Consider the following 144,179-nt stretch of genomic DNA (forward strand, 5'->3'; position numbering starts at 1 on the left):
GAATAATAATTTGTTTTATCTGAGCTAATGGCCTACTTATACTTTCCGAGAGTGTCACTGAGTATATCTCTTTACTTTTGAGTTTTATGCAATAGCCATTTACGCTCCTGCCTGCGATAAACTCTTTGCAAATTTTCCAACTCCTCTGTGTACCAAGGCGCCGAGGGAGGCCGTTGAACTTTAAGGATTGCCATAGTCTGAGGGGCAAGCAGGTCAATAGTCCTTTTCAGACCGAGATCAAACATCTCTAAGTGTGTATGGTCATCTGCTTTCGCCTGATCCCAGCCAAGTTTGAGCGCCTGAGAGAAATTAATCTTGTTAATTTTATGCCACGGTCTTTTTGCAGCCGTTAACGTAAGTTGATTAGGAGTGGGGCCTAGGCTAATTAAATTAAAAGATAGCAAATAGTAACCGGTCGGCAACACGCCGAAAACCGGGTGAGAAAATAAAATCACTCAGTAAAAAACACCCACAGATTGAAACTTTAAAAATAGGGCTAGGAGTATAATAAGGCAAAAGTTCATTTGGCACGCACACATACGAAAAGTAAAAGCACAGCATACAACAAAATCAAGTAAAAGTAAAAAGAGGGAGCAAAAAAAATCCCTTACTCGTCAGAGAGTATTTGGAGAGCAGGTTCTAAAACAACAGGAAAAAAATATGCAGTGGAGTGAGTTACAATTTCCAAATTGTTTTCTAAAGGCACATATTTTTTTTTAAGTAATAAGACTTTAACTTCTTTCTTGAAGGTCCTGAGAGATGTAGTTGTTCTCGTTGAGGATGGTAGGGAGTTCCACATTTTTTGAGCCAATCCTGAGGAAGTGCAGCTGTGTGTTTTCCTTTTCGATCTGGTGGGTTCTATTGTGAGAGATTTGGTACTTTACGAGTCCCTTCCACCTACTGATGGATTAATTCTATTCACCAAGTTCCTAGGACTATAGTGATGGAAAGCTTTTTGTGTTAACCGAGCAACTTTCAGTTCAATCCTAGCTTCAACTGGGAACCAGTTCAGGGCTCTGGGTGATGGGGAATGTGATCATTTTGGGGTGTGCCTGTTAAACATCTTGCTGCTTCACTTATTGTCACGTTAATTGAGGCTAGACTGGCATAGACCTATGAGTGAGGCATTCCTATACCCATAGTACTGAGAGCACTAGAGATTGAATCGCCATTTTGAGCTCTCCTGGCAGTATGAAGGGTTTTAGTTTTCTTAGAAGGTACAGATGTAGGTTAGTGCTTCTTGCTGCAACTTGTATGTGAACTTGCATGATTATATTTGAGTCTATTGTAATGCCTAGGTATTTTATGGAGTGGCAGAAGGTTGTGGTGCAGTTTAGCGATTTGAAGTTAAAAGACTATGATTGAGGTTGTTGAGGTCTAAGGGGTGGGGTGAAGATAATTAATTCGGTTTTCAACATATTTAGCTTTAGATGGTCATGTGGTAACCAGTCCTGTTTTTTCCTTGGTATAACATCCAGTCTCTAAATATGATCTTGAGAGGAGGGTTTGAGAAAGAGTTGTGTGTCATCAGCATACATGTTGTCCAAGATTTTTAATTGTTTAACGATTTCAGTGAGTGGTTCCGTGTATCAATTGAAGAGTGGTGATGAAATTCTAGATCCTTGTGGGACTCCCCTGTCAATGTCTGCTACATCAGATAGAGAGTTGCTGATTTTGACTCTTTTTTGTCTGTTTTGCAAGAAGGAATTGAACCATTTAAGTACGGCTCCTGACTTCAAGAGTTTCTCTGAGTCGCTTGTGGCTGATGGTGTTGAACGCTGCTGATAAATCCAGAAGTATTAGGAGACAGGATATGTTTTAGTCTAGTGAAGTTTGTATACCAACTAGGATGCTTAGAATGGAGACCTCAGTATTGTGACAGGTCTGATTGGTGGTTGCCTAATAGGTCAAAATTCGTGATGTGTTCACCAAGCTGACCATCTGTGCATTTTTCTACTAATGTTGCTAGGAAAGGTAGGCTGGACTGGATACTGGTTGGAAGTTATTCATGTCTTTCTGGTCTGTGTCAGTGTTTTTAGTATGGGAGATTCTTGGCCCATAGGGTTCCATGTTGGAGAGATGTGGTGATAATTGTCATCCATAGAGGTGTGATGGCTTGTAGCATCTCTTTCAGTAAGTGGGAAGGAATGAGATAATTGAAGTGTGTGGTAGGTTTCTTAGTCTGAATGTTTTTCATGATTTCCACCTCTGATAGAGATCTTAAACTGTTCCAGAAGGCTCTGTTTTTGTTTGGGTCAGTTGGGGTGTGTTGGTCAGAATTATTTTTATGTGTTGTGAGAGTGTGGTTGGTGGGTTAATTAGGTTGGGCACTGGTTTGGGTAGGAACAGAGCTGCTTATGGTTATGAAATCTTTGAAGAAAGCTGAGAAGGAGTTGAAGTGTGCATTGAGTTGTTTGCAAATGTGGGTTCTGTACATTTTTCTGATTGCTGTTTTATTATTTCAAAGTGTTTTCTAGGCCTGTTCTTTGCTTCTTTTAGTTGAGATCTGATTGCTGTGGTTTGAGTTTTCAGGATAGCTTTTTTATGAGATTCTTTGCATTCTCAACTGTTTGAGATGAAAAGTGTTTGGTTCCTTCTTCCAAAGTTGTCATTTTTCATTATTAATGAATTAGTTGAACCACATTTTGTTTGCCTTTTTAGATGTAGTGTAGCTACCTTCTGAACTATGTCAGTCATATTGCTGTTGTAGAGGTGCGTCAGTTCTAGAACCTATGTTTGGTCAGCCCAAGGAGCTAAGGAGGTTTGGCACAGACCCACCAATTTGGTTATGTGTATACATCTGTAATCTGTCCTCCAGGTTTTTTCCATTCTCATTTCACCCTTTATTTTCCTTTCCTGTGTGGATATTTGGAAATTAATTTGATGTTAGTCTGTCCAGTCAGTTGGTGTGATGTCTATCATGTTTACTGATCCCGGTTTGACAAAGATGAGTTCAAGAGTGACACCTTTGTTATGTGTTGGTCCCTTCAAAGATGTCCTGGGGCAGGTTGCTGAGTGCAGCCACTGTGGGGTCTTTTTCATTCTTCCAATGCAGGTTAAAGTCTCCTAATAATTTTGTATTAGGGTCCAAAGTAGCATTGATTGTTATTGTTTCCTTCAGTTGCTCTAGGAAGGGACTGTTGTCACCCAGGGAATGGTATTAAAGGAGTTTCTCATCAAGCATGATTTCAGCTTGTATTAGAGTGGGTTTAAGGATAGGGAGTTTTTGTGAATTATAGCAAGTCCTATCCCTGCTTTGATTTGCGATCATGACGAAGAATGGCATAACCTGGCGGAATGAGGAGATCCAGTACTGGGGCTGCCGCTGGGTTTAGCCAGGTTTCAGTTAGGAAGAGAATATCCAGATCATGCGCTAAGGTCACATCTGAATATCATTTGAACATTTTGAAGCTGATCTGCAATTGTGCAGCATGCATCTCAAATGTATCACTATTTTGTGAATTGTTCTGGTGGACATTGTGTTTGGTGCTATCGGGAATCAGGTTGTTGTGATTGTTTTGTAGAAGGTTGAGTCTCCAGTTTTTGTAGTTGGATTTCTTGACGATCAGGATAGTGGATGTAGTTTAGAGGGAGGTTTTCTGTGATAGGTTAATGATTGTTCTTCTTGGCCAGCTTCTTGGCCAGTGAAACTTGTTGTCTTGGGGAGTAGTGAGTCTGCTACTCTGCTAGAAGGGAAGTCAGTAGTCTTGGCAGTGTGTTTGTGCATCTTTTCTAGTGAGAGTAGAAGTTTGATGACTTTCTTTTTGACCCAATCTATGTCTACCCTGATTAGTTGCAAGTTGTCCTTGGTTCTGGTGTACTTGAGGTTTGTATGCTGGGCATTGACATGCTATATTATCATACTGTGCAAGTATTTGCAATTGTTTGTGAACTATCTCTAGTTTTGATTCTATCTCCTCCTCTTTTTCAAGGGGATGTTTCTTGGTTACTAACCCATTTTCCGTTGTTGGGTTGCTGCTTCCCGGGTTGAGATGAATGACTGCAGAAAGGTCTGTCTGGAATTTTGGAGAAACTGTGTAGAATGCATGTCTATAACTGTTGTTGTGTGTAGTTCTTTGGGCAGTGTCCACAGGAGTCTGTGTATGAGGCGGGGTGCTAGTAGGTTGTTTGTGGCTGGTTGGAGTCTTTGTAAAGCTGTGAGGACTGCAGGGCTACTATTACTATTGGGTGTAGTTCTTTGAGCAGTGTTAGTAGGATTAAGGCAGAGGTTCGGAGTATGGGTATGAGGCGAGTGACTTGGAGGATTTGTTGGGGCAGCTTCTTGCCTTTTTAGATCACTGAAGAGTGAGTCAAAAGCTTGTAGGTCATTGTCCGCTACTTGGATAAGGATGGTGCCATGTTTATAAATTGAGATGTCAGCTTTCGCTTTGGCTAAGGGAAAGGGTGATATTATGACTCTTAGGCCACAGGAGATATTCTGTGTGGTGTTGACTGGCTTCATGGAGTAAAGTGTATTTTGCATTTTTCTGTGCATCTTGTGTGGAATATCAAATCGGTCTTAATGGCTCCTTTAGAGAAGCAAAAGTAAGAGTCAGATAGAGTTTATGGGTTGCTCTTTAAAATATTGTGTTTGAATGTTTTGCTCTATTTTTGGATGCAAGGTGGATAGTTGATTCTGAGTGAGTTAATACCTGTGGGAGAAAGCTTGTCATGAGTTTGCCTTCCATGTTGTGACACATTAATACACATGTATATAAGTTTGTTTTACTGATAAGTAATTAAATAGGACAAGTCAGAATTACCTGAAATCATCTCATTTAACTCCAATTTTAACCAGGCCACATTGATGGGTTACTCCTTCTCAGGAGACTGGACTTCCCTGCTAAACTTGCACAATTTCTAGGGGAACCATTAAAGAATCTAACTAAATCTTCTATCACCTGTGAATTAGCACAATTTTGAATTCCATGGGTAGTAAACATTACTCCCCCTCCCGGCCAGCTGCTTGAAATACACTGGAGCAAATTCCAATGGACAAGCAAGAGTTTTGAGGTATCAGGCTGGCTCCTCTATGGGAGGGGGCCCTGTCATATTCAACGTGGAAGAATTATGGGCAGTGTACAGTGGCGTTATCTTAGTGGGGACTAAAGGAGTCCTTTCCGTCCCTCCCCAGGCCGGGGTCACAGGGACTATGATTGATGTATTTACTCCAGTAGGAACTGTCAAAGAATGTTTCAAACTCCAGATAACTCAGGTTCATATAAAGGAGCTGCAGGACCAAAAATAACAGGAGCATTTATTATATCTGGGGCTTTAGGAAGAGGAATTCATAGGAGCATGAATCCCTGAAGTTTCTCCTGATGGGATCTGATTTAGATTCACAGGAGTGGTAGCTCTCTCAGAGTTTCCACCCGTGGCATCACTGCCACACTGTAAGATGGTGGACAGGCTGACAACAGCACATCCAAAAATTCATACCTAGAATCACTATCATCACCATCAACCAAACCTTCTACAGTCTCTGTGTGTATTCTACTTTTGTCTTTTTTCCTTTTCTGTGGAGCCTCACTGGTCAATGCAGGGTACATACTGTTTCCTTCAATTATTTCTACTGACCACTTTTGTTTTTCTTCATCCCACTTTCACACAACTACGTACTGCTCTATTTCGTTTACCATGGTATTTCTCCTTAACTTTAGCATGGGTCACATGCTCTCAAGCACTAATGCCCAGATTTAAGAGAAAATGACAGAGTACAATGCTGTGCTAAATGTTTTGCTTCCTGCCACCCTTTCTAATGGTTGCACCTGGGGGAGATTGTTTTTTTACAGGAAGGGACACCTTCCTGTATAAAAACAATCTTCAATGGCCTTTTGCTCTTTTTATGTGTGCTGCAAAAAACAAGGAGAAATTAAAGCATTTCTTCTTGAACCATGCACATGCCACCCCTGAGGTGATGTTAGATTTTGGCGCCGCCTCAAGTCGTAAATTTGGGACAGGGTCAAAATGCACTGGGTGTTGCTATGACACACCCAGAGCAACACCCATTGCACACCCCTCCCATGCAAAGTGCTGGGCATGAAGGGGCTATATTTACAAGGTGGCGTTAAGCCACAAAAAGTGGCTTAAAGCCAACTTGTAAATACGGCATAGTGCATAGCACCACAGGAGCGTCGCTAAAAGTGGTGCTCCAGTGGCGATAGGGCCTTGTAAATTTGGCCCTGAGTGTTTAATATTGTATCATCCAGTGTCAACCGCCACCTCCCAGGGCAGAATATGTTGAAAGAAATGCAGGGCAGAATATGTTTAAAGATAGTATGCCACCTCCCAGGGCAGATTGTTGAATGAAATGCAGGGGTGATCGGAGCCTCCCCACATCTCTGGGGGCCACCTGTCCACCGAAATATGGGAGGCAACCCAGCCCCCATGCAGCCCTGGGGACCACCATCTCCCCAGGGCTAAATTTAAATATTTAAATAAGATACAGAGTCCGTTTTCCACACCGGGCCCCGGGGACCATCACCTTTACTGGGCTGTTTAATTTGGAGGGGTGTTGCACAGCCCCACTCTAGGAGCCATAGATGGCTCTGGGGAACACTGAGGCCGGCTCCTGCTACGTCCTGGGGTGCTTTGACAGCTCCTGCCAATTTAGAGCAAACATTCTGATTCCAGCAAGTGAGAGCTGTCAATTAAACTGGAGTGGAAGGTGTGAAAGGGAGGGAATATTCAGGTTGGAGGAGGCCTGAAAGAAACATTAAATACTATCATGAATGAGGGAAATCCAGATAGTGTAGTGGAAAAGATAAATGGTTGGCTTCAGTAGTGAATAACTGAATTTTCAGGGTTTTTGTATTTTTTCCAATGTCAAGGTAGCTGTGAAATTCACTCTAGGGAAGCTCAGAGAACTATGGTTAGCAGAAGACTGCATCAAAGATTAATTTGTTCTATCCAGTTTATAACAGCTGTAGCAACAGAGGTGAATTGAGCTTCTACCTCACCGTCTTATAGGTAGAAATGTATGTCACGTGTATTGTGCAATTTTAGAATTTCTACTTTCTTCGAATTACCTACATCTGAAAGCGATTGATGTTGTCAACATGAGTAGTATTTCTACTGTAAAGGTCTGCATTCCAAAGATAGCTGATAGCAGACATTTGATTTTTTACTTGTTTCCATACTGCTCTGCACAAAACCCACTATTCAGGAGCTCAAACATTCAAATAAAAAAAGATGGTCAAAAATGGTTGTAAAACACTTCGGACTTCATTCTCTGCTGGGTGTAATCCTGGGTGGAAATTGCACAATTTTAGTTACCAATAATACGATGTGTTGTTTTTATTTGGTGTGGAATTATATATAGCACCATTGTTAGTTTTTAATTCAGAATTTTGATATCACATTAAATAAGTGTATATTCTCTTGTCCAAATGTTTCTTAAGACAACATGTGAAAATTAAGTGGGCAGTTCTCATGAGGTGTTCATTTAGTCCCAAGGATATCATTCTGATTCGGTTATAAAATTCAGATTTGCACCATAAGCACAATGACCCCTTATAATATGATGCCTTTATGCAGGGTCATCCTCAAACCTTTTGCATTCTTCCTCCTATTTTTTCTGACTTTGTTTTTGCTAGCCTTAGAACTCTCTGCACTTTATCACTGCTAGTCAGTGATAAGGTGCTTGTGCTCTCTCCCTAAAACATGACAATGTTGGCTTATATCCAATTGGCATATTTATTAACCTGTACACCCCTAGTAAAGTGAACTACATGTGCCCAGGGCATGCAAATTAAATGCTACTTGTGAGCCTGCAGCACAGAATGTGCCACCCACTTAAGTAGCCCTTTAACCGTGTCTCAGGCCTGCCACTGCAGGGCCTGTGCATGCAGTTTCACACTGTCATGTCAGCCTTGCCAAATAACCTTTGGCCAGACCCACACTTTCTCCTATTATACATTATTGCCCCCTAAAGTGGGCCTTGGACAACCCAGGGGGCATGGTACAATATATTTACTCTTAAGTTTTACATGTCCTGGTAGTGAAAAACTCCCATAGTCATTTTTCATTCACAGCAAGGCCTATGTCGCCTATTTGATGACATTGGAAGTACTTTATTATCTTTTATAAGTTTAATTCACAGTCTGGAAGTAATAAACGTTTTGGGTTCTGTGTCTCTGGATTCACATTTGAAAATCACAACTAATGGTAATCGGATTCTAAATTGCAATTCTGAAATTTACACTTTTAGAAACTTAGCATTTTCTTATTTTAGCCACTGAGTGTCATCTGCCTGTCTCTGGTCACTTGTATAAGGTGGGTGACAGCTGGGCTGTGTGTATGTCTCCTAGACGGCCACACACATTGGGAGTTTAGGTATGACTTGATGGGCCATCCTCGGAGGATAGGAGGGAGGAGTTGGGCACAGCATCACTTACACCTGAATAGGCTGTGTCCTGTCCCCACAGAAAGGGCTGCATGACCTACTGTAGTGAGTCTGGAGCCAAGACAGAAAGGGCAGGATATCTGTGCTCTTCAAAGGACTGTCTTTGAAGTTTCCCCTTCTTCAAAGTCCCACTCGGTATAAGTACTGGATCTCTGACACTACCAACAAAGTACACTTCTGGACCTGTAACTACTCTGCCAGAATGCAGGACTGATGTGCAGCTGAAGGACTTGCAATCTGCTAGATGGCTGATTTGCTGGTTGCCTGTCTTGCTGTTCAATCTGCTTCCTGCTGTTCCCTGCCTGGGTGAGAAGGACTGGACCTACTTCATTTGAACCCAGAGTGGCTCCAAGGACTAGCTGGCTGGTCTCCTGATCTGAATTCTCAGGGACAAAAAAGACTACGGACTAACCTGTTTCTGTACTTTGGGCTTTGCCATCTGTGAGTCTGCTGTGGTCAGTAGAACCAGCCCAGTCCTGGACATTTCGAAGTGATCCTAAGGTGTATGCTCCAGCAGAACTGATGCATTCTTTTCTGCAGGAGCAGTATTGATGCAATATCAGTGTTGCGTTCAACAGAACTAGCACATTGCCGTTGGAACCGCCACTGTGATGATTTTCCCAGCACAAGGTCCTCGCATTCGCAACTAGGATTAATGGCACTTTAGTTTGGCAGGTCTGGCTGGGTCCCTGTAGCTGGCCCGTGCTCCATCACAGTGGGCCAGAACTTTTGACTTTGTCCTTGTTATATGTGATCAGATATCCCTGGCTGGTGCTTCTTGGTTCTGGGAGCTATTTTACACTTTAATCTTTATGAATTAAAAACTCAAGTTCTACTAATTAGATATTTGAAGTTTTGGTCTTGTTTTATTTATTAAATTCATATCTATTTTTCTAACCTGGCATGGAATATTTTTGTATGGTGCTTTCACTGTTTTACTGTTTGAAGTGTCGCGCAAATACTTTACACATTGCCTCTAAGCTAAGCCTGACTGTCCTGTGCCAAGCTACCACAGGGTGAGCACAGGTTGATTAAGGGTTTGCATGACACTTACCCTGACTTGGATTGTGGTTGCTTCTTGACCAGGGCTCATACCTCAGTCAACCAACAACCCCATTTCTTCACAATTCTTCAATTCAAATATTCAATCTTTATCCTGATCCGAGCTCAAGATTTAATGAAAATAGAGAGGACCGAAAGAAGAGGAGCTTGACAACTCTCCAATTAATAGAGAACACCCATGTGCAATATTTAATTCTTAGCATCAGCCAACATTGTTGCACGCATTAGCTAATTTATGGCCAGATTATATAAGGTTCTGTTTGCAAAATGCAGTAACGTTTTGCAGTCTTTTTGTGATGCAAAACTTTTTTTGCAAACCAGCCTATGAACTGCTAGCTCAATTTACAAAATAGGTATTTGTATGGAGTAGCAATCTGATCTAGCTAATTAGTTAGGTCGCAAATTACAACAGGATCTGATTGGTCACAACCACAGGGATGGTGGCCTAAAAGGGTCAGCAGATCACTATGTCAGTGATTGTTTTTAATTAAAGTAACTTTTTTTTAAAGCAGCCATATTTCCTTGAAGGAAAGCTTTAACAAAAAAAAAAAATATATATATATATATATTGAAAGTTGCCAGTGGCCCCCTAGACACTGTCTACTCCCCCTAAAATTTGGGCCTAATTCACAGAGAGGAAATGGGTTACCACCCTAACTTGGGATCAGTAATGTGAAGAATTTTAAACAGAATTCTAGTTGCAAACCATTGATAGATATGTTACTGATCACAATTTTGAAAGGGATGCCCACAACACACCCCTTACATATTCTGACTTGGTAACCATTTGTAATCCCTTGGTAGTCCGTAAATATTGACCAACTCCTAAACTGGGATTCGCACATAGGAAAAAGCCGTTTTTGCGGTCACACACAAATCTTTGTTTGCTAATTGGAGTGTTTGTGACTGCAAAATAGGTTAGCACATCTAGCCATAGTTTCCTAATGGCAAGAAATGTTAGCAAGTCCAGGGAAACTAAAGTTTGGGAATGGAATAAGAAAAGTTAAAAGCAGGCACTTCTTCACTACATTACTTACTCTAAACATCATTATGTTAACGCTGTCTACAAACTCTTTGACATGAGAATCAGGCAGTACTATTCATTCATTTCTCGCAGTCAAGATTATAGTTTTTGCTACTTGATTTTATTACATGGTGTACTCTTGTTCAGCGTTTCCCAAGAGTGATAAAATCTTATTTCCTGCACTTATCTATATTCTGCCGATCACTTCTCTCATTCTCGCTTCTGCAAGCCTTTAATTTCCCGTGAGCTTTCCTCACCTGTTGTTTTTATTTTGCAAGCTGTTTCCTCTTCAAATACCTACTTCTCTCGCCTTTCTTGATTCTTCACCAGCTGATTCATTTTGATTTACACATTATTTTTAATTTGTCGGCTGTTTGTTTTTTTATTTTATCACTTGAAAAATGGTGGTAATAGAAGTAGAAAACGGGATAGGAGCTCATGCTTCCTGTGGTATAATTGTGATACCATTTGTTGAGTTACGTTCCGGACTGGGGACAGCGGTTTTTATGTTTCAGTCAATGCCTTTATATTAGAGAGCAGGTACCTCAATGCTTTATGCTCCGGTTGCATTCAGCCTTCCGTACTTCGGAGAACTGTAGATTCAGAGCACGGGATGATTTCAAAGCTTCAGTTGCTCAATAGTAAAATGACAATATGAAGGGCTGGATTCCGCGTTTAGAGGAAAATTCCGACCTCTACCCAAACGTGCTTGGATATGAAATCCGACCCTTGCGCAATCTTCTGTTCGCACAGGGATCGGAATTCTCACCCCTGCGAAGTTATTTCTCTGGGATAATGACCAGTGCTTAAATTCTAAATAAAAACGTGAAGGTGCCCAAAGCCCTCCTCTTAAATACGCAGCTGCTGCGATTAAATATGCGAGCACAGAACACTGAGACAGTGTCCTCCTGAAGCCATCTCCGGCCTCTTCAATCCATTTACAGCTTTCTCCCATTGTGACATTTTTTTTTGTTTTTCTCCTCATCCATCTTCCCCATATGTGTCTTTTGCTCACAGTAGAAGCTTGAGGCAGAAATTAAGTGCTGGCCCTCAAAAATAAGTGCCAGTGCCCCTCAACGGAAACAACAAGCACAAATTAAGCACTGACAATGACCCACTGTAACCCCTTCGCTGCCAGGCCTTTTCCCCCTCCTGTGCCAGGCCTTTTTTTGCCTATTTGGGGCAGTTCGCGCTTAGGCCCTCATAACTTTTTGTCCACATAAGCTAACCAAGCCAAATTTTCGTCCTTTTTTTCCAACATCCTAGGGATTCTAGAGGTACCCAGACTTTGTGGGTTCCCCTGAAGGAGGCCAAGAAATTGGCCAAAAAAATTGGAAAAAGTGGCTGCAGAAGAAGGCTCGTGGTTTTTCCCCTGAAAATGGCATCAACAAAGGGTTTGCGGTGCTAAACTCAGCAGCTTCCCAGCTTTCAGGAACAGGCAGACTTGAATCAGAAAACCAAATTTTTCAACACAATTTTGGCATTTTACCACATACCCCATTTTTGCAATTTTTTGTGCTTTCAGCCTCCTTCCAGTCAGTGACAGAAATGGGCATGAAACCAATGCTGGATCCTAGAAACCTAAACATTTCTAAAAAGTAGACAACATTCTGAATTCAGCAAGGGGTCATTTGTGTAGATCCTACAAGGGTTTCCTACAGAAAATAACAACTGAAAAAGAAAAATATTGAAATTAAGGTGAAAACAACATCAATTTTTCTCTACGTTTTACTCTGTAACTTTTCCCTGCAATGTCAGATTATCGAAAGCAATATACAGTTACGTCTGCTGGACTCTTCTGGTTGCGGGGATATATAGGGCTTGTAGGTTCATCAAGAACCCGAGGAACCCAGAGCCAATAAATGAGCTGCACCCTGCAGTGCGTTTTCATTCTATACCGTGTATACAGCAATTCATTTGCTGAAATATAAAGAGTAAAAAATTGCTATCAAGAAAACCTTTGTATTTCCAAAAAGGGAACAAGATAAGGTGTTGAGGAGCAGTGGTTATTTGCACATCTCTGAATTCCGGGGTGACCATACTAGCATGAGAATTACAGGGCATTTCTCAAATAGATGTCTTTTTTACACACTCTCCTATATTTGGAAGGAAAAGATTTAGAGAAAGACAAGGGGCAATAACACTTATTTTGCTAATCTATGTTCCCCAAAGTCTCCCGATAAAAATGATACCTCACTTGTGTGGGTAGGCCTAGCGCCCGCGACAGGAAACGCCCCAAAGCGCAAAGTGGACACATCCAAATTTTTGGAAGAAAACAGAGGTGTTTTTTGCGAAGTGCCTACCTGTAGATTTTGGCCTCTAGCTCAGCCGGGACCTAGGGAAACCTACCAAAACTGTGCATTTCTGAAAACTAGAGACCTAGGGGAATAAAAGGAGGGGTGACTTGCGGGGCTTGGACCAGGTTCTGTTACCCAGAATCCTTTGCAAACCTCAAAATGTGGCTAAAAAAACACATGTTCCTCACATTTCTGTGGCAGAAAGTTCGGGAATCTGAGAGGAGCCACAAATTTCCTTCCACCCAGCGTTCCCCCAAGTCACCCGATAAAAATGATACCTCACTTGTGTGGGTAGGCCTAGCGCCCGCGACAGAAAACGCCCCAAAGCGCAACGTGGACACATCCAAATTTTTTTGAAGAAAACAGAGGTGTTTTTTGCGAAGTGCCTACCTGTAGATTTTGGCCTCTAGCTCAGCCAGCACCTAGGGAAACCTACCAAACCTGTGCATTTCTGAAAACTAGAGACCTAGGGGAATCCAAGGAGGGGTGACTTGCGGGGCTCAGACCAGGTTCTGTTACCCAGAATCCTTTGCAAACCTCAATATTTGGCTAAAAAAACACATGTTCGTCACATTTCTGTGGCAGAAAGTTCTGGAATCTGAGAGGAGCCACAAATTTCCTTCCACCCAGCGTTCCCCCAAGTCTCCCGATAAAAATGATACCTCACTTGTGTGGGTAGGCCTAGCGCCCGCGACAGGAAACACCCCAAAGCGCAACGTGGACACATCCAAATTTTTGGGAAGAAAACAGAGGTGTTTTTTGCGAAGTGCCTACCTGTAGATTTTGGCCTCTAGCTCAGCCGGCACCTAGGGAAACCTACCAAACCTGTGCATTTCTGAAAACTAGAGACCTAGGGGAATCCAAGGAGGGGTGACTTGCGGGGCTCGGACCAGGTTCTGTTACCCAGAATCCTTTGCAAACCTCAAAATTTGGCTAAAAGAACACATGTTCCTCACATTTCTGTGGCAGAAAGTTCGGGAATCTGAGAGGAGCCACACATTTTCTTCCACCCAGTGTTCCCCCAAGTCTCCCGATAAAAATGATACCTCACTTGTGTGGGTAGGCCTAGCGCCCGCGACAGGAAACGCCCCAAAGCGCAACGTGGACACATCCAAATTTTTGGAAGAAAACAGAGGTGTTTTTTGCGAAGTGCCTACCTGTAGATTTTGGCCTCTAGGTCAGCCGGCACCTAGGGAAACCTACCAAACCTATGCATTTCTGAAAACTAGAGACCTGGGGGAATCCAAGGAGGGGTGACTTGCGGGGCTCGGACCAGGTTCTGTTACCCAGAATCCTTTGTAAACCTCAAAATGTGGCTAAAAAAACACATGTTCCTCACATTTCTGTGGCAGAAAGTTCGGGAATCTGAGAGGAGCCACAAATTTCCTTCCACCCAGCGTTCCCCCAAGTCTCCCGATAAAAATGATACCTCACTTGTGTGGGTAGGCCTAGCGCCCGTGACAGGAAACGCCCCAAAGCGCAACGTGGACACATCCAAATTTTTGGAAGAAAACAGAGGTGTTTTTTGCGAAGTGCCTACCTGTAGATTTTGGCCTCTAGCTCAGCCGGCACCTAGGGAAACCTACCAAACCTGTGCACTTCTGAAAACTAGAGACCTAGGGGAATCCAAGGAGGGGTGACTTGCGGGGCTCGGACCAGGTTCTGTTATCCAGAATCCTTTGCAAACCTCAAAATTTGGCTAACAAAACACATGTTCCTCAAATTTTTGTGGCAGAAAGTTCGGGAATCTGAGAGAAGCCACAAATTTCCTTCCACCCAGCGTTCCCCCAAGTCTCCCGTTAAAAATTATACCTCACTTGTGTGGGTAGGCCTAGAGCCCGCGACAGGAAACGCCCCAAAGCGCAACGTGGACACATGCAAATTTTTGAAAGAAAACAGTGCCTATCTGTGGATTTTGGCCTGTAGCTCAGCCGGCACCTAGGGAATCCTACCAAACCTGTGCATTTCTGAAAACTAGAGACCTAGGGGAATCCAAGGAGGGGTGACTTGCGGGGCTCGGACCAGGTTCTGTTACCCAGAATGCTTTGCAAACCTCAAAACTTGGCTGAAAAAAACACATGGTCCTCACATTTCAGTGGCAGAAAGTTATTGAATCTGAGAGGAGCCACAAATTTCCTTCCACCCAGCATTCCCCTAAGTCTCTCAATAAAAATGGTACCTCACTTCTGTGGGTAGGCCTAGCGCCCACAAAAGGAAATGGCCCAAAACACAACGTGGACAGAACATATTTTTTCACAGAAAACAGAGGTGTTTTTTGCAAAGTGCCTACCTGTGGAGTTTGGCCTCTAGCTCAGCCGGCCCCGGGAGGGGGGGTGCAGAAATGCCCTAAAATAAATTTGACCACCCCCAACTCCCCAAGCACCCTACCCCCCCCCCCCCCCCCCCGGAGCGACCCTTGCCTATGGGGTCGCTCCCCCTGCGTGACATTGGCGCCAAAAAACAAATCCCCGGTGCCTAGTGGTTTCTGCCCCCTTGGGGGCAGATTGACATAAAATCGGCCAATCTGCCCCAGGGGGTCAGAAATGGTCTAAATACAATTTGCCCCCCAGGGGAGCGACCCTTGCCTGATGGGTCGCTCCCCATCTCTAAAAAAACAAACAAAAAAAAAAAAAAACACAAAAAAAAAAATTGCCCTGGCGCCTAGAGGTTTCTGCCCCCCCCCCCGGGGGCAGATCGGCCTAATATTAGGCCGATCTGCCCCCGGGGGGGCAGAAAAGGCCTAAAATTAATTTGCCCCCCCAGCGCTCCCCCCCCCCGGGAGCGACCCTTGCCTACGGGGTCGCTCCCCCTGCGTGACATTGGCGCCAAAAAACAAATCCCAGGTGCCTAGTGGTTTCTGCCCCCTTGAGGGCAGATTGACCTAAAATCGGCCAATCTGCCCCCAGGGGGGCAGAAATGGCCTAAATACAATTTGCCCCCCAAGGGGAGCGACCCTTGCCTGATGGGTCGCTCCCCATCTCTAAAAAAACAAACAAACAAAAAAAAAAAAAATTGCCCTGGCGCCTAGAGGTTTCTGCCCCCCCCCCCGGGGGCAGACCAGCCTAATATTAGGCCGATCTGCCCCCGGGGGGGCAGAAATGGCCTAAAATAAATTGCCCTCCCCCCCAGGGAGCGACCCTTGCCTAAGGGGTCGCTCCCTTTGCGTGAAATTCACGCAAAGAAAAAACTCCCTGGTGTCTAGTGGTTTCTACCCCCCTTGGGGGCAGATTGGCCTCATCAAAATAGGCCAATCTACCCCCAAGGGGGGCAGAAATGGCCAAAATATAATTTTCCCCCAAGGGGAGCGACCCTTGCCTAAGGGGTCGCTCCCCACCAAAAAAAAAAAAAAAATGAAACAGAAAAGGCCTTCCCGAAAATATGCCCCCACTGGGAGCGACCCTTGCCCAAGGGGTTGCTCCCTTTTGTCAATAACAATAAAAATAAAAAAAATCCCTGGTGTCTAGTGGGGTTTCAAAAGCCGGATTGCAAGCAATCCGGCTTTTGAAACCCTCGGAGAGACTTCAAAGGGAAGGAAATACTTTTCTTTCCCTTTGAAGCCCCTCCGGGCCTCCCCAGTGATTGAAAGAGAAATGCTTTTGCATTTCTTTTGCAATCGCGCTGGAAGCAGAGCTTCCAGCGCGACTAGGGAGGCCCCTGTGACAAATCAGCGCGCGCTGACGTCACAGGGGGGGGTGGGGGGGGGGTCGGGGTTGGAAGGGGAAGGTCTTCCCCTTCCATCCCCGACTTGGGGGGGGGAGGGGGGTGCACGGGGGGCGCGCTAGCGCGCCCCCAAATTCCCCTGTGCCATGGACGAAATGATCTCGTCCAAGGCACAGGGGAACTGTAGCCTTGGACGAGATCATCTCGTCCAAGGCACAGAAGAGGGTAAATTTTATCAAGGTGATGAAACCTAGCAAATTGTATCAGAGGAAAAATAACCTGTATTTACAAAAAGAGTAAACAATAGTTGAAGTAGGCGTTATGTTCCATTTCTGAGTTAAAATTCGCAATAGGAGAATTTTTAGGGTCCAGTAACTATTTCATCCCACAGTGTGAGATTTGCCGGTTCTGGGGAATAGTTCATGCCCATCTGGGACACTTGTGTCTGGGCCTAAGAAATTAGTTTTAGTATGAATATGTTGGCTAGTAAATCACTGAAACAACTGCTTCATACGTTGATTTCAGCCGGTGTGCCAGAAAAACATTAGGTGTGAGCCATCTTTCGACAAGCTCCTGGTGATTGATTGCAGAGCCAGATTTTCAGTGTAAGGCAGTACTGTAAAACTGTGGGACTGTGGACATATGTTTTGCAAGCTAGTGTCTCAGTGAAAAGTCAGGTGAGCAAGGGTATAATCTTTTAATGACTTCATAGTGGTTTGGTCTTAGCCAGATAGAATTACCTTGAATAAAAGATGTGGTTTACGATTAGCAATTCCAAGATTTTGTATACCTGTACGATATATCGACTATTATATAGAAAATATATGATTTAGTTCTCAAGTTAGGCAGCAATCAACTCCTTTATATGGAGTACCCTATAGCACCAGCAATAGTCAGAATTTGCTTACGTCAAATGTCTGTTTTACTAGCAGAATTTTAAGCATAGGATTAGCAGAGAGATATCAATGGCAAGCTACAAAGGGTCATGGTCTTTTGCTATGTTTACAGCAAAGTCTTTAAGCATATGATTAGCAAACTCCATCCACACAAAGCTGAAAAAATGATAATAGTCCTTTGCCACTCTAGGAACAGTATTCCAGCTTTGAGCAGGGAAATCTGGGTAGTTCCCCAGTTTAGGCGGAAAGCAACTTCTTTACAACACCAGCAACACTCTGAAACTGCTCACCTCAAATGTTTGCTTTTCTAAGACACTTTTAAGCATGGTATTAGCACCTATGCTAAATGACTTTGCTGTAAAAATTACAAAAGGTTTTGTTCCTTTCTAGCTTGGTGTGGATGGCACTGTGCTAATGTAATTAGATAAATATTTGGTGATGTCCCTGTCCCTACCAGAGGCACCACCAGCAGGAAAATATGTATACCCATATTTATACTTTTTTAGCGCCACATTTGCACAGCTTTTTGATGCAAAAGCGGTGCAAACTTACACATTACAATTGTATTTTGTAAGGTTGCGCCGCTTTTGCTTAAAAAAATGATGCAAATGCAAAGCTGAAAAAGTATAAATATGGGCCATCATTTATAAATGCTCTATGGGTTTAACAGGTGGTCCCTGCTGGGACAATGAATTATATATGAACAGCTGCTACCACTCATTTAATATTCATCTTAAATTTTTTTCTCAAAGTAAATGAAAAGCGCTCTATTTCCCATAGATACACACTTGTGGTTAATGGAAAATGAAAACATACTATCAAAACCATATTTTTGCTGAGTAGCTCATATCTCATGGCACTGGAAATGCAAATATTTAGAATATTTTATTTTCAATGCCATGGGCTACTCAGCAATAATATAGTTTTGATAGTATGTTTCTATTTTCCATTAACCACAAATGTATATCTATGTGAAAAAGAGCACTTTTCCTATACTTTAAGAAAGACTTCTGTGAAGCCGAAACACATTGTTCTGAGCATGACTAAACCAGTAAAAGCAAAATTGGTGAGCTTCACGCAATCCCTGCAGCAGTAGAAACTTTCTCTATGTATGTACATTTAAGTTTGCACTACTTACAAAAATCCACAGAATGCTGCTACATCCCTCAGGGGTGCTGCGTGGGTCTGGGAGTGGATCCGACCATTCAAATAAATTCAGACTCTTAAAAATGAAAGTGTAAACACACAAACTCATGACTTCACATTATAGATCTGTTTAATAGGAACCAACTCATGCAGTTTCAGCCCTACAGCCTTGGTCATGCATACATATTTTAAAGAGGACTCCATAAAGCATTTAGGGCCAGATATACGAACCATTTTACTGGTCGCAAATGGCCCATGGAGCCATTAGTGACTGGTAAAATGCTTTTTGCAATGTACCAACTCTGTTTTGCGAGTTGGTAATCTATTACTGACTCGCAAAATAGTGTTTGTGAGTCATTATTAAGAAGAGGCGTGTTAAGGGTGTTCCTTCCTAACACCAAGTCACACTGGTATGTAGGAATGTTTTGCGACTGGAAATGCAGTCGCAAAACTTTTGCAGTTACCACCAACTTCATGTTGGTGGCAAGCCATTCGCAAATGGGAAGGCGTCCCCTAGGGACACCTTCCCCTTTGTGAATGGGGTGCCAAGATTTTTCCAAAGCAACCAGTGGTCCCACAGACCAATTGCCACTCTAAGATTTTTTTTTTTTTTTAAATGCATCCCGTTTTCCTTTAAAAAAACACTGCTTTATTTAAAAAGCAAACAAACACATATGATAGATGGAATGCGGAGCCAATCAAACATTCAGCCCCAGTCGCAGATTTGGGTTTAATCCATCTATTCTTTTGCTCACCACGCCACTCCAGTTTGGACCCAGCCATATGTAACTCAGTTGTGACCCTGTTCCCCACAGGAACAGTCCAGCCCGAACTGCCAGGCCAGGTCCTCCCTAGACCAGAAACAAGCATCCTGGGACAGGTTTCAGGGTTTCAGCAGTCAAGCTACGCTTGAACCCAGTGGCATACTGAGTCCAGGACCCACTTGTGGGCATACTTGGCACACTTAGGGCATCCATCATCTGTTGTTTTTGCATTTGTTGCCCTAAGTGGTAAGGGTATGCCTAGACGTGGGTACCGTGCTTGCTATGCCACCAGATTCAAGCTAGCATGGCTGATGAGGGGTGATACCCCAAAACTAGTCCTGGGATGCTTGTTTCTGGCCCAGGGAAGATCTGGCCTGGCAGTTCAGGCAGTACTGTTCACATGGGGAAAAGGGTCAAGACTGATGTGGATGTGGCTCGGTCCAAACTGGAATGGCATGGCAAGCAAAAGACCAATGGATTAAGCCCAGGGGGTGAATGTTTGATTTGTTCCACATTCTGTCCATTCTCTGTTTTTTTTGCATTATTTAAAAAAACACTCACAGACATGGCTACAATCCCTGTGAGTGCCGGCCATTCCCAATAGGTCACAAATTGCGACCTGCCTCATGAATATTACTGAGGCAGGTCCCTTATGACCTACTTGGGAATTGTAAGCAGTGTCTCAGACACTGGTGTACATTAGAGATTGTGACTCACAATTTGTGAATCGCAAAAATGTGCTAATTGTGAGTCACAATCTCTAATGGTAACATATCTGGCCCATTACAACATGGCCATCATCTTTGAACTGACAGGTGCATTTGTAGTCATGAAATGATATCATATGAGAAGAACACCTTTGCAGTAATGAGACTGCTTATACAGTATGACATAGTACAGCAGTAGTATAAAGAATGTAAAAATAGCCCCATCTGGTTATCAATGAAACTCTAAATGTGTCAGACAGTATCATATCATGTTAGTCATGATAATCTATCTTGCTGAAGTAGGCATACAGGAAATGAGTGAAAAAATAAACACAATCCTACCATCAATGTTCTAGTTTTGAGGAGTCTATGGCCCTCATTATGACACTGGCACTAAGTGCCGCTTACCACCATGCTGACTGCCGCCAAAATACCGTGACCGCGGCGGTATACCGCTACCCATATTATGGCCCACACATAGAAATCCGCCACTGTACAGCCACACACACAAGTCTGCCATCCTATATGTCAGTGATAAATTGGCAGTACCAAAACACACACCATTACACCAACAGAACTATGCTCACAGCATTATGACCCACGAATCACGACGGCGGACATTCAACCGCGGTAAACTATTGGTGGTACATACCGCTGCACTCAAAATACACGCACACTAACAAAGCAACACCACATTGGACAATTCAAACTATACACACCTGACACCCATACACACACCACACCCACACAGTACTATAAAACACACATACACATTACCCACAACCCTTTACCACTACAAAACATTAACAACAAAGAGAGAGAGCCACAAGAGGAGTACCCACAGAACCAGAGCCACAGAACACCATCACCTATACACCATCCACGCACCTCCTAGCACACACCCCAAAACATCACCCCACACACACTCACACACACCACACACACTACACCCATGGCACCACAAAGATACCCCAGGTTCTCAGAGGAGGAGCTAAGGGTCATGGTGGAGGAAATCATCCGGGAAAAGCCACAGCTAGATGGATCACAGGTGCAGCAGACATCCATTGCAAGGAGGATGGAGTTATGACAGAGAATCGTGGACAGGGTCAATGCAGTGGGACAGCATCCCTGAACAAGGGATGACATCAGGAAGAGGTGGAACGACCTATGGGGGAAGGTACGTTCAGTGGTTGCAAGACACCAGAGAGCTGTACAGAAGACTGGCGGTGGACCCCACCTCCTCCCCCACAGCTAACAACATGGGAGGAGAGAGTCTTGAAAATACTGCATCCTGAGGGCCTGGCAGGAGTAGCAGGACTGGTCTCTGGTAAGTCAACTCTTTACTACTTTCACCCCCCTATCCTGCATGCCATCACATACCCCCAAACTCAACCTCACTCCCATCACTCCACCACCTCCCATACACCCCACCATCACAACCTACCCATCCCAATACCAAGCCCTGCATGCAACACCAATGCATGGACACCCATCACAGGCCTGCATGGATAACCATCACCACTGTATGCACACTAGAGACAATCACTTAGCCAACAAAATAACAACTCACACAAGGCAAAGCTGTCATGGTAATAACAACCATAGAGGGCAACCTACCCATGCACAAGATGGCACACGCAGAAACAATAACACTGCATTTACATCCCCACAGGACCCCCACACAACGTCGTCGGAGAGAAGGTGCCAGCAACATCCAGCCCCCCTACAAAAGAGGCCCACAGTGATGACAGCAGCTCTGCACGCCTGCATCAGGATGACCTACCTGGCCCATCAGGGACCTCTGGACAGGAAACACCACCACAGCACCCATCCAGCTGGCCCATACCTCTGTCCCCAGGACACATCAATCAGCAGTGTGTCCACCACTACAGGGACCCCAGGCAACCCCACAAACACAGGATGATCAGGGACCTGGGGTCAGTGGGCACACGGTTCAGGGGACAGAGGCACAGGACAACAGGGAAGCTGGGAGGATTGCTGTGCGACAGGGGGAGGACAGGCCCAGGGAACCCACTCTCCAACATCATGGGAGCATACCACCATTCCCAGGAGACCATGGGCACAGTACTGGCCAAGTTCCAGGAGACCCAGCGGCTGCAGGAGGAACAGTACCTGGGGATCAGGGAAGACCTGAGGGACATCCACACCACCCTGGTAACCATTGCAGGGGTGCTGGCAGACATGGCCAACACCATGAGGGAGGTAGTAGCAAACCAACGGGTCCCTGACACTAGCCACACTGATGAACAGCCTTCCACCTCTGCTGACGCTAGTGGACAGGAGGCCAGGAGGCCCCACCACAGGAACAACAGGCCACAAGTACCCCTCCCCCTGCAGAAGGAGAACCACCACGCATACGGTCCCTGTGATCCAGGCAGAAGCCAGAGAACATTGCCAATACCCCTGCCAGGAGATAAGACTCTCTTGTGTCCCACTGTGTCACCCTGTCCACCTTGGACTGCCATTGCTCTACTTCCCATGCCCCATTGGACAATGCACCCGTGATACCAATAGACTGGACTCCATCTTGGACTTTCCTCCACCATGATCCCAGCCCATTGCTCATCCCCATTTACTTCTCAGCACTGAAATAAACACTCTTGAAAAAAAGTATTGAGTATGTCAGATGATTTAAGGATGTAGTTGTTTAACAATCTGTAGAAATTGCAAATAGACTGTACAGGTATGTACATATAGGTATGACCTGTAATGTGCTGCAGTCAATACATCAGGAGCCACAGGAGGGCACAAATATCTGCAAATAGACATGTTAAAGGGTACTATAAGTGGCCATTGTAGTGGCCATTGTAGTGGGAACAGAAGCCAGCCAGAGAAAAATCACTTCACAAAACAGCAATGGAAGGTGAGGTTACAGTGTCTTACCTGTGTGCCACTGGAAGTACCGTTGTATGATAGCTGTTCTGTTGTCCACATCCTCTTCCTCTGCCTCCTCTTCATCACTGTCCACAGGCTCCACTGCTGCCGCACAACCATCTCCAGCCTCATCCTCCTGCAGAAAAGGCACCTGGCGTCTCAAGGCTAAGTTGTGCAACATGCAACGATGATCTGGCAGACCTTCTTGGGTGAATAGCACAGGAATCCACTTGTCAGATGGAGGCACCTGAACCTGGCCTTCAGGAGGCCAAAGGTTAGCTCAATAATCCTCCTTGTTCACCCATGTGCCTCATTGTAACGTTCCTCTGCCCTTGTCCTGGCATTCCTCACTGGGGTCAGTAGCTATGAGAGGTTGGGGTAACCAGAGTCACCTGCAAATATTGAGGGATACCTGAAAGCCAGACACTCACCCTTAGGGCCAACCCCACACCCATATACCAACATACACTGGGTGGGGACCATGGGCTCACCTATTAGTCACACCCGGTGCCTCTGGATTTGAGCCATCACATATGGGATGCTGCTATTCCTCAGGATATAGGCATAATGCACAGACCCAGGATACTTTGCATTCATATGGGAGATGTACTGATACACCAGGCACACTATCTGTACATTCATATAGTGAAAGCTGTTTCGATTTCTGTACACCTGTTCATTTCTTCGGGGGGGGGACAAAGGCAACATGTGTACCATCAATAGCACCAATGATGTTGAGGTATGTCCCATTGCATAGAAGTCAGCCTTCACTGTGGCCAAATCCTCCACCTGGGGGAAAACGATGTAGCTGCGCATTTGTTTCATTAGGGCAGACAACACTCTGGTCAGCACATTAGAGAACATAGGCTGTGACATCCCTGCTGCCCTGGCCACTGTCATTTGGAAGGAGCCACTTGCCTAGAAATGGAGCACTGATGGGACTTGCACAAGAGGGGGATCCCAGTGGGGTGACGGATAGCTGAGATCAGGTCTGGCTCCAATTGGGCACACAACTCTGTGATTGTGGCCCTATCAAGCCTGTGGTTGAGGATAATGTGCCTGTCCTCCATTGTTGCCAGGTCCACCAGGGGCCTGTACACAGGGGTATGTCTCCATCTCCTATTCATCCTCAGCAGTTGAACCCAAGGGTGAAAAACGGTGAGCAGCTGGTCATATTCATACATATCCTTAGAGTAAAATGTCTTGCATGTTGTGCCAGAAACAGTATGTTAACGTGTAGTCCCGTGAATGTGCCAATGTCTGCCTTGACGCAGTTATGTGCCCTGGCCTGCTCCCCCCTGAAATGGCGTCCAACTGACCTGTGTGGAGGGACAAGTGGAAATGAGGTAATTCCGCTGACATTGTGCACCGTTGCGGGAGGCGGTCAAGGACCACCGCACAACTCCTCATTGATTATCATTGGGCCCTATGGGTTCCAGTAGCCAATAGTGATGTATGCCGGTGGTAATGGTACGCACCGCCATGGATGTGACTGCCATTTTCTATCTGTTTACTCACTTGCTATCTGACCTTCAACAGGAGAGGACCTACACTGCAAGTGCTGCTGTGACCTGTGTCTGGAAGCGACCATGGCTCGAGTGTCTTGGGAAAGGGCCCCAGCCTTCACTTCGGAGGAGCTCGAGAGACTAGTGGATGGGGTCCTACCCCAGTACCGTTTACTTTATGGTCCTCCAGACCAACAGGTGAGTACACTGTGAGCACGATGCATGGGACATGAATGCATGTAGTGCTGTGTGTGCAAGCCTTGTGTAAGGGGGGGGTGGCTGAGGGGTCCTGGGCAGAGTGCTGAATGTATGGTGGACAATGTCTGTGTGTAAGAGGATGGGAGGGATATGGTGGGCCATGAGTATAACAGGCTGGACGGTATGACGGATACCTTTTTCTATGTATCTATCTCTGCATGTCAGTGCCCATCAGAAAAGGGGTATTTGGCGTGCCATCGCCAAGGAGGTGTGGACCCTGGGGGTCTTTGGCAGGCGGAGCACCCACTGTCGCAAACGGTGGGAGGACCTGCGCCGCTGGGCAAGGAAGATAGAGGAGGCCCAGGTGGGGATGGCCTCCCAACGAGGAAGGGGTGCCCGTGGAACCCTGACCCCCCTGATGTTCTGCATACTGGTGGTGGCCTATCCAGAGTTGGATGGGCGCTTGAAGGCATCACAGCAGCCACAAGGGGGTGAGTACAGTTTCAAAATCATAAAATGTGCATGGTGGGGTGTTATCTGGGTGAAGGATATAGGCCTGTGGGTGTCCCTAGGCCAGGACGAACATGGCAGTATAGGTTCCATGTTGGGCAGGGTCTGATGCACTCCAGCCCCAAATATGCTAGTGGGCATCTTCTACTGAGCAGGGTCCTGTGGGTTTCGGGTGTGCTGCTATTGGCGTTAGGCATTGTACTCCATGGCCTGGTGACTAGCATTGTAACTGGTTGTGCATGCCCTAGTGCATAGGGCTGTGCCCTGTTTGTTGTGTATGCCAACGGTGGTGGTGTTGCTGCCATTGACCAAGTGTATCCTCTGTCTCTCCCCCCCTTTTTGTTTTGTTACCCTGTCCTTGTGTGCATTAGCATCGTCTGGCTAAGGAGCAGAGGCACAGGCGATGGAGGGAGCTGCATCCCACATGGCCCATGAGGCCGAATCCACCGACGGGGAGGGCACCAGTGGGACGGTGGGCGAGGGGAGCACCACGGTAGAGACTGGAGGGGACAGTTCAGACAGTGACACCACTTCCGATGGAAGCTCCCTGGTGGTGGCGGACAGCTCTGTGCCCACCTCAACTACAGTTTTAGCCGCCACCCCCGTACCAACACCACCCTCCCAGCAGCCCCTCAGTGTGTCTCCTGTGCCCACTCACCCGGAGGGTGGGCATCTCTTTTGCCCCTGCCTCAGTCAGCCCTGCTGCCCTGAGTGAGAAGTCTATTGACCTCCTGGGATCCATCTCTGTTGGGCAGTCAACCATAGTGAATGCCATCCAGGGTCTGTCAGGGCATTTGCAAAAAACAAATGCATTCCTGGAGGGCATTCACTCTGGCATGGCGGCCCAACAGAGATCATTCCAGGCTCTGGCCCCCTCCCTGAAGGCCGCCATTATTCCTGTCTCTAGCCACCCCCCTCCAACTTCCTCTACCCAGTCCCATTCCACTCAACCCCAGCCCATCCCAAGCACACCATGAGACCAGCATGCACCCAAATCAAAACACAGAAGTGGCCCAGGCAAATACAAACACCACACTTCATCCTACAGGCATTCACACAAGCACCATCCAGATGCAGACACACCAACATCCACTGCCTCCACTGTGTCCCCCTCCATCTCGTCATCCACCTCCCTCCCAGTAGTGTCTCCACTCACATCTGCATGCACTACATCCTCATCCACTACCCCATCACCATCACGCCTATCACTACACGCCCCTCACTGGCAGTCACCAACCTCACATCCATGCACACGTCCCCTGTGTCCTCTCCCACTGTGCCTGTGTCCCCTACCCCCAAAGTACACAAATGCAAGCATTCAGATACCCAACAGCCATCCACCTCACAACAGCATCCAGCCCATGCACCTGCACCCAAGCCCAGCAGACATACACCTCTTACCTCCACTCCCTCTTCCTCTACTCCCAAACCTTCACCCTCTTCCAGCCCCAGTGTCCCTAAAAAGCTTTGCCTCTCCACCCTTGACCTATTCCCTGCCCCTCCCCCTGTCCTTCACTTCAGGCCTGGGTGGCCATTGTAGTTTCTGCAGCCACTGCAGTTGTGAGAGGCTCCAAGGAGACACCCGTCAGCACAGCCAGTGTGCCTGCACCAGCTGCCAAGGGAACAAAGGAACCACCAGCTGGCAAAACCGAAAAGGGAGCACCAGCTGGCAAAGGCAAGGAGGCACCACCAGCTGGCAAAGGCAAGGAGGCACCACCAACTGGCAAAAGCAAGGAGGCATCACCAGCTGGCAAAGGCAAGAAGGGGCCACAAGCTGCCAAGGCAAGAAGGGACCACCAGCTGCCAAGGCAAGAAGGGACCACCATCTGCCAAGGGCAATGACAAAGGCACAGACACCGCAGGCAAGATGGATATGGAGGCTAGTGCTGGAGCAGCATCTGAGCAAACAGCACCAGCCATGGCACTTCAGCCATCCGAGGCTGCAGGGGAAGGGCTGGAGCCTCCCCCCACCACTGGCATCCCTGCCGCCAGCAACGCCACCTGCATCGCCGCCAGCACTGCCACCTGCACCTCCACCAGCACCACTGGCAGCATCAGCAGCCCCAGTGGGCAGCAGTCCGAGGCTGCAGGGGAAGGGCTGGAGCCTCCCCAAACCATCGGCAGCACTACCGCCAGCACCGCCACCTGCACCACCACCAGCACCACTGGCAGCAGCAGCAGCCCCAGTGGTCAGCCGTCAGAGGCTGCAGGGGAAGGGCTGGAGCCTCCCCTTACCACTGGCAGCACCTCCACCCGCCCGCCACTGCCACCACTGAGCAGGCATCACCGCTGGCAGGCAGTGTGTAGTTGTGCCTCCATGGACTGTAGTGCGTCCTGGCCCCTGCAAATCCTGTAGGTGTGACACCCAGGTGAGAGACTGTGACCTTGCACTCCCAAAGATCTGCATCACAGGGAACAAAGCCCCCTCCGGAACCAGTGGAAAAAGGCATCCACTCACCCCCTCCTTGCCAGGATGAAGCACACTGGGCACAAAGCCCCCTCCATAACCTGTGGAAGAAGGCATCCACTCACCCCCTCCTTGCTAGGATGAAGCACAATGGGCACAAAGCCCCCTCCAGAACCTGTGGAAGAAGACATCCACCCATCCACTCCTTGCCAGGATGAAACACAATGAGCACAAAGCTCCCTCCAGAACCTGTAGAGGAAGGCATCCACTCACCCCCTCCTTGCCAGGATGAAACACATTGGGCCCAAAGCCCCCTCCAGAACCTGTGGAAGAAGGCGTCCACTCACCCCCTCCTTGCCAGGATGAAGCACACTGGGCACAAAGCCCCCTCCAGAACCAGTGGAAGAAGGCATCCACTCACCCCCTCCTTGCCAGGATGAAGCACACTGGCCACAAAGTCCCCTCCAGAACCTGTGGAGAAGCCATCCACTTGAGAGTCTGTAGCCTTACACTCCCCAGGACCAAGCAGTGGGCAGACCACACACTAGAGAGACTGTGGCTTTGCACTCCCCAGGACCAAGCAGTGGGCAGACCACCCACTAGAGAGACTGTGGCTTTGCACTCCCCAGGACAGAGTGATGGGCATGTGTCCCCCTCCAGGAGCAGTGGTGTTCTACCATCTTCCAGCTGAGGTGCCCCCGTTCCCCTTCCTCCTGATTACCCAGCAGTGTTCTATCCGTATTGAAGCAGGAGTCAAGTGGGGCCTTGGCCTATGTGATAGGCTCTGTGGCCCATGGACATTATGGTCTGGGCAGTGTCCCTCCATTTGTATATATTGTAGATACTGTTTTGTGCTTTGTGTACATATTTCTAGTTTTTTATCTTATTGCACTGACTTTAATCACTTCCTTTTGTCTTTGCATTATTCCTGAGGGGTACGGGGTGGATATGTAATGTTGTTGCATCTGTTTGTGTGTATGTTGTTGAGGGTGGGGTGCTGTGTGTTGCGTGTTGCGTTTGTGTGTCACTCTCTTTTTCCTCCCCCCTTCCCCCTCCATTGTGTGCTGGGGTGGTACTCACCGTGGTCGTCTTCGCTGCCGTTGGTATTCCTGGTGTAGGAGGGATAAACTAGCATAAGTAACACCTGCAACTCGGGCTCCATGGCATTGTGTTTCTTCCTTGAGTGTCCAGAGGTGAGTCTTTTCCTTCTGTGTTCTGTTTACGCCGTGCTTTTGAAGGCGTTGGTACCACCCTGGAAAAGCTGGCGGATTGGTGTCTCGTAATACAGTGGGCGGAACCTTGTCTTCCACCTGGCTGTTAGCAGTTACCGCCGCAGTGCTTTTTGCTACCGCCATGGCGGTCAGTGTGTTAAAGCGGCTTTCTGTGTTGGCGGTTTCCGCCATGGTCATAATTCCATTTTTTTACCCCGGCCTTTATCACCGACCGCCAGGGTTGTAATGAGGGCCTATGTCTTGATCATTCAATATTCATTTACAGTACCCCAATGTATCATTTTGTAATATGCATACAACCCAAGTAGGCACATGTAGTACCATTTGATTCTTTCTATTCATCATAAAAAGCAAATCTAGCAAATGAAACCAATCCAAAGTGAAAAAACAAGTGAAAAATCAAACCCTTAGGTGTCATTCTTCTATCAAAGAGTAGGGTAGTGTGCCCATGCTGTGGCAGCCTCTTGTTACCCAAACAAGGTTCAAAGAGTCCGTTACAATCCTTCTTACAGATGAAAAGTAAAAATTATGTTAAAACCACAGCAACACACAATGAACTACAGATGAAAGTTAAAGTTTAAAAAACATATCTCTCGAGAACTAAAAGGGCAAAAAACTGTTTTACAGCTTTACAATACAAAATCATGATACAATGTAATTAATGCTTAGTCTAAATGGACGTATAGTTTGTCATCAGAGATTTAACTGTGCAGCGATTTTGTTTCCAGGTCTATGATCTAACAGTATTCTTTCCTCCCGAGCTTCATAATCGTGCCACCCTGTTCTGTGAGTCCACCACTACCTTCATACTCTCAAAGAAACTGAGCAAATTATAGTCATGTAATGAAACTGCTCAAAATGCCTTGCTGCTGCATAACGTTTATCTTGATTGGTAATTGTGAAATTTTCTTTTGTGTCTTGGGGTGGGGTACATCATACTCTTTACAACTGCTGGATTTAGTGCACCCCTGAAACTTGTCACAGATGTATGAACCACATAAGTCTTTGCTCTGTCTGTCGATCCCATTGGCAATAGTGGTAATGTCACTGTGTACCAGGATGTCTCTAAGACATTTAGGGCCAGATGTAGGAAGCATTTTGCATGGTGCAAACTGCGAAAATCGCAGTTTGCGCCATGCAAAATGCTCATCGCGATGCACATTCACATTTTGCGAGTCGGTACCGACTCGCAAAATGTGAATGCGACTCGCAAATAGGAATGGGTGTCCCCTTCCTATTTGCGACTCGCACCGCAATGCTAAATTGCTTTGTGACTGCGAACGCGGTCGCAAAGCAATTTGCAGTTACCACCAGTGTCACACTGGTGGTAACCCATTCGCAAAAGGGAAGGGCTCATTATGGGACCCCTTCCCCTTTGTGAATGTTGGCAAAAAAAAAAATTCAGAGCAGGCAGTGGTCCAATGGACCACTGCCTACTCTGAAAAAATGAAACCAAATGGTTTCGTTATTTTTTTTGTAATGCAACTCGTTTTCCTTTAAGGAAAACGGGCTGCATTACAAATAAAAAAACTGCTTTATTTAAAAAGCAGTCAGAGACATGGAGGTCTGCTGTATCCAGCAGGCCACCATCCCTGTGAGTGCAGGGAATCGCTATGGGGTCGCAAAATGCGACCCACCTTATTAATATTAATGAAGTGGGTCTTTGCGACCCCATAGCGAGTGTCTGAGACACCGTTCTGCTTCAGAATTTGCAATTCGGAAATTGCAAGTCGCACTGACTCGCAATTTCCGAATCACAAATTCGGAAATTGCTACATCTGGCCCTTACTCTCATGATAACTAATTGAGGGTCTGTCCCAGACTAGGTTACCTATAGTAGTTTCACATTTAGGCAGGTTCCACTTTTGAGCCAAAATCTTCCTTATGGTGTTTTATTCACTGTTATAGGAGATAATCAACCTCCCCTAGTGGGGCTTTCTTTTAGGGGCCAAACAGTGTCTCATTCCTTGACTTGGTATTAACTCTTAATACAGTCTTGTTCAGTATGCAATCAAGGTAAACATGCTGTTCAAACCTCTCTAACATATGTTCTGTTCCTTTAGAAAGTCCTCCTGATCGCTCCTATTATGCTTTGTTTGATCAGTTCACCATAGGGTATACTCCACTTCAGCTGGTTAGGGTGACTGCTTAAAGTGTGGAGTGGGTGTTCTTGGTTTCACATTCCTCTTCGTCTGGAGAATTGTTGATTTATTACTTTCCCCCACCTCAGGAGACAAAATTGTTGTAAAAAATTCAAGGCATTTTCCCCTTCTTTGGTACTTGCACCTTCTTTCTATGACGTGTCTGTCTCATCCAACATTTCCTTACTAGAACCTGCTGGTTCTTTGGAGCCTATTGCCTGATTAGACATCTTCTCAATAGAAATGTCATAAATGTTGTCATATTTTCTGTGTAAAAGTTAGTATCCTCCAATCACATAATCTTGAAGGTCTCTTGCATATTTTCTTTGCTTCCACAATTTGATCCTTTCTCTAGCCTTGATGATATCGTTTTTAAATTTGGAAAATTGATCCTGCCAGCCAAATGTTAATTGATGTGATTTCCTTAAGTGCCTTATCACGGCCAGACCAGGCACATTTTAGGATATTTAACATAGTTTTAGAACATTTTGTGAGATTCTGGATCCATTCATCTACCATCATGGATTTTCGTTGGTGGGTATAATAAAAATCCTAAAACCACACAGGACTATGTTGGTGGCCAAACAGTTTCACAATGAGGTCGCCTCCCACCATTTACTCAACTCTGTTTTCTATATTTTTTTTCAAGTTAGCTAGTTGGACATGTAAAGTAGGACCCATCTCTGACTCTTCTGTAATGAAGCTGGTTTTATTGTTGCTTTGTTTTGCCAATGACCTTTGGGCATCTCCCTCTGGTGCCGTGTGAGTAGGTGAAACAGCCTTCTAAAATGGCTTTCTCTAACTCTACTCAAAAATATGGAGTCAATGCACATTCGCCAATAGTGTACGTAGGTCCCCCCTGCCTTAGTCAACAGATTTAAATTTGGATAGCATCTCCTTGTTGTGAGTTGGATTAAGGAATGCCCCAGAATATGGTTAAGGCTAACATGCACTGCAGACCTAGGTCCTGATTATGACTTAGGCAGAGGGGATTACTACGTCCCAAATGTGACAGATATCCCGCCCGCCAAATTACATCCATTATATCCTAAGGAACTCAGAATTCGGTGGATGGGATATCCGTCACATTTGGGATGAAGTAATCCCCTCCGCCGAAGTTGTAATCAGGACCTTAGTGTGGTTTGTCCTACCCACTAGTCTTCAGTCCTCTGATCTGATCCTGCTTGAGGAGCTCTCCAATGCTAGCATGTTACTGCCCCCCCTAGTGCTGATCACTTGATGGGGTCCTTGACATTAGTCACTCGTGCAACCTCAGAAATCACAGAGGTATTTGTCACTGTCTTCCAACATGATGGGCAACATACAAAAAACCAGAGGCTACACAATGAGAATTCTGCAATGCATTTCACCTTACCTGCATGCCTCCCCTTTCATATAATTGCAGTTATAATTGTATTTAAGATCGTCAGGGAAATAACCATCCACAAAGCGGGTTCCTAAACTTGTAGAATATATTCCCAAATGAGGCAGACGCAGGCAGCCAAAATAAATAACTCATCACAAAATGGGAGGGGAGCGGATCCGACCATTCAAAGAAATCCAGATGTTTAAAAATGAAAGCATAAACATGCCAGCTCAGGACTTTGCACAGTAAGGGGCAGATTTATGGTAAGTGGAACTACGCCCAGTGCAGCACCACTTTCCCTGCACCCTTTACCGCCACCATGTGTGAGCTGTACTTAAAATATACGCACCATGGCACAGGGTAGGGGGCAATAGCATCATTTTTCATGATGCTATTGATGTACTCTGGCACTACTCCTGAGTACATAGGGGCCCACTATAAATAATGGACGCCCCCTTTTAACACCTGCTCTAAGTAGGCATTAAAAGTGCCATACAAAATGACACATGGATATTTAATAGATTTGCGTGAAAAGGCATGCGTTATAGTTAATATAGTGTGGCGAGTGAGGTAAAAAGACTGTGTTTGGAGTTGTGGGACCTATAGTAGTATGAAGGTGGTGCATAAGTTATAAATTGAAGTTATAATTGTAACTTTACAATTTTTTTTAATGTGTGTGTATTTTAAGTTGGGTTTGAATAGAAAGGATACATAATGTATTTCTAACCAGTTATCCTTAACCTTTGTTTTTTTTAATTGTTTGTTAAAGGTTTTTATTCTCTAATAGCAATGTGTTTCAAATCACAGTGTGGAATGTCATTGATTTGAGTGTCATAAAGTGGAGTACGGTGCAGTACAGAACATTGAAGAAGAGTGTTGTAGCATCTAGTGTTGTAGAGTGGAATATTATAGAGTGGAATACAGTGGAGTCGAGTAGAGTGGAGTGACATAGCGTGTAGCGGAGTAAAGTTTTATACAGTGAGGTGGAGTAGTATGGTGTGTGTATCGTGGAGTATAGTATTGTAGAGTGAAGCAGCGTGTTGTACAGTGTAGTGGCATGTCAAACAGTAGAGTTGAGTGTTGTGCAATGGAGTGTAGTCAACTGGGGTGTCATCAAATGGAGTGTGGTGGAGGGAGAGTCAACGATTAGACCATCATAGTATGGCACAGAGTGTAGCAGAGTGTTGTAGAGTGTAATGACATAGAGTGGAACTCAGTGAAGTAGAGTGTTGTATAATACAGTGCTGTTGAGTGTTGTGTTGTGCAGTAGAGTGGCGGAGAGTCTTGTAGTATGAAGTGTTGTGCAGTAGAGTATTGTTAGACCTGACCTGACCTGGTGGTCATCCCCCAACTTTTTGCCTGCCTCCCTCCATTTTTCTGACAATGTTTTTGCTGGTTTTATGACTCAGTGCTAAAGTGCAAATGCTCCCTCCCTTAAAAAATTGTAACATTGGTTCATACCCAATTTGCATATTTGATCTACTTGTAAGTCCCTAGCAAAGGGCACTACATGTGCCCAGGGCCTTTAGATTGAATGCTACCAGTGGGTCTGGAGCACTGGTTGTGACACCCACATAAGTAGCTCCATAGCCATGTCTCAGTCCTGCCATTACAAGGCCTGTGTGTGCAGTTTCACTGCCACTTCGACTTGGCATTTAAAAGTACCTGCCAAGCCTTAAACTCCCCTTTTTCTACATATAAGTCACTCCTAAGGTAGGCTGTAGGTAACCCATAGGGCAGGGTGCTGTGTAGTTAAAAGGCAGGACATATACCTGTGTATTTTTCCACTGCTGTGAGCTCTGCTACTTTCATAGGCTAATGTAAGGGCTACACTCATATATTGTTTGAGTGGCATATTCTGATCAGAAAGGGGTAAATAGGTCATATTTAGAATGGCCAGGATGGTAATACAAAATCCTGCCCACTGGTGAGGTTGGATTTTATATTACTATTTTAGAAACACCACTTTTAGAAAGTGAGCATTTCTCTGCACTTAAATTATTCCATCTGTGCCTTAGAGCCTCTCTCTAATCCACGTTTGGGCTGGTTGACAGCTCCCTTGTGCATATCACCCAGACAACCACAAACACAGGATCCTCTGTCACATCTGCACTCATCTGCAAACTGAAGGGGACTTCCTGGGCTGGAAGGGTGGAGGGGCCTGACACTTACATTTCAAAGACTAGTGGCCTGCCCTCACACAATAGACTGCCAAACCCCCTACTGGGACTCTGGCAGAAAGAACTGTTTTGAAAGGTGACCGTGTGCACTTCAAAACCACTCTTTGAAATCTCCCCCACTTCAAAGGCACTTTTGGTTATATAAACTGGCTCCCCGACCCTACCAACTCAGACACTTCCTGCGACAGACACTCTGAACTAGATCCTGCAACCTGCCAAGAGGAGCTGCCTGGCTGCCCAAAGGACTCACCTGGACTGCTTTGTGGTGAAGGACTGCTGCCTTGCTGTTGCCCTGGTTTCTTGCTTGTCTCTGCTGAGAAGTGCTCTCCAAGGGCTTGGAATGAGCTTTCCTCCTGATCCGGAAGTCTCAGGGCCAAAAAGACTTCTATTTTTCAAGGAAACGCCTGCCGGAATCGACGCACAGCCTGCCCCGCGATGAAAGAATCACTGCATTGCTGAGCCGGAATGAAATAGCCTGACTTCCTGCATGAGGAATCGACACAGCGCCTGCCGTGCGACAGAAACTCCGACGCATCACCAAACCGGATCAATGCAGAACCTGTGGCTTCATCCTGCACCCCCAGGATTTCCACGCATCGTCCCTGGGCCTCAAAAGACCTCGCATCGCAGTGAGGATCCAAGACACCACGCCAGAAATCAACCCAAAGCCCTTGCAGCGTGAGAAGCATCGCCTGTGTGCAGCAGGAAATCCAACACACACCTTCCTTTTTCCACTCATCTCCTCCTCTGCGGTGTTCGTGCATTTAATTTTGATGGATATCAGGTACTTTGTGCACACAGAGACATTTGTTGATTCTTAAAAGCTTAAGACTTCTTATCATTGCAGTAGTGATATTTCAACTTGTACTTATAAAATCTTGATCATTTTGATCTTAATTTACTCAGATAAATATCTTCTATTTTTCTGAACCTGTGTGGTGTTTTCTTGTGGTGTTTTCATTGTGTTATTGCATGATTTATTGCACAAATACTTCACACATTGCCTTCTAAGTTAAGCCTGACTGCTCAGTGCCAAGCTACCAGAGGGTGGGCACAGGATGATTTGGACTGTGTGTAATTTATCCTGACTAGGATTGTGGTCTCTATTTGGACAAGGATGTATACCTCTGCCAACTAGAGACCCCATTTCTACCATTGGTGATCAGCGGTGAGGATAGGACTTGTGTTTGTGCAGTAACATAAAATAGCTACATGTACACTACCTACCTACTGGAAAGGTAAACTTGATTTTTTTTCTTCTTCTGGAATTTCCTTTTTCCTGTTTGATATTTTTACCTAATCCTCAAACAACATGTCTCTGCTGGGTCTCATGGAGAAGCTGGAGGGTTTTACCTAGCCAAGCTGTAGACACACACTGTTAACCAACTGAAAGGGTTCTGCAAGGGGATGGGAGTATGTACCTGGGGTGCCTCCAAGAAAGAGGAGTACCAAAATGTGCTGAGGGCCTGGGAAGTATCCTGTTCACAAGAGAATGTTAAATTGGGAGAGAAAGAGGAGGGTTCCCCAAAGGATTTGCCACCAGCATTGAGGGATGTTACCCATGGAATTGTACCCCCTGCTAAACCAGGGAGAAGTGTCTCTACTAATGGCCTGACCGCAGAGGAAAGAGGGAGGAGAGAGAATTTCAACTGCAGTTGGCAAGGTTAAACATGGAGGAAGAGGAGAGGAAAGCTGAAAGAGAAGCCATGCAAGCTGAGGCTCACAGGGCCTTGGCTGAAAAGACACTACTCCTGGCTCATGCACCGAGTCTGAAAGAGCTGGAGCTGAAGTCTAGGCAGTCCAAGTCCAGCAGTGATGATGACAGCATACAAGCAGGACCTGCTTGAGAAAAGAAGGTTTGTATACCCAAAGAAGTAGTGCCAGATTATGTGGTGGGAGATGACATTGATAAATGTTTTGCTTCATATGAAGATGCGCTAAGGGCCCCTGGGGTTTCTGAAGATCAATAGGGGGTGGGTCTGTGGAAACATGTTCCAGCTGTTGGGAGAGACACACTCCTCACATTAGACCCAAAGGATCAGAACACATACCTTCTCATGAAAACCATTTTGATCTCCAAGTTTGGGCTGACCCTTGAGAAGTACCGTAAGAGGTCCAGGGACAGCGCCCAACTCTCCACACAAACTTAGGTAGGCTTTTTGGATTTTCCAGTAAGGCACTGAATGGATGGCTGCGGGACAGTAAAGTAAATGATTATGTGGGGTTGTAATTTGATCCTGAGAGAGTTTATGCTCAGTGTTTGCTTTACAGAGTTGCACCAGCACTTGATTGACAGTAAGCTGACTGATCCTAGGAAGCGTGCTGAGGATGCGGACCTCCTAGCTAGCACCAGAGTGTCCAAAAAGGTACCTGGGGTGGGCGGCATCCACAAAGGTGGACAGAGTTCCCATCAGAAGAGGGGCGAGAAAAACTTGAAAATAAGGAGTTCTCAAAGGGCCTCCAAAATAATTCCCAGGAGGTGATGGTAACCAGTCCCAACCTGATTGTGAAAAGAGGCCAGGGTTCTTTGACAAAAAGAAAGGGAGTTTTGTACCCCAATGCATTGAGTGCACCAAGTATGGTCACTACAAGGGCGACTCCAAGTGTCCATTGCAGGGCAGATACCTGGGTTGGCTATCGTGGTGCTGGGGAGGAGGTAGTCCCTGATAGCTTTGGGGGGCAGATAGAGGTAACCCTAGTGTCCTCGGGAGATGAGGTAATGGTGCCAAAAGCCCCCATGCCTGCAAATACTTCCAAGCATAGGCAGTGGGGCACCATTAATGGGCAAAGATTGGAGACTCTGTGTGACACAGGAGACAAGATGATTACTGTCAGGGGTCAGCTGTTGTCAGCAGAGCTGTAGATTGTCTGTTAGGCAAAGACCTTGAGCACACTACCTGGAAGGATATAGAGCTCAGGTCTCACCTGGAGATGTTCCGGGAAGGGAGTCAAGGGCGTCTGGAGCCTGGAACAATGGCCCAGACAGCTGCAAAGAAGAGGGGCAAGGGAAACCAATTCCAGAAGGACCTGCAGTGGTTGACGGGGTCCCTGAGGAGGAAGCCCCTAAGCCAACTTGGGAGGACATTGCTGCCCTGGGTAACCTGCCCAAGCTTGCTCGCTGGCAAGTTGAGGGGGGGCCAACCAGGGAGAAATTCAGCAAAGCACAGAAGGAGTACCCCACTCTTGAGGGTTTGAGGCGACAGGCCGTGGCCCAAGCAGCAGGTGAAGCCTCTGGCGATCACCATATCTATTTGGAGAATGATCTCCTTTACAGTGAGCCTAAGGTACCAGAAGCTGAAGGAGCACGTGTTGTCGCATAGGTTCTCATTATTCTAATAAGACTACTGGATTTTGAGCAGCAGAATCACCCACGGTGTGGGAGACTAAGGGGGTCATTCAGACCTTGGCGGACGGCAGAGGCCGTCCGCCAAGGTACCGCCGACAAATGACCGCACCGCGGTCAAAAGACCGCGGCTGCCATTCAAACATTTCCGCTGGGCCGGCGGGCGCTCTCCAAAAGAGCGCCCGCCGGCCCAGTGGAAATGCCCCTGCAACGAGGACGCCGGCTCAGAATTGAGCCGGCGTAGTTGCAGGGGTTCGACGGGTGCAGTTGCACCCGTCGCGTATTTCAGTGTCTGCAAAGCAGACACTGAAATATTTTGTGGGGCCCTCTTATGGGGGCCCCTGCAGTGCCCATGCCGTTGGCATGGGCACTGCAGGGGCCCCCAGGGGCCCCGCGGCACCCCCTACCGCCATCCTGTTCATGGCGGGTTTCCCGCCATGAACAGGATGGCGGTAGGGGGTGTCTGAATCCCCATGGCAGCGGAGCGCGCTCCGCCGCCATGGAGGATTCAATGGGGCAGCGGTAAACCAGCGGGAGACCGCCGGTTTACCCTTTCTGACCGCGGCTGAACCGCTGCGGTCAGAATGCCCTTGGGAGCACCGCCAGCCTGTTGGCGGTGCTCCCGTGGTCGGTGACCCTGGCGGTCACCGGCCGCCAGGGTCAGAATGACCCCCTAAGTCTGACCCACTGCGGGTGACTCCTGTTGTTCCAATCCGGGTTTTGCTCCGGCTAACTAGCAGTGCCTCATCTCTACCCGAGGGCAGGGATCACTGGGCAGCTGAGTGCATGACATAATTAGTTTCTCAGGGAAGCCGTGGTCACTCAGGTCTCATCCGTTTCTCTCAGTTACCTTAGTCTCATAAATAAATGACAAACAGAGGCAGCATATGTTTCAATAATGATTTTAATAAAATGACTGCATCTTAGATGGCAAAGTGTGAGCTGCAATAACCAGGACGACACAGCATGACAGTATTACGAGAAGAGTGAAGCATAGAAATAACGCTATCATATTGTCACTATGGTCAATAGACTAATTCCTACCTAGACAGTAATAGATCACAGCATGTTAAGCTCTAATCCTGCCCTTCAGGTTCCCCTGGGAAGATATCATCCCCCATACCTGAGCAAAGGCCTGCAGTCTGCATTAGCATCTGTAGCAAAGCATTAGGAAATCATCATACAGTCGTGGTTCTCTGGCTGGAATCTCCCTCTAACTTGTAAGGGACAAGGAAGTGTTTTTATAACAACACAGCTGATGTTCTGAAAAAATGTCCCTACGTAAGGATGTGTATTTTCTACGAATGTTGGAGACTAAACTTCTACCACGTTCACCGGCAATGTACCGTGCTGTAGCCTTGGAAGAAGGACAGAGTGAGCAAGAATGTATTGTTTGAGGACAGAGTGCTGGCCTAGGCAAAAACAGTTAGATAAACAGAAAATTAAACAAGACCGTAAAAGTGGCTATTGTAACAATAATAAAATAAAGCAGAACAAAATATATCTAGTTAGAGTGCACAGCGGCCTAGCCTAGTGTGTTAAAATAACGTGCATGGAGCTATAGCTAAAATGGCTACACAACAGTGTGCTGTTGGTCCCCCAGTGCTACCGGACCTTCCTACTGGGTCTGGCTCACTACATCCCCCTGGTGGGACATTTGGGGAAAGATAAGTAATTTGCCAGGCTTCTCACCCACTTTTATTGGCCCTGAATACGGGAGGTCTCAGATGCTTTCTGTAGGTCCTGCCCAAACTGCCAGGCTAGTGGGAAGACAGGGAAAAAGCTCAAGGCCCCCCTGGTCCCACTCTACATCGATGGCACCCCCTTTGAAAGGGTGGGCATCGTCAATGGTCCCTTGGACCCCAAAACGGACCTAGGACACATGTTTATCCTGGTTTTGGTGGACCATGCAACCCACTAACCAGAGGCGATCCCTCTGAGGACAGTGACTGCTCCGATGGTGACCAGACCTCTAATGGGGATATTTACCTGTCTGGGGTTCCCAAAAGAGATTGTGTCTGACAGTGGTACAAATTTCATGTCTGCATACATGAAGTCCATGTGGGATGAGTGTGCAGTGACCTACCAGTTCACCACCCCTTGCCATCCTCAATCCAATGGTCTGTGGAAAGGTTCAACAAGACCCTGAAAGGTATGATCACTGGCCTACCTGAGGCCATGAGGTGTAAGTGGGACGTCCTCTTGCCATGCCTTCTCTTTGCTTATAGAGAGATGCCCCAGAAAGGGGTGGGCTTCAGCCCCTTTGAGCTATTATATGGGTACACTGTCAGGGGACCCTTAAGCATAGTGACAGAGGGGTGGGAGAAAGCTTCCAGGAAACCCCACCAGGATGTGGTCAGTTACATGCTGCACCTCTGCAACCAAATGCAACACTTCTTGAAGCAGGCCAAGAGGAACCTCGAAGCCAGTCAAGGCTGATTTGGATTGACTAAACATCATCTCTCCCCCAATACTCCCCACCTCAGATGCTATGGTTTATAGAGACAAACGACCCAGGGTTCTGAACCCAACCACATCCCCGAGAGCTAGTACTACACTTGTGCCCTCTGCACTTAATATTGTATCATGGAATGTAGCTGGAATAAGGAAAAAGTTGGGAGATCCTGGGTGGGTAAATTTTATCTCTAAGCAAGACTTATGCCTTTTCCAGGAGACCTGGGCGGAAGAACCAATATATGTTGAGGGGTTTGCAGCTCACTTTGTTGCTGCCAAGCCTGCCTCAGGAGGATTTGGTAGGCCTATGGGTGGGCTCATGATCCTAGTGAACAAGAAACTACAATGTGATCACCTCGTCCTACCCCTTAACTCATTAGATCTATTGGGTGTGAGACTTATATTTCATCCTGGTTTCACAATGACCTTGGTCAACGTGTATGCAAGGTTCGTCCCCCCCAATATGGAATCTAGAACACTCGCCCAGCTAGTCGAGCACATGGAATTCTTGCATCCTTCTAACCATCTGGTGATAGGGGGCGATATAAATTGTACTTTTGTATTCAAGAACATTGTGGGTAATCTAACATCTGAAGAGGATGACTCCTGGGGAATTCCCAAAGTGAAGGATGATTCTCCTAGTATTGGTTCTTGTGCGGCTACGCAGATGGCCTCCCTTTGCCTACGCCATGGACTCAGGGAATGTAATTGTCGGACCAGATCTGATCTTAATCGTGCCCCCACTTTCAATCGGGGATGCTCGTACAGCACTATTGATTATTTCTTTGTTGACATCAGGTTTTGGTCACACGCTCTGGACATGAAGGTTGAACTCCATTATGACAGCGATCACTATCCTCTATGTCTTACTCTTTTTAACAAAGCATTTGGGAGAACTCAACATCTAGAGACCACTGATGTTCCGTTCCCTTCCCTAAACTCCAGGCAAACTTGTGTTAGTTGGCCAAAAGTTTCTTCTAACCCACTTCTGGTTAAACAAATTTATTCTTCCTTTCTACAGTTGTTCTCCGGTATTGAAAAGCAAGAGGTCGATAGTCTACCAATCATGGAACTACATGCTGAATTGATAAAATCCCTACAGAAGGTTTTTTATTAAAAAAAAACTGTGAGACACAATCCAGATGTCATTCGATCCAGGGAATGGTTCAACAATGACTGCGACCTTGCTAGGCTAAATCTTAAATTGACCCTCCGCACGCATTCACAGGAGGAGATCAGGACCGCTAGAGTTAGTTATACTAAGGCCCTGAATCTAGCGAAGAAAAATTGGGAATTTGAGATCTGGCAGAAGCTGCTGGGGGCAGTAGAAAATCGCGACGAGAGTTCCTTTTGGAGGTTGCTGACTCTCAGGCAACGAGAGGGTAATGTTATTCCTAATTTTCACATCCAGCCTGAAAGATGGGTGTCTCATTTTTCAGAGATCTATGCCTCTCTTGAGCAATTACATCATGAGACCTATGAGGGTGGTAAATGTAGATCCCTAATCGAGGGTCCCTTGGAGGACATTGTTTTTACAATTGCTGAAACCACGGCAGCTATTAACTCCCTGAAACCTGCTAAAGCCCCCGGACCGGACAAGATACCGGGGGACCTGTTTAAGTCTAAACCCGTCATTTGGGCGTGGTACATTAATACTTTATCAAATGCCATCGCAGCATGTAGCCCCATTCTGGACTCGTGGCTCGGAGCCAAAATTATCCCTATTCACAAAAAAGGAGATGTGGGTCTGCCAGCCAATTATCGCCCAATTAGCCTCATTGACAATCTTCAAAAGATTTTCTCTAAGCAAGTTCTTGATAGGTTAATGGACTGGGTCCAAGCTAACCAGGTTCTTTCCCCCCTTCAGGCTGGGTTTCGTCTAAAAATTAGCACTATGGACCAAGTCTTTAGATTCTTTTTGTTACTTTAGAAATACGCTACCCTGGCCAAACTAAATTTGTATGTTGCTTTTGTTGACCTTAAGTCCGCGTTTGATCTTGTTCCAAGGCAAAAATTGTGGGAAGTCCTAAAGAAAACTGGCGTCCCGCCGAACCTGGTGCATCTAATCCAAAGATTACACAAGAACACCTATGCTCGAGTAAGATGGGGCAGCCAGGGGGAACTCACTGATCGTATTAACATCAGGCGGGGAGTACGCCAGGGCTGTAACCTGGCTCCTACCCTCTTCTCGTTGTTTATTAATGAAGTAGTACAAGTTGTAACTGACTGTCGAAACGACGCCCCTACTTTGAATAATACAAAAGTTCCGATCCTTTTATTTGCAGATGACTCCCTCCTGATCTCTAAAGCTCCTATGGGCCTCCAGGCCCTCCTGGACAGGTTTAGTGTGTTTTTTGCAGATCATGGATTGGAACTTAACTCCAGCAAAACAAAACTTATGATCTTTGGCCCTGGTAGCTCAAAGCGATGCAACATTTTGTATAATAAGGTTCCCTTGAGTAAGGTATGCTCTATCGATTACTTAGGGGTAAGAATCAGTAACGATATGAACTGGCAGGCCCAGGTAGGGAAAAGCTCAGCCCTCTTAGCACATAGGGCAGGGGCAATTTTGCGTTTTCAAAAGTCCAATATTGAGAAAGTTGTTTCCCCTGCTATTAAAATGTATTTAGCTAACGCTCAGAGTGCCTCTGTCTATGGTGCTGAGGTCTGGGGTTGCTCTAAATCCAGTAAGTTATCCGTGGGGGAAAATAATTTTGCAAGATCACTCTTGGCATGTCCTCGTAGTACGCCCTTGGTCCCAGTGTTTTTAGATCTAGGGTTCCCTCGCATTTCCGATGTAATAGCCTTAAGGCCTTTAATTTTTTGGGTTCGTATTTGGACTACCCCCGAACTAGACACTTACAAGGAATCCTTGCAAGACTTATTGGACAGACCAAATGTACTCTCTATCCCCTGGTTCAAGCACATTTCAGAATGGTTCCATACTTTGGGACTCAGTCACTTTTGGAGCCAGCCCAATAAGTTAAGGAGGGCTCACAAGGACCACCTGAAATCTGCTTACTGGTCCCATGTTAGGGAAAAATATCTGCTCTGCACTTCACATGGTAGACTGACATCGCTCTTCCTCGAATACAAGTGGTTTCCCCAGTTCGAACCCTTTCTGGACCTAATTACTGATCAACTAAGCAAAAGTTTGTTTGTTCGACTTAGGTATGGATGTCTCCCTCTGAAGTCTTTTTCCAGTTCATGGAGCTCCAGCCTGCTATCCGACAAATGTCTGTGTTGTAATGACTCTGTGGAAACAGTAGTGCACTTTTTGTTCATTTGTCCTGCCTATGGAACTGCCCGGCGAAAATGGCTTTGTCCCGTTTGTAGAAACATGGGGTTGAGAACATGTAACAACGCCCTTAGGCTGATGTTGAGAGATTGCTCCTCTCCTTTAATTTGTGCGGTCAGCAAGTTCCTTGCGTCCGCTTGGTATATACGTACATATTTTTTAAAATAAAATAGGACTATAAGTGATTTGTTATTAATTGTTTTCGGATTTTACCTTATCTTACTTATTTGTTTTACAAATGTACTTTTTATAAATTACCGTTGTGGAAGCTAAAAGCAGTCAATCAAAGGATCTTTTACATTTCCCTTTTATCTACATGCCGGGGCATATATGTGAAAATATACCTGACTTCTTTTTCTCTTTGTATACTCGCAGATTCCTCATTTTCCATTATTCTTATATCTCTTTTATCACCTATTTTTTTAACTTTGGTGTTACATATTTATTATGTATAGATCTTGATTTTACTGTTGTAAATTATTGCTTTGATGGTCATTTAGACCGAATAAAGCTTGTTTTGATGATGACTTACACTGTAGTTGTATAGCTTGGATTATAGTAAACTGGATTAGCATACAGTGAAATAACTTACACTGGAATGCTGTTCAGTGGAGTGTAGAAGAGTGGAGTGGCATAGAGTGTAATAGTATTGAGTCGAGTGGAGAACAGTGGACTGTAGTAGAGTGGAGTACGGTACTGTGGATTCGTGTATAGAGGTGCGTGGCATACACTGAGGTGGTGTAGCATCGCTGCAAGGACACTGTTATAAAATGAAGTGGCATCTCGTACAGTCGAATGAAGTGCTGTGTCATACAGAGTTAGAAACTGTTGTAAAGTAGAGTAGCGTGTTGTGCAATATACTGTGCAGGTATAGAGTTGAGTGCAAATTTGCACAGTGGAGTGTACATGGATGGAGTGCAGTAGAGTCTAGTAGAGTGGCATGGAGTGGAGTAGAGTTTTGTAGAGCAGAGTTATATGAGTGGAAGAGTGCACAGTGGAGCACAGTGGAGATGTACACTGGAGTGGCGTGGAGTGGACTGGCATAGAATGTAATAGTGTAAAGTGTGGGCGCATACAGTGGAGTAGCATAAAGTATAATAGCATAGAGCGTAGTAGTGAACAGTGGAGTGGCATATGGTGACGTGGTTTAGACTGGAGTGGTATATTGTGGATGGAGCAGAGTGTAATAAAATACAGTGGAGTGGCACATAGTCTAGTGGGGTAGAGTGAAATACCATACGATAAAGGGGCAAAGATTGAAGATGTATACAGTGTGACAGTGTAAAATGTTGTAGCCTGCAGTGGAATAGCATAGAGTGGAGCACAGTGGAGTGGTGAAGAGTAGAACAGCATAGATTGGAATAGTGTAGAGTAGAACAGCATAGAGTGGAGTGGCATACAGTGGAGCGGTATAGACTTGAGTAATATACAGTGGAGTGGGGTAGAGGGAAATATCTTATAGTGGAGTGGCATCCCATGGAGTAGCATGGAATGGAGTGGTGTAGAGTGGAGTATTCTGCAGGGCCATAGAGTGGAATAACATATAGTGAATTGGCATACAGTGGAATGGCATAGAATGGAATGGCATATACTAAAGTAGTATGTAGTGGAGTGGCATACAGTGAAGAGGCATACACTGAAGAGGTGTGGAGTAGAGTTGCATACAGTGTAATAAGGCAGAGCAGATTTACATATATAGGAGTGTTTTATAGTGGAGTGGCGTATATTGGAGTGGTGCTGACTGGAGTGCCTTACAGTGGTGTGAGTAGAGTGTAACAGAATACAGTGTAGTGGCATATTTTGGAGTTGGGTCCAATCAAATAGCATAAAATGAAGTTGTATAAAGTGGAGTGCCATACACTGGAGTGGTGTAGAGTAGCGTAGAGTGGAGTGGCACACTGTGGAGTTGCGTATGGTGAAATAACAAATACTGGAGTAGTGTATAGTGGAGTGGCATACAGTGAAGTGACATACACTGAAGAGATATATGGCCTCACTACGAGTTTGGAGGTCTGAGCACTGCCATTGCAGTGGTGGGAATCCGATAGCCAGTGGCTTAGCAGTCGGACCACCGTATTACGAGTCATGCGGCCCTTTGGAGTAAAGAACGCCGTGGTCCTGTCGGCACCGCCAGACAGCGCAGACTGCTGTGGTCACGAGGCAGCACAAACAAGCCAGTGGAGCCTGTATTGCCACTGGACACATTATGAGGTTGCACACTGCCAATGTGACCATGGTGGGCCAACCACCACGTTTCAGCAGGCAGAAATGAATAGTATTAAGAGAGCAAATCACCTGCAAGCAGCCTTACACGTCCTGTGCTTCCATGGAGCTCATCACGCACATCCTGATGCTGCTGTTGCTCATCAATGGTGCACAAAATAAGTGCCGCCATAGACTCAACTGACCATAAGTGCACACACCTATCTGTGTCATTGAGCTCAACAACAGATTATCGTGCCATTATCCACATGATATGGGGGTCGAGCTACGTGGGCCAAGTACACTTGTCATCATGTACAAAGTCGGAGTCATTCACAAAGAAAGACACATTCACAGCCACAAAATGCCCCCTTTGAGCACATCACTCACACTGCACTGCAACACTACACAAAAACACATGTCTGACCATCTTAGGCACAGATACAGTGAAGTGTACACAGCATTGTGTCACACAACACCTACACAGCAACATCACATCTATCAATATAACTGACACCATCACATTGTACACATGCCATGGACTGTCGTCAGATTGAACACACATGTGTGGCATGAACGAGCTCTGCAGTGGGCCCTCACATCACCCACATTGCAACACAATGGAGGGATAGTGAGAGAGACAAATATACAAAGCTCACTATGCAAACAATACTAGCACAATAGGGATGTGGGCATCAAGGGCACTCAGGGAAGGATGCTGTACAGGGACACATTACACTTTGCACATGTCCGTAAGATAACATTTGCACAGAAACTGGCCCTCCATGTATCTCAGGGACAAACAGTACTAGATCCAAGTGGCATGCCTGTCGGCACAATGTAGAAGTGCAAGTCAAGAAAGCAAATGTGACTGCAAATGCAAGGAACTCACAGCTAAATGAAGTAGTTGCAAGATACGCACAACTAAATGGACACATGCACAGTCAAATGTAAACAAAAGTAGCACAATCGAACACCCTCCATTAATGCACAAACAAAACTCAAGCTGCCACACATGAGCTGAATCTACAGACCACATCAGGGGAAACAAGACTAACACCATACACCCTGACATTGGAACACACAAGATGAAATACTTACCATACCAAATAGAACACAATCCAAGGGCATTACAATTGCATTATCAAACTCATATCCATAAAGTCAACATCTACCCATGTCCTTGGTGATACCAGCACTGCCCACAAAGTCAGATATTGCAAACATCAGCAATTGAATCAGTAAGCAGGCTGAAACACACACAAATGTAGGCAAGCAACACAAGTTACTTAGGAACAACATAAAGGAATTGCAGGACAAATGTATACCCCAAAAAACAACTGTTTGTGTTTATTTTATAGCAAATGGGAAATGTCCAAGTCCATTGGCCAGTCAATTAGTCATTAAAGTGCACAGTACTGTACCCACACTTGACTACTATTCATGCCAGGGAACCTCCAGAGGAAGGAGCATCAAGTGCGTAGGTACCTCAGGGATCATCCAAGGGGGTGGTGGGTCAGATTTGGGATGAGTGGGTTTGGTAAAGTGGACTGTTTCTTTGGAGGGGCGGGCTCCATCTGGGGGAGGGGAATGGGTGTTTTCTGGGAGGGCAGGTGTGACGGGAATGACTTGGTGGTGGAAGGGATAGGGTGGGGTGTGGACTGGGGCCTCTTGGGTTTGGGACAGAGGGTGGAGGAACAGGGGAAAGAGGGAGTTAAAAAAAAACGTTCCTTAGGAACACAGGGACAGTCATCAGAAGGGGTTGGGGATTTGGAGGTTGAGGGAATGGTTGCCTGGTGTGCCAGTGTGGAACTTTTGGGCGCGTGAGTATTTGAAGTATGCTTATTTTTGGGTGATGTCTGTTGCGTGTGTGAGTGTGGTTGTTTGGGTGTCTTAGGGGCTGAGGGGTGGAGGTGATGTGATGTGGGAGTGGTGGATGTGTATCTGTCTTTTGGGGTGGTGTCTGCAGGTATGGTGGGTGCGTTACTGCTTGATGTGGTGTGTGGGCCAGTGGGGGCAGATGGGGTATCTGTGGAAGTGGTGGCTGATGTTGTGTGTGTGGGTAGATGTTGAGTGCTTGCATGCTAGTGTGTTTTGTGGTATTTGTGTTTATGTGCACTGCTTTTGTGTGTTGAGGTGGGTGCGTGTGGTTCTGTCTGTGTTCTTGGGATAGGTAGGGGAAGGGGGTTTGGATTGGGAAAAGGGAGGTGGGGGGGGGGATGGAAGGGTCCAGAGCCTGAAAAGATCTCTGTAGGCCGGACATGACACTATGAATGCCTTCCAGGAAAGCACTGGTCTGCTAAAGATGGCAGCCAACCACTGGACGACATTTACAATGGTAGTCTGACCCACAGAGATACTCCTCAGGAAGTCAAGAGCCTCCTCACTCAGGGCAGCAGGGTAACACGGGCTGGAGCAAAGGTGCCTGCAGCTAAGGAAATGGTCACCCTCTTGGGTGAGCAGGCACGGCCAACTGGCAGGGGAGCAACAGGAAAGGTGTCAATGGAACTTAGGTTGGCGGACATGGATGGTACTGGAGTATGTACCAATGGCTCCGCCACCACGAGGGAGTGGCCACTAGAGGAAGAATCTGATTATGATGATATAGATCCTCTAACCTCCTTCACCCTCCTGGCCACTGGGTCCCTCTGTGTCCGTGGTGTCTTGGACTAAGGTCCATGGCCAGATGCTTCCCCACTTGGATGTGCAGTATTTCCTTCACTTCCCTTGGCTGTTGCTGCAAATACAACGAGAAATAGGTTCATCACATCTCCATGATCACACTTGAACAACAGCTGTGATAAACAAACATTACCATGATGTCAAGTAGGGCTCAGGAAAAAACTCCACCTAAGTGGCCCCTACATGTACCATACCATATGCATGCATGCCATCTGAATTGTCAACAGCTGCACACTAGAAAATCAGGATCTCAGACAACAAAAATTGCATGGCAGAAGTTGAGCAATCACTGTAACCATTTAACAAGTAGGACCACATCACATTCAATGCTTTGCCTCATGGAGCATGCATCACTTACCTGTTGCCATACAATAGGAGACCACTGCCAACTCCATTCCCACAGATCCCACACAAGGTAATGCATTTGTCACATATAGAATAACAGAACAATAAGAAATGATGCTCCCAGAACATGCCATGGTGCTGACAAGAGTACAATAGCCTGGAGAAGGTGACATGGAAATATGTATGTCACACTGGAAACAAATCCACGATGCACACTTCACCAAGTGAAATTTGCCCCATTTTAGTCATTAAGGTTGTACCAATGTTACTCTGATAGGCCACATATTTGGCATGGAAATGTAAGCTGTAGACATCATGTACAAATTGACAGTGAGATATGTCCCTAAATTCCACAACACAATGAATCAGCAAGTCTCAGGGAAATCATCACTAATGTTGAGCAGCCCTTACAATTACATACTCTGATTGCATCAGTAGTAGCCATTAGTACTTCGTATGTTGGAGAGACATAAAGATTTGCAAATGCCTGTAGAAGGCCCTCAACATGTTGCCCAGTAGGAAGCTACATCACTGTCTCTATTATGGTCCTGCAAACCCAGATGTCTGTGGCTGAATGGTTGTACCCAAACAAATGTGATTTCAACATAACTGCAAGACAGTACGTGATGCATTCTGACAGTCAATTAAAAAATATTCCCCATAATACATTTGCAGTGCATTTTGCTACATGATGCCACACAAATGGCTTGGAAATGCACATTGTGGCTAAAAAATCTAGTCATACAAGTCTTGTCTCTGATTGCTACTGCAGTTGTACATGCCAAATAGCATGCAATGATGGTTGAGGGTATGTATCAGCTAACAATTAATGGTGGCACACTCATGTCTGTGGCACCACATGAAATGTACTCCCATTGCAAATGTCCTATTCCGTACACAGGTTTGGCATACACATATATGTGAAGAAATACTGGAATCATCTCATGAACCCAGGTAGACCATGCATAAAACAACAGTGTAAACATTGTGTTAAAAGAGAAAGGGACACAAGCAACACGCAGGCACAAGGAATGTTAGCAACAGTGATGGCACACAAATCATGTCCATGGACATTCCCCACTTACCAAGAGAAAATATTGATCTGTAGCTGCACCCAAAGAAAAATGTATGCTCTCTCACGAATATGAAGGCCATCTTCACATGACAGACAGTAGTGAGGCACCATCACTCGTCACACACTGAAGACAATGAACCCCTGGGTAGCAGATGCCAATAAACTCATTTAACCAGACATATCGCTGAGGGCAGTGATCTATCACTTGCTTTGGCTTGTAATACTGAGGAGTAGTGGTCTGTTGCATAGAATTTACATCCACTACAAGAACAAACAGTACTTGATTGATCAATGTAAATAGTCATATGTTTGACCTGGAGAGCAAATTGTTTGTGGATTGTACACAGTTGTGTCCTAGGTCCCTGGACCAATGTACAAGGCACATCAGTGTGCACCACATTACACAACTGCACAAACATTCACTCATCTACTGTGTCACACATGGCACATCCCTAATGGTCAGGAAGAGATGTCAGAACCTAAAACATTAATATTGACAATGTGATAGACAGGAAAATGCCCTGTACTCACCCCTTGTAGCTGTTGTGCTCCCCTCTAATGCCCATCAAGGTCAGGTATACCACCGCTATGATGTGTGATATCAGGGGGATTATGGTCCAACGGGCATCCCACCCACATTGGGAGGACAGCCCCAGCTGGACCTCCCTAATCTTCTGGGCCCAGCATCTCAGGTCCTCTCAACTCTTGCGACAGTGGGCGCTCCGCTGGCTGTGGACCCCTGCAGCTCTCCATAGCTCCTTCTTCTGATGGGCATTGATCTGCATGGATGCAAGAGGCAAATCAAGAGATTACAATCACATGTTTTCATAGAAATGGTTGAGTCACACATATGTCAGAAAAATTATTTTAGACCATTTCAATTTGTTAACACACCACATGTGTAAAGCACACAAGCCAATACAATACAGGGACAAGACTACACACTTTTGTATCCATTTGCAGACTAACCAACTTCCCTGCTCATGGCCTGCGATGGATAAGTAAGCCTACTCACATGTGGTAGTCCATGCTCCAGCAACATATACAGTGATGCGAGCCACAATGAATCACTACACACACTCCTGAGGCCTGCCTGGACCAACACATTTACACTCTGTGAGATTGACACACTGTATACAGTCCCCAGAGGCAACTGCCAGAGGACAAACTTCACCATTACACTTGATTGACAATGAAGGGGCAGGCATGATGGGCACAGAAAGTGTATTCCTTGTGCATGTGTGGGCATGTGGCCTAACAAATGCAGACTCAAGCCACTTCAGGGGGTGGATCCTGTGGTACGTAGCTGTATCACAGAATAATCCTTTGGACTTATGTGTCCATCCCATCCAAAGGCATGCATGGTATAGTTTCTGCTATGTGACCAAGCTACTGAGTTACATGTCATGGCTTTCCAGAAATCAACACACTATCTGCACTGTGGGACTGTCATCAGTGCAATTAGTCTGTACAGGGCAAATATGACTTTTATGAAGGTGACAACACAACGTGGGAGTAAGAAACCTGGCATGAGTCAAAGACACACATTGACAATGATGCTAAATGCACATATGATCTTGTTCAGGTATTAAACACAGTACCCATTCCTAATCTCATCAATGTACTGAGGCATTCAGGGCAGGTTTTGCCACTATAGCCTCATATTGGTCACACAACATGATCTACTGGTGTACAGGGATGGGGCACAGTGCCACAATTACATAGCCACAGTGACTGTTCCCCAGCTTGGACTATGTCCTATACTGGGTGATACATTTGACAGGACCTTGTCTCTGCAGGCTGCGCATACAGAACCAACATGACACTCCGTTTCTCTCACTACCATACATAACAGTACATATTGTGGCCATCAGCAACTTGGCATGTGCTGCTGTGGGGCAACCTTAAGGGCAGAGTGAGTCATGATGTGCCTTCCAGACTACAGTTTGACAAGGCCAGATGTAATGTAAAAGATTTGTGGTATGATGCACATTGCTTACGCGATCCTCAAATTACTCATACAAAATGCATACACAACCCATTTTGTCATGAACATGCATGTTGGCTTACATTCACAAACATCATAAAAAATATGTCCTTGGATGGCAGTAAAGTCCCCTTGCCGAGGATCTAGGACCCCAAAACACCTTACACAACACAATGTGACTGAACTTAACATATATTACTGGCCACCAATATCTGCACCATGTACATCCCATTGATGCCACACAGACTGCACCAACAGGCACACAAGTCTAACTGCCACACAGGGGCACATTGTAACCTGTGAGGAGGGAAAGGATGGTGTTGAACATTATCAATTGTGACTATGAGATTCTCACCTGATCCTCTGGTGGGCCATAGAGCTGTCCATACAACTGACACAGGCAACAACGTTAGCCTATGGCTGAGTCTGTCGCAAGTGCCCTGGTGACAGCTGGTGGTGTCTAGTGTCCAGTGAAGTATGTCTGGCATCTGCCATTTTGGTAGCCTAAAATGCTGTATGTGATGTTATATACCACATCACACCTACATTATATATTTATTTGCATCACAAACATCCTTATTCTGATTTGTCATGTAGGACCTTCTACTCAAGCACCATTGTCTTTTGTTGCAGGGCACAGATGCCATTTAACAGCGGTGAATGGCCACTACTGCCAAAGGTCTTTTTCGCGGTCAGAATAGATAGTCACATTTTGAGGGGCAGTTGTGTGGCACACCCTTGAGTTTTGTCCAAATCCATGTTGTGGACTCATGTCTTCAAAACCATGTGGATCACATGCAGCTCTTGTGTAGTTACCAGCTGTGATGTGTACTGGGTGTCATGTCTATCCAATATGAAATGCTTGTCACACGCTACTGTTGCCAGGCTTCATGTATGTTGCTGGGGACACAGTGACTAATGTTACAAATCATGTCTTGTCACACATAGGTACCCTGGGATAAGGGGGTGCAACAAACCTTTGTTCTGCCATCCACTGCCAGTCCTTCAGACCATGGAAGAACGCCAGATCATCTTGATCTACAAACAATGGTGGACTTATGCCATCAGCTGGAGCCAGTTCTAATGTCAGCTATTAGTTATCGAAACAGCATACCACTCATTGTACAAGTCATGCCAGTATTGCACTTCCTAGCCACCGGGTCCTTCCAATATACAGTGGCCCTATCTGCTGGTGTGTCCTATCCTATGTTTATGTCTGGTGTTGAAGGATTTCCTCTCAGCACAGGGGAAACACATTGACAACTATATCAGGTTCCCCTGACATGAGTATTTAGCCAATGTGAAGGCTGACTTTTATAGTTTTGGCCACCTCTCACATGTGATTGGGGTCATTGATGGAACTCATGTTGGCTTGGTGCCACCGCAAGCCACTGAACAAATCTATTGCAACAGAAAGAACTTCCATTCCATTAACATGCAACTTGTCTGTTTGGCGGATCTGTCCAACTCACATGCCTGTGACCGATATCTGAGTTCAGCCCATGATTCCTTCATAATGCGGAATACCACCATACCCCAGTTGATGTCCCAACTGCACACAGGGAGGGCCTGGCTGGTTGGTAAGTCATGTATTTCCTGATTGTGTATATGCAATGTCAAGTGCTACAATCATGAAGTGAGGGACTAATTTTTTCACTTATGTCCCATTCCTGACCTCCTATCAAGTATATCCAAACCATCCTTGGTTACTGACGTGGCTAAGAAATCCAACTACGACAGGGTAGTTCACTTCAATTAGGCCCATTGAAGATCATGGATGCCAGTGGAGCTGGCTTTTGGGCTCCTGAAGGCCAGATTCTGCTGTCTGGACTAGACTGGTAGCACCCCCCTCTACCCACCAAGGAAAGTGTGTCAGATCACTGTGGCATGCTGCATGTTCCACAACACCGCCGTGCAGAGGAATATCCCATACATCCCAGAGGAGGGGAGCCTGCAGTGCCACTCCTAATATGCAGAGTGAGGATGACAGTGATGAAGAGCAAGAAGGTTACTTGCAGGAAGATCTCATCAACAGATAATTTTCATGAGTGCATGTCATGTGATGTAATGACTGTGACTGGCCGATGAACTGTAGTTGTAGGAATGCATGGAGTTTAGTGTTTTGAAAACAGCTAGTGAGCTGATACTCTGCAATAGTCAGCCAAAGTATGCATGATAAGATAGCTTTTGATACATCCCCACCTTGATGATGTTGCTTTGTTTCCATGCAATGTACTTTATTTTCCATTTGCTTGCTATGTGACTTGTGTTATGGTATGGTTTGAAGCCTATACTCTTTGTTTTGTTCTTTGTACAGGTACCTTCACCATGGCATCTGCTTTTTGGCATTTCAGATTTGTGACATTGGCAGGCTTCTGATGCATTTCTGACATAGAAATTAGGCATGGGCTGTTCCAGGTTCTGTAGGTCGCAGAATTTGGATTTATGAAACCTGTACCAAGACAGTTGGCACAGTGTTTGGGTGGAGGCACAGAAGTGTACATTGCACATGTTATGTGTCTTGTGGTGGGCCTGGTTTATTTGTGTCGTCATGTGGGCTGAAAATATTTAGTAATATGTAGTCCTAGCCATTGATCGAGTCATTTTCCCTACATATTGACTAAACACTCTTTTTGTATGACCTGCTCGAGCTGTAGATGTGTCTCATCATTGTAGGCCACAGTGCCTCTGACACAACACTGACTTATGTTTGCATCATACCACCAGATGTATGGACATTTTATTATGATGAGCCTGTGAACAGTGACTGTTGTACTGCCATATTGGATTATGTGATGTTGGATAACTTTTGTGTGGGATGTGATAAGGCTCAAGCTGATGACATCAACCACTTCAATGTTTGCCTATTCTACAGGACAATGTCTGACAAATCCCTTTCTACCATGGTCTGGGGGTCTGTACCTTGAAATATGTACTTTGGCTCAGTATGAGTCATACCTTCTTGTTCCTAAAAGTCCACACATATTGACAGCCTATGTGTTATGCACTGGAATAACATTTTTGGTTTGACCAGACATTCTACTGATGTGTTGGTGTGTAATAAATGTAATCTTGAGCTAGACACTGTATACTTGTAACATATCCCTGCTTGCACAAGTAGCTTGTGTCTTCATAGCATGGTTCACATGGTATTACATCTCTACATATTTAAATGTGCAAATTAAGCAAGCAGACAATGAGTTTGTGACGGGGAATCTATTACAATACTAAAACTGAAAAAACATTTTGGACATAAAGGCTCTCATTATGACATTGACAGTAAAGGCCACTTGGTGACGGCCGCCAACATACCGTTGTGGAGGCAAACATCCGTTCGCCAAATTATGTCACACACTCTAAGCCAATAGAATACCGCCACAAACACAAATCCCCCAGTCAAAGGTAAGTGATAAAGTGCTGGTACAAACACCCACACCATCATGCCAACAAAACAACGCCCTCCACATTATGACCCACGAATCACCACGGAGGACATTCAGTGGCAGTAAACCATTGACGGTACACACTGGTGCAGTCAGAATGGACACCCAAAACAATACAACACAACATTGACCAATACCAAAAACACCCACCACACCGACCCACCCACCCACAGCACAATAAAACACCCACCCACATTACCCACAACCCTTTACGTACACAAAAAATAGCCAAGAGAGAGACACTCAAATCACAGACACAACTACACACACCACTAACACCCAGCCATACGTGACACACCCTATACCCCACCACAGTAGTCAGCAGCCACTGCACAACACACACCACATGTTCGACTTTTTTGCTTATGCAGGGTCATCCTCAATCTTTTTGCTGCCTGCCTCCTATTTTTTTTGACCTGTTGCTGTTGGCTTTTGAACTCTGAGCACTTTACCACTGCTAATCAGTGCTAAAGTGCATATGCTCTCTGTGTAAATTGTATGGATAATTGGTTTATCCATGATTGGCATATTTTATTTACTAGTAAGTCCCTAGTACAGTGCACTAGAGGTGCCCAGGGCCTGTTAACCAAATGCTACTGGTGGGCCTACAGCACTGGTTGTGCCACCCACATAAGTAGCTCTGAAATCATGTCTCAGACCTGCCACTGAGTGTCTGTGTGTGCAGTTTTAAACTGTAAATTCGACTCGACAAGTGTACCCACTTGCCAGGCCTAAACCTTCCCTTTTCCTACATGTAAGGTAACCCTAAGGTAGGCCCTAGGTAGCCCCAAGGGCAGGGTGCAGTGTATGGTTAAGGTAGGATATATAGGGGGTGATTCTAACCCTAGCGGTCGGTGTTAAAGCGGCGGCCAACCCGCCAACAGGCTGGCGGTAAAAAATATGGGATTCTGACCCTGGCGGGAACCGCAAACACAGACAGCCACTTTAACACTCCGACCGCCACGGCGGTACAAACAAACAGCGCGGCGGTCACCGCCAACAGCCAGGCGGCAGCCAATGTACCGCCCACACTATTACAACTCACCAATCCGCCACCTTTTCCGGGGCGGGAGCACCGCCGATAAAAACACGGCGGAAACAGACTACGGACGGGAAAACGCTCACCACTACGCACTCGAGGAGGAAGGAGGACAGCATGGAGCCCGAATTAAACATCCTACCTGCTCTCGTCTACCTTCTCATCTACCACGAGTACGAAGTCCGGCGCAGACGACAACGGTGAGTACTGCACCTACGACACACGGGAGGGGGAGGACGAAAGGTTACGGGCACACACATATGCGACCCCCCCCAACTATGTACACACCAATGCAGAGCACCAAGTCACAGTGACACCACCCAAACACCCCTGAAAAATGCTAGGACATAATCAAATTTGGAATAAATATTTATGTACCAAAAAGCTCCTGAAAATTATCGTACAACCATGAAAGATATTCACAACAAAACTAATGACATACACATCAGTGTATAACTGAAGTAACAAGTCCTGCACATCCTACGAATTCATCATGTCCGTGGGCCAAAGTTTTGAGAAATAAGGGCAAAGCCCACACAGGAGACCTGAGTCCTTTGGAGAGAACACTGCAGGGGCATCAGATGTAAAAACTACAGGCACCTCAGGGGGAAGGGAAGGGGGGGGCACCACAGCCACATGAGTCCACGACGCCAGATCCACGAGGAGCCACCATGCCCATGTCTCTACAGTGGGTGGGCTGCCCACTGTACCATCCTGGGGAGTGCAAAGCCACAGTCTCTCAATGTCTCTACAGTGGGTGGGCTGCCCACTGGACCATCCTGGGGAGTGCAAAGCCACAGTCTCTCAATGTCTCTACAGTGGGTGGGCTGCCCACTGGACCATCCTGGGGAGTGCAAAGCCACAGTCCATCAGGTGGATGACAGTCTCCACTGGTCAAGGAGGAGGCATGGTGGGCACAGTGAACCATAAACAGTGATTGAGACAGCGGTGCCCAGCGGAGCGGTGCTTGAGAAGAAGGGCCCAGCGGAGCGGTGCTTGAGAAGAAGGGCCCAGCGGAGCGGTGCTTGAGACGGCGGTGCCCAGCGGAGCGGTGCTTGAGATGAAGGGCCCAGCGGAGCGGTGCTTGAGATGAAGGGCCCAGCAGAGCGGTGCTTGAGATGAAGGGCCCAGCGGAGCGGTGCTTGAGATGAAGGGCCCAGCGGAGCGGTGCTTGAGATGAAGGGGCCCAGCGGAGCGGTGCTTGAGACGGCGGTGCCCAGCAGAGCGGTGCATGACAGGAAGGGCCCAGCGGAGCGGTGCTTGAGATGAAGGGCCCAGCGGAGTGGTGCTTGAGACGGCGGTGCCCAGCGGAGCGGTGCATGACAGGAAGGGCCCAGCGGAGCGGTGCTTGAGATGAAGGGCCCAGCGGAGCGGTGCTTGAGACGGCGGTGCCCAGCGGAGCGGTGCATGACAGGAAGGGCCCAGCGGAGCGGTGCTTGAGATGAAGGGCCCAGCGGAGCGGTGCTTGAGACGGCGGTGCCCAGCGGAGCGGTGCTTGAGAAGAAGGGCCCAGCGGAGAGGTGGAGAGACAGCGGTGCCCAGCGGAGCGGTGCTTGAGATGAAGGGCCCAGCGGAGCGGTGCTTGAGACGGCGGGGCCCTGTTCAGCGGTGCTCTTCTGCACCGCGGGCCCTGTTCAGTGGTGCCTATCTCCACGGCGGGGCCCTGTTCAGCGGTGCTCTTCTGCACCGCGGGCCCTGTTCAGCGGTGCCTATCTCCACGGCGGGGCCCTGTTCAGCGGTGCTCTTCTGCACCGCGGGCCCTGTTCAGCGGTGCCTATCTCCACGGCGGGGCCCTGTTCAGCGGTGCTCTTCTGCACGGCGGGCCCTGTTCAGCGGTGCCTATCTCCACGGCGGGGCCCTGTTCAGCGGTGCTCTTCTGCACCGCGGGCCCTGTTCAGCGGTGCCTAACTCCACGGCGGGGCCCTGTTCAGCGGTGCTCTTCTGCACCGCGGGCCCTGTTCAGCGGTGCCTATCTCCACGGCGGGGCCCTGTTCAGCGGTGCTCTTCTGCCCCGCGGGCCCTGTTCAGCGGTGCTCATCCAGCAGGTCAAGGGAGCCAGACCTGGCCCGGACTCCCGGCTCAGTCGCCCTCGGACCGTGACGTTTCTGGACCTTTCGGGGACGGACTCCTGGCCTCCTTAGTGTCCTCCTTCCCAGCTGGGATGTGGCATGTGGGGTCCACCTTCTCCGCGCTCCTGCTGCCCTTCCGCTCCTTTGATGGGGCTCTCGGGCCCTTGCCTCCCCTAGATGGTGTGGGTGGTGAAGTGGCCGCACATTGCTCCTTGGGGGCAGCCCTGTCGGTCCTCGCACGGCGGCCCTTGTTTTTGCGGGTCCTCTTGCCGGGGGGGGGGGGCTGGACGTGTCCTTGCTGCTGATGGATGTGTCACTGCTGGCAAAGGGTGGGCTCCAGAACCCATGCACAACAGTGACACCCGAAGCTGGGCTGGTGGTGGCTGCGGTGCTCTTGGGACTCTTTGAAGATGGATGGGGGAGCTCATCGGGGGGAAAGAGGTCAAGGTTAGCCAGGAAAAGTTTTTTAGGGCCAAGGTAAAAGGTAGGAGAAGTGGAGATGGAAGTGGAGGAAGAGGAGGTGGTTGTAGGAGAGTCAGGTGTGCTGTCATTGGGTGAAGGTGCTGGTGCTGTAGGCTGTCGTGAGGTGGATGGCTGTTGGGTGGGTGGCTGCCTGCGTTTGTGTGTCTTGGAAGAGGGGGTGACAGACACAGTGGGAGAGGACACAGGGGACGTGTAAATGGCAGTGGGGTGGTGACTGCACGAGTGTGGACTGTACTGGAGAGTGAGGTGGTGATGGAAGCACTGGCTGATGTTGGGGTGCATGCAGGTGTGAGTGTAGACATCACAGGGAGGGAGGAGGGAGACGAGGAGGAGGGGGACACAGGGGTGGCAGTGGCTGTTGGCATGTCTGCATCTGGGTGTTGCTTGGGTGAGTGTTTGTGGGATCTGTGGTGCTTGTGTTTGGATGAGCTGCTCTTGGGTGTTGAGGTGTGTGCAGGCTGGTCTGATGGTGTGGATGGGATAGGCTGAGGAACAGGAGACAGAGAAAGGCTGGAGGCAGTAAGAAGAGGGAGGCTGGAAACAGGGACAATGGCTGCCGTCAGTGCTGAGGCCAGAGCAGTGAACGCTCGTTGATGGGCAGCCTGACCCGAATGAATGCCCTCCAGGTACGCATTGCTCTGTTGCACCTCCCTTTGCACCCCCTGGATGGCATTCAAAAGGGTCGTCTGCCCAATAATGAGCGTCCTTACCAGGTCATTGAGCTCCGCACTGAGGGCAGCAGAGGCAACAGGGGCAGGGGCTGAGGTGCCTGGGGCGAAGGAGACGCGCGCCTTCCTGGGCGAACCGGCACGGAGCGAAGACTGAGGGGCTGCTGGGAGGGCGGGGCTGATGCGCTGGGTGGCGGCTGTACCTGTAGAGGCGGGGGGCACGGATGTTGCCGCCACCGCTAGGGAGCTCCCATCCGAGGACGTGTCGCTTTCGCTGCTCTCACCAGCGGTCCCCGTCGTGGTGCTCCCCTCGCCCTCCGGATCACTGGTGCCCTCGGTGTCTGTTCCTGGGCCCACCGGGGCCTTTTGTCCTGCAGCTCCCTCGTGCTCCGATGCCAAATCTCCTCCGCCTGATGATGCTAATGCACACATGCACAAGAAGATGAAGAGAAAGGGTGGGGGGAGAAAAAAGAAGACCAGGTTGAGTGCATGCAATGTCAACACCGTTGGCGGAGAGGACAGACACAGGAGCCTAATGCACTAAGCCGCGCATTCGGGGTACACTACTCAGTACTACTGACTAGGACAACAGGCCAAGAGACGTCAAACGCGCACATGGGAGATGCTGGACCTTCAATGGCTGTACTTGTCACCCTACCGAGGTGGGGGCCGGGGGCACAGGGCCATGCCTAAGGGAGAGGACTACACTACAGAAAGCGCCCTGGCCTAATGTCACCCACAGCCCTCCTCCCCCACCCAGACGCCTCCACTGCGCAGAAAGATAGGAGAATGTGCTGATACTCACCCCCTTGTGTCTGCTGTGATGTCTTAAAGCGCCCATCCAATTCTGGGTAAGCCACCGCCAGGATCCGGGACATCAGGGGGGTCATGGTGCGACTGGCACCCCTCCTAGGTTGGGAGGCCATCCCCAGCAGTGTTTCTGCGGTCTTCCTTGTTCCGCGGCGGATGTCCTCCCACCTCTTGCGGCAGTGGGTGCCCCGTCTGTTGTGGACCCCCAAGTTCCGGACTTCCTTGGCGATGGCACGCCAAATCTCGATCTTCTGATGGGCGCTGACCTATTTGACATGTACAGGGTGGAAAGGAGGAATTCATCAATGACCTGCATGTTAGATGTGATTGGCCCCCCCCACCAACTTTGCCATATGGCACATGCTCTCATGTGTCGGGCGTTGCACTCCTCATTCGCCCCCCACCCCACCAACTTACATCCACCCCAATCCACACAGGCATAGCCCATTCCATGTGCACCCGGTGTACTCACTTGTTGGTCTGGATGACCGTAGAGTAGCGCATACTGGGGGAGGACCCCATCCACGAGCTTCTCCAACTCTTCAGACGTGAAGGCAGGGGCCCTTTCCCCAGTCGCAGCAGCCATTGTATCTTCCAGACCGAGGTCACAGCAGCACTTGCAGTATAGGTCCTCTCCTGTGGATGATCAGGTCTCGAGTGATTAAGCAGATAGAAAATGGCGGTCACACCCGCGGCGGTGCGTACCGCGGCGGTGCGTACCGCGACCGCCGGCGCACTTCGTCATTGGCTCCTGAAACCCATAGGCTTCAATGTTAACCAATGCGGCTTTGCGCCGCGGTCTTCGACCGCCTACCGCCACGGTGTGCCCCGCCAGCGCATTGACCTCACATCCCATTGTCCCACTTCGCAGGTCAGGCAGCCGCCATTTCAAGGGCCTACATGGCTTAATTTTGAATGCGACACACAGGCCTAGGCCTTGCATTGCCACACATACACGCCTTTCAACCCATTGCCATTCTTTAACTGTGCAAGCTGTCTGTACGTACCTGTGGTTTGGCTGACTCTGTGCTCCATGTTGTCCTTCCTAGGCACCGTCCGCTGGGAGTTGCGATGAGAAGGAGGAATCCTCGCGTGTACCGACCGCTGGTGGACCTGTCGACAATGGAAGAACGCCACATCATACTACGATACCGACTTGACCGAGCCACTATCCATGAACTGTGTGCCCAGCTGGAGCCAGCCCTGATGTCCCCCATCCGCCAACCCACAGGGATTCCCCCTCTGGTGCAGGTTTTGTCAGTCCTCCATTTTTTGGCAAGTGGGTCATTCCAGACCACAGTGGCCATGTCATCTGGAATGTCTCAGCCTATGTTTTCAAAGATTTTGAGTAGAGTGTTGTCTGCCCTGATGAAACTCATGCGGAGCTACATCATTTTCCTAGAGGAGGGTGACTTGCCTACAGTGAAGGGTGATTTCTATGCCCTTGGACATATCCCCAACATCATTGGTGCCATTGATGGGACCCATGTGGCTTTGGTACCCCCAAAAGATGATGAGCAGGTGTACCGAAACAGAAAAAGTTATCATTCGATGAATGTCCAGGTGGTCTGTTTGGCTGACCAGTACATCTCCCATGTAAATGCCAAGTTCCCAGGGTCAGTGCATGACGCGTATGTGATGCGAAATAGCAGCATCCCCTATGTGATGGAGCAGCTACAGAGACAACGTGTGTGGCTAATAGGTGACTCTGGTTACCCCAACCTGCCTTGGCTACTGACCCCAGTAAGGAATCCCCGGACCAGGGCAGAGGAACGGTACAATGAGGCCCATGGGCGAACTAGGAGGATCATCGAAAGGACCTTTGGCCTCCTGAAGGCCAGGTTTAGGTGCCTGCATATGACTGGAGGATCCCTGATGTACTCACCAAAGAAGGTGTGCCACATCATCGTGGCCTGCTGTATGCTTCACAATCTGGCATTGCGACGTCAGGTCCCTTTCCTGCAGGAGGATGGTGCAGATGGTGGTGTTGAAGTAGCTGTGGAGCCTGCGGAGAGTGAAGAGGAGGAAGACTCAGAGGACGACACAGACAACAGGGACAGAGTAATAGCACAGTATTTCCAGTAGCACACAGGTAATGATCACCCATGCCATTTTACATTTCCTGAAAGCCTCCTGCATCTCAACTTTGTCGGTTTCCCCCTAGACCTATGGACATGATGTTTGAATTTCCCTTCCCTTTTCTGTGCTGTATGAGCCACTGCGTGACCTCGGCTTGGTTGGCCCATGGACTAATGCTAAGTTACCTCGGTATGTGTAATTCACAATGTTCACAATACGTAATTGATATGTAATGTGTCATACATTTGTAAATAAGACAGCCTGAGTCCTGATTGATTTCAGTGCAATGTGTGATTTATTATTAGTGCATAGTTATTGGTACATGATGGTGAAACAGTGATGGGTGGGGGTGGAGTAATGTCCATGGCGGAGTCCAGTTCTCAGTCTCACAGGTGCATTGTCCATACGCCTGTGGCAGGATGGAGCAGGGGCAGTTCAAGGTTTGACAGGGTGGCAATGTGGGACAGTGGGAGGACTTCAGGGGGTATGTGATGCTGGCGGGGGACTTGATACTCTGTCGGTTTTTTTGATCTCAGGCTCCTTTTGCGGGGCGGTTGTTGTTCAGCAGGAGGTGGGGTTCTGGGGGGCTGTCGTTGTGGTGGGGCCTCCTGTCCACTAGCGCCGGCGGAGGTGGTAGGCTGTTCCTGTTCCTGGGTAGTGACAGGGGCCCTGTGTGATGCCACATGGTCCCGAAACGTGTGCTCTATGCGGTTCAGGGCCTGGACTATGCTCCCCATAGCGGTTGAGATGTTGCTGAGTTGGTCGCTGAACCCCATGTAGCGTTGCTCCTGCTGTGCCTGGATCTCCTGGAACCTGGCCAGTACCGTCGCCATCGTCTCTTGTGAGTGGTGGTAGGCAGCCATGATGGTGGTGAGGGCCTCTTGGAGAGTGGGTTCCCTGGGCCTCTCCTCCCCCCCCTGTCGCACAGCAGCCCTCCGAGTTGCCCTGTTTCCCTGGGCCTCTGTCCCCTGGACGGTGTGCCCACTCCCACTGCCCCCAGGTCCCTGTTGTTGTTGGGTTGGTGGGTTACCCTGGGGGCCCTGTAGTGGTAGACACACCGCTGCTTGACCTGTCCTAGAGACAGAGGCATGGGCCCGCTGGGTGGGAGCTGTGCGGTTGTTCCCAGAGGGGGTTGGGTCTGCAGTGGCCTGTGTCTGGGTGAGGGGAACCGACTGCCCAGAGGTCCCCGATGGTCCGGGCTGGTCGTCAGGTTCCAGGTCGACAGAGCTGCTGTCATCACTAGTGGCCTGTTCCGGGGGTGGGATGGACATTTCTGGTCCCTCCTGACCGATGTGTTGTCGTTCGGGTCCTGCATGGGGTAAGAGGGTATGGTTATTGTTTCTGTGTGTGCATTAGCTTGCGTTTTATAGGTGCCCTTGTCCCCCAGTGCTGGCATTCCCTTGGGGGAGGTGTTGTGAGGGTGTTTTGTGGGGGGGGGTGATGGGTATGTGCAGTGGTCATGCTTAGGTGATGGGTGTCCATAGTTTGGGGGTTGCATGCAGGGGTTGGTGTTGGGTGGGTTGTGCTGGGGAGACATTCTCAGGGAGGATGTGTGCTGGGGGGTTGGGGGTGAGGGTGGGGGTTAGCATGCTGGGGGTGGGGTGAAGTGTTGGCCTTGTACTTACCAGAGTCCATTCCTCCGTGTACTCCAGCAAGGCCATCAGGATGCAGGATGTTGAGTACCTCCTGCTCCCATGTTGTGAATTCGGGTGGAGTGGGTGGGGGTCCCCCGCCAGTCTTCTGCACTGTGATGTTGTGTCGCGAGACCATCGAGCGCACCTTCCCCCGTAGGTCGTTCCATCGTTTGCGGATGTCCTCTCGATTTCTGGGATGCTGTCCCACCGCGTTGACCCTGTCCACGATCCGCTGCCAGAGCTCCGCCTTCCTCGCTATGGTGGTGTGCTGGACCTGTGAGCCAAAGAGCTGGGGTTCCACTCTTATGATCTCCTCCACCATGACCCGGAGTTCTTGGTCCGAAAAGCGTGGGTGCCTTTGTGGTGCCATGGGGTGGAGTGTATGAGGTGTGGGGTGGTGTATGTGATGATGTGTGTGTTGGTGTGTGGTGCTTTGTGCTTCTATGTGGTGTGTGTGATGTTGCGGTGTGCCTCTGTGTGTCTGGCTATCTATTCTCTGATGTGTGTCTCTCTCTCCTTCGTCTCTGGTTTTTGTTGGTAGGGGTTTGTGGGTGATGTGGGTGTGTGTTTTATATGGTATTGGATGTGTGGGAGTGGTGTGTGTATGGGTTTCAGGTGTGTGCCTTTCAAATTGTCCAATGTGGTAGGGGTTTGTAAAGGTGTGTGTATTTTGACCGCGGCGGGGTCTACCGCCAATGGAATACCGCGGTTGAATGACCGCCGCGTCGATTTGCGGGTCATAATGGGATGGGCGTATTTCTGTTGGCGTGGCGGTGGAGGTTTGGTCTTCTCCAGTTTACCGCTGGCCGCTGATGTGGCGGACTGCAGTGGAGGGCGGATTTTCGGAGGTTTTGCAGTTGTGGGTCAGAATGTCCGTGGCGGCTGACCGCGGCGGTATTGTGGCGGCCTTCTGACCGGCGGTAAGCGGCTTTTACCGCCGAGGTCAGAATGACCCCCATAGTAATGTGTTTTATACGTCCTGACAGTGATGAACTGCTAAATTCATTTTTCACTGTTGCAAGCCCTGTCCCTCTCATACGTTAACATTGGGGCTACCTTCAAATATCTTTATTCAAATATTTACAACCAAATACCACATTTCTAACACCACACAATACCCATGTCCCCACAAAGGCACCCCTGTTTCACTAATGAGGAGTTGCAGGTCATGGCAGAGAAAATAGTCAGCGTGGAGCCACAGCTGTTTGGAGCACAGGTACAGCAAACATCCATAGCAAGGAAGATAGAGATATGGTGGACAATTGTGGACTGGGTGAACACTGAGGGACACCATCCAAGAAGAATGGACGACATCAGGAATAGGTGGAATGACCTTTGGGGGAAGGTACGTTCCATGGCAGCAAGGCACCAGCTCGCCATCCAGAGGACTGGCGGTGGATCCCCACCTCCTCTTCAACAGCTGACAGCATGGGAGGAGCAAGTCTTGGCAATACTGCATCCTGAGGGACTCACTGAAGTTGCTGGAGGACTGGACACTGGTGATTCAGGATTTACTACCTATCACCCCCCTTATCTGCATGCCATCTCATTCCCCTCACCCTGACTCCCAACCCTCCACTCCATCCCACACAGTGCACCTCAACATATACTAACCCCAATGCCTAGCCCTGCATGCCATACCCACTGCATGTACAGCCCTCCCAGCCCTTCATGAACACCCACCACCTCTGCATGGAGAACTAACAATCCCACAATACATCACAATACACAACCAAAGGGGGAGGGCAACAGCAACGATATAGGGGAAGCTAGGGAAGTAGAATATGTCACAGACATGATGCAACATACATCACTTACATCCCCGGAGGTGCCCCAGACAATCCTCATGGCGAGGAGGTGCCACAGCTATCCAGTCCCCCAACAGAAGATGCCCCCATTGATGACAGTAACTCTGGACAACTAAATCTGGATGAACGTCGTGGCCCATCAGGGACCACTGGTCAGTTGGACACCCCAGCCCACTTCCAGTCCACCACAGAGCCTCCTCCCTCAGTGTCCAACACCACAGCACCCACCCAACGTCCCCACACCTCTGTCACGTCAATCAGCAGTGTGCCCACCTGTACAGGGACCCAAGCACACACCTCACAGCCAAGACAATCAGAGTCCTGGGGTCAGTGGGCGCTCTGTTCAGGGGACACAGGTACAGAGGGACAGGGACACTCAGAGGACAGCTGTGTGCCAGGGGGAGGACAGACTCAGGGAACTGACTCGCCTGGAGGCCCTCACTAATGTCCTGGGGGCCTACCAACAATCCCAGGACAAGATAGGTCAGATTCTTGACACCATGCAGGAGAACCTGCAGTTGCAGGAGGTACACCATTAGGAGACCAGGAAAGATTTGCAGGCCCTCAACATCACCATGGTCTCCGTAGCAGGTATGCTGGCTGATTTGGCCAACATCATGAGGGAATAAACAGCAAATCAGCGGGCCCCTCCCACTAGCCAGTCAATTGAACAGCCCACCACATCTACTGCAGCTAGTGGAAAGGAAGCCCTGCCAGAGGACCCACAGGCCGCCAGCACCCCCTGCAGAAGGTGAACTACCCGCAAACGTTCTCTGTGACCCGGACAGATGCCAGAGACACTTGCCAAGACCAAGACCACCGGCAGGAAATTAGACCCTCCTGAATGTCTCCCTTGTTTCCCATCCTATCACCTTGTACACTTTGAACTGCCTTTGCTCCCCTTCCTATGGCCCCTTGGACATTGGACCTGTGCTACAAACAGACTGGACCAATACCTTGGACTTACCTCTACCACCACCCCTTTCCATTGCACTATTCCGGCTATAAATTTCACTACAATAAACACCCTTGAACACAACTTGAGTGATAGTGCTTTATGTGATGAAAATGTGCAATTATGACAACAGTTACATCTTGTGCAAATGACGTGAACACTGTGATAGCATAGAAATAATGACCTGTAGCTGTCTGTAGTCATCACATCAGTACACAGTTGTTATAACACCAACATCTGCAAAATGAGAAGGCAGAGGTGACAGTCATTTGAGATGCAAAGAAAGTGAGTGCCATCCTACTACAGTCACACTGAAAACATAAATAATCAGAGGAATGGTCAGTTCCACTGTCTTACCTGTGTGTCATTGGAAGTACTGCCGTATAACTGATGGTCTGTTGTCCACATCCTCATCCGCTGCCTCCTCATCCTCACTGTCCTCAGGGTCCACTGCTGCCACAGGGGCATTTCCATTCTCATCCTCCTGCAGATAAGGCACAGGTCATCTGAGGGCCAGGTTGTGCATCATGCAGCATGCCACAATTATCTGGCATACCTTTTCAGGTGAGTAGCACAGGGATCCACCTGTCAGATGGAGGCATCTGAACCTGGCCTTCAGGAGGCTGAAGGTACGTTCTATGATCTGCCTGGTTTGCCAATGTGCATCATTATACCGATTCTCAGCCCCTGTCCTGGCATTCCTCACAGGGGTCAGGAGCCACAATAGGTTTGGGTAGCCAGAGTCACCTAAAAGTATTGAGTGGCAAACATTAGCCTTACACAAAGGTATGGGGGATAACTCCTGAAGGCATACATTGACATATATTGGGTGGGGACGCTGGCTCACCTATTAGCCACACCCTGTGCCTCTGTAGTTGTGCCATCACATTTCAGATGCTGCTATTCCTCCGGATGAAGGCGTCATGCACTGACCTAGGATTCTTGGCAGTGACGTGGGAGATGGAGTGGTCCACCAGGCCCACCATTTGCACACTGAGTGAGTGGAAACTCTTCCTGTTCCAGAACACCCATTCATTTTGTGGGGGGTGGGGACAAACACAATATGTGTCCCATCAGTCGCCCCAATAATATTTGGTATATGTCCCATTGCATAGAATCCTGCCTTCACAGTGGCCAAATCTTCCACTTGAGGGAAAGCTATGTAGCTGCACATGTGTTTGAGCAAGGCAGAAAAAAACCCTTGCCAGCACGATTGAGAACATTGGCTGTGACATTCCTGCTGCAAAGCCCACTGTCACTTGGAAAGAACCAGTTGCGAGGAAATGCAGCACTGATAGAATTTTCACAAGAGGGGGGATCCCAGAGGGGTGACAGCTAGCTGATATCAGATCAGGCTCCATTTGTGCACACAGCTCTGTAATTGTGGCCCTGTCCAGTCTAAAGGTGAGTATTAAGAGCCTGTTCTCCAGTGTAGCTGTTAGAAATGGGGTCTTTGGTTGGCAGTCAGGTTATCCCTTGTCCAAGCAAGGACCCTCACTCTAGTCAGGGTAAGGCACACACAATCCAAATTATCCTGTACCCACCCTGTGGTAGCTTGGCACTGAGCAGTCAGGCTTAACTTAGAAGGCAATGTGTAAAGTATTTGTGCAATAAATCATGCAGTACCATAGTATAAACAACACAAAAATACACCACACAGGTTTAGAAAAATATAGAATACTTATCTGATTAAATGCAGGTCAAAATGATCAAGATTTGATAGGGACACGTTGAAATATCACTTAAGAAAATGATAAAAAGAGTATTAAGTTCTTAAAAGCAATAAGTGTCTCTTGCAAGCACAAAGTACCTGGTTTGAGTCTAAATGATCCACAAGGGACCACAGAGGAGGAGATGTGTGAAAAACTGGGAGGTGTCCGTCAGTTTCTCCGGTCACACACAGATGATGTGTTATTAATTTCCATGTAGCAAGAGCATTGCATCGATTTTCTGCGTGCGGACTTGGATCCTCTTCGGGTTGTGGGGTATTTGGATGCCCTGGGGATGATGCAGAGAAATCCTGGGTGTGTAGAATGAAGTCACAGGAGCTGCATCGATCCAGTGGGCGATGCAGGGAAGTTTCTGTTGCACGGCAGGCGCTGCGTTGATTCTTCTCCCAGGAAGTCGGGCTGCGTCGTTCCAGCTCGGCTATGCGTCGATCCAGTAGGCCGTGCATTCAAGTTCCAGTCGCAATGCAGGTGCTTCATCGATCTCCACTTGGGGAGCTGGGCTGCATTGTTCCGGTTTGGCGTTCGGTGATTTTCTCACTGCAATGCAGGCTGTGCATCGATTCCAGCAGGCGGTACATCGATTTTTCGCCGCACAAGGAGGTCTTCGCAGAGATGAAGTCTTTTTGGCCCTGAGATTTCAGAGAACAGGAGGCAAGCTCAATCCAAGCCCTTGGAAGCAGAGAACACTTCTCAGCAGAGCCAGAGGGCAGCAAGGCAGCAGGGCAACAGCAAGACAGCAGTCCTTTTCAGCAAAGCTGTCAGATGAGTCCTTTGGGCAGCCAGGCAGCTTCTCTTGGCAGGTTGCAGGGTCTGGTTCAGAGTTCCTTTTCCAGTAGGTATCTTGTCAAGAAGTGTCAGAGTTGGTAGGGTCAGCGGCCCTGTTTAAATACCCAAATGTGCCTTTGAAGTGGTGGAGACTTCAAAGAGTGGCTTAGAAGTGTGCAAGGTCCCCTTTCAGTTCCATCCTGCCTGCCAGGGTCCCCGTAGGGGGTTTGGAAGGCCACTGTCCTTTGAGATGTAAGTGTCAGGAGGCCCAAGAAGACCCATTCAATATGCGAATGTATGCAGGTGTGACTGAGCATCCTGTGTTTGGGTTGTCTGAGTGAAATGCACAAGGGAGCTGTCAGCTAAGCCAGCCAGACATGCATTGTGAGGCATAGATGAATTTAAGTACAGAGAAACGCTCACTTTCTAAAAGTGGCGTTTCTAAAATAGTAATATTCAATTCAACTTCACCAGTCAGCAGGATTTTGTATTACCATTTTGGCCATACTAAATGTGACCTTGTTACTCCTTTCAGATCAGAATCTACCACTCAAACAGAATATGAGGGTAGACCTAATGTTAGCCTATGAAAGGAGCAGGCCTCACAGCAGTGTAAAACAAATTTAGGAGTTTTACACTATCAGGACAGATAAACTACACAGGTACATGTCCTGCCTTTTCCCCACATAGAACCCTGCTCTATGGGTTGCCTATGGCCTACCTTAGGGGTGACTTATATGTAGAAAAAGGGGAGTTTAAGGCTTGGTAAGTTCTTCTAAATGCCAAGTCGAGTTGGCAGTGAAAATGCATACACAGGCCTTGCAATGGCAGGCCTGAGACATGGTTAGGGGACTCTTATGTGGGTGGCACAATCAGTGTTGCAGGCCCACTAGTAGCATTTAATCTACAAGCCCTGGGCACATGTAGAACACTTTTACTAGGGACTTATAACTAAATTAAATAAGCCAATTGAGTATGAGCCAAGGTCATCATGTTTTAAGGGAGAGAGCATATGCACTTTAGCACTGGTTAGCAGTAGTAAAGTGTGCAGAGTCCTAAAACCAGCAAAAACATTGTCAAAAAGTGGAGGGAGGAAGGCAAAAAGTTGAGGGTGACCACCCTAAGGCTGTCGGGTCTAACAGTAGCCAAGTCCACAAGGGGTCTGAACACAGGGACTTGCCTTCTCTGCCTATTCCTACGCAGTGGTAGGTATCTAAGAGACACAGGAGTGAGTAGGGTGTCACAAATTGAGCAATGGAACCACCACCTCAGTGTACATAGAGCATTTATGTGATGGGACAATGTGAATGGCACTGTATGTGCAATTTACAGCAATGACACAGTTTCTAATTTCTGAATGTTGACCACCACCATAAAATGGCGACCGCCTGTCCTGTAAGTATGGAAAGGTGGAAGTGAGGTAACTCCAGTGGCTTTGGCCGTCATGGCAGAAGTTGGTCTTGCACCACCGTGCTATTCCTTATTGGCTAAAATGGGGCTCTATGGAGTACAGTGGCCAATGGGGATCACCGGCGGCAGTCACGGTGTTTACCGCCACGGACGTGACCACCATTTTCTGTCTAAAACCTCACTTGATTCCTGACTTTCCACAGGGCAACACCACCACTGCGTGTGCTGCTGTGACCTGAGTCTGGATCCTGACATGGCACGTGTGATGGGGGAAAGGGCCCCTGCCTTCACTTCGGAGGAGTTAGAGTGCTTAGTGGATGGGGTCCTACCCCTGTATGGGCAGCTGTATGGGCCTCCAGACCAGCTGGTGAGTACACCATGGGCACTATGCATGGGACAAGGTTGCATGGAGAAGTGTGTGCTAGCAGCGTGTCAGTTGGGTGGGGAGTATTTCTGGTGGTAGTGTACATGGTGGGCGCTGGGTGATGTGTGTGCCAATGGGGATAGAAATCGTATTTGTGGGCCATATGTATGACAGGTGTATGGTTAATGGTGTCCTCCTGTCTGTATTACCTCTGCAGGTCAGCGCCCATCAGAAGAAGGGATTGTGGCGTGCCATTGCCAAGGACGTGCTGACCCTGGGGGTCTATAGCAGGCGGAGCACCCAAGGGGGAAAAGGTGGGAGGACCGGAGATGCTGGACCCGGAAGACTGCCGAGGCCCAGCTGGGAATGGCCTCCCAACGAAGGCGGGGTGCCTGTCAGAACCTGACCCCGATGGCCCGCATACTGGCAGTGGCCTACCCAGTGCTGGATGGGCGCTTGAGGGCAGCACAGCAGCCAAAAGGGGGTGAGTACATGAGCGTGACAACAATTATTGTTGGGTGACATGGGATCCTGGTGGTGTGTTTCAGTTAGTGGGTGCCACTTAATGCCAGCTCAGCCATTGCTATGTGATCCAGCTCAAGGTAAATTGATGTAGAGCAAAATCTAGTAACCTAGCTAGGTTGCATTCCATGTCAAAAAGGGCCTAGTGGGACCCAGGCAGGGTGCAGTTTGCGGTGGTTGGCTCTCATCTTGCTGTGGCACCTAGCCAATGGAATGCTAGTGTGATGCACAGTGCACCATCCTGATCCCTGTGTGTGATGGTAATGTGTATGCCAACTGTGGTGTTGGTGCTGTTAATAGACCTGGTGCTCCCTTTCTCTCTCCCCTTCCTATTTTTTTCTGTCATCCTGTCCATGTGTGCATTAGCATCATATGGTGGAGGAGCAGGGGCACCGGTGACTGAGGGAGCTGCATCCACAGGAAATAGGAGGCAGAGTCAACCGACGCCGAGGGGACCAGTGGGCGAGGAGAGCACTGCGGCAGAGACAGGAGGTGACAACACTAACTCTGATTCCTCCTCTGATGGAAGCTCCCTGGTGATGGCAGACACCTCTGGAACCACCCCTGCTATAGGTACAGCTGCCACCCCGTACCAGCAACACCCTCCCAGTAGCCCCACACCGAGTTGCTTCTGCCCGCTCACCCAGGAGGGTGGGCATCTCCTTCACCCCAGGCACCTCAGGCCCTGCCCTAGTGAGCCGTGCTGCCCTGAGTGAGGAGATCTCCTGAGATCTATCTCTGTAGGGCAGCCTACCATTGTGAATGTCATCCAGGGGCTGGCATCCCAGATTTAGCAAGAGGGCATCCACAGTGGGTTGGCGGCCCTACAGAGATCGTTTCAGGCTCTGGCCTCCTCTTTGATGGCAGCCAGTGTCACTGTACTTACTGTCCCCCCTGCAACTGCCACTTCCTAGTCCCAGTCTCCTCAACCCCAACCCATCCCAGGTACAGATACAGACAAGAATGCATGCAAAACATCACACGAGAGCAGCACAATCAAACACAGGCAGAACACTTCAGGCCACAAGCACTCACACAAACATCAGAAAGTGGCACACACAACCACATCCACTGCCTCCACTGTCTCCTCTCCTCCCCCCTCACAGTCACATCAGCACTCACACCTACATGCACTGCATCAACAGCCACCACTACCATCACCACATCAAGCAGCACACACACACCTCACTTACAGACACCTCCATAACACCCATCCACGCTTTCCCGTTGCCCTCTCCCACCCTGTCTGCCCCCCTCCTAAGGGACACAAATGCACCCCCTCAGGCACCCAACAGCCATCCACCTCACTCATGCACCCTGTCCATGCACCTGCATCCAGGTCCAGCAGACGTACACCTCTGACAACCACTCTCAACCTCCACTCCCATCCCTCCTCCTACATGCCACCCCAACACCCCCAAGAAGCTTTTCCTTGCATGTCTTGACCTCTTCCCTCTGCCCCACCCCCATCCTGCCCATAAGAGCAGGGTCCCAATGACCCAGCCCAGTAACTAAGACAAACAGTCTGCCACTACTCCCATGAAATCATCAGCTGCTGGCACAAAGGGGCCCCAGAGTCTGACAGCTGCCACTCCTACTGAGAGCACACCTCCGGCTCAGAAAGGGAAGACTGGGGTGGTGAAAAGCAAGGGACAGGAGACGGGGAAAGTAGAGGAAACTCCTAGTCCTGGAGGCATAGACACAAGTGACATGTCAAAGGCCAAGGGGACCCATCACAAGAGAGGACACATGGATCCCTCTCCACCACCAAAGATTGCCACAAATCCCCCTCCACCAGCAAAGAAATGAAAGGTTCCCACTCAACCACCAATGAAAGAAAAGGTTCCCACTCAAACACCAATGAAAGGGAAGGTTCCCACTCAACCACAAATTAAAGGCAAGAGACCCACTCCACCAGCAGAGGGCAAGCAGCCCTCACCTCCCGCTGAGGCACAGGAGCCCTCACCTCAAGGACAGGCACAGCAGCCCTCACATCCAGCTGAGGCACAGGAGCCCTCACCTCCAGCACAGGAACAGCAGCCCTTACCTCCAGTTGAGGCACAGCAACCCTCACCTTGAGCACAGGCACAGGAGCCCTCACCTCCAGTTGAGGTACAGAAGCCCTCACCTCCAGCACAGGCACAGGAGCCCTCACCTCCAGCACAGGCACAACAGCCCTCACCTCCAGCACAGGCACGGCAGCCCACACCTCCAGCTGAGGCACAGGAGCCCTCACTTGCAGCTGAGGCACAGGAGCCCTCACCTCCAGCACAGGCACAGGAGCCCTCACCTCCAGCAGAGGGCATGTAGGCTTCCTTCCAGGTACTATTGTACAAGGAGCCCCCTCGAGAACCAGTGGGCAAGTACCCCACTTCAGAGAATGTGGCCTTGCACTCCCCACCAAAGACAAACGGGCATGGAGCCCCCTCCAGAACCAGTGGGCAAGTTCCCCACTTCAGAGACTATGGCCTTGCACTCCCCACCAAAGATAGGTGCCCAACCCCTTCCACATCCCCCCTGAGGTGTCTGCCTATTTCCAATATGATGCCCCTGAACAGTGGATTCTGGAGTGTGTCAGGAGTCAAGTTGGGCCTTGGACTGTGCCCTGTGGCCATGTGGCCCTTTTGTACTTTGGACTGGCCATTGGCCCATTCTGGACATTTTCACCTGCATTTATATTTGAAAGGACAATATGGTGGTTGTTGACATCAGATTACAGTGTTTGATGATAATCATTGTGGTCCTTGTTTCATTTTGACGTGTGTCCTGTAACATTGGTTTAACTCTGCAACTGGTTCTGTGTATGGTGTGTGTGTGAATAGTGTGTATTGTGCATGTGTGTGTCACTCTCCTCTTCCTCCCTCCCTCCCTTGTGTGCTAGGTGGCTGTACTCACCATTGTTGTCTTCGTCGGCGATGGTGTTCCAGGAGGGCCCTGGCATAGAAGAGCTTCAGGAAGACATGAAATTCCAGTTCCATGGCTGCAGCGTAGTCCTCTGTGTACTTGTTGGTGAGTCTTTCATTTTCTGTGTTCTGTTTCTGTCAGGCTTTTGATGGCGTTGGTACTGCCACAGAAATCCTGGCAGTTTGCTGTGTCATAATATGGTGGGCGATACCTTGTCTTCTGCCTGGCTGTTGTAGGCTACCACCGTGGTCAGTGGTGTTAAAGCCCTGCTGGTTGGTGTAGTGCATTGGCTGCCTATGGGAGGGATCACTGCCATGGTCATAGTTTGGTGGTAATTATTGCCAGCCTGTTGCCGGTATTACTGCCACTTTAACAGTCACCGCCAATGTCATAATGACCACCAAAGTAACAAAAATGAAAAGTGAAGGGGTCCTGGTGAATGAAATCAATGGAGTAGATGCCACACCATTGGGAGTCCAAAGTCCAGAGTACTCCACCCATTGGAACTGGTAGCTGGTTTAGTATCAGACAACAGTGTGAATGTGTAGCACACCAAGGAGGTCCTTTAGGAATAGTTCACTTGCTGGAAGTTGTGGGTGTCTTGCCATCCACACCTTCTTTGATACTTTGCTGGATGTCCCTGCTTGCGTGGGGGGGGGGAGTTACTGCTAGAGGGGCAAGGGTGTCTGGGGCGGGTTCTTCCTCTGGGAGGGCCTCCCTTTCAGTTGCTGGCACTGATGTTGATGGGCATAGTGTTGAAGAGTCAAAGGAAGAGGTAGACTGTTGGTTTAAAGCTCTGCCCACGGTGGTGTGAATGTACATCAGCACTCTATTAGGCAGGCCATGTTGTTATTGTAGGCCTCAATCCGTTCCTGTATGTCTCTGTGCATGCCCCTCTGTAGCTGCTTGATTTCCTGGAGCACAGACAAGACCTGGCCCATCACGCCTTGAGACTCCTGATAGACCCCCCAAAATGTGGCTGATGGTGTCCTGTCCAAGATCAACCCTCACAGGCCTGTGCTCTTTCCACAGGGTGGCCTCTCCAACTTGGTCATGGACCCTCATTGTCCAAAGTGTTGTGCTGCATCTCAGGATCCATGACTAGGGGGTATGAGATGGTAGACACTGTGCTCAGTACAGATGTTGGGAAGCGAAAAGCTGTCTATGATGTTGGGGCAACCGGGTTGGGAGGTGATGTAGTGGCCCCAGTGAGACTCTCTGTTGTCATCTGACCAGGTTGTGCAGATAAACCAGAACTGTCCTCTATGCCCAGACATCCAGGAGTGTCCTCTTCACTGAGGGCTTTATCCAGGGAGGTAGTGGCAGTCTATTCTGTGGCCTCTGGGTACCCAGTGGCAGTTCAACCTGTTGATGTGAAACATACAATGTTACTGGTTGTATTGTGACATATAACAGTTTAAAGTTGCAGTAAGCAGAGACATTATACAAAGTTAACTTGCAGTTAATCCTATTGTGGCAAGTAACCATGGTATTGGGTGTATGGACATGCCCTGTGTGAAGCATGCCAATACATTTTGACTCAAGCAGCAGCTGAAATATGCAGGTTATTAGCACTCGAGGGATGGCCTGAAAATGACATCTTGCCACCAGTGCCATCAAAACAATGCTTATAGAAGAAATGGCTTTGCCCAGTTGGAGCCCTATTTGAGTGTGATGCAGGCAAACTCTGGACTTCAGTGCATATGTGACTGAAGTTGTGCCTAGTACACTGTGAATATGTCTGCTGTCACTACCAATCTGGTGAGGCATCATGAGGCCTTATGAATACTTGTTATACACACTGGGTAAGGTGTCATTCCTGGCCACAAATATTTCATCTTGGGTTAGCAAGTCAATATGGAACTATGTTGACAGATACATCTCTGTTTTGGGCATGATCTGTGCTTGATCAGTCACAGGTGAGTATACTTCATTTGAGAGCTGAAAAACAGTGGTAGTTTGACAAGTGGCCTCAGTGCTGGTGTTTGGAGTTAGAGTTACAGAGCCTATTGGGCTTTGCAGTCATATCATTCCTTTACTTCCCAACACTTAGCAAATGGTATCCTCCCAGGTGAATACATTTCAATTGAGAGTTCACAAACAGGGGTCTTTAGACCAGTGAACACTGGTCTTGTGTTTGGAGTCAGAGAAACAGTGTCTCTTGGGAGTTACAGCTAGGGTATTCCCACTACTTCACACACTTGACAAATAGTGTCCTCCCAGGTGAGTACACTTCATTTGTGGGTTACCAAACAATGGTATTTGGACAGGCGAACACTGGGCTGGTGAGTGGAGTAACAGCAACAGAGCCTCCTGGCTTCAACATTCATGTCACTCCCTGCACTACACACAATATACAAATGTGATATCCCCTGGTGAGCAAGTAAGTACACTTTGTGTGTGATTTACCAAACAATCATATTTGGACAACTGAACACTGGGCTGGTTGTTGGGTATACAGACACAAGGCCTTCCTGGCCTCTTCAGTCATGTCACTCTCTGTACTACACACATTATACAAATTTATTTGTGTTTTATCAAACACTGGCACTTGGACAAGTGAACATTAGGTTATTGTTGGAATTACACACACAAGGCCTTCCTGGCCTTAGCAATCATGCCTCTCCCTCTACTCCCCACACCTGACAAATGGTATCCTCCTAGGTGAGAACAGTTCAATTGAGAATTACCAAACAGGGGTCTATTGACAAGTGCACACTGGTCTGGTGTTTGGAGTGGTTATATGTCGGAACCACGGTTGTCTAAACCACCCGTGGCTCAACAACGAGGTCGGAACAACGACCTCGTTCTAAACACTAATGCCTTTACCACGAATGCGTTTACAACGATTTTACTGTTGTCAACGCATTCCTGGTAAAGGCATTACCAATCAGCATGCACCACCCAGCATGTTTCCACCCCAGCCCCCCACCCCACCACAACCCTTAAACCTAAACCCTGACTCCCCCAAACTCTAATCACCCCCAGGCTCCCACCCCACCCCAAAAACTAAAAATACCCCGAGTCCCCACCCCACCCCTAAAACCTAAACTCTGCCCCCCAAACCCTAATCACCCCCAGCCTCCCACCCCCCAAAACAGCCCCAGTCCCAGCCCAACTTACCTCCTCCTTTACTGCGTCCACTCCGACTCCCTTCTGTACCTTAACCACGCATGTTCATTGTTCAGACATGCGTGGTTAAGGTACCGAAACCAGGGAGTCGTGGAAAACAAGTGCTGTTTCACTTTTGTTTTTCACAACCTTGTGGTTCCGAACTCGTTCTTCCGGGTGTTTCCCGTTTGGAGTTGATGAAACAGTGCCTCCTGATAGTTGCAGTCATGTCACTCTCTCTATAGCACACAGGATATGGTGTCCACCCAGGTGAGCAAACTTCAATTGGGAGTTGCCAAACAGGGGTATTTGGACAAGTGACCACTGGTCTGGTGTTTGGGCTTACTGAAACAATTCCCCCTGGGAGTTGCCATCATGGCATTCTTCCTACTACACACACTATACAAATTATATCCTCCCAGGTGAGTACTTCATGTGAGAGTTCACTAACAGATGTATTGGGTGAAGGGGACACTATACTGATGTTTAGATTTATAGAAAAAGGGCCTGCTGGGATTTGCAAGTCATGTCACTCTCTCTACTATACACATGGTATCCTCCCAGATGAGTAGACGTCAATTGAGAATTAGGACACAGGGGTATTTGGACAAGAGAACACTGGTCTGGTGTTTAAAGTTGCTGAAACAATGCCTCCTGGGAGTTGCAGTCAGGTAACACTCTGTAATACAGACACTATACAAATGTTGTGTAGTACATATCGGTATGCAGACTGCATTTGGGGTTGGGCATACATTTACCCAATGAGACATACTATGAGTCCTGTTATTTTTTGATATTGAAAGACTTGCAGACCCCATTCTGACTCTTGGCATGTGATGAGCCTTGGCAGCTGTGCTGTTTGGCCTATCAATGCAGATTGACAGGGTTTAGGCTCAGATACTTTGGGCATTTAATGTTGCTGGAGTACATGTACAAGACAGTGGCAAAACATGAGCTATGAGCATGCGTGACATATCATTTTGGTGACATTTATTGTGTTTTGACTTACCAGACTCCTCTTCCTCATGGATTCCTGTCAAGCCTTCAGGATGCAGAATGGTCAAGTCCTTCTCCTTCAAGCAAAGATGATGTAATGGAGCATTGGGAGGTCCACCGCCAGTCTTCTTGGCCTGCAGCTGGTACCTGGAGACCAGGGAAAAGACCTTGTCCCTGAGGTCATTCCACCTCTTCCTAATGTCCTCCTTTGTGTGCAGGGTGGTGCCTACAGCATTCACGACTATCCTGTCCCACAGTTCCATTTTCCTACTGAGAGGAGTATGCTGGACTTGTGCTCCAAACAATTGTGGCTCTACTCTTGAGTTCATCCACCATGACTATTGACTCATTTTCAGAAAAAACTTGGATTCTGTGACGGTGATAGGGTGGAACATAAAAAAAATAGGTGACAGTGACTTACTTAACAGGGGAAGGGAAACAGGGTGTGAGTGAACAAAAGTGTGCGCAGGGTGTTCTATGGGATGGTAAAACAAGGGTGTATGGGAAATAAGGTGCTCTGGCTTCAGTGATTGGCGTTGGAAATGCAAAGGATTATGGTCAGTGAAGGGATGTGTTTTATAATGTCCTTTGCTGGTCTGTACACTATAGCAATGTGTGTCAGCTGTGTTGTTTTCAAAATCATCACTGAAGTGGCATGGAGTGGAGGGGAAACAGCACTAATAACACAGTCAATGCAACAATATGCATTGACCACGCTGCCGTTACCATGCATATGCGTTTACTAGGCATGCGTTTACCATGCACATGAGTGATAACGGTAGAGAGAGCAGTCAGGCGGAAGGAAGGAAGCAAGGAGGAAGAAGCAGTGACCAGAGGAGAGAGATAAGTGGGGCCTGGGTTGGGGAGGGAGGGTTGTGGTAGTTTTTAGGACAGGGTGGGGGATTGGGGTAGGTTTTAGTACATGGCAGGGTAGGTTTTAGGGTTTAGGGTGGGGTGGTGGGATGGGATAGGTTTTAGGACAGGGTAGGTTTTAGAAGGTTTTTGGGTGAAGGTGGGGGATTGGGGTAGCTTTTAGGACAGGGTGGGGTCATTTTTAGGACAGGAGTAGGGTATATTTTAGGATGAAGGCAAGAGCCAGGGTAGATTTTAGGACAGGGTTGGGTTGGTTTCTGGCTGCTTTTTCTAATCAGAGTGAACCTTACTATTATGAACAGAATTATTTCTGATTGAATCCTATGATTGGACTGAACTTTATTATCACAAGCAGGACCATTTCTGAATGGATTCATTATGGATATCATTGTAGTGTTTGTTTTTGATTTATGTATGTTTAATGTGTATTCTTAAGTTCATATGTTAGATGTTGTCGAAGGTGTTAAAAATATTTGTTTCTTGGATCGAAAGTAAATATTTGGTTTCAATGGACTGCATCTTCTAATGTGTCTGTCTATATTCTTCAAAAGACTGTATGTATCTGTTTTCTCACATATATATAACTGCATTTGTTTCTTTTTCAAGATTGCCTTTATATGACTTAATTAAGTTTATATTATGGTAGATGTAAAAATCAATTACACATAGCTTTGGAGTGCTCCACATGTTTTTCTATTTGGGGTTGGTTTTAAGACAGGGTAGGTTTTAGGGTTTAGAGAGGGGTCAGGTAGTGTTTAAGGCAGAGCGGGGTAGGTTTTAGGACAGGGGAAGTTTACGTTTTAGGGGTCAGGGCAGGGCAGTGGGATGGGGTCGTTTTGAGGACAGGACAGGGTAGGTTTTAGGACAGGGAAGGTTTTAGGATTTAGGGTGAAGGCGGGGTTGGGGTATCTTTTAAGAGATGGTGGGGTAGTTTTTAGGACAGGGTAGGTTTAAGGGTTTAGAGCAGGGGTTGGGTAGTTTTTAGGACAGAAAGGAGTAGGTTTTAGGACAGGGCAGGATAGGTTTTAGGGTGAAGGCGGGGGTCGGGTAGTTTTTAGCACGGGGTGGGGTAGGTTTTAGGATGGGAGTAGGGTAGGTTTTAGGGTCAAGGCGGGGTCGGGGTCATTTTTAGAACAGAGCGGGGTAAGTTTTAGGACAGGGGAAGGTTAGGATTTAGAGATTAGGGTGAAGATGGGGGTCAGGGTAGTTTTTAGGCCAGGGTGGGGTAGGTTTTAGGATTCAGGATGGGGCGGAGGGACAGGGTAGTTTTTAGGACAGGGTGGGGTAGGTTTTAGGACAGGGTAGGTTTTAGCGTTTAGAGCAGGGTCAGGTAGTTTTTATGACAGAGCGGGGTAGGTTTTAGGGCAGGGTAGGGTAGGTTTTAGGGTGGGGCAGGGGGTCGGGTAGTTTTTAGGACAGGGTGGGTAGGTTTTAGGACAGGGTAGGTTTTAGGGTTTCGGGTGGGGGGGTCAGGGTAGTTTTTAGGACAGAGCGGGGTATGTTTTAGGACAGAAGTAGGGTTGATTTTTGGGTGAAGGGTTGGGGTCGTTTTTAGGACCATGGGGTAGGTTTTAGGACAGATGAAGGGTAGGTTTTAGGATGAAGTTGGGGCTCAGGGTAGTTTTCAGGGTGGGGCGGGAGAAGGGGTTGTTTTTAGGACAGGGTGGGGTAGATTTTAGAACATGGTAGGTTTTAGGGTTTAGAGAAGGGTTGGGTAGTTTTTAGGACAGAGTGGGGTAGGTTTTAGGACAGGGCAGGGTAGGTTGTAGGGTTTAAGGTGGTGCGGGGTTGGGGTAGTTTTTAGGACAGGACAATGTAGGTTTTAGGGTTTAGGGCAGGGGGTCGGGTAGTTTTTAGGACAGGGTGGGGTAGGTTTTGGGGCAGGGCAAGGTAGCTTTTAGATTTCAAGATGGGGGCTTGGGTGGTGTTTAGAAAAGTGTGGGGTAGTTTTAAGGACAGTGTGGTTTCAGGGCTTAGGGTGGGGGTGGCAGGGGCCGGGTAGTATTTAGGACAAGTCAGGGTAGGTTTTAGGGCAGGGTAGCTTTTAGGGTTTGGGGTGGGGGAGGTGTAGTTTTAAGGACAGGGCAGGTTAGGTTTCAGGGTTTAGGGCAGGGGTCAGGTTTTTTTTAGGACAGGCCTGGGGAGGTTTTAAGACAGGGAAGATTTTAGGGTTTAGGGCAGGGGGTCTGGGTACTTTTTAGGGCAGGGCGGGGTAGGTTTTAGGTTTCGGGGCGAGGGTGGGAGTAGTTTTTAGGGAAGGGAAGGATAGTTATTAGACCAGGGTAGGTTTTACGGTTTAGGGTCGGGGTCGGGTAGTTTTTAGGACAGGTGTGGTCGTTTTTAGGCCAGGGTAGGTTTTATAGTTTAGGGCAGGGCGGGGGGGGGAGGGGCTCGGGTAGTTTTCAGGAAAGGTTAGGACAGGTTTTAGGATAAGGCAGGGTAGGCCAGGAGTTAGGGCTCTGGGCAGGGGTTGGAAGGGACAACTTTAAGGGCTCAGGCAGGTGGAGTATGATGTCAGGTTTAGGGGGCAGGGCGGGGGAGAACTTACCATGCATGTTACTTTACCAAACATGCTTTTACAACTAAATTAGTTGTAAAGGCATGCTTGGTAAAGGCATGCACGGTAAAGACGCAGTCGTTGTAAAGACTGTTGTAAAGGCACACGTTATAAATGCATTTGTTGTTCCATCATACATCCGGAGTGGAGTTGTGCACAGTGGAGTGGTATACAGTGGAATAGAGTAGAGTGGAGGGGCATACAACATAATTGTGTAGAGTGGAATAGTACATAATGGAGCAGCATCCAGTGGAGTGCCGTACAGGGGAGAAACATACAATTGTGTACAGTGTAGTAGCATAGAGTGGAGTGGCATAAAGTGTAATAGCATTTAATGGAGGGGCTACAGTGGCATGCCATATGGATGTATGGATGTATGGGAAATTTAGCAGCATTGTAGATTATGGTGTGCAGAGTAATGCAAAACAGAGAATCGTGCTTACTTGATTTTCTCCAGAATTAGCAACACACGCCCGGGAATGGTGGCTTTGCGTTCTTTTGTAAATCTGACTTAAATATTGTGATGGCCTAAACCAGTGGTTCCCAACCTGTGGTCCGGGGACCCCTGGGGGTCCGCAAAGCCTTCTTAGGGGGTCCGCGAGAGCCTAGAAAATGAAAAAATATTAACACATATTGACAAATTAGGTCCCCAGCTTCCAGTAATGACTCAGGCCGGGGTCCCCGGATACCCATGATGATTCAGTGGGGGTCCCTGGGTTCCATTAATGTTAAAGTGGGGGTCCACAGAAATCAAAAGGTTGGGAACCACTGGCCTAAACTATACCTTGAGTGACGCAAGGTGCCTCAATTCAGTAATACAGCTAGGCCTTAGTTACATTTTGGGCCATGGTATACCGTTATCACTTTGCAGTATACTGTGGTACATGGCAATGAAAGCCATTATATAATTGGGTAACAGCTGTTTTTGAGATTACAAAGGCAGGCATATTGTTTTTACTATACTTTAGCTGTGTTCAGTGTTGATATAGGTAAGTAGTAGGTCTCTATCTATTACCAGTTTATTAAAGTGGCAATAGGTTGGGAAATGTATTTATATATTTTAAAATATGTTTCTGGCCACTTACGATGGTAGTTTCACAACATTTTGTGAAATAACACTAAAGTACAGCGGTGATAGATCTCACTAAGTTTAAATGCCACATACCATAGACAATACTTACCCTACTAAACTGTAATGCCCAAAAAGCATTATTTCTGCACCATAAAGCATAATACTGCCAAATTACATGTAATTCAATTGAGCCATTTTCACGTCACATCAAATACAATAGTCTATGGAGAATGTATTGCTGCTATATTCAAATTTGTAGCCTCAGGAAGTTGGTGATCCTCCAGGCTATTAAGAGCCCTAGGAGGGGGGGCCCTGTGCCCCCCTTCTTAATTAATATATTGGGCACGCTCCCAGGACCTGGCCCACCTGGGGGCAGAATTAATAAGAAGAGTGGGAGACTGCATATTTAAAAAATGAAAATTTGGCAAAATACCTGTATCAACCATGGATTTTGCCAAAACATATATACAAAACATACTTTTTTGCCCTGACAGGACCCGAGGTAGGCCCTAAGACCAAGGCTAGGGTACTAGAGTATTCGTACTTTGCCTCCATTTTCTTCTTTTTTTGCATTTTTGTTTGGGACTTGGCTGACAAAAAGCATGCTCGGCTGACAAAAAGCACACTTTCTGGACCAAGAACTAGCTTGCCAAATTTGTTATAATTCCATGCAGCAGTTTGGGCTGTAGTTGTGTTCAAAGTCACTATGGGAAAATGCATGGCAAAACGAGTTAAGGGATCGTTCCCCCCCTTTTCGACGAACGGCGTCAAAGTTATTGGTAAAACAAAAAATGATTTTCCTATCCAATGGAAACCAGCTACTAACTACCCAATAGGTAATACATATATATACATATATATATATATATATATATATATATATATATATATATATATATATATATATATCAGATAATTTCACCAAAGAACAAAAATATATTTCCACTGCAACGTTCCAGCTTCTGCCTTCCTCAGGTAGTACAAGATGGTTTGCTCAGTGGCTGCACAGCTGACACTGTGCTGGATTTTCAAAAAGCAGCACGAGTGAGAATTCCAATTAGAATGTGGAATCAATGCAGTCCTGAGAACTCTTCCAATATGCAGAAATCAAGTGGTATTGCCAGTGATGTTCAGTCCATCTAGATGCAGTGATTTTAAATGGTACATGCAGATGTTTTCTCTAATGTCCAGTAGTTCTTCCTTTAAGACATGTTCCACATGGAAAATCTTCAAATCCGATAGTAAATGGTCCACAAGGTTAAAATGATTGGCTACAGACTGGTCCAGTTTCTTGTTAATTAATGCTGATTTGTGGTTCCTGAATCATGTACGGAGGTCATTCACTTTTTGGCCTACATATTTTTTTTTACAGCTTTGGCGTCGCCACTGAATCACATAAATAATGCATGTTGAGCGACATGTAAGATGCTGTCTCATTCCATATGTCCTTCTTGTAGCAGAGCTAGTTTCTGATGATGTTTGTAAAAGGTATTCACATGTGATGCACCTTTAAGAATCACAGCAATGTACTCCTGCATTTGTTACAGCTTGCTTAGGTTCAGCTCTCACAATAAGCAATTGTAAATTGGGAGCTCTGTGGTAAGCAAGGACTCTTAAACTAAGAATATTGGAAAGTAAATACATTATCCAATGATGTACCAAGGTTCCTGGTGGACTGAATGCTGATGAGGAGCTCTTCATTCACTTGATTGACTCATAGTTCTCTTTAGTATACATGGCAATTATTCATAGGAATCATATGAAATTGATCGTTAACAAGCATGAAAAATTACAAGTATGTAAAAATATGCTAATAATATTATTTGAAATGAACAGAATACTCACAAAGAAAGATACAATTTGGATGCGATAATTATTGTGCATTATTTATTAATATTACTAAGACTTCAATAATGGATAACTATCAAAATAAGTTTATAGCACTTAGCTCCAATTTAATGAAAGTTACTCTTGTTTATTTTTCACATTAAAAGATTGGTGAAGTTTTATAGCACTAAACTTGATTGTTTGAAAATTACATTTTTGCTCAATTCATATAATTTGCATTACAGAGATATGTATACAAAACATTTACGATCTTGTCATGTTAGGCTAAATGAAAATATCAGTTTCAGCATTACAATGAAACCATACATTGATATGTATATTTGTATGTATATTTGTTCTTTTATATTGTTTCACACTACGTTATCCCGTTATCCAGAATGCATCATAATGGCAGCTTGGATCAATTGTATATATGTGGAAAGGGATAAAGGACTCACTACCATGAACAAGACTCTAGATGAGTTGAAACACTTTGGTGCCTGTGCAACTTAATTAAACATTGTGAATTTGGACTTTGCAGAGTGCTATGAATCTTTTCTTTGAAATTATTATATACGAGGATGGTCTCCTTCGTCTCAAGCACCGGCAGAGGAGTGCACCACTCAAGCAACTCACTGCTTTGTTTTCTAATATATATATATATATATATATATATATATATATATATATATATATATATATATATATGTATATATATATATAAATATATATATACATATATATGTATGTGTACACACACATAAATACACACATATAACATATAAATATATATATATATGTATGTTCAGTAACAAAGTAACATTTTAAACTTGAAAAAAAAACTGAAATTCCGCAGGTATAGTTGTCTCATGTAACTACAACTTGTGCCCTTAGGTAACCAAAATTTGTGTTCACGCCATGCACGATGATATTATCAATGATGTAGTTGATAGCAATGAGTGATGTTATATTAGAGCAGGGATCAGTGTACAGCGAGGCTGCGAGTTACTGTTACCTTGGGCATGCTTTATAGTTACTTGAGATAACTATACCTTCTGATTTTCTATGGTTTTGGGTGTGCAAAATCTCAACCTAACTGTAACTCCCTGTAACATTTGATTTTTTTAGTGAATTTCTAAGATTTTTTAAATTCTATTTTCTAACTATAATGTCCTGGTAGCCTTTGTTTTTTTCAGTCAATTTCTATGTTTCTTTATGCTACTGCCTAACTATACATCTCTGAAACCTTTGAATTTCTTTAGTGAATTTCTAGGTTTTTTTAAGGTAAAGTAATATATAATTACCATACATTAAATCAATCACTGCCACCTCTGGGAGACTGTGCTTGTTTTTTAAAAATTATTTTGCCAAAGAAAAATGTATCCTCCTACTCTGCCCCCTTGTGTCTTTTTTGTGTTCTGTTTAGGACTCAAGCCCTAAAATGGATGGCACCACTTCCTTGTTTAAGTGGTGGCAGCAAATCAGATCTCAGTTTGAGATCTGGCAGATCTACGGACCGTCCATGTCTCTAGACATAAATCTGTTTTCTTTAATTACTCCGAAACTATTGAACAGATTTGCACTAGATTGCAAAAAGCACTCTTTCTGGACCAAGATCTAGTTTTTTGCTAAATTTGATGTAATTCCGTTCAGCGGTTCAGGCTGTAGTCATGTCTGAAATCCCTATGGGAAATTGCATGGGGAAAGCGTGTTTTGAGATCCCCCCTTTTTCTCATCCTCCGCTTGACGAATCACCCTGAAACTTTCAAGACAGAAACTGAAGTTCGTGGCACACTAGTTCTGAAAATGTTGTTAAGGTTTGTCAAATGTTCTGAAAGTTATTATCAAAACCAAAAATGCTTTTCCTATGGAAACTAGGTCCTAACTATGGGCCTTAGGAGTTTTGTGGTCCCAACGCAGGGACCGCCAAACTTACGGGGAGGACTCCACCACAATGGCGGTGGCATCTCCCCTGAACATATTATGGGCTGACCTGCAGGAACATTGTTATATGCGGTTCGAGCAGGGCTGCCTGGCGGGAACAATGCTATGATATTGGTCTCTGCTCCCTTAAGGGAGCAGAGGCCAATACCGTAGGACACAGCACCCTCAGAATGCATACTGTGTGAAAAACCGACAGTGTGCATTCCAACAATGCTGGGCAGGGGGGCCTCTGCACTGCCCATGCCATGAGCATGGGCAGTGCAGGAACCCACCTGTGGCACCCTGGCATTGGCTTTCTTCAAGCCTTCTCATGGTGGGGACCCAATGTGCAAATTAGTATGTGCTCAGCACCTGATAAGTTCAAGAGACTCTTAAAGATGTGGGTGTCCTGATTGTACTGTACTCTCCAGGTGTGAGTTGCTGAGCTTTAGTCATTTTTACAGAAAAGCCTTTAAGCATAGGATTAGCAAGTGCAGTACACATCAAGCTGAAAAATAACAAAAGCCTTTTACCACTTCAGGCACAGTATTAAAGCTTTGGATGGGTAAAATGCCATCCAAGCTAACCTGGGTAAATGTACCTAACACCTGATACATGTATTTCACTCTAGTTAGAGCTCATTAGAGAGGTTTAGCTTTGTCCAGACATGAGGGAGCACCCAGTATAAGTCAAGACAGTACTCTTTCAGGCTTAAATACTGCATAAATTATGCCAAAAAGGAAGCAGGGGACGCTGGCTTGTTCTCAGGATTAGATAGAGAGCAGTTCCTTTATATGTAGCACCCCACAACACCACTGATACTCTGAATCTGCTCACCTCAAATGTCTGTTTTTGTAGCATTTTTTAAGCATAGTTTTAGCACAATGCCATCCATGCTGAGCCAAAAAGGTGACAAAGACATTTGCCATTTTTCAGCAAAGTCTCTAAGCATAGATACACACTGAGCTGAAAAATGACAAAAAGCTTTTACCACTCCTGGCACACTATTACAGCTTTGGATTGGTACACACCATCCAAACCAAACCAGAATGAATAAAAGTAACTCCCAATGTGCTCCAGTTAGAGATCAGCAGAAAGGTATAGCTTTTTAAGTGGTCACCCACTATTAGTCAAGACAATACATTTTCAGGCTTAAAGAGCTGTACATCTATATCTACATCCCTGTATACCTTTTGCTATTTAAAACGCATTTCCGATTAATTAAACACACTTTTTTATTATATTTAAGAAATATCAATTCAAAATAATATTATTAGGTAGGGTGTTTTATTATATTTGTTTGAATATTAATATTTCTAAAATAAATCAACATATTCAAATATTTCAACTATTTAGTACATATTTTTTAGAGGAAGTAATGCGTGCTAACATTTTATATTAGTTTTACAATTAATAAAATGCATTTATTTTATATTCATATGTTGCAAAAAATTAATATATGTTTTTTGAAGACCTTATCATAAACTTTAAACATTTTTGCCACTCTTTGCCATATGAAGTCCTTCAGGACTGTGGGGCACATCTCCACCAGGGTATCTACCTAGTTGATTCCTTTCTGCACACTGTCGCCACCTCCACACACCCTCCTCCCAGCAAATAGTGGTACTCAGGAAGAGACAATCAGCAGCCATAAGAAATTGGGTTACTGATTGAGGGGGCTGGAAGCCACATTCAGGCTACAACCACAATCCTTGTATGGGTGAAACACAACAGTCACTAAATTACCCTGTGCTTAACCCTTTGTTAGATTGACACAAAATAGCACCAAAATGATCACGGGTCATGAAAGATTGGGGCAAAGGCAAAAGTTAACGCCAATTGTGATGAGGTATTGCTCAGATACAAGGAGTGGTTTGGGCCTGGTGTTGGTTTACCTTTGTGATTGGAAGAAATTTTAAAGAATATTTCTGAGAAGGCCAAGTTCTGGGGCGCGTGGCAATGGGTGGAGATGAAGGAAAGGACCTCGTGATTGGTGGCCGCTAGATGGAGTTGCAGTGAATATTTTTATTTTTCAACATAATCACTTTTTTTGGAAGTCAATGCCGATGAGGGATCCGTGAGGCTGGGTACCTTAGCTAAGAGGTCCAGCTGAACAGGATTTGCTGCTGCAGAGAATAATTTAGCAGGAGCTACTGTGAAGTCATGCAGACCAGTGAGGCACTTGTGCAGATTGGTGGGCAAGTAGGTGTCGGGCCTCATTACGAGGCTGGTGGTCACAAAATCACCAGCCTTGCAGTGGCGGCCGGATCGCTGTGGCTGTGGTGCTCCGACCAACCACATTACAAGTTAGGTGGGAGGACCCACCTAATTACCACTGTCCCCACCAGCCTCCAAGATCCTGATGGGGTGACGGTGGTCTTGGTTGTATTCAGACAGGGCAGCGTTGAATTCAGTTCCACCTGGCTGATTGCAACCTTGTTCTCCGCCAGCCTTTTCATGGCGGGGACCGCACTGTAAAAAGGTTGTCAGATAATAAGTGCTGGGGTCTGCAGGGGGCCCCTGCACTCCCCATGCCTATGGTCCCCTGCCCAGCACCATTGGAATGTGCATTCCGAGGGTTCTTGGTGGTCCCCTGTGAAACGGCATTAGACTAGGCTCCTTGTGGAGCTGAATCCAATGGCAGCACATGTTTTCTACTGTGCTGACTGAAGGAACTTTTGGTTTAGGCCGGTCAGCCCAGTAGAAAATTTGTAATGGGTCTGGTGGGGAGACCGCCAGCACCATGGTGTCTCCTCACTGTGAGTCTGGCGGTCGGGTGTTCTGACAGCCAGGCTCGTAATGAAGACCTGTAGGAAAGTCTCCCTTTTTCCCTGGTCACCCCAAACATTTTGGACAGATACTGGTGGTTACTGATGTTTAGCTGTGCCCTGGGTACTGCTAACCAGTCCCAGAGCTGGTGCTCTGTATAAAATGGATTATGCAAATTAGGCTTATTATAATTGGCTGCATCAATCTACCTGTAAGTCCCTAGAAATGGTAGGGCATGTATGTTTAGGGACCCCAGCATAGGTAGTGTACCCATAGGTGTACTTCTGAGGGTCCCCGTGTCATTTTAAAGGCAGGCCTGCCTTGCTACTGCTTTTAAAATACAGTTAACCACAAATTCGACTTTGAATGAAAAGTACTTCCAAAGTCTTAAACTACCTTATTTTTACATATAAGTCACCCCTAAGGTGTGCCCTATGTGTCCCCAGGGTTGGTTGCAGTGTGACCATAAGTTGGGACTTTAGAAAAGATGTGTTATAAGCCCTGGTGAGAGGACAATAGCTACATTTATTTTCCCTCAATGTAGTGAATGGGCTCCATAGGCTATCATGGGGAGACTTTTGTGGTCATTACAACCCTGGCGGACGGTGTTAAAGCTGCAGAAATACCGCAAACAGGGCGGCGGACAAAAAAAGGGAATTATGACCCTGGCGGTAACCGCCAACAAAGACAGCCACTTTAACACACCGCCCGCCACGGCGGTACAGACAAGCAGCGCGGCGGTCACCGCCAACAGACAGGCGGGAGACAATGTACCGCCCACACTATTACAACCTGCCACCTTTTCCGGGGCGGATTCACCGTGGATAAAAACATGGCGGAAACAGCTTTTGCTAGGGGAAAACGTTCACCTCAACATACTCCACAAGGAAGGAGGACACCATGGAGGCCGAATTACAAATCCTACCTGCCCTTGTCTTTCTGCTCCTCTACAAACAACAGCTACGTAGGTGCCGAAGACACTGGTGAGTACTGCATCTACGACACAGGGGAGGGGGGAGGCAAAAGTTAGGGGGACACCCACCAAACACCCCCTCTCTCGCATATTACAACATACACACAAATGCATTCACAAAAATCACAGTAACAACCCACAATCCCCCCGGAAGAATGAAAAGACAATGCAAAATTCGGTCAAACATTGTAATGTGCCAATATACATGTCATACAAAAAAAAACATATATATACATCTCAAAATCACTCTTATTTACACATACAGTCCGAGAAATAGTGCAGATATGTACACAACAATGTCCGTGCACCAACAGTTCAAAAATGCATGGGCGAGGCCCACAAACTATACTTGACCAAAATCGGAGAGAACACTGCCGGAGCATCAGATAGAAACACTACAGGCACCTCAGGGGGAAGGGAAGAGGGGGCACCTCAGGCAGATGAATGCGAAGCCAGATCCACGACGGGGCTCCATGCCCATTGATGTATCCTGGGGAGTGCAAAGCCACGGTCTCTCAAGTCTCTACAGTGGGTGGGTTGCCCACTGTGCCATCCTGGGGAGTGCAAAGCCACAGTCTCTCAAGTCTCTACAGTGGGTGGGTTCCCCACTGTGCCATCCTGGGGAGTGCAAAGCCACAGTCTCTCAAGTAGATGCAGTTCTCTACTGGTACTGGGGTGGACTGGTGCCCAGACTGGATGAGTCTCCCCGTGAAAGTTCATGTCCTGTCACTGTCCCAGCTGCACATGGGAGAAGGATGCCTGATGTGGCGGCCTTTTCATTCCTACACGGTGCATGCCCTGTTCAGTGGTTCTTTGCCATGGCGGTCTTTGCCCTGTTCAGCGGTGCTTTGCCATGGCGGTCTTTGCCCTGTTCAGCGGTGCTTTGCCATGGCGGTCTATGGACTGTTCAGCGGTGCTTTGCCATGGCGGTCTTTGCCCTGTTCAGCGGTGCTTTGCCATGGCGGTCTATGGACTGTTCAGCGGTGCTTTGCCATGGCGGTCTTTGCCCTGTTCAGCGGTGCTTTGCCATGGCGGTCTATGGACTGTTCAGCGGTGCTTTGCCATGGCGGTCTTTGCCCTGTTCAGCGGTGCTTTGCCATGGAGGTCTATGGACTGTTCAGCGGTGCTTTGCCATGGCGGTCTTTGCCCTGTTCAGCAGTGCTTTGCCATGGCGGTCTATGGACTGTTCAGCAGTGCTTTGCCATGGCGGTTCTGGACTGTTCAGCGGTGCTTTGCCATGGCGGTTCTGATATGGACATTGGTGTTAGGCAATGTCCATATCTCTACACTGGGCATTGGTGTGTGGCATGACGTTCTCTCCAATGGGCATTGGTGGGTGGCATGACGTTCTCTACAATGAGCATTGGTGGGTGGCATGATGTTCCATCATTGCCCAGCGGGGCTGTGGCATCCGGGCCCCTCCTGGGCTGTGACTCCGGCGGTGGTTTCTGGACCAGTGACGATACTTGGGCCCTCCTGGGCTGTGACTCCGGCGGTGGTCTCCTGACCAGTGATGATACTTGGGCCCTCCTGGGCTGTGACTCCGGGGGTGGCGGTGGTCTCCTGACCAGTGACGATACTTGTGCCCTCCTGGGCTGTGACTCTGGCGGTGGTCTCTGGACCAGTGACGATACTTGGGCCCTCCTTGGCTGTGACTCTGGCGGTGGTCTCTGGACCAGTGACGATACTTATGCCCTCCTGGGCTGTGACTCTTGCGGTGGTCTCTGGACCAGTGATGATACTTGGGCCCTCCTGGGCTGTGACTCCGGCGGTGGCGGTGGTCTCCTGACCAGTGACGATACTTGTGCCATCCTGGGCTGTGACTCTGGTGGTGGTCTCTGGACCAGTGACGATACTTGGGCCCTCCTGGGCTGTGACTCTGGCGGTGGTCTCTGGACCAGTGACGACGGTGCTGGCGGTTGTGTCTGGACCGCCGGAAATGATGGCGCACTTCTCCACCGTGAAACTCACAACAGGCTGGGCACACTTCCTCTGGACCTTCCCGACCTTTGTTGGAGTTACAGCTGACTCACCAATCCCCTTCGAACCCATGTCACTTGTTGTCCCACCAGGAGTCTTAACACGGTCCCGTCGTCCACTCTCCAATTTTAGAGCCTTTACAGGGGGTGGGTTGCCAGTGCCTTGGCTCCGTGTCCTACTGCCTGCCCTGGTGGCCGGTGCAAACCTTGAACAGGCACCACTGGTATTGGAGGCTTTTTGGCTGAGGTGCTACGACGGGACTGATGAATTGGAGGGGGGGTGGGGGCAAAAAGGTCAATTTGACATAGGGACAGTTTCTGACGGACACTGGGATGGGTAGCTGGAGGGGGTCTGGGAGTGGAGGAAGAGGAGGTGGTTGTAGGAGGTGTCACTTTAGGTGTTTTGGGTGCAGGTGTAGGTACTGGAGGCTGTCGTGAGGTGGATGGATGTTGGGTGAGTGATTGCCGGCGTTTGTGTACTTTGGGAGGGGGCGTCACAGACACACTGGGAGAGGACACAGGGGATGTGTAAATGGGAGTGGAGGTGGTGAGTGCAGATGAGCGGCTTGTGGTGCTGGGTGTCCTGGGGCGAGTCCTAGTGCCTGTAGATGTGGTGCATGCAGGTGTGTGTGTAGACGAGACTGGGAGGGAGGAGGGAGAAGAGGAGGAGGGGGACACAGTGGAGACAGTGGATGTTGCTGTGTCTGTATGTGGGTGATGCTTGCGTGAGTGCCTGTGGTGTTTGTGGTGCCTATGTTTGCTTGAGCTACTTGTGTGTGTTGACTTGTGTGCATGCTGGTCTGTAGGTGTGCTTGGGGTGGGCTGGGGTACAGGGGATTGGGTCTGGGTGGAGGAAGTTGGAAGGGGGAGGCTGGACACAGAGACAATGGCTGCCATCAGTGCTGAGGCCAGAGATTGCAGGGTTCGCTGAAGGACAGCCTGACCAGAATGAATGCCCTCCAGGAATGCATTACCGTGTTGAAACTCTCGTTCTACACCCTGGATGGCATTCACAATGATAGACTGCCCAACAGTGAGGGACCTGAGGAGGTCAATGGCCTCCTCACTGAGGGCAGCAGGGGTGACTGGGGCAGGGCCTGAGGTGCCTGCGGCGAAGGTGATGCCCACCCTCCTGGGTGAGCGGGCACGGGGCGAACGCTGAGGAGCTGCTGGGAGGGCGGTGCTGGTAGGAGAGGTGGCGGCTGTATCTGTAGAAGTGGGGCGCACAGATGGTGCCGCCACCACAGGGGAGCTCCCATCGGCGAACGAGTCCGTGTCGCTGGTTGGTGATCCGGTGGCCGACGTGAAGCTCCCCTCGCCCTCCGTCCCACTGGTGCATTCAGAGTCTGTGGTGTGGCCCTCCATGGCCATGTGGGATGCAGCTCCCTCGTGCTCCGGTGCCACTGTACCTCCGCCTGATGATGCTGATGTACAAAAGGACAGGGAGAGCAGGAAAAGGGGGGGAGACAGAAGAAAGAGAGTTTTAGTGCATGGCATTCCGCTATCGTTGGCGGACAAAACAGACGCAGCAGCCCCCTGCATTACGCCGTGCTCCTGCCCTCTGCACATGCAATTTCTGGGATATGGCCTACATGGCAATGGTGGACATCTGCACACATGGATGCCACAGGGGGAACTATACCTCAACTTGGCACTCTGGTGAGGTGGGGTAGAGTGCCACATGGCCTACATTACGGAGGGGCCTTGCCTACCGAATACGCCCTGGCCTAGGGACAACCACAGCCCACCTCTCCCACCCAGACCCCTCCACTCTACGCAAAGTCCGCAGAATGAGGTTGTACTCACCCCCTTGTGTCTGCTGTGATGTCCTCAAGCGCCCATCCAACTCCGGGTAGGCCACCGCCAGGATCTGGAACATCAGGGGGGTCATGGTGCGACGGGCACCCCTCCCACGTTGGGAGGCCATCCCCAGCTGAGCCTCCTCCGTCTTCTTGCTGCAGCGGCGAATGTCCTCCCATCTCTTCCGGCAGTGGGTGCCCCGTCTCTGGTGGGCCCCCAGGGTCTGGACCTCCTTGGCGATGGCACGCCAAATGTCCCTCTTCTGGTGGGCGCTGACCTACATGACATGCACAAGGGAAGAGGTACAGTCATTACCAGCTGCACCGTCAATGTGAGTGGCCTCCTCCCTACTCTGGCCATGTGGCCCATTCATTCCCATGCATAACTGTTCTATGTACTCTGCCCCCTTCCCTCTTCCACCCAGCCCTCTCCACCCAGGCCTAGCCCATACTACGTGCTCCCTCTGTACTAACCTGTTGGTCTGGAGGACAGTAGAGTAGCGTGTACTGGGTGAGGACCCCATCCACAAGTTTCCCCAACTCCTGTGCAATGAAGGCAGGGGCCCTTTCCCCAGACGCAACAGCCATCGTCGCTTCCAGACCGAGGTCACAGCAGCACTAGCAGTGTAGGTCCTCTCCTGTCGAAGGTCAGTTATCTAGTGATTGAAGAGATAGAAAATGGCGGTGACGTCCGCGGCGGTGACGTCCGCGGTGGTGCGCATCATCACCACCAAGGCACCTGTTCATTGGCTCCTGGGACCCATAGGGTCCAATGTTAACCAATGCAGCATTGCGCCGCGGTCTACGAGCGCCTACTGCGACGGTGTGCAACGCCAGCGCAGTTACCCCACAATCCCATTGTCCCAGTTTAGAGGTCAGACAGCCGCCATTTCAGGGGCCCACATGGCTTCATTTACTACTGCGTCACACATAGCTAGGCCTACACTCAACACACATACAGGAAGGGTTTTGTGTCTGGTGTAGTCTTGTGTGTAACAGTGGGTACATACCTGGAGGATTAATGACTGGTTCTTCGCTGTTGTCCTTCGTAGGCACCGTCAGCTGGGACATATGAGAAGATGGCGGAATCCTCCGGTGTACCGACCGCTGGTGGGCCTGTTGACAATGGAAGAAAGACATGTGATCGTCACCTACAGGTTTGACCGTGCCACTATCCAGGAACTAGTTACCCAGTTGGAGCCGGACCTGATGTCACCGATCCGCCATCCGACTGGAATCCCCCCAGACGTGCTAGTGCTGTCAGTGCTCCATTTTCTTGCAAGTTGGTCATTTCAGACAACAGTGGCCATGGCATCAGGGATGTCCCAGCCTATGTTTTCCAACGTGTTGCCCAGAGTGTTGTCTGCCCTGCTGAAACACGTAAGGAGATACATCATATTCCCTCAGGTGGAGGATTTACCTACAGTGAAAGGTGACTTCTATGCCCTTGGACATATCCCCAACGTCATAGGTGCCATTGATGGGACCCATGTAGCTCTGGTCCCCCCCTTCAGGAGTGAACAGGTGTACAGGAACAGGAAGAGTTATCATTCTATGAATGTCCAGATGGTCTGACCAGTACATCTCGCAGGTAAATGCTATGTTCCCTGGCTCAGTGCATGACGCCTACATCCTGCGCAATAGCAGCATCCCTGATATGATGGGTTAACTCCAGAGGCACCGTGTATGGCTATTGGGGCCTCTGGTTACCCCAACCTTTCCTGGCTATTGACCCCAGTGAGGAATCCCAGGACCAGGGCAGAGGAACGGTACAATGATGCCCATGGGCGGACTAGGAGGGTTATTAAACGCACCTTCGGCCTCCTTAAGGCCAGGTTCAGGTGCCTCCATATGACAGGTGGATCCCTATTCTACTCACCGAAGAAGGTGTGCGACATCATCTTCGCCTGCTCCATGATCCATAATTTGGCATTGCGACGCCAGGTGCCTTTTCTGCAGGAGAATGATCCAGATGACGGTGTTGTAGCAGCTGTGGAGCCTGTGGAGCCTGTGGACAGTGATGAGGATGAAGCTAAGGAAGAAGAAAACGACAACAGGGATTCAGGTATACAGCAATTTTTCCAGTGACACACAGTTGAGAACATTTTCTGGTTGAACATTACATTAACTTTCACACGTCTACCTCTATCCTGTACCAACATTTCACTCAGTATTTGTTAATTGAATTGTACCCTTCCATTTCAGTTTCACAAGTGTGGTAACCTACGTGTCAACTACTTGCATCCTTCAAGGGCTTGTGATGTGTGACATAGGTATGTTAGCCTTACAATGGGTAACCCATTATGACACTGTGATTGATAATACAAAGTACCAAATCTTAGACTGACTACAGATTTTTATGTGTTTCAAGGGTGTTTATTCACGTGCTCAAAAAATGAAGGGGGTTGTAAAATGGTGATGGGTGATGGTGGAGGAATGTCCATGGCAGAGTCCAGTCTATTAATCTCACAGGTGCACTGCCCATCTGGACATAGGAAGTGGAGCTGGGGCAGTTCGAATATGGACAGGGTAACAAAGTGGGACAGTGGGAGGACAATCAGGGTGGTCTTATTTCCTGGCGGGGGTCTTGGCATCTTGCTCTGTCCTGTTCCTGGATCTCAGGGACCGCTTGCATGGTGGTTGTCCGTCTGCAGGGGGTGGGGTACTGGTGTGGTGGTCCTGTGGCGGGCGTCCTGTCCACTAGCGCCGGCAGAGGTGGTGGGCACTTCATCGTCGTGGCTAGTGTCAGGGGCCCCTTGGAGTTCCACAGTGTCCCTCAAGGTCTTTTGAATGTCCGTCAGCACCCCTACGATGGTGCCCAGGGTGGAGCCGATGATCATGAGCTCTTCCCTGAACCCCAAATACTGCTCCTCCTGCAGGCGCAGGGTCTCCTGCAACTTGTCCAGGACCGTCGCCATCATCTCCTGGGAGTGGTGGTATGCTCCCATTATGGAGGAGAGGGCCTTGTGGAGAGTTGGTTCCCTTGGCCTGTCCTCCCTCTGTTGCACAGCAGCCCTCCCAGTTCCCCTATGTTCCTGTGCCTCCGTCCCCTGGACCGTGTGCCCACTACCACTGCCCCCAGGTCCCTGTTGTTGTTGGGGTGGTGGGCTAGCCTGGGTGCCCTGTAGTGGTGGACACACCGCTGATTGACCTGTCCTGGGTAGGGAGGTTTGGGCCCGCTGGGTGGGTGCTGTGCTGGTGTTACCAGAGGGTGGCAGCTCGGTGTTGGGCTGTGGCTGGGCAAGGGGAACCGACTGTCCTGAGACCCACGATGGCCCGGGCTGGTCATCAAGATCCAATGGGGCAGAGCTGCTGTCACAACTGTGGGCCTCTTCTGGGGGTGGAGTGGTGTTGTCTGGACCCTCTGGTGTGGTGACGGTCCTTCGGGTTCCTGCAGGGGTATGAGAACATGATTATTGCATGTGTGTGTTTCATGGTGTGCAATGGGTGGGTGTTTTTGTACCCCAGTGCAAGGATTCCTGTGTGGGGGCTTGTGTGATGATGGTTGGGGGGGTGTTCTGGGTATGTGCAGTGAGCATGCTTTAGTGAGGGGTGCCCATGCTTAGTTGTGTCATGCAGGACTTGGTGTTGGGATGGGTGGTTTGTGTTATGGGTACATTACTGAGGATTTGGGGTGATAGGGGAGGGTGTGAGGGTGGGGGTGTGTGATAGCATGCAGGTAGGGGTGGGGGATGTGATAGTTAAGATTTGACTTACCAGTGTCCCATCCTCCACCGACTCCTCCGAGGCCCTCAGGATGCAAGATGGTCAAGACTTGTTCCTCCCATGTTGTTAGTTGTGGGGGAGGAGGTGGGGGTCCGCCGCTAGTCCGCTGCACCGCCATGTTGTGCCTGGATACCGTGGAACGTACCTTCCCCCGTAGGTCGTTCCACCTCTTCCTGATGTCCTCCCTATTTCTTAGGTGCTGTCCCACGGCATTCACCCTGTCCACTATTCTGCGCCATAGCTCCATCTTCCTGGCTATTGATGTGTGCTGTACCTGTGAGCCAAATAGCTGTGGCTCTACCCATACGATTTCCTCCACCATGACCCTGAGCTCCTCCTCAGAGAAGCGGGGGTGTCTTTAGCGTGACATGGGGTGGTGTGTGTGAGGTGTGGGGTGCTGTATGTGGTGATGAGTGTGGTGAGTGTAGTGGTATGTGGTGTTTTGTGCGTGGATGTTGTGTGGGTGATGGTGTTGTGTGCCTCTGTGTGATGGGGTTGTCAATAGCTGTGCTCTCTCTCTGGCCTTCTCTCAGAATTTCTGGTTGTAGGGGTTTGTGGGTGATGTGGGTGTGTGTTTTATATTGTGTTGGGTGTGTGGGAGCGTTGTTTGTATGTGTATCAGGTGTGTGTATTTGGAATTGTCCAATGTGGCGGCGTTTTGGAGATGTGTGTGTATTTTGAGTGCGGCGGTGTGTACCGCCAATGGAATACCGCGGTTGAAAGACCGCCGCGTGGATTCGTGGGTCGTAATAGCATGGGCGTGTTTCTGTTGCCGTGGAGGTGGAGGATTTGTTTCTGCATGTTTATCGCTGACCTTTGTTGTGGCGGACTTGTGTGTGTGTCTGAATTTCTGCGGATTCCGTGATGTGTGTCATAATAGCTGTGGCGGTCTACCTCCGCCGCGGCGGTGTATTGGCGGTCTTCTGCACGGCGGTAAGCGCCTTATACCGCCAATGTTGTAATGACCCCCTTTATTTTTAATTAATAAAGTTTCAAAAGAGAGGGAAAGTGTTTTAGAACTCTACCTGAAAGTTGCCAGTTTCATCTCTGCAGTTCCCTTCTCTGATTGGCCAACCTCTAGATAGGCTGCCTTGATGAGGCCTGGGCTGAACACAAAGGAAACCTAGGCTGGGCTGAACACAAAGGAGTGACTGGGGGAAGAAAACTGCCTCAGCAGATGGCAAAACAGGATGTGGGTAGAACAGCCAAACTGTACTTCAAAGGAGGGAAGGACATTTAGGCCAGCAAGTAGATCTTCCTATTTCCTGCAAAACCAGGCTGCCAGGTGCACCCTAATTAGATGAGAAAAGGGGTATGTTAAGGGAAACTTAGCCACACCAGTGGGTGGGCTCAGCCAGACCTAACCTCTGAGATTGAATTTCTGCCATTTTGGATTTTTGAGGAATGTTGTTCCCTGGGATTGATTTGTGCCACACTTCCCAGGAAGTGGTCATCCAAGAGGTTGATGGCCTACCTGTGATGGGACAGTCCCCCCTGCTTTCCACCCCCGGAGCAAGAATAAATATGGAAGGGTTGCAGCCACACCCCTACAAGGAAAAAGAAAAGAAGAAGAAGAAGGAATGTCCTCCTGTACCCTAGACCTGCACCTGGACACCGCACTCTGAAGGACTGCACCAGCAGCACACTTGGGCTTCGCCAATGAAAGGACTTTACCTGTCTTCACCTGCTTCAGGATGGGATCCCTGTTTGCTACAGGTAGAAAATAGCTTACCAGAATCCTCTGCATCAAACCCTGAAGAAACTGACTAGTGGTCATTTTTGGATTTAAACCAGGTGCATTCTGGGAGTTGGAGTCCTAACCCACAAGGAGCAACTCAGAGTTCTGAAACCTTGGGGTGAATTGTGGACTCCTAAAGGACATTCAAAAACAGTCTGGAAGAAGATCCAGAAGTTTGGAGAAGATTTGAGAACTTTTGGAAATAAGTGGACCAACCTGATGTCAAGAGTCAAGCCGGCTTACATCGACTGTGTCCCAGCCTGACTTACAGGTTCATCCCTCAGCGCAGAGCCTTAGACTTCCAGGAATCCACTGTGGGCTCGTGGAAATCAATTTGACAATGTCGACTTGAAATCAGCTTGCTTTAGAGGGTCGTCCGATGTCGGAGAGAAAAAGCTCCAAGAAAGTGACAAAAGTCCAAAAGTGAAAAGTTGACGGAGGCTTCCCACGCAGCACATCCGAAGAAGGCTCCAGGGAGGTCAGATTCAATTTCAAGTTTGCCTGGATGAAGATTTCCGTCACGAAAAATCCTCTAAGTCCAAAGGTAGAATCCTTCAACGAGGTCTTCTGCAACACATATCCAAAATGAGCTCCAGGGATGTCGGATCCAACTTGGGACTTGGTCCCGGTGAGGAAACTCATCCTGAAAAAAAGACAAAGGTGGTCATTATGACATTGGTGGTGAGTGATAAATATAATATAATGTAAATATATATAATAAGGTACTTTAAACACAGCAGTATTATATGTGGGGCCTGTTTGTACCATATTAGAGAAATAAGGATGGGTTGGGGGAACGGATAGTAAAGAAAAATCTGATGATAGTACAATACATCATGCTGTATTTCATTTTGCATAATTACAAGTTGAGCTATTCTTAACTGAAATATAGCCAGTGGCCTATTTCTGACCACACTCACAGTACTATAGCATTGTTATTTCCCTCTCAGATTTTCATCCACTCACAAGTATAGTTGAATTTGACCTCATTAGTTGAACAGTTATTTCAATGTGTTAATGCTTCTGCCTAACTTGTCTCAATGCAATTCTAAGTATGTGTTAATGCTTCTTCCTAACTTGTCTCAATGCAATTCTTGCTATGACTGACCTGTTACATAGATAATGCTGGTAAGAGCCACACTAGCAGGACTATTCAGAAAGCTAACTCTCACTTGTGAGTAATTTACACATGTAATGTACTATTACTTACCTGATTTCCTTGTCCCATTCATCACAAGTGACATAAATTCTATCTCAAGTACAGGAAAAAGAACAGAGGAATGCTAGTGCTGTTGCCCCTCTCCCCTCCTGGTGGAGGCTACATAGGCAGCACTTACTCAGCATTTCGCCTGAACTACCATGCCCCGAAAACATATTAAGGCTGGCAGCCCGGGAGGGAGGCCTGTGATGAATGGGACGAGGACATCAGGACCAGAAGTAATGAAGATTACTAGTAATTAATAGGACATTACCCCAAAGTCCCCTGTCCTAGTCCCCTTCACCACAAGTGAGAATACCAAAGTCAATTTAACTGGCATTTTTAATGAACAGAATAAAACACCAGATACCATCTGAAGAATGCAGCACCATAAGTGATTCATTGAAGTCATGACAACAAAAAGCAAAAGAAATCAAGATACAACAGAATGTAACATACCCAACCCATAGTTGGTATCATCACATATCACATTCTATAACCTGCAATTCTTCACAAAAGTATTAGGGGAAGCCCAAGTAGCAGCCTTTCTAATCTCTCAAATGGACCCCCCTTTCAACTCTGCCCAGGAAGCTGCAACCCCCTTGGTAGATCATCCCTGAACTGCAGCTGGAGGATGCACCCCAGACACAGAGTAAGCAAGAAAATCAAGTGCAAATAATATACAAGGAAGAAGTCTTATCCCCCCTGGAAGCGATACCCCCCCCCCAAAAAAATAAAAGTCAGTCTGTCCTGTCCAAGTAAGCCATCAGGGCCTGACAATATTCAACAGGGACCATGAAATCTCAGAAAGAGACTCAGACTCATCCCCCAGAGCCAGAAGAATCACTTCCTTTGAACTATGGAATTGCAAGGCCACCTTAGGAACAAAAGAGGGACCCAACAGGATAACCACTCCATCCTCAGAGAAAGACAAATAAGGCTTTGACGCCATCATAGTTCCCAGCTCCCCAATCATCCAGGAAGAGGTTATGGCTACCAGAAACACAACCTTGAACATGAGAAACTTAGGGCCAGATTTTGGAAGGCCCTAGCACTACGCAATGTAGCACTTTGCAAACCTGTGCACCAGGTTATGCCTAGGCCAGGCATAATGTATGCAAGGGGGGTGTTTTGGTGTTAAGAGGCCCAAAAAATGGTGCAGTGGAATGTATGAGATTCCACTGCTCCATTTGTAGCATAATTTTTTATGCTTGTCTAAGGCAAGCTTTAAAATGAGGCTTCCATTGTTTTCAATGGGCCTCCTCTTACTTTGTAGGATAAGCGTTAGAATTTTTGATAGTAATCCTGGAAAAGCACCAAACTAGCATCACAATTGATGACGCTAGTTCCCTAACATGCACCAAGGTGTGCCATATTATGAATACCGTGCAGACATGCTGGCGTCAGGGGGGTGCAATGGGACACAAGAAAAGTGACGCATCATGACATGATGCACCACTTTTCTTAAATCTGGGACTTAATGTCCACCAATTCCAGTGGTTCAAAAGGAGAAGACATCAACACATTCAACACCAAAGGCAAGTCCCATAGAGGAAACAAGGGATTTATCAAAGGCCTAGTCAGAGAGAAACTGCATACCAAACATACTACTAGGTCCTCAGCATCCACCAAGTTCCCCCAAGGAGACCAAAAAGCACAGATAGCTGCCCACCGGGCCCTCAAAGTGGAGATGCTTCTCAAAGCCTTCCAACAGAAACTGCAACACATCAATCAGTTGACAATCCAGCTGAGAAAGCTGGAGAGGTGCAAACCACTGCTGGAAACATTAGGGCTACCCTCACATACTGTTTGAGTGGTAGATTCTGATCATAAAGGGGTAATCACTGCATCGCTGAACCGGAATGATGTATCCTGACTTCCCGAGTGGAGATCGACACATCGCCTATGTTGTGACCGGAACTTCGATGCACAGCCATACCGGATCGACGCACAGCTGAGCCAGAATGACGCAGCCTGACTTCCTGAGTGAACAATCGATGCAGTGCCTGCAGTGTGACAAAAACTCTGACGCATCCCCCACCAGCTTGATGCAGCGCCTGGGACTTCATCCCGCACACCGAGGATTTACACGCATCGTCCCTAGACGTCAAACGAACCCCACATCCCAGTGAGGATCTAAGACTGCATGCCAGAAATAGACTTAAAGCCCTTGCAGCTTGGGAAGAAATTATGCATTGTCTGTGCCACATCGGGAGATCCAACGCACACCTTCCTTTTTCCACACATCTCTTTCTCTGCAGTCTCTGTGCCTGTAATTTTAACGCAAACCAGGTACTTTGTGCACACAAGAGACAATTGTTGATTTTTAAAGACTTAAGACTTAACATTGCAAAGGTGATATTTCAACTTGTGCTTATCGAATCTTTTTTATTTTGACCTTAAATTAATCAAATAAATATCTTATATTTTTCTAAACCTGTGTGGTGTATTTTTGTGGTGTTTTCACTGTGTTATAGCATGATTTATCACACAAATACTTTTCACATTGCCTTCTAAGTTAAGCCTGATGCTCAGTACCCAGCTACCAGAGGGTGGGCACAGGATAATTTGTACGGTGTGTGACTTACCCTGACTAGGATTGTGGTTCCTACTTTGACAAGGGTGTACACCTCTGCCAACCAGAGACCCCATTTCTAACAATGCCATTATAGTGAAAAACTCCCAAATGTATTTTTTCACTACTGTGAGGCCTACCTCTCCCACAGGATAACATTTGGGATTCCTTGTTATGTTTAATAAGCTGTAATTCCTAAACAAAAGGTGGTAGATATTTCGTATTTGGTACCTTTGAACATGTAACGATAAATGCCTTTTTAATGGTAAAGTCAGATTTATCGTTACAAGTTTTACATTGCGAATCTGAGAAAGTTGACATTTTCCTGTTCTTAATCCTCTCTGCCTTTAGCCACATGACTAGGTTTAACTAACAGTTGAGACTTTGTGAATTCACCCCAGAGAGTCACACAATAGTAGGATTAGCAGAGCCTGAATGCGTTATTAACTTACTCGAGGGGGTGGAGCTAAACACAGCCCCACTTATACTTGAATGAGCTGACCTCTGCTGTCACACAGTCGGATTAACAACCCAGTATTGTCAGTGCAGTCAGCTAGGAGCCAGAGCATGGAAGGCAGGAAACTCCTAGAACTCCGGAGAACCCTTCTGGAAACTTCTCCCAACTTCTAGGAGCAGAGCACCAGGGTATAAAGTTAGTGTTCTCAAACCTACTCCTCAGTTCCCTACTGGACCTGTGGAAGGACTCTCAGAGGACTGCCTGCTGCTGTGACCTGCTGTGCGCTCTCCCAGATCACTCTCCCAGACTGCTGCTGTACCTGGAAGGACTGCTTTGCTGCCTGGATCCTGCCTTGAACCTTCAGAGGCCAGACCTCCTGTGGAGACCTGCATCTTCTCCTGCACCCAGGACTTCAGAAGTGACTCAAAGGGCAGGTTAAGCTGGCTCCCTGTTTAGAGCCACAGGGACATAACTGGCTCCCACCATCTCGAACCTGCACCTGGACCCCGTATGAGTGAGTCTTGAACCCCCATGAGGTCTCCATCTAGCCCTGGACCCTTGGTTGTGGTGGTAAAGGTGGCCATTTTCTAAAACCGAGAACTTGCTTATTTTGAACCTTAAACATTCCTAATTCTGATTCTACTGATTACATTTTGATTGTTGTGGTGAAAAATAATTTAGTAAAAGTTCTCCATTTTTCTATATTGATTTGGAATTTTTATTGTGTTGTGGATTCACTGTGTTGCTGTTTGTGTACTGCATAAATACTTATCACATTGCCTCTAAGTTTAGCCTGATTGCTTTTCGTGCAAAGCTACCCAGGGTTAAGCACAGGTTAAATTAGTGGTGTTTTGTGATTCACCCTTCAAGGGATTGTGGCTGTGTCTTGACAAGAGCTCACACCCCACTCAACCAACAACCCAATTTCTCACAGCCACAGAAACTTGATTCCAACCCACCAGGGAAGACCTGAAATCCATTGTGACCCTTTATACAGCCATCAGTTCCCTCCAGCTGGAAGAGCGCCTGCTGTCCAGTATCGACCACCTTCCCTGAAGAGACCTGTCTCCCAGCGGGGCCCCCACTTGAGGAAGCTGACATCCACTGTAAGTAACAAAGGAGACTCCAGCTGAAGAGCCATCCCCTGGTTCACTGTGGCCGCCTGAGTCCACCAACTCAAGACATCCATCACCCCCACTGTCACAGGAACCACACAATTGAAATTCCTGGACACAGGATTCCAATAAGCATGAAGACGAGACCGAAGGGGGGAGAGGTGAAAACAAGCCCAGGGCACTGTGGGCACTGCTGCTACCATGTGGTCCCACAACCTCAACCACTGCCTCACTGGTAGGGAGGGAACGACTCATGGCATGTAAGGCCAGGGACTGCAGAACCCCTTACAGCTGAGGTCCATCCAAAAAAATGGGCTCCTATGAAAGTCAGGTCTTTTGGAGGGGTCAGCTGGCATTTGGCCTGGTTCAGGAACCCATGAGCTGGAACCTGAGAGAGATGAGACCTCATAGGACAATGCAGCAGCAAATCTTCCAGGTATGGATACAGGTGCACCCCCTGCAGATGAAGAAATGCCATCAATGGAGACACCCAAAACTGAAAATGTGAATCCCTGATGCAAAAAATAAAACCCCTTTGAAAAATAATGTGAAATTAAATAAAATTAAAGAAATATTTAAAAATATAAATAAATATAATTTAATGTAAAATACATGTATAAGAAGAAAAAATGATTATTATTTCATTATAACATATATTTTAACAACCTTTTTTGAATTTAGAACTAAATGTAGGAACTTCATAAATTATAGGGCCTCATTATGAACACGGCGGTCCAGACCGCCATGCCGGCGGTGGCAGAAAACTCTGCCACCGGCATGGCGGTCCGGACCGCCATATTACCAACATAGGAAGACCGCCACAGGTGGCCCTCCACCACCGCCAGGCTACCGCCGACAGGTAGCCTGATGATGGTGGATTTGTCTATCCGACAGGACAGCGCTGCTTAAAGAACCTGTTTTCCTCCAGCCTTTCCCTGGCGGTTACCCCCGCCAGGAAAAGGCTGGCGGAAGGGGTGCTCTGGGGCCCTCCTAGGGGGCCCACCACTGCCCATACACTTGGCATGGGCAGTGGAGGGTCTGCTGTGCACAGTCCAATTGCAGGCAGTGATCTATGCGACGGGTGCTGCTGCGGCACTGACGACGGCTCCATGTGGACCCGTCAGCAATGTCTTGACCCAGCAACACTGTTTACACCCACCGGCCAAGGGGAATGTTGAATATACGGGCGGCGGGGTCCTCAACAGGCTTGTGGTCTGTGTTCAGACCACCAGCATGAACAAGGTGGGGATTCCCGCCGTGTTCATAATGAGGGCCATTGTTACAATTCTTTTAATTCATTTAATGCACCACTATTACTGAGGTAATATTAATGCAGTGCAAATATTTTTTTTTTACTTTGGGTAGAAATCTCTTTTTAAATTTGAACTAATGAAAGGTTATTTTAATTTAATAGACTAAAATTAATTAATTTTCCATAGAACATTTTTCTTCATTTAAAATAAATATATAGAATTAATTTACAACAATATTTAACATAACTTATATTTGCTAATATTTTCACATTTAATAAACTGTTATAGTTTTCCCTTTACTTCACCATGTGGAGATCGCCAACTTCACCGTGTAGTCTCTCTATGGTTAAGCATAGGAAAAAGTTAAAATATTTATTTGACTTGAAAAAAATGTAAAAAATACATTTTGGTAAATATTATTGAAAATTAATGTATGTATTGATTTAACATGTAGAATAAAAGAAAAATGATACAGCACTATCAAACTTAATTTTAAATTCAATCTTAATTTGTATCTATTAAATCAATTTCAGAAGATGAAATTGAAAAAGAAAATCCCACCTAAAGTAAAGAAAATAATGTTTTGTTATTATGCATTAACAATTATTAACAGTGATGTATAGTTCTTTTTAAATTGATTTGATTACATTTTATTAAGGTCTAATATTACATTATTATTTATATCAAAAGTGTAGTGAAAATATTTTGTAATTAAATAATAAATATGTTTTGTTGTAGGGTTATTTTAACTTTAAATTATATTTATTTATATTTCACATAATTGAAATAATTTAATTTAATTTAAAGTTATTTCCTACCTCCATTATTTTCTTGGGAAGGGTGTTGCAGTAACAGTGGTCAGCCATGTATTGTGATGGAATTACTGCAGCTCTGAGCTGCATTAATTTGCTACTATTTACAACTGTTTTGGGTCCCTTTGTGACTGTAGTAACTTTAGAAGTACAGTTTCTGAATGGTAAGGGGCTTACCCTTTTGTGGGTAGGTGCATGTCCCTCCCTCAACCCTTCCCTAAACTAATTTTCACTCCAACTTAATCCACTCTGTTTTATAGCAAACAATTCCCATTTTCCCGCCACTCCCCATATTTACTATTAAAACTTATACTCACACGTGCAGTGAATCTGCAGTTAGTGCAGAGATATCCATGCATAAAAGATCGGAGAGGAAGAGGTAGAACTACTAGACCTAAGGTTGTGAATATAATTTTATGGCATCACTGTTCTGCTAAAACTGTACTAAAATGCAGGTTGTGATTAGGCCCCGATTTCATGAAATAAATCTCTATTATGTGTTCTTTAATTCCCTGGTATGTTTTGTTTTTACGACCCACATCTCGTAATCCGCCACAATACAGAAACCCACACAAGTCTGCCACACCAAAGGTCAGTGATAAACTGGCAATACCAAAACCTACACCGTCACGCCAACAGAACTATGCCCACACAATTTCACGACCCACAAATCAACACGGCGGTCATTCAACCGCGGTAATCCATTGTCGGTACACACCGACGCACTCAAAATACACACACACACACTTACAAAACACAACCACATTGGACAATTCAAAATACACATACCTGACAGACATACACACACCACACCCACACATCCAATCCAATATAAAACACACACCCACATTACCCACAATCCCTTACAATGACCTGTTTGGAAGAAGCCCAGAGAGAGAGAATAGCAAACACAACACCAGCATCAATAGGCACACAACACCATCACTCATACAACATCCACGCACCTCAAACAACACCCCCCAACACATCCCCCCACACATCACTACATACAGCACCTCACACATCACCCACTCCACATCATGGCACCTCAAAGACACCCCAGGTTTTCTGAGGAGGAGCTCAGGGTCATGGTGGAGGAAATCATCCGGGTAGAGCCACAGCTATTCGGATCACAGGTGCAGCAGACATCCATTGCAATGAAGCTGGAGCTATGGCGGAGAATTGTTGACAGGGTCAACGCAGTGGTGACCCGTCAGATATTGCAGTACCGGTCTGACGCGGAGTAAGCCCAATGATGATGCTTAGCGTCTTCATTGACGCATGAGGGCACTCCTATCACAATACCGATATTTGGCGTCCTATCTAGATTTATTCTTTTGGAACAGTGTACTCTTTTCATTTATTGGTCTATGTTCAGGGAGAACGTACACTGGACCATCAGTCTCCCAGTCCCTCTTATTGTTTAATGTTGGGCAGAAGTAAACATAGCAGAAGGCAGAAAGTGTAACACAGATCTGTAAAATGGAAAGCCAAAGTGAACTGTCAGGGTCCATACACAGAGGCAAAAAGGTAGAATCATGCAATGTCCTACACTAGTCTGCTATGAGAGGAGCAGTGCAAGTCTCTTACCTGTGTCTCACTGGAAGTATTGCATGATGATGTTGTTTCGCTTGTCAATATCTTCTTCTTCTGCCTCCTCTTCTTCACTGTCTACAGGCTCCACAGCTGCCATGAGACCAACATTTGGCCCATCCTCCTGCAGAAAAGGCACCTGGCGTCGCAATGCCAGGTTGTGCAACATACTGCATGCCACGATTATCTGGCACACCTTCTTCGGTGAGTAGTATAGGGAGCCACCAGTCAGATGGAGGCACCGGAACCTGGCCTTTAGGAGGCCGAAAGTATGCTCAATTATCCTCCCAGTCCTCCCATGTGCCTTATTGTAGCATTCCTCTGCCCCTGTCCTGGGATTCCTCACTGGGGTCAGTAGCCATGACAGGTTGGAGTAACCAGAGTCACCTGCAAATATAGAGGGACAACTGTGAGACATACACCAACAATAAGGCACTCTACCATAGCCAAACACCTATGTAATCTGTGTTGGGACCTTGGGCTCACCTATTAGCCACACATGGTGCCTCTGGAGTTGCCACATAAGGGATGCTGCTATTCCTCAAAATGTAAGTGTCATGCACTGAGCCAGGATACTTGGCATTCACATGGGAGATGTACTGGTCTGCCAAACACACCATCTGCACATTCATAGAATGGTAGCTTTTATGGTTTCTGTACACCTGTTCATTTGTGCGGGGGGACAAATGCCACATGTGTACTATCAATGGCACCAGTGATGTTGGGGATATGTCCCAGGGCATAGAAGTCACCTTTTACTTTGGGCAAATCCTCCACCTTGGGGAATATGATGTAGCTGCGCATGTGTTTCAGCAGGGCAGACAACACTCTGGAGAACATGTTAGAGAACATTGGCTGAGACATCCCTGATGCTTTGGCCACTGTTGTTTGAAAGGACCCACTGGCCAGGAAATGGAGTACTGACAGGACCTGCACTAGAGGGTGGATTCCTGTGGGATGGCGGATAGCTGACATCAGGTCTGGCTCCAACTGGGCACACAGTTCATGGATTGTGGCACGATCAAGTCTCTATGTGATGATGATGTGCCTGTCTTCCATTGTCGACAGGTCCCCCAGGGGTCTGTATACCAGAGGATGACGCCATCTCATCATCTGCCCCATCGGACGTGGCCTATGGAGGAGAAGGGTGAGCAGAGGGTCATACACCACATAGGTTTCACAAGGGTGTTTAGAACAAATGTGATGTAATCTGTGTTTAGTGCTGTATGTCCGTATTCCTGCACAAAACTGCTGTGACGCAGTTAGTTGGCCTGCCATGCGGCCACCTGAAATGTCGCCTGCCTGACCTGTAAGGAGGGACAAGGGGAAATGAGGTAACTGCGCTGGCGTTGTACACTGTCACGGTAGGCGGACGAAGACCGCGGCGCAATTCAGCATTGGTTATCATTGGGTCCTATGGGTTCCAGGAGTCAATGACGATGTACGCTGGCGGTGACGGTATGCACTGCCTCGGACGTGACCACCATTTTCTATCTGTTCACTCACTTGATACCTGACCTTCAACAGGAGAGGACCTACACTGCAAGTGTTGCTGTGACCTGAGTCTGGAAGTGACAATGGCTACAGTGTCTGGGGAAAGGGACCCTGCCTTCACTGCAAAGGAGTTGGAGAAACTGGTGGATGGGGTCCTCCCCCAGAACACGCAACTCTATGGTCCACCAGACAAACAGTTGAGTACACTGTGAGCATGATGGATGGGACATGAATGTATGGAGTGGCGTCGATGGAAGATACAGGTGGGGGATGGGCAGAGGCCAGCATGTGAGGATGGTCAGTGAATGTGTTTGTGGGCCAGAGTGGGTGGTTGTTGCCAATGACTAAAAATAACCGGACGGGGGAGTAAAATCCATTCCTACTTTACATTTCCTCTAGGTCAACGCCTACCAGAAGAAGGGTATTTAGCGTGCCATGGCCAAGAAAGTGCGGACCCTTGGGGTCTACCATAGACGGAGCACCCACTGCCACAAAAAATGGGAGGACCTGCGCAGCTGGACCAAGAAGACGGCCAGGGCCCAGCTGGGGAAGGGGTGCCCATCGCACCATGACCCCCCTGATGTACCGGATCATGGCGGTGGCATATCCGGAGTTGGATGGGTGCTTGGGGGCATCACAGCAGCCACAAGGGGGTGAGTACTGTCTCATGCAGCTCACTCTGTATGCTTTATGAGGTTTCTGGGTGTGGGAAGAGGGCTGTGGGTTCCCCTAGGGCAGGGCAAGCATGCCATGGTAGATCCATTGTTAGGCAGGCTCAGTGCCAGTCCAACCCCAAAAGTGGTAGTGGCCCTCTACACCTAGTCAGGCTCCTGTGGGTTCCAGGTGTGCATCAATGGGGTATAGGCACAGTCCACCATGGGCATGTGATTTTCCCCTGAACTGTTAGTGCATGGCCTAGTGCTTAGGGCTGCTCCCTGTGTGTTGTGTCCGCCAACGGTGGTGTTGTTGCAGGCATTGATCATGTCTCTCCTCTGTCTTTCCCCCCCTTTTTGTTTTGTCACCCTGTCCTTGTGTGCATTAGCATCATCTGGCAGTGGAGCAGTGGCACTGGAGCAGGAGGGAGCTGCAACCCACATGGCTCTGGAGGGTGAATGCATGGAGTCTGAAGGCACCAGTGGGACGGAGGGCGAGAGGAGCTCCAAGACGGGGACAAGAGGAGACACCAGCGACAGCGACTCCTCCTCTGATGGGAGCTCCCTTGAGGTGGTGGGCACCTCTGTGCCCACTGCAACAAAAGGTACAGCCGATACCCCCCTTACCAGCACCGCCCTCCCAGCAGCTCCTCAACGAGTTTACCGTGCCCACTCACCAAGGAGGGAGGGCATCTCCTTCGCCCCAGGCACCTCAGACCCTGCCCCAGTCAGCCCTGCTGCCCTCAGTGAGGAGGCTATTGACCTCCTGAGATCCCTCACTGTTGGGCAATCAACCATTTTGAATGCCATCCAGGGTGTCGAGAGGCATTTGCAGCAAACTAATGCATACCTGGAGGGCATTCATTCTGGCGTGGCAGCCCAACAGAGAGCATTTCAGGCTCTGGCCTCAGCACTGATGGCAGCCATTGTCCCTGTGTCCAGCCTCCCCCCTCCAACTTCCACTACCCAGACCCAATCCCCTCTACCTCAGCCTATCCCAAACACACCATCAGACCAGCATGCACACTCATCAACACACAAGAGTGGACATGGCAAACATAAGCACCACACATCCCACAGGCACTCACACAAGCACCATCCCCATGCAGACACACCAACATCCACTGCCTCCACTGTGTCCCCCTCCTCCATGTCCTCCTCCTCCTCCCTCCGAGTCTCATCTCCACTCACACTTGCATGCACTACAATCTCAGCCACTACCTCCATCACCAGCACGCCCATCTCCACACACTGCTCATGTGCAATCACCACCCCCACTGCCATTCACACGTCCCCTGTGTCCTCTCCCAGTGTGTCTGTAAGCCCTCCTCCCAAACCACATAAACGCCGGCACACACCCACTCAACAGCCATCCACCTCACACCAGCCTCCAGCCCATGCACCCTCACCCAAATTCAGCAGACATACACCTCCTACAACCACTACCTCTTCCTCCACTTCCAAACCCCCTCCATCTTCCTGTCCCAGTGTGTCTAAAAAAAAATTCCTCGCTAACTTTGACCTCTTCCCTACACTTCCCCCTGTCCTTCCCCTAGGGCCAGGATGTCCAGATCCCAGCCCTGCACCTCAGCCACGGAATCCTTCAGCACTGTGGTCCCTGCAAGTCCTGTAACATTGCGGGCCGCACCCATCAAGGCTGCCAGTGTGCCACCTAATGAGGACAAAGATCACCCTATTCCGCCACCTGCCAAGGTGAAGAAGGGGGCAACATGGTGAAATGACAAGCCGCACCAAGCAAGCAGCAAGGCCTCCTCCAAGACACACGAGGACAGTTCCAAATTCCCAGCAGCAACTTCCAAGCTGGGGAAGGGACACAAGGATAAAGGGAAGTCAGCTCAGGGCACGGAGCCTCAGGGTGAGGGACTGGTGACACCCCTTCTGCAGGTCAGAACAGCAACCTGTACTACGGTAGACAACGCTGCAACCACCGCCACCTGCAACGCCACCTGTACCGCCACCTGTACTGCCATGTGCACCTCCACCTGCACGCCCACCTGCACGTCTGCTGCCTCTGCGACAGTCCCCAGCATCATCCCCAGTGGGCAGCCTTCCAAGGCTGCAGGAGACGTCCTAGTGTCTCCCTCCACAGGTGCTGACACATGCACCACTCCAGCATGTCCGCCACTGACACCGCCGCAACCTCCGCCACCTGCCCCCAGACGTACTCAGACTGTGTCACCACAGCCGACATGGACATCATCCCCAGTGGGCAGTCATCCGAGGCTGCATGAGACGTCCGCGACCCTGCACAGCGTACATGAGGCACCACAACCAGCACTGGCAGTACCAGCAGTTGGCAGGCTGAGTCGCCGCAGGGTGGAGTGTGTCTCTGCCTCCATGGAGTATCATGCTACCTGTTCCCAGGAAATCTTGTGGCTCTGACACCCAGGTGTGGGAATGAGAACTGCCACACACCATGGAAGCACGCTGGGCACAAAGCCTGCTCCAGAACCAGTGGAGAACTGCATCCACTACCCCAGTCCTTGGCAGGATGAAGCACTCTGGGCACTAAGCCCCATCCAGAAGCAGTGGAGAACAGCATCCACTACCCCAGTCCTTGGCAGGATGAAGTACTCTGGGCACTAAGCCCCCTCTAGAACCAGTGGAGAAAAGGATCCACTAGAGAGACTGTGGCTTTGTACTCCCCAGGACCAAAGAGTGGGCAAACCACCCACTTGAGAGACTTGTGAGACTGTGGCTTTGGACTCCCCAGGACCAAACAGTGGGAAACCACCCACTTGAGAGACTTGTGAGGCTGTGGCTTTGCACTCCCCAGGACCAATAAGTGGGCATGGAGCCCCCTCGTGGAGCAGTGGCGCCGTCCTATCATCCGGCTGAGGTGCCCCCCCTTCCCCCTGAGGTACCTGTTTTTTTTCGACCTGATGCCCCAGCATTGTTCTCTCCACTTAGAGGCAGGTATCATGTGTGGGCTTCACCCATGCATTTTGGGATCACTGGTCCACGGACAATGAATGGAACACAATCCGGACTTGTGTAGTTGCTGTACATATCTGTATATACTGATCTGTTACAGACCTGTTTCCATATCTGAATTTTAGATGATTACACTTGTTACAATCATTTCCTTTTGTCCTTGCGTTCTTACAGAGGGTTACGGGGTGTATATGTAATGTAGTGGCATATATTTGTGTGTATGGTAGTGTGGGTGAGGGTGGGGGTGTTGCGTGTTGCATGTGTGTGCCACTCTCTTCCCCCCCCCACTGTGTCCTAGGTGCAGTACTCACTGTGGTCATCACTGCCGTCTTTGCTGCTCCTGGTAGAAGAGGAGGTAAACCAACATTGGTAGCACCTGTAACTCGGGCTCCATGGCGTCCTGGTTCCTCGTTGGGTGTCGAGAGGTGAGTGGTTTCCCTTCTGTGTACTGTTTACGCTGTGCTTTTGATGGCGTTGTACCACCCCGGAAAAGCTGGCGGATTGGTGCCTTGTAATGCAGTGTGCAGTACATTATCTTCCGCCTGTCTTTTGGCGGTTACCGCTGCAGTGTTTCTTTCTACCTCCGTGGCGGTCGGAGTGTTAAAGTGGCTGTATGTGTTGGCAGTTGCCGCCATGGTCGTGATTCCCTTTTTTTTTTACCGCCGGCCTGTTGATGGTATTACCGCCGCTTTAACACCGACCATCAGGGTTGTAATGAGGGCCTAAGTCTTACTCTATAGAAAACAATGGAAATGTTGATTTTACACAAAGTACCTGGTTTGTGTCAAAAGTAAAGCTGCCCGGGCAAGTGGAAAAGTCAGCGATGTGTCAATTCCTTATTCACAACTGATGCAGTGCTTTGTTTCTTCTCCGATTGGATAGGCGATGCATCATTTTTCTCCCTTGTAAGAGAGTGATGCTTTGATTTTTGGACAGGACACCTCTGAATCGCGTAGGTTCACGATGACTTTAATGCCCAGGGATGATGCAAGAGAAATCCAGTCGCAGGGTGTTAGGAAACCGTGCTGTGTGGGGTTTGCGCCATTATCAGCAACCTCAAGCGGGTGTTACGTCGTCTCTTCAGCCAGGATGTGTCAATCTCCCAGCCGTGATGCATACGGAGCGTCAATTTCAGATGCGAAGCGGGTGGCGTGTTGTTTATCACCCGCATTGCAGATGGTGCTTCGAACATTTCCCTGCACGGCATTCTGTGCGTGGATTTTAGCGCTTATTCTGTCAACTTCCCCTTTCATGGGCCCATGGACTGGATAGGGCACCACTTGACAGGACAGAAGTCTCAGCAGAGAGACCAGGTGATGGCAGAGGAAACCTTTGATGGCCCTGAGACTTCATACCAGGAGGCAAGTTCAGTCAGGCCCTTTGACTTCTTCAAGCAGGAATGCACAATAAAGTCCAGTCTTCATCCTCTTTTACATGCAGAAGCAGCAACTGCAGGATTGCCCAACAAAGCACAGTCACAGGCAGGGGCACCCCTTCTCCTCAGCTCTTTTCCTTGGCAGAGGTTCCTCTTGGTTCCAGAAGTGATCTAAAGTCTGGGGTTTTGAGACCACTACTTATACCCCTTTCTGCCTTTGAAGTAGCCAAACTTCAAAGGAAAGTATTTGTTGTTAACAACATCCTGCCTTGCCGAGGCAAGGCCCCAGACACACATCAGCGGGTTGGAGACAGTATTGTGTGAGGGTAGGCACAGCCTATTCAGGTGTAAGTGATCACTCCTCCCTCCACTTTAGCTCAGATGGCTCCTCAGGATATGCTGGCTACACACCAACTTTGTGTCACTATCTAGAGGAGATTCACAAACAGACCAACTGCCAGTCTGACCCAGACAGGGAATCCAGAAACAGGCAGAGTCACAGAATGGTTAAAGCAAGAAAATGCCTACTTTCTAAAGTGGCATTTTCAAACTAACAATCTAAAAAACAACTTCACTACAAGATGCATTTTTAAATTGTGAGTTCAGAGACCCCAAACTCCAATTTCCATATGCTTTCAAACTGAATCTGCACTTTATGGATATTTAAAGGCAGTCCTCATGTTAACCTATGAGAGGGATAGGTCTTGCACAGTGTAAACCAAATTTGGCAGTATTTCACTGTTAGGACATGTAAAACACATCAGTACATGTCCCACCTTTAACATACACTGCACCCTGCCCCTGGGGCTACCTAGGGCCTAACTTTGGGGTGCCTTAGATATATAAAAAGAGAATGTTTAGGCCTGGCAAATGGGTACACTTGCCAAGTCAAATTGGCAGTTTAAAGCTACACACACAGACACTGCAATGACAGGTCTGAGTCATGTTTACAGGGCTACTACTGTGGGTTGCACAGCCAGTGCTGCTGGCCCACTAGAAGCATTTGATTTACAGGTCCTGGGCACCTCTAGGGCACTTTACTAGGGACTTACTAGAAAGTCAAATATACCAATCGATGAAAAGCCAATTACCCATACACTTTAAACAGAAGCACTTGCACTTTAGCACTGATCAGCAGTGGTAAAGTCCCAGAGTACCAAATACAACAAAAACAGAGTCCAGCACACAGTCGAAACATGGGAAGCAGAGGCAAAAAAGACAGGGGAGACCACACCAAGGATGCCCGGGCTAACAAGATGTTTGTAGGTCATGTTGCATCTAATTTTCGTATTGATTTGAAGTTGTGATATTTATATTACTTGTTTATTTATCATGTGCACAGTTTTATTTTTCAACTCTTTGAATGCCTGTCTTACCTCAGTTTATCACACTTTTATGCCATTCCACAGGAATTAATTATCTTCTAGAGCTATGATGAATGTTCTCTTTTTAATTACCATTTTCTCATCCACCTTGTCTTGCAAAGAAAATTGGGCCTCATTATGACTTTGGCGGTTTGCGCACCGCCATGGTGGTGGCGGGGGTCTGACCACTGTTGGTCTGGCAGTCAGACCACCATATTACAAGTTTGGCAGTCGTACTAACCAAAGACCTCCAGTGTTCCGTCAGCACCGCCAGGCAGCACAGCCAACCACGGTCATGAGGAAGCATAAACAGGCCAGCAGAGTCTGTGTTTCTGCTGGATCCATTAGGAGGTTGCACACCGCCAATGTGACTATGGCTGTCCAACCACCATATATAAGCTGGCAGAAATGGAAAGTATAAAGGGAGACACTCGCCTGTAGGAAGCCTCACATGTCCCATGCCGCCATGGAGCCATTCACAAACGTCATGCCGCTGCTGATGCTCATCAAAAGACAACAAAATTGATACCGCTGTGGATGCCAACAACAATAAGTACACACACATACCTTTATTATGAACCTTTAAAACAGATTTTAGTGCCAGCTTACACATCATAAGGAGGCAAACCACGGGCAGCAGGTGCATGTCTCAACCTACATACGCACATTCACAATACGCCCCCCCTTTGGCAGCACACTTACACTGTACTGCAACACTACACAAATACAAATGGTCGCACAGCTCACGCACAGGGAGATTGAAGGCTACACAACATTGTTATACACATCAACAGCAACACACTCACAGCACATATATAAATACAACCCACGCACTCACATTCACCAGTGGCCAGGGACTGTCCTCACATAAAACACACATATGTATTGATGTGGTATGCAACACAAAGCACACCACCATTAAAGAACCCTGCAATGGACACCCACATCACACAAACACAGAACAATGGCATACACAAAATACAGAGAGACAAAATAACAAAGAACATAATGCCAACTATACCTGCACAATTGAGATAGGGCCCTCTGGGACACCCAGTGAAGGAGACTGCACTGGGACATATATCACTTTAAACAGCCCCTCACACCACATGTGCACAGGGAATGGTCCTTCATGGGTCTCAGGGACAAACAATACTAAACCTACTTGTAATGCACATCTGTACAATGGGGAAGGGCAAGTCAACAGAGCACATATAATTCCCACTGCATGTGACATATCTCTCCAGGAACTAGCTTCAAGGGGTACACACCTAAATGAACACATGCACAGGCAAATGAAAAAACAGTTCCATGTCTGCACTAACAAATCTCAAGCTGACGCACTTCACATGAATATATACGTCTTATCAGGGGGACCAGTTTAACACCATACATGCCTCATGGCACACATGCCCACATTGGACAACTCAAAAATAAATACTTACCATACCAAACAGTACACAATGCCATTACACTACCACCCCATTTACACACAAATCCCTACACACACAACATATACCCTTCTCACGGGGGACACCAGCACTGCCCACAAACTCACATACTTCAAACAACAACACATGGAGCAGCAAGCAAACTCAAACACACATAAATGGAGGTACACAACCAAAGTCACTCAGGAACAACATAAAGCTAGAATAGGAATTGCCAGACAAAGGTGTACTCAATAAAACAACAACTGTTTGGGTTTTATTCTGAAAAAAAAAAGATTCTGAATGAAGAACATTGGCCAGTCCATGCAGTGCTGCATCATGACACAGTATTGTGCCAAAACTTGACTCCTAACTGCCAGAGAACCTCCACCAGAAGGTGCATCAAAGGGGCAGGCGGGCACCTTAGGGATTATCCCGGGGCGTGAGGGGTTGGGAAGATTGGATTTGGGAGGGGTTTAGGGCTTGGGCTTGGAAGGGGTGGTCTTTTTCTTGGGAGGTGTGGGCTTCTTCTTTGTAGGGGAGAGGTATGGCTACTTGCAGGGGGCGGGGGAGGCCTTGGAGGTAGAAGGGACGGCCTAGCAGCTGGCTGCGGTCCTTCTGGATCTGGGATGATGGGTAACAGGGCAAAGGATAAGATTACACATAAAAAGCTTTTTTGACACACGGGAACAGTCATCAGAAGGGGGTCAGGATTTGAGGTTGAGGGAGTGGTTGAAGGCTGTATAGGTGTGCTTATGGGAGGTATGCTTCTGTGTGGTGGCTGTCTGTTGGGTGTGTGAGTGTGGGCATTTGTGTGTCTTTGGGGATGTGAGGTGCTGGGGGATGTGAGAGTGGTGGATGTGTGGGTCTGAAGGGGGTGACTGCAGGCTTGATGTGCCTACTGGGTATGACTGTTGGTGTTGTGTCTGTGGGTATGCTTGATGTTATTTCTGTGATACTGGGGGTGGTGGGAGTGTCCAAGGAATAGTTAGCATTGTTGTGTCTGTAGGTGGCTGTTGTTTGTGTGTGTGCAGATGTGTTTTGTGGTGGTTGTGTTTATGTGAGCTACTCTTAGGTGTTGGGGTGGATGTCTGCGGATCTGTCTGTGTGCCTTAGGTAGGTAAAGGGAGGAGAGGTTTGGATTGGGTGGATGGAGGTGAAGGGAGAAACAAGGTAGGGGGGTGACTGGCTGTTATCAGTGAGGGGAGCAGAGCCTGAAAATATCTCTGTAGCCCAGCCATTGCACCATGAATGCCTTTCAGAAATGCATTAGTCTGTTGGAGCTGAGTTGCCAGTCCCTGGATGACATTCACAATGGCTGACTGACCCACAGAGATACTTCTCAGGAGGTCAATAGCCTCATCACTGAGGTTAGCAGGGGCAAAAGGGGCTGAGGCTGAGGTGCCTGTGGCAAAGGAGATGCCCAACCTCTTAGGTGAGCGGGCACAGCCAACTGGGTGAGGAGCAACAGGGAGGGAAGTGGTATCACAGGGGTGACGGACAAAGATGGTGGGTCTGCCACCACTAGGGAGTGGCCACTGGAGGAGTAATCCGATAATGATGAGGATGTAGATCCAGTCTCCCCTGTGACACTCCCCTCACCCTCAAGGCCACTGGGTCCCTCTGTGTCAGTGATGTTTTGACCCGAGGTCACGTTGCTAAATACTTCCCCACTCATCTTGGCCCCATCTCCTCTGCTTGCTGGTGCTAATGCTACAAGGTCAAAGAGGAATAGGGTCATCACATGTCCATTATAGCACTTGAACCACAACTCTGATTTACAAACAATACCATTATGTCAAGTAGGCGCCCACAAAAACTTGCACCTAAGTGCACATACATGTGCCATAACAAATGCATGCATGCCAGGTGGATTTGCAAACGTTGCCCACAGACAAATCAGGATCTCAGACAACTACAATTGCATGACTGAACTCTTGGAGCTACAATAACCATACAACAACTAGGAGACCTCTTCATCCTCGAAGCTGTCCCACATGCAGCAGACCTCTTAACTACTTTCAAACAATAGTATCCCATTGTAAAGTCCATTCCCACATATCCCACACAAGGTCATTCATGCATCTATCTAGCACATATAATGAACCAACAATGAGAAATGATTCCCTGAAATCCTTCTATGTTGCTTACAAATGTACAATATTCTGGAGTAGATGATGTTGAAATACCTAGTTCACACTGGAATCATATCCACAATGTACACTTCACTAAGTGACATCTGTCCCATCAGAGTCAAGGAGGTAGTATCAATGTCACTCAGATAGTCCACACATGAGGCATTCGAAGGAACACTGTTGACGACAGGTTCAAAATGTCTGGGAGAGATGTCTCAAGAATACACAAAACAATGAATTAGCAAGCCCCAGGATAGTCAGCACTAATGTCTGACACTCATTACATTGACATCCTCTCAGTGTTTCTGCAGAAGCCATCTGTCCTTTGCACGTTGGAGAGATACAGAACTAGCAAAGACCAATAGAAAGCCCGATGAAAGGCAACATCATTACCCATATCTTGGACATGCCAACCCTGGTGTCTGTCGGTGGATAAATGACTGCACCCAATCACATGTTATGTCAACATCACTGCAAGTCACTCTATGATGCATGCCAACAGTCAGGGAACAATCATTAATCATTTCACATGGGAAGGTCACTTTTCCACATGATTTCACATTAAGGACATAGATATACACAAACTGGTTACACATTCTGGGAGTACCTGTCTTGCCTCTCATTGCTATTTCAACTCTACACGACCAATAACATACTATGATGCATGAAGTCATCTGTCAGACAATTAACAATGGTGACACATTCCTGTCTGTGGTAGAAGATGAAATGTAACCCCATTGTAAATGTACAATTTTACAAACAGTTTGCAATGCACATATATGTGAGGGAATACAGACATCATCCCATCAAAATAGGAAGAACATGCATGAAACTACAGTTTACAAATATTTCCTAAAGAGAAAGGGACACATCCTGACATATAGGCACAAGAAATGTTGGTAACAATGATGACACACCATTCAAGTCAACAGAGATTTCACACTTACCAAGGGAAAGTAGTTTGCTACATCTGCAACAAATTAGCCTTGTAAGCCATGTCACATGTATAATGGATACCTACACATCACAGACTGCACTGAAGCACCAGCATCCATGACACAATGAAGATAACCAGCTCCTGAGTGATAGACGTATATATACACAAATACCCAGACACAAGGCAGAGTACAGTGATCCATAACCTACTTACCTTTGGCCTGTAACATATAGGAGTAGTGATCTCTTGTATAAAAATTACACTCACAGCACCAACAAAAATTACTTAATGATCACTGTACACAGCCATTTGTGCTCCCTGCAGAGCAAGTGGTTTGAGGACTCTGCCCAGTTTTGGCCTAGGTCTCAGGTCCAAAAGGCACTACATGTCAGTTTGATACACTAGACATGTCATCACAAACAATCTCCCATCTACTGTGTGACACATGGCTCATCCCTCATTGTCAAGGGGAGCAGTCAGTACCTGACTCAATCACCTGGCAATGGGACAGGCAGGAATTTGCTGTGTACTTACCTCCTTGTGTCCTTGTGACTGCTGTGCTGCCCTCAAACGCCCTTCAAGCTCCGGTTAGGCCACCGCCAGAATGCAGGCCATTAGGGGGGGTCATGGTCCGATGGGCACTATGCCCACATTGGGAGGACAGCTTCAGCTGGGCCTTGGTGATCTTCCAGGCCCAGCGTCTCAGGTCCTCCCACCTCTTGCGACAGTGGGCACTCTGCTGGCTGTGGACCCCCAGGGTCTACACTTTCTTGGCAATGGCTCTTCATATCCCTTTCTTCTGATGGGTGTGCAATAGACAAGACAAGAAATTATGTCCACAAGTCTCATCCAAAGTGGCAGATTCACATGCATTTCAGAACACCAAGCTAAGAACATTCTTTTTTGCGCATACTGCCCAAATGTGGCACATACTGGCCATTGTGTACAGGGACATGACTACAAACACTTCACAATCTGCAAATCAATCCACCATCCTGCTCAGGTCCTGCACTGACTAGGTCAACTAACATCTTGTGGCACATGAAATAGCAATCTGACTGAGATCTGCAAAACTATGTGATGCAGCACACCTCTGTGGCTTCTGAAAGGTAGACTCCTTAGACATGAATGCGTCAAAACACTCACAATTTGTGAGAATGATCCTCTGCATACTGTCTCTACATGCTACTTCCAGGGTACAAACTCAAACATTACACATGGGTATCGATGAAGGGACTGGCATGGTGAGTACAGAAAGAGTCTAGCCTGTCAATGTGAGGACATGTGCAAATACAAATGAAGATTCATTCCACTTCAGGGGGTGGGGTTCTGTGTGTCTTATCATTGACACAGAACACAAGTTTGGACATCTCTGCCCACATTACATAGATTACATTCAAAACAACATAGTATGCATTGTCCATTTCCTGCAACGTGACTAGACTACTGGGTTACATATCATGGATTCCCAGGAAACAACACACTGTTTGCACTTTTGAAATGTCAGAAGCTTGGACAGGACATATGTGACCTGTATGAAGGTGACAAGAGGGTTGTGGGATCAAGGGACCTGTCAGGGGTCTAAGACACACAGTGACAATGATACCAAGTACACATTAGTCACAGATCATTAACTCTCCCCTAAAACCATTTACATTCTTATCAGAGAAGAGAGCCTCATTAACCTGCATATTAGCACAGAGCCAAGATTTGGCTTTATAACAGGATCTGCTGGGATTTAGGGAGTGGGCATAGTGTCACAGTTGCATAGCAAAAGTGATTCAACACCAGCTTAGACTTGGACCCATACTGTGAGATATATTTGACAGGCCCTGGTCTCTGCATGCTGAGCGGACAGAACCTACACGAAACTCCATTCCCATCACTTTCATGCATGACAGTAAATCATGCAGCCAACAGCAATTTGGCATGTAGTGTGTGTGTGGCAATCTGAAGGGCAGAGTGAGTCAGGATATGCCTTTCCAAACAGCAGTTTAGCAAGGGCAGATGTTGTTTGAAATCTCTGTGGCAACATACACATTTCTCACTTTATACACAACCGACACATACAGCATGCATACACAGCTCATGTTGTCATGCAAATACATGTTGTCTCACATTGATAACATCCATGAGGTAAGAGATGTCTGGGGATGACTCAATGCTCACACACCACAATGTATTAGAACTCAACATCTGGCACTGTACACAAATACATTCACAACAACTCTTCCATTGATGCTATACTGACTACACCTGGCCTTGAGTTTATATTCTTGCTCACATGGGTACAATCTAGCCTGTGAGGAGGGAATACAGTATAGGGTGAAGTACATAGAAACTATGAGCACTTGAGGCACTTACCTGCTCCTCTGGTGCACCATACAGCTGTTGATACAGGGGTAGGACCTCAGACACCAGCTTCTCCAACTTCTCTGGTGATAAAGTTGGAGTCCTATCACCTGCTGGATATGACATGATTGCTCCCAGAGGCGGTATACAGCAGCTCAGGTAGTGGAGGTGTTGCTGGCAGCAGTGTCAGGAGTCAACTGAGGGATTATGCAGAACATGGCCGCCACCAACGAGGCTGTGACTGCCAGCAGACACAGCCATTGGCCTGCGACCGCCACTGGCAACAACCTTACCTTATGGCTGAGTCCGCCTACTGCCATGATGGCTTCTGCCGGCAGTCACGAGCAGTTCCTAATGTCCAGTAGAGTCAGTCAGGCATCCTCCATTTTAGAGGCCTGAAATGTGTGATATGGCACTGAATAATGTTTCACACCTCGGAAAATGTTTGCATTTGCAGTAATAAGTGCTTGTCTTGTCCTGTCATGTAGATCCTACTACTCAAACATCATTGTTGTATATTGCTAAGCACATATGGCAATTTGCATTGGGCACAGTCCACTCCCCCTGACAAAGGTCATTTTTAAGCTTGAGACATCAAGTCACAGTCCGAGTGGCATTTTTAATGAACAAATTGTTGATGACCAGATACATGATGTGTAAACGTGTGGCAAAGGAAGGGGGTAACATGTGACTTCTGTGTGATTATCAGTTGTGATGTGTACTGTGTATCGTGTCCACACCTTACTACCTGCCTTGTAACATTTTATCATTGAAAGGCATCCTGTATGTTGCAAGGGTCACACTGAATAATGCAATACTCATTTCTTGTCATACATAGGTACCCAGGGCTGGGAAGGATCAGACAACCACCTGTCTATCGTCCACTGCCAGCCCTTCAGATCATGGAAAAATGCCACATCATCCAGATCTACCGTCTGAATCGGCAAACAATCGTGGACCTATGTCGTCAGCTGGAGCCAGATCTGATGCCTACCATTCGTCATCAACCAAACATACCACCCATTGTACAAGGTCTGACAGTGTTTCACATCCTACAAGGTCCATCTAAAATACAGTGGCCCTATCTGAAAGGATGTCAGACTGGTTTTGAAGGATGTACTCTCAGCAATGTTGAAACACCTGGACAGCTATATCCTGTTTCCTCAATGTGAGGATTTCACTCTTGTGAAGGCTGACTTCTACGGTTTGGCACAAAACCCACATGTGGTGGGAGCCATTGATGGCACATGTTTGCCTTGGTCCCACTGCATGAAGTGTACCGTAACTGAAAGAGATTCCATTCCATCAATGTCCAAGTTGTTTGTTTGGGGGATCTCTACATTTCACAAGTCTGTCCCTGTTATCCAGGTTTAGTCCATGATTCCTTCACTATGCAGAACAGGGAAATTCCCCAGCTGATATCACATCTGTACCCAGAGAGGGCCTGGCTGGTTGGTAAGTCACATATGTCCTGTTTGTGTGTGCAATGTCTGCTGCAACAAATGAGAGGGAGTCATAGTTTCACATATGTCTCATTCCATAACAGGGGACTCTGCATACCCAAACCATCCATGGTTGTTGCAAAAAATGGCAGCGGGTTAAAAAAAAAAAAACTATATGCACCTATGACTATCACCAATTTATATATAGTCCTTATAGGTAAACACAGAGAACAAGATACTTTTCTTTATGATTCGATGTGTGCACAGATCATAGTACCTGCCGCCAAGGTACTAGCTCCAAGGAGATACAATGAAAGACATTTTGAAAGTGCACCACTTAGAGTAAAACAATTAAGTCCAATTAGTCCATATTATTGATAGAAAGTCTTCTCTTTATTGGGGTTTCTTTGGAAATAAAAACAAAACAGCCAACGCGTTTCGTCCTAACCAAAGGACTTCTTCAGGGCTTATAAGTAAAGAATACTTAATATCTCCTCTCATGTTGATGATTTTTAGGTAATGGATAGCACCAAAAAACTGATGCTAGGATAGTAAACACATCAAGAACGCAATACTGGAAACAAGTATGGCCACGGGTGCTGCCGGTTCCGTTCGAAATATGTACAGTTTTTTGGAGATATCCATGACCTAAACATTATCAACATGAGAGGAGATATTAAGTATTCTTTACTTACAAGCCCTGAAGAAGTCCTTTGGTTAGGACGAAACGCGTTGGCTGTTTTGTTTTTATTTCCAAAGAAACCCCAATAAAGAGAAGACTTTCTATCAATAATATGGACTAATTGGACTTAATTGTTTTACTCTAAGTGGTGCACGTTCAAAATTTCTTTCATCCATGGTTGTTGATGCAGGTGAAGAATCCTACAAGGCCAGGGTAAGTCTGCTTCAACTATGCCCTTGGAAGAACACAGCGTGTCATGGAGCTGGATTTAAGGCTCCTGAAAGCCAGATTTATGTGTCTGGACAAAACAGGTGGAGCCCTCCTCTTCTTACTTAAAAAAGTGTATAAGATCATTGTGGCCTGCTGCATGATCCACAACATTGCCCAGCGGAGGACTATCCCATACATCCCAGATTGGGGGAGCTAGCAGTGCCACCAGGTGAGAGTCCTAAAATGTCAGTGAAGATGACAGTGATGAGGAAGATGGTGAAGACTTGCGAGCAGATCTCATCAATGACTACTTTATTTGAGTATAAGTATGTAATGTGATGTAATTAATGTGACTGTATGACGAACTGTAGTTGTCAAGATGTGTGGAGTAGGGTGTTTTTCCAAAAGATAGGGATCTAATGCATTGCAGTTACAGCCATGGGTTACTTGCTGAGTCAGACGTGAACATTTCACTACCTTGATTATCTGCTGGGTTTGTGTCAGTCTCATTGCAATGTAAGTGTATCACCTTATGTTTGTTATGAGCTTTTGGTTATAGATACACATTTCCAACCTAAACTCCTTTTATTGTTTTTATCCAGGTACCTTCACCATGACATCCTCATGTGGGCTTTACAGAGCTGTGACATTGGCAGGTATCTGATGCTGTTCTGAGACAGGAAGTGGACATGGTTTGATCCAGGTAGTGTTGATCACAGTTTTAGGGTGTATAAGTCCTCTTCCAAACAAGCTTGAACAGTGGGGAGGGGGGAAGTTTGAAGTGCATAATACACTGGTTTGATGTGGTGTGGTAGGCCAATTGTCTCATGTGTGTGATCATATGGGCTTGAGATATTGTCATTAAGTGCAATCCATGCATTCACCCTTCTCATTGTGTCAACAATGATCTTGTATGACCTGTTTGTAGCTGTAGATGTGTTTCTTCATTGTAGGTCACAGTGCCTGTGCCACAACACTGACGTAGGTTTGTGTCATACCACCAGATGCTTGCTCATTATAATAGGATGGAGCTATGATCAGGGACTTATGTACTGCTTTTGTCTTTGCCATGGCTTATGTTATGTTGGCAGACCTGGTTTTGGTATGTGATAAGGCTCACACTGGTGCCAACATACACTAATCTGTTAGCCTATTCTGCGGGACGAGGTCAGACAAAGCCCATTCTTTTGTGGTCTGGTTGACTGTACCTTGGTATATTTACCATGACTCAGTATGGTTCAACTATTCTTGGCTATGACAGTTCAGACCTTTTGACAGCCTATGTGCTGTACAGTGCAATAAAATGTTTGGTGTGACCAGACACTTGTAAAACTGTGTTGCTAGTAATCCTCAGCATAACACTACCTAGGACATATTCCTCCTTCCATTATCATCTTGCGTTTTCTTTATGTGCATGACATAGGCTTGCATCTCAACATTTCAAAATGTGGAACTGAAACAAGCAGACAATGATTTTCTGATAGGTGAGTTTATTGACATAGGTGCAGGAAATAAGAATGCGATGCAACACAAAGGGAAAGTGAAGGAATCAGCCATGGTGAATGTAATCATTTTAGTAGATGCCACAACATTTGAAGTCCAAATTCCAGTGTCCTACTACCATAGAAAACAGAAGGTGGTTGAAGGACCATCAACAGAGTGAATTTGTGGCACACAAAGGAGTTCCTTCAGGAAGAGGTCACTTTCCGACAGTGGTTGGTATCTTGCCATCCTGGATTCTTGGGTAGAGGTCCCCACTTGCGGGTGATTTGTACTGCTGAAAAGGCAGGGGTGTTCAAGGCAGGCCCTTTCCCTGACAGGGCATCCCTTCCAGTGGCTGCCACAGATGTTGAAGGGACTGGTGTTGCTTAGCCAAAGGAAGGGGCGTGTTGTCGCTCACGGTCCCTGATTAGGGTACTGCTTCTCTCCCTAAATACCCTTGATAGGGAGGCCAGGTTGGTGTTTGTGGCCTCCCACATTTCCAGTGACTCACAATTGAAGTCCATCTTAGCTGCTTCATTTCCTTGTGTTCAGTAAGTACCTGGCCCATCATGCCTTGGGATTCTTGATAGGTTCCCAAGACTTGGCTGATGGTGTCCTGGCCAGGACCATCCCCAGTGGCCACATGCCGCTGGTCCATAACATCCCTCCCATTCATCCTCCCCCATGTGCCTGCGCCCTTGCCGCAGATTGGCCCCTACCACTGGTTCCAGGACCATCATTGTCTGAGGTATGTTTTGTGTGTTGCTGTGACTCAGGATCCTGGACTGGGGGGCACAAGATGGTTGTCACTGTCCAGGGACACAGTTTAGGGGGGGTGAATTTCTGCCTGCGATGGGCATGGAGGACTCAATGTGGTCACGGTGAGGCTCACTGGTGTCATCTGACCAGTTTCCCCTGATAGGCCAAAACCATCCTCAACATCCAGGAGTGTTGTCCTCACTGAGGGCTTCATCCATGGGGGTAATGGCAGTCTCTTCAGTGGGGTTGGTGTTCCCAGTGGCAGCTCAACCTATTGATGTGAGAGATACAAAGTTACAGGTTGTATTGTGACATCTATCTCCAATAGTTTACAGTGACATTTAGCAAAGGCTGTGTACACATCGGATTTGCAGGTTTTCCTTATGTGACAGGTACACATGCTATCAATTGTATTGCCCTGACATTTGTAAAACATACCAATTCAGTTTCAGCCAACCAGCTGCAGGATGTATGAATTCATTAGCACTTGTACGGATCGGCCTAGAATTACATCTTGCCACCAGTGCAGGCAAAACAGTGGCTGGGCAGGATATGGCTTTGATCTTTTTAAGGCCTAGTTGACTGTTATGCAGGCAGACTCAGCACTTTGTTGTATACGTGTTTGTAGTCATCATGTGGTCAGTGCATTGTGAATGTGTCTGTGCCAATACTATTCAGGTGATGCATCTTGAGGCCTTTGTTCTTGTTTTTTTCACAAGGGCTGAGTTGTTCTTCCAGTCCAAAGTAGTTTCATCTTGGCATAGCTACTCAAGATAGATCTAGGTGGTTAGCTACATCACAGAGTGTACCATGATCTGTATCTTGGTCCATCCCTGGTGAGTAAACTTCATTTGTGAGTTCACAGACATATGCATTATGGCATATGGACACTAGCCTGGTGAGTGGAGTTACAGGTACTCCTGGGATTTACTTCATGTACTGCACACAATATATATAAGTAATCCTCCCAGGTGAGTATACTTCCATTGTGAGTTGTGGACAGATGCACACTGGGCTAGAGTTTGGAATTGATGAGACAGAGCCTCCTGGCCTTAGCAGTCATGTCACTCCCTGTACTTCATGCCCTTGTTATATGTCTACCCCCCAGGTGAGTGCACTTCATGTGTGAATTCCCAAAGAAAGGTATTTTGCAAGTATACACTTGACTGGTGGTTGGAGTGGCAGTAAGGGAGCCTCCAGTGAGTTGCAGCCATGTTACTCCGTGTATTACTCACACTATACTAATGGTTTCTTCCCAGGTGAGTACACTTCAATGGGTATTTTGGTGGAGAAACACTGTTTTGATGTTTGGAGTTGGGGGTACAGTGCCTGCTGTGAGTTGCAGTCCTATCACTCTCACTGCTCCCCAATACCTGACAGATGCCTACTCCCCCAGTGAGTACACATCCTATGGGATTTAAAAGTGCTGTGGACGTCATAGAAAAGGACACTGTTCAGGTGTTTGTAGTGACAGTACCAGTGCCTCCTGGCCTTAGCAGTCCTGTCAGTGTCTGTACTACACACACTATAAAAAATGTCTTGCTTCCAGGTGAGTACACTTCAAAGTTGATTTCAGGGACACAGGCTTACTGGCCAGTTCAACTGTATTGTGTGCCCCATTATGACTCCTGACTGCGGAGTGACCTCCACATGACAGGGGCATCAATGGGGCATGCAGACACATCAGGGGTGAGGGGGGGTCCGAGGCAGAGTTTGGGTTTTGAGAGGGGTCCTTAGGTTTAGGTTTTGCGGGGGGCCTTTGGTTTGGGTTGGGGGTTTAGGTTTGAACTTTGACTTTGGGGGCGGTGGCTTGGGTTTGAGAGGGGTAACCTTGGGCTTTGTGGGGCTAGAAGTTGTAGGTGGGGGAAGGGCTTGGCTTGTACTAGGTGGACGATGGGAGGACTGGGAGGTGGAAGGCAGACGTTTGGGGAGGGAAGCAGGGTGCTTTGGGGGAACAGGAACTGAGACAGTGAGAAGAAATAGGGAAAATTCTTACAGGAAACATTTTTTAGGGGTACAAGGTTGGTCATGGGATAAACGTTTGGGACTGGAGGGAGAGGCAGGGGTTTTGAGGTGGGTACGGTAAGGTGGCTTGGGTGCAGGTGCGAGCATGGATGCCATGTGTGTACTGTGTAACTGTTGGGTGGTTGACTGTGAGTGTTTAGGCGTAGTGGGAGGAGAGGGGAGTAGATGCAGGGATATGGTAGGGTAGATGTGTGAATGTATATTGTGGTAGTGTCTGTAGGTAGGGTGGATGTACTGCATGTGGGGGTGTAGACTGTTGTGCTGAGTGCACATGTGGTTTAGGGGATGCATGTATGGGCGTCTGCTATTGTGGTGACGGTGGTAAGATCTGGGAGTGATGATGTTGTGACTGCAAGTATGAGTGGTGTAGTGTCTGTGAGGGGAGGTGATGGGGAGTCTGCTCAGGGAGTGAATGTTGTTATGTCTGCATGTGTCTGTTGTGTGTCTGTTGTGTGTGTGCATGGCAGTGGTGTCTTTTGTGGTACTTGTGTTTGCCCTTGCGAACCGTTCCTGTTGATGTGGATGCATGTTGGTATGAAAGTTTGCCTGGGATGGGTGAGGGGAGAGGACTGTGGGATTGGGAATAGGTAGTTGGAGGGGGGACAGAAGAAGAAAGGATGCTGCTGCCATCAATGAGGATGCCAGAGCCTGAAAGGATCTCTGAAGGGCATCCAGGGAACCATGAATGCTTTCTAGGTAGGCATTGGACTGCTGCATCTGTGATGCCAGTCCCTGGATGGCATTCACAATGGCTATGCCCCACAGAGATGGACCTCAGGAGGTCAATAGCCTCCTCATTGAGGGTCAGCTGGGCTGACTGGGGCAGGGGCAGAGTTGCCTGTGGCGGAGGAGATGCCTACCCTTCAGGGTGAGCGGGCAGGGGCAACTGGTTGGGGAGCTACAGGGAGGGCGATGCTGGTAAGGGGGTGGCAGACAAGGATGGTGCTGGGATGGACCCAGATGTGTCTGCCACCGTCAGGTAGGGTCCATCGGGGGAGGAATCTGAAGATGTTGTTGTTGATCCTGTCTCCCCCCTGGAACTTCCCTTGCCCTCGGTCATGCTGTTCCCCTTGTCTCTGCTGGTATCAGCCTCCTGGGTCCCATGGGCTGCACCTTCCACACTCGCCGGTGCCCCTTCTCCTTCACCTGATGATGCTGATGCACAAAAAGACAGAGGAGGAGAGGGAGGGAGAGACGGTGGCAGAGAAAGACAAGGTGCAATGGGTCAATACCAACCCTACATTCACACAGAGTAACAACATCATGATCTTATGCTATGCCATGGCACGCCTTGCCGTCACCTATACATGCTGCAACAGTAGGACACCATGGGGGAAACTACAGCAATGCTGATGTAGAATGCTCATGGTGGAGCATTGGCACTCATGTACTTGATGAGGGTGATACTAGTCACACTTGCCCAGTGCCTTGCACATTCTCATGGTCGTTAATAGAGACATACCCTGTGCTCCTTACTCAACAGAAACCTGTATGGGTAGGTAGTATGCCCACTAATCCATTGACAAATAGCACTGCTACATCTGGGACCACTGTGCCTATCTACACATACAGTACATGGCAGCTGATTGAGGACTCACCAATTACCTCTGTTACAGTGGTAGGCTGTAACTGATGCCAATGGCCTGACACCTCAGATGTACTGATGCTGATGGAAGTAGGTGGGCCCTTAAACTTTGTTGAGGGTGATTACACAAATCGCAAATTTGAAGTAAATGCCTTCATAAGTCACTGTCTGCATGGTATGGGCACACATCTCTGAACACAATCCTGCCAGGGTGGTTGATACCCACAGGTGATGTACATCTACCAATGACCTACGCTACATCTTCCTGCTAGTAGTCAAACCAAAGCCATACAAGCATTACATTATCAAGGTGTGAGCGTGTTCTTAAACCCTTGTGGCTGCTGTGCTGCCCTCAAGCACCCGTCGACCTCAGGGTAGGCCACCGAAAACATGTTGGCCATTGGGGAGGTCAGGGTCAGATGGGCACCATCCCTCATTGGGAGGACATCCCCAGCTGGGGCTCTGCGGTCTTACGTGCCCACCGTCTCAGGTCCTCCCATCACTTTCTGCAGTGGGTGCTTCACCAGCTGGAATGTGGCAAGTGGAAGGGGCATACTGGTGAGTGGAGGACGCACACAGGAGGGTGGTCAGTTACTTCAGTATCCCTGCAATGGAGGCCATGGTGGCATTGAGGGTCTGCCACTGCTGCATGGCCTCCTAGTGGTATTCCCTCTGCAACCTCTGGTTGTCCTGCATGGTTGCGAGGATCTTGCCCATAGTGTCCTGAGAATGGTGGTATGCTCCCAGGACTTGGGAGATGGCCTCTTGGCCAGTCGTTTGGAGTGGATGCCCCATCCCTTCAACCACAGGTGCCCTCCCACTGCCCCTGCCCCCCTGTGCCTGTGCCCCTGGCACACTGTGCCCACTCCCTGTTGCACCAGGAGCTTCATAGTCTTGGGTTTGTGGCCTTGACTCTGGTCCCTGTACTGTTGGGCACACTCCTGATTGACTTGTCCTTGGGACACAGGTTTGGGGATGGTGGGTTGGCAGCGGGACCTGTGGATGAAAAGGGAGAGAGTTACATTGTGAAGATGTACCTGTTCGTATCGTCTGATACATGAAGTAGCTTGACTTGCTTCCCAGTGATGGCAATGACAGATGCACCACTTGCTTGTGGCTGACAGATTGAGCCATTGTTTCCATTTTCCATTGAGGGTTGAGGATAGTGGATAGCATGCACCATCCCCTATAGTTTGTTCCACCTCTTCCTGATGTCCTCCCTTGTGCGTGGATGGGTGCCCACTGAGCTGACCCTGTCAACGATCCTCCGCCATAACTCCATTTTCCTGGCTATTGAGGTTTGCGGGACCTGAGCTCCAAACAGTTGTGGCTCTACCCCGACAATTTCATCTACTATGACCCTCAACTCATCATCTGTGAAACGTGCATGCTTCTGACGGGACATGGTGGTTCTGTTGTGGGTGGGGGGTAGTGTGTGTGTAGGGTGCAGTGTAGAGTGCTTGGTGGGGAGAGGGAGTTTGTGTACGCTGGTCGAATCTAGTGTTTGTGTGCAGTGGCCATGTGCGTATTGTATTGCTGTGCAGTTGTGTGGTGTGTGCTGGTTGGGAAGTGTGTTAGTGCCTATGGTGTGGTGGGACCGACCCTGTTACATGGATAATTGCATTTTTGCTGATATGTTTGACTGCTAGCGAACTTTCATTTTCAATTTATGTTGCAAGAATGTCCAGTTAGGCATTTCCAATGCTAATAGCGCTAACTCGAGCAAACGCAAGACCCATTGCATTGCAAATGCTTGTTTTCTTTCTATGGCTGACTGTGTAGATTAACTTGACTGGTCAGTCTTGTTTGGATATTTAATAATTATTTTTAATAACTAGGTATTTTATTCATGAATAATTGCATAAACGATCCCCTTGCTATCACTTTACCTTTTAGATGACTGATACCCAGGCTACCGAGGGGTTATTGGGTTGCCCATCCTTTTTGCAGAGACACAGGCACCATAGCATCGCTATTGAATGGCATTTTATAAAGCCCATTTCTATCTTTTTTAGCTACTAGTAAATTATTTCACATTTCACTAAATCCTGTCCTCTCATTGGATATTAAAAAGGAGTTGACAAACTGTGATGGAGGCATAACAGGGAAAGTAGAACACATTTGTTTCACGTGCGCCTCCACTGAAAAATTGTCTAATTGTCTTTGGGGAACTCACAATTCTCAGGGAAACTGTTGGAAATGGGGTTTCTGGTTGGCTAGGATATGCACTTAAACCAGGCAGAACACACCACTCTAGTCAGGGCAAGTCAGTACACTACGAAGATAATCGATGCTCACCCTCTGGTAGCATGGCACAGAGCAGCCAGGTTTATCATCAGAGGAAATATGGGAAATGTTTGTGCAACACACTCACACCATAACACAATGAATACACCACAAAAGAGACTCCACACATTAGTACCCAAACAACATAAATCACATGAGTAGTGCAATAAACGAAAGGCCTCTATGTTGCAAATTACATAGAACATAGGTGTACCTTTGGAATGACAATAATATCACTTTAAATGAATGCAACCCCTAAATAATTTCCCAGGTACATGACAATACACTAAAGTTAAGTGTTAGAAATGGGATCTGTAGTTGGCAGTCGGTTTCCACCCTGTCCAAGTAGGGACCCTCACTCTAGTCCGGATAAGGGAGATGCCTAGCTCAGATAATCCCTGTTCACCCCCTTGGTAGCTTGGCATGAGTATTTAGGCTAATCTCAGACCCAATGTGTAAAACATTTGCACATAACACACAGTGATACAGTATAAACACCACAAAAGGACACAACACCAGTTTTTGAAAACGTCAATATTTGTCTGTGTAAAACAAGACCCAAACCAGAAAAATCCAATATACAATAATAAAGATATGAATTTTGCTAGAATTAACTTAGTAAGTACAGTTCCTTGAAGCCCATCTGGGGCTTTCATAGGGTCATGAACAAAAAATCCAACAGTTCAGGCTGGCCCCTGCGTCGCAGGCCAGCTACAGTGTGATCAAGAACCGCAAACAGTACCTGGGATATTCAGGGTGTAGTGATCCTTGTGAAGAGGTCTGGAGTGCAGTGTCGCCGGCATCGCAGGTGTTGGCTCTGCAGGTCGATGCATGGGCATCGGGTACGTGTTGCAGATCGAACTCCGTGCTGATGAAGTCAGGAGTTCTGACGTTGATGGTGTCAGGGATCTGGTGTGAAGTGGGACGATCCGATGTGCAGTGCCCACAGGTCTCGGTGCAGGCAGCTGCTCGGTGACGGTGTCCTACGGTGTTGGTGAGACCAGGGCTGCGGTGGGAAGTGGGGCAGTGTGACATTTGGTGTCTTCAGGTCACGGTGCAGGCAGTGGCATCGTCGTTGCTGAAGCCATGTGATTGGTAGGCCCAAGGCGGCGGTGCGGGCAGGCTCCGTGTGGCACCCATGGGTTGCGGTGCAGACAGTGGCATCTGTTGACGACGCTAGAGTTGATGGTGCTGACGTCGGTGGACAGAGGCTGTAATGCAGGATGGGATGGTGTGTCATGTACCTCACGAGCTTTGTCCTCCGGCCACAGTGTAGGCAGTGGCGTTGGTGTCAGCGTAGAACAATGTCATCGGGGGTACCAAGGCTGTGGTGTGAACAAGGTGATCCAGAGTGCGGGCCCTTGGGTCACGGTGCAAGCAACGGTTCCGTGATGGCGTCAGGTGGCAACGTCGCTGAGACGAGGGTTGCTTGTGATGCTGGGCACGGCTCAGTGCGGCAGAGTCAGGTCACAGTGCAGTCAGCGGCGGCACTGACGGCATTGCAGTGGTTTTCCTTCTGTTGCCGCACACAGTTCCCGGTGCTGTAGACAGGTGAAACTGAAGTCTTTGATACCCTGAGACTTCCAACAGGAGGAAAACTCTACTCCAAGCCCTTTTAGAAACTTCACAAGCAGGATACTCAGTAATGTCCAGTCTTTGCCTTCTTTAAGGCAGAAGCAGCAACTGCAGGCCAACTCAGCAAAGCACACAGAGCAAAGGGGCAGTACTCATCCTCCAGCTCTTCAGCTCGTCTTCTTGGCAGAGGTTCTTCTTGATCCAGAGGTGTTCTAAAAGTCTGGGGTCCACGACTTAAACCCATTTCTGCCTTTGAAGTAGGCAAACTTCAAAGGAAAGTCTCAGTTGTTCACAGGATACTGCCTTGCCCAGGCCTGGCTCCAGATGCACTCTAGGGGCTCGGAGGCTGCATTGTGTGAGAATAAGTACAGCCCTTTCAGGTGCAGGTGTCAGCTCCTCCCTCCCCACTCTAGCCCAGGAGACTCATCAGGATATGCAGGCTACACTGAGCTCCCTTTTTGCCACTGTCTAGAGGGCATTCACAAACTGCCCAACTGTCAGTCTGACCCAGATGAGGATTCCACAGGCAGGCAGAGCCACAGAACGGTTAAGCACGATTGTCTTTCAAACAGACAATCTAAAAAACAACTCCACTAAAATATGTATTTTTAAATTGTGAGTTCAGAGACCCCAAACCTCAATCTCTATCTGTTCCCAAATGGAAACTGTACTTAACAGATAGTTAAAGGCAGTCCCCATGTTAACTCATGAGAGAGATAGGCCTTACAGAAGTGAAAACTCCATTTGGAAGTATTTCACAATCAGGACATATAAAACACACCAGTAGATGTCCTACCTATTAAATACCCTGCACCCTGCCCATGGGGCTACCTAGGTCCAACCTTATGGGTGCTTTACATGTACAAAAAGGGAAGGTGTGGGCATGTCAAGTGGGTTCACTGACCAGGTCGAATTGGTAGTGCAAGACTGCACACATAGACACTGCAGTGAAAGGTCTGAGACATGGTTACAGGGCTACTCGTGTGGGTGGCATAACTGCAGATCCACTAGTAGCATTTGATTTACTGGTGCTGGGCACACATGGTGCATTTCACTAGGGACTTCCTAGTGAATCAAATATGCCAATCATGAGAAACCCATCACCAATACCATTTATACAGGGAGCACTTGCACTTTAGCACTGATCAGCAGTGGTAAAGTGTGCAGGGACAAAAAAAACAGCAAAAGAGATCTGAAAAAAACAGGAGGAAGAAGTAAAAAAGTTTGGGGATAACCCTGCAAAAAGGGACATTTCCAGCAGAAGTATTATTATTATCCATGTTTAAGACCCTTCTGAGGGTAGTTAGGCCATGTTTTTGGCCGATCTACTACCCGGGTGGGGGAGGGGGGATTGAAACCCACTAGATGCCAAGGATTTTTATTTTTGTGATAATTATGGGGAGCAACCCCTAAGGCAATGACTGATCCCCTTGGGTGCATTATTTTCAGTCATTTCACCTTCAGAAGGCAGATTGGCCTGGAGGGGCAGAAGCTCAATAGACACCAGGGAATTATATTTTGAAGGGGAGATATTTTATCTTGTTTGAGAGTATTGGACCTCAAAGTGAGTGGTAACACTTGAGTCACCTGGAAATAAGGTTATGTTATACTGGGAGATCCGCTTCTGGGGTAAGGCTTACTTCCATCTGGTGGTCTTTTTTTTTTGGCTTTGTCACTCCTCCTTTCAGGGGAATACCAGTGTCTTTTGATTGATATTTTGTTATCATTTTATTTGTGTTTTAATTTTCTTTTCTTTTTTTTATTGTAGAACCTATTGTTTCCTTTGCTTTGTTGATGACATCTATTTGTGGGTGTAGCTTTGGCAGGTGTGTAGTTTGTGGAGTTGTGGTTGGTAAGCAACTCATTTTGTAATCTTTTCATCTAATGAGTATGCTTGCCCTGTTTCTATAATTTGTTTTGACTACTGTGCTAATGTATGAATATTTAGCGTTTTGTGTGATTGTCTTTCAAAGTAACATGTTTATTTTTGCACGTTCTTTACTGCCTTGTGATATGTGTGTAGTGTCCCACTGGACACATTCTAGTGTGTGCTACACAGCTACCTCTAGCCACTCCTTGAGGGCTGGCCGTTACTCCAACCCCACACCCATCCAACAAAGGCAACATCAGTCAGGTGACCATGCTAATGAAGGGTTTGAGAGCTGTAGCTCATAGCCAGTTATCTACCATACAACCATGTGTCTGTGTCATTCTTTCTGCTATATGTGGGTCTAGGGCCTATGTCATTACAATGGCAATGAGTGGGTCTGACCCTACTGGCTGTGCTGACCTGGTGAGAATGATATGAGAAAAGGGGTTGAGTGCCAGAGCTACCACCATGGGCCCTCAAAGCTCAAGGTGCCTACATGCTGCCAACCCAGGAGAAGCAACTCTCAAAACCAGGACAGGTGCTGAGAGAGCTGTATGCTCCCTGCTGCCACCACTGCTGAAAGAAGATCGGGTGGCCTCTCCCCCACTTCCATTCCATCGACAGTGCCCTGGCCATGTAAAAGTGAATTGAGAGAGTCAGGCCAGAAGCGGTGCAGCATTATTGAGAGACGTGTGCCGCTGAGCACTCCAGCCGCCAGAGACACTTATTGTCCCACCCACAGGTGAGGAGAACATGGCCAGGTCTGCCGGAGCACCTGCTTTAAGTGTCACCTTTCATCAGCTATCTCTGCAATGCCCAGATAGGTCACATGGCCTCGCAAGGTGACTGCAGCCCCTACTAATGATTGTTCCCCTGCACCGGCACCCAGCATCCATGCGTCATGCAGAGATACCCCCACGATGAAGGAGTGTCTCCCACCACCTTGAAAGCAGCTAAGAGAGAGACAGTATGCTACACTGACTGGCAGCAAGGGGAAGGTAACTGCCGCTACCTCGATCCCCTACCCACACCCTGTAGATCCAGTATCTGGAGCATCCCAGTCCCTCCACTCAACGAGGTGATTCAGATCGGATTTTACCACACCTGCACTGAGCACCCCACGCCTGCATTTCGAGACCCACACAAGCTTGATGGATGGATTGTGAAACAAGGGCCTGCAGCACCCTTCAACCTTGCCCTAGACAATGAAAGCACACAAAAAAAAGGCTTTTGATTCTGTTTGTAGCAGAGGGCTGCAGGGCCGTTAGCTTTCATCTCTCCATGCCAAACATCCTGTTTGCTCACTCCACATCCACCTCAGCAGCTGTGAAGAGGCTTGCAAGAGCTGCATGTTTATGAGAAGAAGCTAGTGCAGTGTGCCCAGCACTAAGCCACGGACAGAAAAAAGGACCTAGCCAGGAGCGTCTCACAATATTTACCTTGCAGAACGTCCCTGAGACAATCGCGCTTGGTGAAAAGGGCTGTGTGTTGTTCACTCCCAACAGCTCTGAGGTCTGCGCATCCCCTAGTAGCTGCCTCCCATCACTGCTCTCAAAAGATGGTCCAAGCAGGAAGAGCAGACATGCAAGACGTCAGCAGACAGCACCCACAAAGAGACTGTCTAATAGCCCCACCACTGCCTGAAAGGGCAAAGCTCATCAGGACCTATCCTATCAAAGAACGGACACAGAGGGAACAAACTCCAGGGGCACAGAGACAATGTCTGACTTCACCAGAGTGGTGTAAGAGGAACACTAGCAGTGTATGAACATCCATACCATACCCTTCCCCAGCAGCACTGCCAGTGCTCCTCCTCTAGCACAAGAAAGGAAGACTTGTCTGAAGTGCATAGAGGGCTGCCCCTGGAGGTCAAACAGCAAGATCAGGATCCTGGGACAGAGAGAGTCCCCAGAGAGTGGGGGGCACTGCTGCATAAAAGAGGCTGCACCAGCTGGCCAGCCCAGCACCAAATGGTCTCTGTTGGTCCGTAATGGGAAATGCCACAGAGTGACCAACTCTGCCAAGCATGCACAATACTAGGCAGGACTGAGCACATGCAACAGCACAGACTCGAGGTACAAGCACTGCACCCTTGAGCGAAGCCTGAAGGAAGGTGATCCTCCATTCAGCAAACAGAGAACCAGGAAAATCCTTGAGGAAGGGACAGGTGGAATGTGGGTGGTTGCCACATCTGCCACAGAATAAGATGAGCTGTCCTATGAACAGGACATGACTAGCGCGAGGTCCATGTGAAGTGAACATGCTACACGTGGCAGGATGCCACATCACAGTGAAAGAATGGGAAAAGGAGAAAAGGGAGGTACTCCTAACCAGACCTGGTTAGAAGAAGAGCCAAGCATGGCATGACCCCACATCAATAAACTGAAGAGGAAAGACAGGCTTGTGACAGAGCTGTCACACTTAAGATTCTTACAACCACAGGTGTGTAGAAGGAATGAGGATATGTGTCAAGACTGAGGACTCATACCACAACCTAAGCGTGCACTTACCACACAAGGCAGCCATTGGAGTTCAGTGACGTCACTGGAAACAGCCCTGCAGGAGTACCGAACATAAGCCTTCTGCATGTGCGAACCACGTATCTGCCCCATGCTTCACAGTGTGACCGTCAAACCACCTGTCAGCAGCTGCTTGAAGCAGATGGAATCCTTGCTAGCACTACAAATGCCACAGAAGAAGAACTATACTAATGATGTGGCAAGCTATGTAGCTACAAAGTCCCCCCAGTCATCCTCTCTTCAAGCCAGACATCGCCACCTGTCATACAGGTTGTAAAAGGGAAAGAGCATCATAATTGCCATGTGCATCACCATAACCATCTGAGGACTATCTCAATACTAGAGTGGAGTCTTACACCTGCAAACCATCAGGAGACTGATGATGCACTTCTGGTACAGTGGGGGAACCAACCTCCCAAAGACTATCTGTGAGATCCCAAGTGCTGCTGAGACCTGCTGGCAAGAGCACACCCGACCATGAGTCATCTTCCCTTGTGATTGCATGAGCAACTTGGCTGCGGCCCTCTAGGTGGTCCTGAAGCGACTATTTCACGGGGCTCACTTGCAGCCTGCATAGCCCACACGGTCCGGTGGCAATCCAGCTAACAGGGCCTCAAGGGAATTCCTGCATGCATGAAAGACGAGCTTAAAGCTGCTCCACTGGCAGGCAGTGGGATGCTCAGGGGCCTCAGAGGAAGACATCCAAACACCATCAATGTGGTCCCAATCTATGTTGGTTTGCCTTTCACGGAGTCATTGCACCGTAAAAGAAAAGAAACCTCTGCAGCAGACTCCACCAACGCTCCTGACGCACCTCTGTTTGAACTACAGACATCAACCCCAATACCATGAGAGCAGACAGGACTGACTAACATTGCAAATGCAGACTGTAGCCCATCTGACCGGCTGTCAAAGAATCCGGACACCACCTACACCTTGCTCGTGCCCACTAGTAGCTGGTTAAACCCTGGACATGTGCAGAGATGCTCAGATGCTCCCAGCTGCACCTGTACACTGTCGCCCTGCAGACTGCCTCTTGACGCTGAGAGACTAAGTTGGTGTCTAGTGTGTTTTTGATTATTCTTACAGGTTGGACCTGCTTTTATTTTTAGTAAAGTTTGGGAGGAATGTAGTGTTCTGCTGGACACACGCTAGTGTTTGCTACACAGCTACCTACAGCCACTCCTTAAAAGCTGACCTTTACTCCCACCTATCCAACACAGGTGTCACTGGTCAGGTGACCCTCCAATAAAAGGGTTTGAGCACTTAAGCTCCTTGCCAGTTATCTACCATATACCCATGTGTCAGTGTCATCCTTTCTGCTATATGTGGGCCTGGAGCCCAAGACATTACAATGTGTCTTTTTTTTCAGTGGGACTTAGTTGGTGCTTGCCGTGTCTGTGCAGAGTAGGTACAGTTGATTCTCAGTGTAGCTGTCTCTGGCAAGTAAGTGGTATCATTTTTGAGAATATAGGCATTTGTGTGTTTTGTATTGATTGACCTTTCCTTCCACATTACTATATGGCAGTTGTTTTACCTTGTGTTCGATTAAGCCACACGTTGTTTATTACTTAGTTTACACAGTGTTGCTTATTGTAGACTTTTTTGTTTTGTTTCTTTTACTAGTAAGGATCATGGTCAGCTGCAGGATTATCACTCAGTAGGTCTCTAGGGTGTGTAGTTGCACTGTGTTTGGTAAGAAAAGGTTTTTTGTACTAATTACTCTAAAAGAATATCATTTCCCTGAACAAATGTGTTTTTTGTAAATGGTGTAATAATAGCAGCATATTTAGCTTCAGTTGTAATGTTTGTAAAATTGTCCCTGGATTTGCAAACAATGCATATTGAATAGTCTTGTGTAATTTCCTTTTGTTGTTCCTTTCCAGTGGTAGATCATTGGTGCTTGCTGTGTCTGTGCAGAGTAGGTGCTGGAGAGTCTAGTGGTCTCTGGCAAGTTAGTGGTATTGTTTTTGAGTATATATGTCTTTGTGATAAAGCCACACTTTGTTTATTACTTATTTTACACTGTGTTGGTTATTGTGTACATATTTGTCAATTACGCTTATTAAAAATGATTATGGCTAGTTGCAGGATTAGCACTCAGCAGGTTGTTGGTATGTTTTTCCAATCTTCCTCTGACCATGATTCTAAGGCTGACTCTGCATCAGAGGCAGAGGAGGAAGTTCAAGATTTTGGCAGTGATTTTTCTGTCTGAGAAGAATCATCTGATGATGACGCAACTCAGTGTGGAGAAAATACCTCTTTTAGAGCAGGGCACTGACATGCCAAAAGTGCAGCAAGAGGAATCTGGATTGCTGCCTGGGACTGAAAGGCTTCCCACTGGAAGTGCTGAACTCTGGGTTGCCCCAAAAATGAAATGGTGCAGCCTGTGTTGGCTGCCTTTACTGGTGTTGCAGGGTGCAGAGTGAATACTGAAAACGTTTTGACTATACGTTTCTTTCAGATGTTTATAGGTGATATATTTTGGATGAGATTGTTGACTGCACTATTTTGTATGCTGAACAGTATTTAAGGGACAACAATGTCAGACTTAAGTCCCACTTTACAGCTAGCTAGTGCATCCCTACAAATCTGGATGAGTTGAAGAAGCTCTCAGGTTTAACTTTTTTTGATGGCTTGATAAGAAGCTGTTGCTGTCCTCATCTTGGTCTACTAGTCCCTTGATGGCAATGGCTATATTTCTGGCAACAATGAGCCGTGATCGGTATTTGCCTCTGCTCTGGATACAATTTTTTGTTGATAATACTTCAGCATTGCCACAAGATCACCCTGATTGTGACCATCTGTTCAAGATTTGGCCTGCCTTTGATCATTTTGTAAATTGTTTTTCAGAGATCTATGCTCCAGGGAAAGAAGTAGCTGTGGGTGAGTCACTTGTTCTATCCAAGGGCTGTTTGGTTTTTAGGCAGTACATTCCTAGCAAGAGGATACGTTATGTAATTATCATGTATATGCTGTCTGAGAGTAGTACTGGATATTTCTATAATTACAGGATGTACACTGGTAAAGATCGGTTTATTGACTGCCCAGTTGACAATTGCTGAAGGTATTGTTCAAAGTGGGCACTGTTGCTTGTGGCACAATCTGCCCTAAGTATAAAGATTATCCTAAAGAGCTTGTATGTAAAAAGCTTCAGAGGGAACAGTGTAGTGCCTTGGGTAGCTGTGAAATTTTCAGATAGATGAGATGCCCACATGCTGACAACCATTCATGATGACAGTACTTCATCTGTGATTGTTTTGGGTCAGGTTGTTGAAGTGTACACACGTGTGCATTTATATCTACAATAAGCACATGGGTGTTGTAGCTCGAGTAGATCCAAGGTTGGAGCTTTAGATGTATGTCTGTAAGTCTTACATTTTCTACAAGAAGTTTGCTATCCATTCGTTTCATTTAGAAACCTTCAATGCATTTCTTGTATTCAAGGATTCTTCTTCAGATTCAAAGATGACTTTTGTTCAGTTTCAGCAGTCTGTGATAGACAGCCTTGTTGGAGTGAAGCAGGCAGGTGTTCCTAGAGCTGGAGTAGTGGAGGATGTGGCTAGATTGAAAGATCATTCCTCTCCCATTCAAAAAAAAACTAGGAGATGTTGAGTCCGTGGCCAAAGAAGTGTGCAGAAGAAGAGTCATATGTACTGCTCTGAGTGTCCTGCCAATCCTGGGATATGTGTGCCCACATGTTTTAAATTGTACCGCACACAACTGAAGTATTGGTCGCACAGTGAGCGTAAAAGTGAACTGACTGGTCTATATTGTTTTATATTTTTCAGTTTTACAATTGGTAGTATTTGGATGTATTTAGATAAACCTGTTTTGTTTGTAGGCATAGTTGTTTTTTCAGCTTCTTTGAATTGGTTTGTGTCAAAAAACAATTATGGCGGTGTGCGTGGGTTGGTGCTTGGCTGGCGGTGTGTGTGAAGTTGTGCATAGACTGAAGTCTTTTTGGCAGTGTGCATGGACTGGTGCTTGGCTGGTGGTGCATGTGAAGTGACGCTTGGCTGGCAGTGTGTGTGGACTGCAGCTTGGCTGGTGCTGTGTATGAGCTGGCATTTGGCAGGCATTGTGGGTGTAGTTACTTGTTGCTGGTCACTGTGCACACATATTGCCAGCCAAACGCCAGTCCACACACTCTGGCAGCCACCAAATAGTGAAACTGCTGTGTCAGTCATGAGGGTGTATGAAAGTGCTGGACCCTTGAATGGTGCTGTCTGTTGATATG

The sequence above is a fragment of the Pleurodeles waltl genome, chromosome 4_2 (assembly GCF_031143425.1).
Source record: "Pleurodeles waltl isolate 20211129_DDA chromosome 4_2, aPleWal1.hap1.20221129, whole genome shotgun sequence".
In the NCBI taxonomy this organism is placed as follows: domain Eukaryota; kingdom Metazoa; phylum Chordata; class Amphibia; order Caudata; family Salamandridae; genus Pleurodeles; species Pleurodeles waltl.